At 46.0% G+C, this 110,000-nt stretch overlaps 4 protein-coding genes and 1 long non-coding RNA gene across 9 annotated transcripts in view; 3 read left to right on the top strand and 2 right to left on the bottom strand.

Annotated features, from left to right (window-relative positions):
- The window catches only part of LOC110505914 (retinitis pigmentosa 1-like 1 protein), a 17,968-nt gene extending 3,016 nt beyond the window's left edge, over positions 1-14,952 (top strand). Inside the window, exons 4-11 of the mRNA XM_036962739.1 lie at positions 1,261-1,391; positions 1,469-1,584; positions 3,087-3,412; positions 3,555-8,918; positions 9,213-9,584; positions 9,900-10,364; positions 10,494-10,688; positions 11,114-14,952. Coding sequence (XP_036818634.1) covers positions 1,261-1,391; positions 1,469-1,584; positions 3,087-3,412; positions 3,555-8,918; positions 9,213-9,584; positions 9,900-10,364; positions 10,494-10,688; positions 11,114-12,307 — 8,163 coding nt within the window. The 3' untranslated portion in view covers positions 12,308-14,952. The remainder of the gene's footprint in view (positions 1-1,260; positions 1,392-1,468; positions 1,585-3,086; positions 3,413-3,554; positions 8,919-9,212; positions 9,585-9,899; positions 10,365-10,493; positions 10,689-11,113) is intronic.
- A 16,834-nt stretch (positions 14,953-31,786) lies between these two features.
- Positions 31,787-39,158, bottom strand: LOC110505928. Its single transcript, XR_005039584.1, has 5 exons — positions 39,144-39,158; positions 37,787-37,997; positions 37,539-37,654; positions 35,533-35,650; positions 31,787-33,384 (listed from the first exon to the last, which is right to left on the bottom strand). It is a non-coding gene; the product is annotated as an uncharacterized LOC110505928 (long non-coding RNA).
- Positions 39,159-46,007: 6,849 nt separating this feature from the next.
- LOC110505913 (zinc finger protein 513) lies at positions 46,008-60,320 on the top strand. 5 transcript variants are annotated; one of them, XM_021585386.2, is made up of 5 exons: positions 46,008-46,115; positions 46,469-46,633; positions 54,553-54,666; positions 54,746-55,396; positions 58,877-60,320. In XM_021585386.2, exons 2-5 carry the CDS (start codon positions 46,594-46,596, stop codon positions 59,815-59,817), a joined length of 1,746 nt encoding a protein of 581 aa, XP_021441061.2. In that variant the 5' UTR covers positions 46,008-46,115; positions 46,469-46,593; the 3' UTR covers positions 59,818-60,320. The 5 variants fall into 5 exon arrangements, with proteins under 5 accessions (XP_021441061.2, XP_021441062.2, XP_021441063.2 ...); XM_021585387.2 differs by having other exon boundaries at positions 46,023-46,115; positions 46,475-46,633; XM_036962873.1 differs by having other exon boundaries at positions 46,109-46,189.
- A 141-nt stretch (positions 60,321-60,461) lies between these two features.
- On the top strand, positions 60,462-68,531 carry LOC110505920 (phospholipase A and acyltransferase 1-like). The gene is made up of 5 exons (XM_021585396.2): positions 60,462-60,618; positions 63,041-63,170; positions 67,756-67,844; positions 67,936-68,100; positions 68,221-68,531. Exons 1-5 carry the CDS (start codon positions 60,610-60,612, stop codon positions 68,284-68,286), a joined length of 459 nt encoding a protein of 152 aa, XP_021441071.1. The 5' UTR covers positions 60,462-60,609; the 3' UTR covers positions 68,287-68,531.
- A 1,659-nt stretch (positions 68,532-70,190) lies between these two features.
- Positions 70,191-91,595, bottom strand: LOC110504256 (bifunctional epoxide hydrolase 2). The gene is made up of 19 exons (XM_036962874.1): positions 91,201-91,595; positions 89,447-89,525; positions 87,082-87,241; positions 86,738-86,928; positions 84,247-84,369; positions 83,833-83,904; positions 83,571-83,666; positions 83,422-83,500; positions 75,071-75,105; positions 74,952-74,978; positions 74,383-74,468; positions 72,952-73,063; positions 71,831-71,905; positions 71,693-71,735; positions 71,377-71,479; positions 71,225-71,294; positions 71,022-71,102; positions 70,878-70,936; positions 70,191-70,578 (listed from the first exon to the last, which is right to left on the bottom strand). Exons 1-19 carry the CDS (start codon positions 91,302-91,304, stop codon positions 70,494-70,496), a joined length of 1,680 nt encoding a protein of 559 aa, XP_036818769.1. The 5' UTR covers positions 91,305-91,595; the 3' UTR covers positions 70,191-70,493.
- Positions 91,596-110,000: the final 18,405 nt, after the last annotated feature.

Here is a 110,000-nt window from a genome sequence, read left to right on the forward strand (position 1 = left end):
GATGGCGGTGTGTGGTGTCTTGGGGAGGGGGAGGTGGCGGTGTGTGGTGTCTTGGGGAGGGGGAGGTAGGACTGGGAGTGTGTGGTGTCTTGGGGAGGGGGAGGTAGGACTGGGAGTGTGTGGTGTCTTGGGGAGGGGGAGGTAGGACTGGAAGTGTGATGTGTTGGGGAGGGGAGGGGGGGTAGGATGGAGTGTATTGGGGATGGGGAGGTAGGATTGAGTGTGTGGTGTGTTGGGGGAGGTAGGACTGGGAGTGTGTGGTGTGTTGGGGAGGGGGGGATGTAGGACTGGGAGTGTGTGGTGTGTTGGGGAGGGGGAGGTAGGATTGAGTGTGTGGTGTGTTGGGGGAGGTAGGACTGGGAGTGTGTGGTGTGTTGGGGAGGGGGGAGGTAGGACTGGGAGTGTGTGGTGTGTTGGGGAGGGGGAGGTAGAATGGAGTGTGTGGTGTATTGGGGAGGGGGAGGTAGGACTGGGAGTGTGTGGTGTATTGGGGGGCAAGGTATGACTGGGAGTGTGTGGTGTATTGGGGAGGGGGAGGTAGGACTGGGAGTGTTTGGTGTGTTGGGGAGGGGGAGGTAGGATGGAGTGTGTTGTGTATTGGGGAGGGGGAGGTAGGATGGAGTGTGTGGTGTGTTGGGGGAGGTAGGACTGGGAGTGTGGTGTGTTGGGGAGGGGGAGGTAGGATGGAGTGTGTGGTGTGTTGGAGGAGGTAGGACTGGGAGTGTGGTGTGTTGGGGAGGGGGAGGGGGAGGTAGGATGGAGTGTGTGGTGTGTTGGGGAGGGGGAGGTAGGATGGAGTGTGTGGTGTGTTGGTGGAGGTAGGACTGGGAGTGTGGTGTGTTGGGGAGGGGGAGGGGGAGGTAGGATGGAGTGTGGTGTGTTGGGGAGGGGAGGGGGAGGTAGGACTGGGAGTGTGTGGTGTGTTGGGGAGGGGGAGGTAGGACCGGGAGTGTGTGTTGGGGAGTGGGAGGTAGGATGGAGAGTGTGGTGTGTTGGGGAGGCGGAGGTAGGACTGGGAGTGTGGTGTGTTGGGGAGGGGGGGGTAGGACTGGGAGTGTGTGGTGTGTTGGGGAGGGGGAGACAGGACTTGGAGTGTGTGGTTTCGTGGAGGGGGGAGGGAGGGGGAAGTTTAGAGTTGTGTAGATTGACAGTGTCCAGGTATGTGTATGTGCACTAACGTGCGTGTGTGTGTTTGCCTGTGTGTGTGTGTGTGTGCCTGTGTGTGTGTGTTTGCCTGTGTGTGTGTGTGTGTGCGTGTAGATTGACAGTGCACAGAGCCTGATGACGTGTCCAGGTGTGTTGGTGTGTGTGGGTCGAGAGCCCTTCAGACCTCTACTCCTGAACTATGTAGCCAAGCACTCTGAGGAGAAACTACCTGGACTGGGGACGCGGTTAGTATACGGATCTATGCTATTACACTGTATTCTATTATGTGTATTTTGATTGGTTTGTTGATTGATTGACACAGGTCACCTGGCAGTGGGGCCAGGTCTCCCGGTACTGGAGCCCGGTCACCTCGTAATGGTCAGGGAGCTCGGTCACGGTCTAGTGTCTACAGCGAAGGACACGGCAGCAAGAGGAACGGTAGGTCATGATGTGTGTGTCTGTGAGTGGTAGTGTGTGTCTGTGAGTGGTAGTGTGTGTCTGTGAGTGGTAGTGTGTGTCTGTGAGTGGTAGTGTGTGTCTGTGAGTGATAGTGTGTGTCTGTGTGCGGTAGTGTGTGTCTGTGAGTGATAGTGTGTGTCTGTGAGTGGTAGTGTGTGTCTGTGAGTGATAGTGTGTCTGTGAGTGGTAGTGTGTGTCTGTGAGTGATAGTGTGTCTGTGAGTGGTAGTGTATGTCTGTGAGTGGTAGTGTGTGTCTGTGAGTGGTAGTGTGTGTCTGTGTGTGGTAGTGTGTGTCTGTGAGTGATAGTGTGTGTCTGTGAGTGGTAGTGTGTGTCTGTGTGTGGTAGTGTGTGTCTGTGAGTGGTAGTGTGTGTTTGTGAGTGGTAGTGTGTGTCTGTGTGTGGTAGTGTGTGTCTGTGAGTGATAGTGTGTGTCTGTGTGTGGTAGTGTGTGTCTGTGAGTGGTAGGGTGTGTCTGTGAGTGGTAGTGTGTGTCTGTGTGTGGTAGTGTGTGTCTGTGAGTGGTAGTGTGTGTCTGTGAGTGGTAGTGTGTGTCTGTGTGTGGTAGTGTGTGTCTGTGAGTGGTAGTGTGTGTCTGTGAGTGATAGTGTGTCTGTGTGTGGTAGTGTGTGTCTGTGAGTGGTAGTGTGTGTCTGTGTGTGGTAGTGTGTGTCTGTGAGTGGTAGTGTGGGTCTGTGAGTGGTAGTGTGTGTCTGTGTGTGGTAGTGTGTGTCTGTGAGTGGTAGTGTGTGTCTGTGTGTGGTAGTGTGTGTCTGTGAGTGATAGTGTGTGTCTGTGAGTGGTAGTGTGTGTCTGTGAGTGGTAGTGTGTGTCTGTGTGTGGTAGTGTGTGTCTGTGGTAGTGTGTGTCTGTGAGTGGTAGTGTGTGTCTGTGAGTGGTAGTGTGTGTCTGTGTGTGGTAGAGTGTGTCTGTGAGTGGTAGTGTGTGTCTGTGAGTGGTAGTGTGTGTCTGTGAGTGGTAGTGTGTGTCTGTGAGTGGTAGTGTGTGTGTCTGTGAGTGGTAGTGTGTGTCTGTGAGTGGTAGTGTGTGTCTGTGAGTGGTAGTGTGTGTCTGTGTGTGGTAGTGTGTGTCTGTGTGTGGTAGTGTGTGTCTGTGAGTGATAGTGTATGTCTGTGAGTGGTAGTGTGTTACTATTGAATATTCAGTGAACATTGTGACTAATCTTTCCAATCTGTTTTGCTCTCTCTCTGTCTCTCTGTCTCTCTCTCTCTCTCTCTCTCTCTCTCTCTCTCTCTCTCTCTCTCTCTCTCTCTCTCTCTCTCTCTCTCTCTCTGTCTCTCTCTCTCTCTCTCTCTCTGTCTCTCTGTCTCTCTCTCTCTGTCTCTCTCTCTCTCTCTCTCTCTCTCTCTCTCTGTCTATCTCTCTCTGTCTCTCTGCTGTCTCTCTCTCTCTCTCTCTCTCTCTCTCTCTGTCTCTCTCTCTCTCTGTGTCTCTCTCTGTCTCTCTCTCTCTCTCTCTAGTGAACTTTGGTCTGGAGACTAAGAAGACCATCATCCATCCTCTCTCAGACTCTTCCAACCGCTCCACCCGCTTCTCTCTGTCCTCTGACAAGTCCTACCCTAATGGCCTCAGCAGCCAAGGTGGCAAGGAGGCGGCGCTTAACGATGACATAGAGAAGCGGGTACTGGTGAACAAAGACGGCAGCCTGTCTGTGGAGATGAGGGTGCGGTTTCGTCTCCATAACGACGAGAGGCTCCAGTGGTCCACGGAGATTAAGAAGTCTCCCTCTGACTCTCTGACCAATGACTGCTGTCCCCTCAGGGAAGCCCCGCCCTACTTCCTACAGGTAAACTTTGTTATGCCTTTTTGCTTTTGTTGTTTTCTATTACTCTAGTTCTGTAATATATATTCGTATTTGTTCAGTAAACTGCTGTGTGTATGAAATGTGCTTTACAAATCAAATCTATTGCTATCGTTGTTTCCTGCAGCAAGGCCAATCAGAAAGCTGCTCAGACCCTGACTCCGCCTCCTGTGTTGTTGAAGCTGCCGACTACACCCCCAAGCCTCCACAGCGCTCCCTGGAGGAGCCACAGTCACATTATGCCTGCTGCTTCCAGAGACAGGAGTATGACCTTTGGGAGAACCCCGCCCACATCCAGACTTCTAAGCACTCACACTCCAGGGTTAGACACACCCACTCCTCAAGCTCCTCCTCCTCCTGCCGCTCCAGCAAGTTGGTGAGGAGGCGTGCGACCCACAGGGAGTGCTCAGAGCTCGGAAGGGTTGTCCATGGAATGGTGGAGGTGTGTACAGTCAGCAGCAGCTGCAGCCACAGCGAGCTTAACCTGGGTGCCACAGACAACCAGGGGGAGGAGCGTCCTCTGTCTAGCTCCTCCCATGTGCTCCAAGCACTTCAGGACGATGTGGATGACCTCCCTCCCAGCATCTCACGCTGCTGCCATAGCAACGACCCCCCACAAGCCCTCCCCTTGACACCACAGCCTCCCAGCCCTATGTCTACTTCCTCCAGGAGCAGAAAACACACCCCTGCCCTACAGGGAGAGGAGAGGGGGAGCAAAACCTCCTCCCGGCGTTCTAGTAACTCGTGCTCCTGCTGCAGAGGAGAAGTCACCCCTAAGGCCGACGAGGAGAGAGTGGACAGCTCGTTGTCGAAGGCCAGCCACGCTTCCCACGAATCCAGAGCTCCCTCCAATAGAATCAGGATCCCTGTGGCTCCAGAGGAGGGCGATGATGAAGCTGAGCAGGGTGGGAAGAGGGCAGTCAGCGTCTCCGGTGGCTCAGGGGGGTCCATTGGGTCAGTGGGGTCTATAGGCTCCAGTGTATGTTCTCATTGTGAGGGGTGTGACCAAGGTTACGACCCTGTGTCCTGCCACTCACAGAAGTCACATAGGTCAAAGCGATCTCAAGAAGAAGAGGAGGAGGAGAGGTCAGGGAGAGGACTCTCAGGTGGCTCAGATGAGTGTGGATTTTCTCAGAGGACCAACAAGTCCAACTGTACCCACTTCTACCAAGAGGGCCGAGCAGCCAGCATGATGTCACACATGTCGCTGCCCAAGGAGGGAGAAGATACAGGGACGGAGGGAGAGGTAGAGGTTGGAGAGAAAATAGAGGAAGGGGAGAAAGACGAGAGAGCAGCCAGTGTCCTCTCAGCCAAATCCTTCTCTTCGGTCAAGGGCAGGACCTCCAGAACCTCCCAGAAGTCTAAGGCCTCAGAATCCCTTGCAGACATGGAGGAACAAATGGAAGAATCGATGGAAGGAGAAGTGAAAGAGGGAGAGGTAGAAGATGGAGGAGAACAGAGAGCAGCAAGCATTATGTCAGTTAAATCTAATCTCTCAGCAAATTCCAGCAGATCCCATAAGTCTACCAAAAGTCGTAATGCTAGGGCTGCTTCTACCAGCTCTGAAACACCTGAAGTCACTGCTATTGAGACAACAGGTGAAGGTGAAGAGGAAGAAGTGGGCGAGAAAACAGAGGAGAGGTTAGAGAGCTCCATGTCTGTTAGATCTAACCTCTCAGCAAAGTCTCGTAGGTCCTGTAAGTCTACCTGCAGCAAAGCAGAACAGGTCCTTTCCGCCTACTCACCAGAGGTACCAGCTACTGAACCTGAACCTACTGGAGAGGATGAGGGAGAGGAGAGAGCAACGATCTCCACGTCTGTTAAATCTAACCTCTCAGCCAAGTCCAGCAGGTCTCATAAGTCAACCTGCAGTAGGAGTATTAGAGTTGTTTCTCCAAAACCAGCAGCGAGTGAAACTCTAGTCAACGATCCAGCAGACGCGGATGCAGCGGGTGCATTGTCAGCTAAAACCAATGCTTCAGCAAAGTCCCGTAGGTCCTGTAAGTCTACAGGAGATGATGAGGGAGAGGAGAGAGAAGCAAGAGCCATGTCAGCTAAAACGAGGGCTTCTATCAAGTTCAGCAGGACCCACAAGTCTGCCTGTAAAGCTGCCTCTCCAAAGCCAGCCGCATGTGAAACTCCTGTCAACGATCCAGAGGAGAAAACAGAGGAAGAGAAGACAGCGAGTGCATTGTCAGCTAAAACCAGTGCTTCTGTCAGAGCTAGCAGGTCTCACAAGTCTACCTGTAGTAGGAGTGTTAGGGCTGAGACACCTGTTGCTAAAGACATCCCTGCTATTGAAACAACAGAGGGAGATGAGAATGGGTCTGCTGCTGCTGCCGGAGAAACAGAGGAGAGACCAGCGAGCGCCATTTTGGATAACAATAATGCCTCAGTGAAATCTAGCATATCTCACAAGTCTACCTGCAGCAAAGCAGAACGGGCCCCTTCCTCCAACTCACCAGAGGTGCCAGCGACTGAGCCTGAACCTACTGGAGATGATGAGGGAGAGAAGAGAGCAGCAAGTGCCACGTCAAAGTCCAGCAGGTCCCTCAAGTCTACCTGCAGTAGGAATGTCTGGGCTGAGACTCCGGGGACTAAAGACATCCCTGTTATTACGACGACAGGAGGAGAGGAGATGGTTGACGATACAACTGCTGCTGGAGACACAGAGGAGAGACCGCCGAGCGCCATCTCAGCTAAAACCAGTGCTTCAGTCAAGTCCAGCAGGTCTCATAAATCTACCTGCAGCAGGAAGGCTGAGAGTCAAATATCTCAACCAGCCGATGTCCCTGTTATTGAAACAACAGGAAGAGACGAGGTCGGAGAGGAGAAAGAGAGAGCAGACGGTGTCATGTCAGCTAAATCTAACGCTTCAGCAATGTCCCGCAAGTCTAACAGGCCCACTTGTAATGGAAGTAGTAGAGCAGTCTCTCCAGTGGCTCAAGATATTCCTGCTATCGAGACGACAGGTGGAAAAGAACCGAGAGACAAATCCACCGCCTCTGTCAAGACCAACAGGTCTCATAAGTCGTCCAGTGGTAGGAGGGCTGAAACTCCAACTGCAGAACAAGCTGATGTTAATGAGACCACCGGAAGGGACGAGAAGGGAGAGGGGACAGAGAGACCAGCGAGTGCCATGTCGACTAAATATAGTGCTTCAGCAAAGTCCAGCAGGTCTCACAAGTCCACCTGTAATAGTGGAAGTGCTAGAGCGGTCTCTCCAGCACCTAAAGCAGCAGACGTCCCTGCCATTGAAACAAAAGGGGTTGACAGGGAGGGAGAGAAAACAGAGGAGAGACCAGCTTGCGCCATGTCGTCTAAATCTTACATCTCAGCTAAGTCCAGTACATATCATACGTCTAATGGTGGTAACAGAAGTACCTTTCTGCACCTGAAAAAAGAGAGAGGTGAGAGAGGTGTTAGACCTGCCCCCAGCACTACAGGAAATGACCTTGAGACAGGCAGTGTGAAATCTGCAATGAGCACAAAACCCAAAAGAAATGCAGATTCCTCCACCAGACCCCTCTCCACAGCATCACAGGCCAATGCTAAATCCACCAATCAGACACCCCCTGCCACCACCGAGACCAAAGAGGAGTCTCAAAGTCATGCCACGAGCCGACCTGCCAGCACGGCTGCACACAGAGATGATGATGTCAGAGATCATGTCACAGAGAAGAAAGCTCCCAGCGTACATTCTAAGAGCCCTGCTAAAGCAGAAGGAGACTCAAGAGCGGCTTCCTTCGCCCGCTCCACCAGGTCAAAGGTGAAAGTCCAGAAGGCCAGCGAGGCCCAGGACGATGAGAGGCCAGAGACAAGGGCCTCCTTCCTGCAAGTGAAAGGTCACAGGGTCAAAGCTCAGAGTGACACGGGCAGCGTTCACTCCGTGAAAACCTCCAAAACGGATAAGATTGTGATAAAAGGGAATTCCAAACCAAAGTCGGGCCAAGCAGGAAACCCTACCTCCCAGTCCATCAATCCCTCTGAGGGCTCCAGACCCGCCATCCAGCTGGGTACGGCCAGCGTCAGCGATAGCCTCCTCTCCCAGTCGCTGTCTGCAGCTGACCTGCTCAGGGGGAACATGGCCGCCTCGCGCCTCTCCAGCCCTGCAGGGTCAAAGGTTAGCATCCCTGATAGTGGGAAGAGTGGGAAGAGTGGGAGTAGCCAGAGGAGGAGGAAGCTCAAACAGGAAGAGGCTGAGCTAGAGGAGCTGGGTCCCCTCTGTCTGCCCAAAACCTCACCCAATGACATTGTCAGTGATTGGCTGAGAGGCATCCCTGCTGACAGCGGCATGGATAACCCTGAAGATGAGATGAACGAGGGAATTGAAGAGACAGAAGTAAAAAGAGAGGAAGAAGACGAGAAAGGAGGGGAAACAGAGGGACAAGGAGGAGAGGAGACTGAGGAGAAACAAGAACCGATTGAAACTACAGAGATGGAGCAGGAGAACACGGCTGAAACAGGAAAACAGGAAGAGGAGCAGGAGAACACGGCTGAAAAAGGACAACAGGAAGAGGAAGAGGAGCAGGAGAACACGGCTGAAACAGGACAACAGGAAGAGGAAGAGGAGCAGGAGAACATGGCTGAAACAGGACAACAGGATGAGGAAGAGGAGCAGGAAAACATGGCTGAAACAGGACAACGGGAAGAGGAAGAGGAGCAGGAAAACATGGCTGAAACAGGACAACAGGAAGAGGAAGAGGAGCAGGAGAACATGGCTGAAACAGGACAAGAGGAAGAGGAGCAGGAGAACATGGCTGAAACAGGACAAGAGGAAGAGGAAGAGGAGCAGGAGAACATGGCTGAAACAGGACAACAGGAAGAGGAAGAGGAGCAGGAGAACACGGCTGAAACAGGACAACAGGAAGAGGAAGAGGAGCAGGAGAACATGGCTGAAACAGGACAACAGGATGAGGAAGAGGAGCAGGAAAACATGGCTGAAACAGGACAACGGGAAGAGGAAGAGGAGCAGGAAAACATGGCTGAAACAGGACAACAGGAAGAGGAAGAGGAGCAGGAGAACATGGCTGAAACAGGACAAGAGGAAGAGGAGCAGGAGAACATGGCTGAAACAGGACAAGAGGAAGAGGAGCAGGAGAACATGGCTGAAACAGGACAACAGGATGAGGAAGTAAAGAAGGCTGCCCGGCAACCAGAGGAAGAGGGAGAGGTGAAAGAGGAGGAGGAAGAGAGGGGAGAGGAGGAGGAAGCAGCAGCGGGGGAGAAAGAGAAGAAAGATAAAGAAGAAGAGGAGGTGAAAAAAGAAGAAGAGGGGGAGGTGGGAGCAGAGGAGGAGGAGGGAGAGTGCTCTGAGTGTGCTGACTGCTGCCCTGACCCAGCCCCGCCCAACAATGACATCAGTTCTCCTTGTCATCGCCACCTGTTCCTCAGTAGAGAGTCTGAGCTGCCTTGGAGCTGCCACTCATCTGTGGCAGTAATGAAGGTTTTACTGAACCCTACACTGGGCCGATGCAGCTCCCTACCCGAGGTATTTCCTGTTTCTAGACTTTTACTTACATACTTTTACTTCCCAGTGAGCATAAGATGTTAAAAACAGATATTTTCAATGTCTTTTAACTTACATGTAGTTTACTCATAGGGTAATATACGTTACAGTATAGTTTTACTTATATATTGCATACTAATAACTGTTATTATTTGCAAACTTTTATTGTCATATTCACATGGTTCGTGTGACTTTCAGGGGGAGAATAAAACACTTTTTTGATATGATTTACAGTATTCCTAATCCTTATTTCTCCCACCTGTCTCTTTACTCCAGATAAGTCCAGTGTACGGACGCAGACTGAGCTCCTCTGCTAAAGGTCTGCTGGACTGTCTGGCCCAGTTGCAGCTCATCGACCCGCCCCCTTCTCCAGCTGCAGCCCCAGGCCCTGACCGGGATCAGCGGTACCAAGAGGTCATGGATATACTAGAGTCACTGTGGCTGTCTAAGCCTGACCTCGAGAAGAGGAAGGAGGGAGAGACAGAGGAGAAGGAGAGGCTAAAAGATTCTGGTGTGGACCTGAGCAGCGGCTCAGCAGGGTCTGGGGGTTCTGGGAAGACCAGACCAGATGAAACAGCGGGTGACATCACTCTCATAGCGAAGGGAGAAGGAGGGGAAGGAGGAGGAGAGGGGGAGACAGACAGAGGAGGAGAGGGAGAGACAGATGGAGGAGGAGAGGGAGAGATAGATGGAGGAGGAGAGGGAGAGACAGATGGAGGAGGAGAGGGAGAGATAGATGGAGGAGGAGAAGGAGAGACAGATGGAGGAGGAGAGGGGGAGGTAGGAGAGGGAGAGACAGATGGAGGAGGAGAGGGAGAGATAGATGGAGGAGGAGAGGGAGAGACAGATGGAGGAGGAGAGGGAGAGATAGATGGAGGAGGAGAGGGAGAGACAGATGGAGGAGGAGAGGGAGAGACAGATGGAGGAGGAGAGGGAGAGACATATGGAGGAGGAGAGGGAGAGACATATGGAGGAGGAGAGGGAGAGACAGATGGAGGAGGAGAGGGAGAGACATATGGAGGAGGAGAAGGAGAGACAGATGGAGGAGGAGAAGAAGCACCATCAGCAGAGCTGCTTTCAGACGCGGCTACCCCAGACATCGCCAGCCAAGTGCGGAGCAGCCCAGGGGAGGATGAGTCGCCCCCAGAGTCGCCCCCAGGGACAGGTGAGATGCTGCAGACCCTTGAGAGACTCAAAACCCCAGGGAGCCCATCCTCTTCAGACAGCACAGCCTACAAATCCCCCACTGACACAGAGACAGACACCCCGGAGGACACCCCCAGCTCAGGGACACCCCCGTCAGTCCAACGACCGCTGCTCACCAAGCGTGTCTCCCAGGACCCTGACCCGGTCTGGGTTCTCAACCTGCTGAAGAAGCTGGAGAAACAGTTCATGACCCACTACGTGGACGCCATGGCCGAGTTAAAGGTACTGATACAACAATAATAAAAACCACAACAACAAACACAACAGCAATAATAATTAGCATCATCATGAAAATCATAAATATATATATTTTTTATAAATAATCTGGATAATACTGTTGTGTTTGTGAAGGTGCGTTGGGACCTAGACAACAATGTGATGTTGGACACTATGATCACTGAGCTGAGAGATGAGGTGAAGAAGAGGATCCAGATGAGCATTGATCGTGAACTGAGGAAGATTCGGGGACGGGCGGGCCGGGGGCCGCGACCCCCTAACATGTCCCGGGAGTCAACCGTAACAGACCAGAGGAGGCGGAGGTTGAAGGTGAGAGGGGCCAGTTAGTGATATTTTATTCGAACAGCTTTAAAACAAACTTTTAGTAAATGTATAGATATTTTGGCAGTGAATGCACAATGAATGCTGGCATGCTGATCCCCAAGAACTCCATTCGTTGCGCTAATGCTTGTTAACAATTTCCCAACGCTAGTTAGCAATTTCACTAACGTTAGTTAGCAATTTCCCTAACGCTAGTTAACAATTTCGCTAACGTCAGTTAGCAATTTCGCTAATGCTAGTTAGCAATTTCATTAATGCTAGTTAGCAACTTCCTACATCTTATTCTGGGTAAGTAGAAAAATCTTGCACTATCCATTTAAAACATAGTGTTTAATTCCTACTTTATTGTCAACTGTAGACTCTATTGCTTTATTTTAAATACACTCCTAATAAAGTTTGACTTTGCTTTAAAGGTCATGAAGGTCCAGTCGGTAAACGAGAGTGATGGAGAGCAGGGTTCAGGCGATGTTAGCGACCAGCGCAGCGAGGACGAGTACTGTCCCTGCGACGCCTGCATACGGAAAAAGGCGGAGGACAAGGCAATCAAAATGGAGGCTGTGGTTGCCAAGGCGCCAGTGATGATGGCGTTTGATCTGCGTAAGATCCTGCAGATGAAGAAAGACCCAGAGTCTCCGGCGCCCCCTAGCCCCACACAGGGGAAGAACAATGACAAACTGGAAGAGGAGGAGGAGGAGGAACAGGTTGGGAATCTAGAGGTGGTACACGAAGACGAGGAAGAGGAGGAGAGAAAGGAGGATATTATACCAACTGTTATAGAGGAAGATATCTCTGAGAAGGAAGAGGAAGGAGTGACTGGGGGAGAGGAGGGAGAGGAGGAGGGACAGGAGAGTCACGGAGCTGAGTCTCTGATGGGTGAAGTAGAGGAGGAAATAGCTGAGGAGATAGGGGCTGAAGAACAGGAGGAGGATGGAGTGGTAGAGGGAACTGAGGATGAGGAGGAAGAGGCAGGGGAAGGAGAGACGGGGTGTGAAAGTGCAGGAGAAGATGGTGTGGAGGGGGTGGAGACTGGAGAGGGGGAGGAGTTAGTAGAAGGGGAGGAGGAAGAAGCAGGGGAAGCTGAAGCAGGAGATCATGAAAAAGTTGGAGTAGATGAAGCAGGAGATCAGGAGGAAGCTGCAGGAGATGAAGAGACCGGAGTAGCGGGAGAGACAGGGGGAGAGGAGGAGACTCCTGAGGAAGAAACAGAGGGTAATGTGGGCGTGTCAGCAGAGGATGAGGAAGAGGGAGGAGAGGAGGAGGTGCAGTTGAATGCTGTGGCGGAGTTTAATCCTGAAGACGAGGAGGGTGAGGAGATGGAGGGAAATAGAGAAATCCCTCTGATCCACCAGATGACCAGAACCTCTGTGGAGTCCCAGCCAGGATCAATGGAGAACACAGACCCGGAGCCCAGGGCATCAGACCCAGTTTCACAAATGTGCTCCTTAACCCTGATAGAGCCCAATGAAACTGTCTCTGATGGACACCAGATGGCATCTGCGGGGGAAGGGTCAGGGGGGAAAGGCCAGAGGAGGAGCCGATCTCCAGCCAGAACCAAACGCAGGAAACCAAAAGAGAACGGCATAGAACTGGATGTCCTATATCTGTAACCCTCACAGGACATAGAACTGGGCGTCCTAGATCTGTAACCCTCACAAGACATAGAACTGGATGTCCTAGATCTGTAACCCTCACTGGACATAGAACTGGGCGTCCTAGATCTGTAACACTCACAGGACATAGAACTGGACGTCCTAGATCTGTAACCCTCACAGGACATAGAACTGGACGTCCTAGATCTGTAACCCTCACAGGACATAGACCTGGACGTCCTAGATCTGTAACCCTCACAGGACATAGAACTGGACGTCCTAGATCTGTAACCCTCACAGGACAGACTGAGTCACAGAAAGCACTTTATAATTTCGTCTCTGAGTTAGGAATATCTATATGGGAGGTAATGCACAGGTTTCTGCCAGGTCAGAGTGGTATATACTCATTATTTTAATAGAAGGGTTTAACTGAAACTTGGAACAATCATAGTATTGTACAAACCATAAGATATCATGTGAAATGTACATTTGTATATTTCAAAAAACTAATTATATGTATGATTTTAGTTTCATGGAGGGCTGTATATTCTCTACAGTATAGAGGTGTGTATATTCTCTACTGTATGGAGGGGTGTATATACTCTACTGTATAGAGGGGTGTATATTCTCTACTGTATAGAGGGGTGTATATTCTCTACTGTATGGAGGGGTGTATATACTCTACTGTATAGAGGGGTGTATATTCTCGACTGAATAGAGGGGTGTATATTCTCTACTGTATGGAGGGGTGTATATTCTCTACTGTATAGAGGGGTGTATATTCTCTACTGTATGGAGGGGTGTATATTCTCTACTGTATGGAGGGGTGTATATTCTCTACTGTATGGAGGGGTGTATATTCTCTACTGTATGGAGGGGTGTGTAATCTCTACTGTATAGAGGGGTGTGTATTCTCTACTGTATAGAGGGGTGTATATTCTCGACTGTATAGAGGGGTGTATATTCTCTACTGTATGGAGGGGTGTATATTCTCTACTGTATAGAGGGGTGTATATTCTCTACTGTATGGAGGGGTGTATATTCTCTACTGTATGGAGGGGTGTATATTCTCTACTGTATGGAGGGGTGTATATTCTCTACTCTATAGAGGGGTGTATATTCTCTACTGTATGGAGGGGTGTATATTCTCTACTCTATAGAGGGGTGTATATTCTCTACTGTATGGAGGGGTGTTTATACTCTACTGTATGGAGGGGTGTATATTCTCTACTGTATGGAGGGGTGTATATTCTCTACTGTATAGAGGGGTGTATAATCTCTACTGTATGGAGGGGTGTGTAATCTCTACAGTATAGAGGGGTGTATATTCTCTACTGTATGGAGGGGTGTATATACTCTACTGTATGGAGGGGTGTATAGTTTGGGTTGTTGTGTCAGGAGATGTGACCAGAGGTTCCCAGGTATTTAACCATGTGGGACGGTATAATAACAGAATCTACTCAGGACTTTAACCAATGCTTTACTGGCACCGTGGTGACAGGAGAGAGCGACGAGAGAGATGATATGTTTTCAAGATACAGTAAATAACTTTTGAAATACAGTAATACATCATATCGGCTGTATTTCTGTATTTTGAAGGATATACATCTTGAAAACATTTTCAGACTATATCAACAATGGACTAATGAAACAAATACCCAAAGATAGTTTTTTTCACCTTTAATATCATGATCAGTTGTGCAGAAGTTGTTGTTTGAGTACCTGACAGAGAGGTTGTTTTATAAGGCGTCTAGATATATTGTTTATCATGAATATATTGAATGTATTCATGTTTTGTATAGATATGTTGGACATGTATGGATATATAGTGGACATATGTATGGATATATAGTGGACATATGTATGGATATATAGTGGACATATGTATGGATACATTGAAACAGGATGGACTTAATGTTTAGAACGATGCATCTGTATATGCAGTTGTAGAAAAAATATATTGGCACCTTTTGCACTTTTAAAAAAATAATTCCATATTTCTTCTAGAATAAGTTGAAACAGTCCAATAACTCTTCTTGAACCATTCCTTGTCATTTTGGGGTCGTTGTCCTGCTGGAAGACACACAACCTTCAACGGAGACCCAGTTTGTAGACACTGCGTTGAAACGTTGGATAATCGGAGGACTCCACCACGCTCACGGCCCCCGGGACCAGCGGCAGCAAACCTCTGGGGTGTTTTATTTTCTGTGTCAACTTGAGTTTAGAAAAATAAAATTGGTTCAACAATGTTGAACATCCAATAACAAGGAGTGGAGAACAAAAAAAACTTTTTTTTTTCAATTTGAACTAATTTCAGAAGAAATAGGGAACTATTTAAGAAAAGTGCAAGGGTGCCAATATATTAGTCCACAACTGAATAAAAGCATATATATATATATGTATGTTTTAACATATTATTCTACAGGGTTGAAACAGAGATGTGCACCATGATTCTCTCAGGCTCTGACTACAAAGGGGTCCTATGGTTTAATAGTTTATAGCCAATCATAAAGTCCTATTGGTAGGTGCTGTGGGATATGTCTATGCTGCTATTGGTCCGTTCGGCTGTCGATCTTCTTCTGTGACGTAACCTAGGGAACACCATGTAAAGTCTCAAACAACAATGTAAATGTATTTTAATGTATAATTATTTATGAAATTAAATGTTTAAATGTTTAAATGATGTTTAGTTGAAATATATTGCTGCTTATAAGTGCCATGCATCTCATTTCCACGAACTACACCATTTCAACTCTTTTGGAAAGACTAGTTCAGATAAATACTTGAACTCTTTTGGAAAGACTAGTTCAGATAAATACTTGAACTCTTTTGGAATGCTCCATCCGCACCATTTCAAGCTAGTTGTGGAGGGACTTTGTGGTACGTTCTTAACTCTGTTACAATGGCATCACTGCTTAAAGGTCAGCTGTCAGGATCCAGGGAAAGCTTTCCCAACACTCACTATTAGGCTCACTACACCCAGCCACCAAAACAGATTATGGCCAGTAAAAGGTGAAATGGTCATTTGAATAACTGGCCCAGCCTTATCAGAACAGTCTCCTACTAAATGCAGCCACCACACACGTTGTGGCCAGTAAAAGGTTAAATGGTCATTTGAATAACCGGCCCAGCCTTATCAGAACAGTCTCCTACTAAATGCAGCCACCACACACGTTGTGGCCAGTAAAATATTAAATGGTCATTTGAATAACCGGCTCAGCCTTAACAGAACAGTCTCCTACTAAATGCAGCCACCACACACGTTGTGGCCAGTAAAAGGTTAAATGGTCATTTGAATAACCGGCCCAGCCTTAACAGAACAGTCTCCTACTACACCCAGCCACCACACAGATTATGGCCAGTAAAAGGTGAAATGGTCATTTGAATAACCGGCCCAGCCTTGTATAACAAAGACTTCAATGGACGGATTCAAGAGAAATCTGATTATTTCATGAGTTGGATGATCGCTTGTCCAAATATTCTAAATGTAGACTATTCACAGTTTGCAAAACACGTTGATCGGTATGCAAATACAGACCGGTAGATTTTAGTGTACTCATTTCCACTGAAACTTGGGGTTTAGCTAAGTAAGCAGTTAATGTGTTATATGTGTCGTCCCAGTGCTTGGGGAAGAGGAAGGAGCTGTGTTGACTGATTATACATGTAATTTTAACACACAGATCCTGATGTAACGTGGGAAGGATGCAGTTTTTGGTTTAAAAACTGTGGAAATCAACCAATACGTTTTTAAGATTTCAAAATATATTTGAACAGAAAGGAAAAGTAACCACTGAAAGGTGTGTGGCTCAGCACTGCTTTCAAAGATCTGCCATTTCCAAGGTTACATCTTGATATATAATTAACTGTTATCGGATGACATTGGTTTAATGTCATCTGGGCTATTTAAAGATACTTCATTTGTACTTTGTTACTATAAAACCCTGGTGTGAGAACATATTGAGAGAGACCCCAGTGTTTCCTCATTCCTCTATATGCATATATTATCTCTCATTCTGGACTGGACTCTCACACTGAAGGGGGTATATCAGGAAATCAATACCACAGACAGTCACCTGCACCTTAGAGACTGTGTTCCCAGAACATCAGTTCAATAGACCACAGACTGTCACCTGCACCTTAGAGACTGTGTTCCCAGAACATCAGTTCAATAGACCACAGACAGTCACCTGCACCTTAGAGACTGTGTTCACTGACTCTCTGCTTCTCAGGAGACTTTCTACACCGACTCCCACTCAACCACTCTTACAGAGCCTTCACAAGGGATTCACACCCCTGGAGTTATTCCCCATTTTGTTGTTACAGCTTGAATTAGAAACATATTCAATATTTATTTGTTCACCCATTTACACACAATACCCCATAATGACTAGGTGAAAATCTGGTATATACATTCATACTTGATTAACTTAAATGTTCACTTAAGGGATGGGGGGGGCTATGCACTTGTGACGATCTGAGAGGATTTGATTGGTGTAAACAATCTGGTAATGGCGCCACCTTGCCCTCTGATAGGCTAGGTTGAAGTTTCACCATGTTGTTTACTGTATACCAGTTTATGCATGAGGAATGATTTGGGATTGGTTTTGTGTCTCTGCAGACTCCTGTTGTGCCAGCAGAGGGCGGTGCCACGCCATATTAACACAAACCGTTACCTTGGCCAGGAGCTCTACATCAGGGCTGGGCAAAGGAGGGAGAAATTCTGGTACCACAAAATGTGCACACCTCCCCAAATCCACTAGCAAAAACATTGTGTAGTTTAATTTTATAGTAAGATAGCAAGAGAAAAGATAAATATATAATTTAATGTCTGAACCACACAGCCAACATTCAACTCAAACTTTGACATATTAGCAACTAAACCTCCATTTGGATCTTTAAATGTGGGTTGATTGTTAGGCTTTTGATAATAGGAGTCTTTTAACAGAACATTTGTAATGGATGTGGACTGTTTCCAGGAAGTGACATCATATTCATGAGTGATTAAAAAAATTGATTAGACAGATTCATTTGACTGCAGAGCCGGAGAGGGCCAGAGGCTAGAGGGGCCTCTTGCACGATTTCCTGTCTTTTGGCGCTTCCTATCTTTTAAACAGACACAGGAAGTAGTCTCTGCTGCCACATGTATCTACATACCGTAGGAAGTAAAGAACAATTCACTGAGCCCATCCCAGTTTACTCCAATGTTAGTAGATAACCACCACGTCAATTCAATATATTTATTCATTTATTTTCACCTTTATTTAACCAGGTAGGCAGGATGAGAACAAGTTTTCATTCCATGTGGAAATGTGGGTAATATTTGGTTGAGAAGTTGATAAATGAGATTAACCTTAATAAACCGACTCAAGACAGCCAGTTTAATTTAGGTAATATCCCGTTTGAAAACTATACTCGACTAATAATCAACATTTAAATATTAGAGTGAGATTGAGGACACATTGTGATCTGATTTGACCAAAACGCACCATGAATTCAGTAGGGATTATCATTAATCCATGAATTCATTAGGGATTATCACCAATCCATGAATTCAACAGGGATTATCACCAATCCATGAACTCAACAGGGATTATCAGCAATCCATGAATTCAACAGGAATTATCATCAATCCATGAATTCAACAGGGATTATCACCAATCCATGAACTCCACAGGAATTATCACCAATCCATGAATTCAACAGGGATTATCACCAATCCATGAATTCAACAGGGATTATCACCAATCCATGAATTCAACAGGGATTATCACCAATCCATGAACTCAACAGGGATTATCACCAATCCATGAACTCAACAGGGATTATCACCAATCCATGAATTCAACAGGGATTGTCACCAATCCATGAAGTGTGTTGATTATATGTTTAGAAGTAGTTTTGTAACGTAGGCTTCTTTACATAAAATAAGGATAATAACCTGAGCTAAGATTAGAAAAACAAACTACACTACAGTGACAAGAAAAATGATGTGAACCCTTTGGAAATACCTGGATTTCTGTATGAATATGTAAACATTGTTATCTGATCTTCGTCTAGGTCACAACAACAGACAAACACAGTTTTCTTAAACTAATAACACACAAACAATTATATGTTTTCATGTCTTCATTGAACACACCGTGTAAACATTCACAGTGCAGGGTGGGAGAAGTATGTGAACCCTTGCATTTAATAACTGGTTGACCCTCCTTTGGCAGCAATAACGTTAAACATTTTCTGTAGTTGTGGATCAGACCTGCACAACGGGCAGGAAGAATTTTGGACCAGTTATCTTTACAAAACTGTTTCAGTGGAAAAAGTTACACATACATACACGTGTTCAGCAGATGTTATTACGTTATTACGGGTGTAACAAAATGCTTGTGTTTCTAGCTTCAACGGGGCAGTAATATCTAACAAGTAATATCTAACAATTTTACAACATATAACCAATACACACAGATATAGTAAATGAATGGAATAAGAATATATAAATATATGGACGAGCAATGCCAGTGTGGCATAGACTAAGATAAAGGAGAATAGAATCCAGTATATACATATGAGATGAGTAATGCAAAATATGTAAACATTATTAAAGTGACTAGTGTTCCATTTATTAAAGTGGCCAGTGATTTCAAGTCTGTATGTAGGGCAGCAGCCTCTAATGTGCTAGTGATGGCTATTTAACAGTCTGATGGCCTTGAGATAGAAGCTGTTTTACTGACTTTATTGTCCGCATGGGGAAATGTTGTTGCAGTGTCATGTACACATTGAAAGTGGCGTTTAAATACAAAACAAAATTGACAATACAACTTTCATAACAGTTACATACCAATTAAAAGAGACTCGTTTTTCAGTCTCTCGGGTCCCAGCTTTGACGCACATGTACTGACCTCGCCTTCTGGATTATAGCGGGGTTTCTTGGGCCAAGAAACACGAGCAATGGACATTAGACTGGTGGAAATGTGGATGAGTCCAAATTTGAGGTTTTTGGATCCAACCGCTGTGTCTTTGTGAGACGCAGAGAAGGTGAAATGGATGATCTCCGCATGTGTGGTTCCCACCATAAAGCATTGAGGAGGAGGTGTGATGGTGTGGGGGTGCTTTGTTGGTGACACTGTGTGTGATTTATTTAGAATTCAAGGGACACTTAAGCAGCATGGTTACCACAGCAATCTGCAGTGATAAGCCATGCCATCTGGTTTGGGCTTAGTGGGAGTGTCATTTGTTTTTCAACAGGACAATGACCCAACACAACTCAAGGCTGTGTAAGGGCTTGTTGACCAAGAAGGAGAGTGATGGAGTACTGCATCAGATGAGCTGGCCTCCACAATCACCCAACCTCAACCCAATTGAGATTGTTTGGGATGAGTTGGACTGCAGAGTGAAGGAAAAGCAGCCAACAAGTGCTCAGCATATGAAGGAACTCCTTCAAGAATATTGGAAAAGCATTCCAGGTGAAGCTGGTTGAGAGAATGCCAAGAGTGTGCAAATCTGTTATCAAGGCAAAGAGTGGCTACTTTGAAGAATCTAAAATATAAATTATTATATTATATAAAAAATGATGGTCTCTCAGGGCTCTGTTAAAACAGTCTCCTCCTGCTGGTCTCTCAGAGCTCTGTTAAAACAGTCTCCTCCTGCTGGTCACTCAGGGCTCTGTTAAAACAGTCTCCTCCTGCTGGTCTCTCAGAGCTCTGTTAAAACAGTCTCCTCCTGCTGGTCTCTCAGAGCTCTGTTAAAACAGTCTCCTCCTGCTGGTCTCTCAGAGCTCTGTTAAAACAGTCTCCTCCTGCTGGTCTCTCAGAGCTCTGTTAAAACAGTCTCCTCCTGCTGGTCTCTCAGAGCTCTGTTCAACTGTTCTGCCTTATTATTATTCGACCATGCTGGTCATTTATGAACATTTGAACATCTTGGCCATGTTGTGTTATAATCTCCACCCGGCACAGCCAGAAGAGGACTGGCCACCCCACATAGCCTGGTTCCTCTCTAGGTTTCTTCCTAGCTTTTGGCCTTTCTAGGGAGTTTTTCCTAGCCACCGTGCATCTACACCTGCATTGCTTGCTGTTTGGGGTTTTAGGCTGGCTTTCTGTACAGCACTTTGAGATATCAGCTGATGTACGAAGGGCTATAGAAATTATTTTGAGTTGATTTGATTTGTTAAAACAGTCTCCTCCTGCTGGTCTCTCAGAGCTCTGTTAAAACAGTCTCTTCCTGCTGGTCTCTCAGAGCCCTTGGAGACACATCACAGCTGATATAGATGCCATATTCCGTGTAACATATAGTCAAATGGTAAAAGATTTATATTATAATAATAAAATACATTTCATTAAAGCCATGAGGAAAGCCAGGTGACCAGAGGTTCCACAACCACACACACACCATCAAACACACACACACCATCAAACACACACACACCATCAAACACACACACACCATCAAACACACACAGCATCAAACACACACACACCATCAAACACACACAGCATCAAACACACACACACCATCAAACACACACAGCATCAAACACACACACACCATCAAACACACGCACACCATCAAACACACGCACACCATCAAACACACACACCATCAAACACACACACCATCAAACACACACACCATCAAACACACACACACCATCAAACACACACACACCATCAAACACGCACACCATCAAACACGCACACACCATCAAACACGCACACCATCAAACACACGCACACCATCAAACACGCACACCATCAAACACACACACACCATCAAACACACACACACCATCAAACACACACACACCATCAAACACACACACACCATCAAACACACGCACACCATCAAACACGCACACCATCAAACACACACACACCATCAAACACACGCACACCATCAAACACACACACACCATCAAACACACACACCATCAAACACACACACACCATCAAACACACACACACCATCAAACACACGCACACCATCAAACACGTACACTATCAAACACACACACACTATCAAACACGCACACCATCAAACACGCACACTATCAAACACGCACACAGCATCAAGAAACACCTTTGGAATAGAATCCCCCCAGTATGTGATGAGGCCTCTCATCAACCACCTCTGAAGGTTATGTGTGTGTTTTGCTACTGAGAAGAGAGAGAGTTTTACCCTGAGAAATTTCTCCACCCTAAAGGCCTCTAGCATGGTCAGCACCACACTGCCACTGAGCAGCCTCTGTGTGTGTGTGTGTGTGTGTGTGTGTGTGTGTGTGTGTGTGTGTGTGTGTGTGTGTGTGTGTGTGTGTGTGTGTGTGTGTGTGTGTGTGTGTGTGTGTGTGGTGTGTGTTGTGTGTGTTGTGTGTGTTGTGTGTGTTGTGTGTGTTGTGTGTGTTGTGTGTGTGTGTTTGAGAGAGAAAGAGGGAGAGATTCACCTTTGTGTGTATGCAATTTTAAAAAACACAGGCGTTAGATGAAAGAGATATTCACATGCCAGTGGCTTTCCCAGGACAGAGAGAAGAACGTGCCGTCAGTAGGATTCCCCACATCACCTCACGCTGTGAAGGCTGAAAGGAAAACAGCCAAACCTTGGAGACAGAAGACAAGACATCTCATCCTCTCCTCCTTCTCTTCTCTGTCTCTTTCTTCCCCTCCTCTCTGTGAACAGTGCTGTTGAATGTTCATGTCAATTTTGTATGATCTCTTAAACACTATTTTTGGCCCATCTGATGGAACTGTGGCTTTCCTGTATATAGCCACTATATTGTGATCACTGCATCCAATGGGTACAGATACAGCTTTAGAACAAAGTTCTGCAGAATTTGTTCCTGTAGTGTTTGTAAACACCCTGGTAGGTTGATTAGTAACCTGATCCAGATTACAGGCACTGGTTACAGTGAGAAGCTTCCTCTTGAGCGGACAGCTTGATGAAAACCAGGCATTTTTCAAGTCCCGAAGAAAGTAGACCTCTCTGTTTACATCACATACACTATCAAGCATTTCACATATATTATCTAGATACTGACTGTTAGCACTTGGTGGCTGATAGCAACACCCCAAAACAAAATGTGCCAAGTGAACCTGCAAAACACATCAAATAATGTTTTATATACTGGCCAGTTCAGTTAAGGACAAATTCTTATTGACAACGACAAACTATCACCCTATGGTACTGTCAATCACAGCTAGATATGATGCAGCCTGGATTTGAACCAGGGACTGTAGTGACCCCTCTTGCACAGAAATGCAGTGCCTTAGACAGCTGCGCCACTCAGAAGCCCAGTTGACTTTTGAGCGACTGCCATGTTGGCCATGAAGAAAGATACCACACAAAATATTATCTTCTGAATATTAAATAAAACAGACGTCACACATTTTGACCAGATTCAGTATTTTTTGTCCAGCTCTCGTCTCCCTCATCATCAACTTGTCTTCCAGAAGGTGGACTCCTGCTACCAGTTTCTCTATAGAACAATGTGTGAGATGATTAATGAAGTCAGGTGTGGTGCTTGGTTGGAACTAAACCCTGCAATACCTATTCACTCCAGGACAAGAGTTAAAAGTCCCTGAACTGACAGAATGTGTTCTTCTATAACGATATAGAGTCTGTAGACAGTCTGTAGACTCAGAATCAACCATATAAATATAGTTAGGAGAATATGAATAGTTTTAAGGACTATATATTACACAGCTACATGTGTGTTGAGATCTCCTTCGGTTACTGTCATGTCATTGTCATGACTTCAGGCGAAGTCGGTTCCTTCTCCTTGTTCGGGGCGACGTTCGGCGGTCGACGTCACCGGTCTTCTGGCCATCGCCGATCCACCTTTCATTTTCCATTTGTTTTGTCTTGTTTTCCCACACACCCGGTGTACATTTCCCTCATTACTCGTTGTGTACTTAACCCCCCCATGTCTGTGTGTGAAATGGTTTATTGTTTCGTGTACGTTAGTCTGGCTGCTCTGAGTTGTGTCAACCCGCATTGTGTTTAGTGTTCTTAGTGCCGTGCGTTTTGTTCGCCTAAATAAAAGGCTCCGTTTGCTACCCAAATTCTGCTCTCCTGCGCCTGACTCCCTTATAGCCAGTTACAGTCATAACGTATTGGGGAAGTTAGAGTGTGTTGATATCTCTATTAGTTATTGTCATAATGTCATAACGTATTGGGGAAGTTAGAGTGTGTTGAGATCTCCTTTGGTTATTGTCATATTGTCATAACACATCACAGAAGTTAGAGTAGCAGTGATCAAGTGTATTACCCCTGCGCGTAGTGCAGAAATATGCTGATAGAATTTAGGTAGCCTTGTTCTCACATTTGCTTTGTTAAAATCCCCAACTACAATAAATGCAGCTTCAGGATATATGGTTTCCAGTTTACATAGAGTCCAGTGAAGTTCCTTAACTTGTTTGGGATAAGGGGCAGCATTTCCACTTTTGGATGAATTGCATGCCCAAACTGAACTGCCTCCTACTCTGTCCCAGAGTAGCCGTCTTGGTGTCTGCTTGAGGGGGAATGGACACCGCTGAGAGGATGACTGACCAGAACTCTCTTGGGAAAACCTAGTACATGTTCATTAGGGTGTGTGTTTGTTTATGTTAAGGACTATATACAGTGCCTTGCGAAAGTATTCGGCCCCCTTGAACTTTGCGACCTTTTGCCACATTTCAGGCTTCAAACATAAAGATATAAAACTGTATTTTTTTGTGAAGAATCAACAACAAGTGGGACACAATCATGGAGTGGAACGACATTTATTGGATATTTCAAACTTTTTAACAAATCAAAAACTGAAAAATTGGGCTTGCAAAATTATTCAGCCCCTTTACTTTCAGTGCAGCAAACTCTCTCCAGAAGTTCAGTGAGGATCTCTGAATGATCCAATGTTGACCTAAATGACTAATGATGATAAATACAATCCACCTGTGTGTAATCAAGTCTCCGTATAAATGCACCTGCACTGTGATAGTCTCAGAGTTTAAAGCCGGATTTGGATACAAAAAGATTTCCCAAGCTTTAAACATCCCAAGGAGCATTGTGCAAGCGATAATATTGAAATGGAAGGAGTATCAGACCACTGCAAATCTACCAAGACCTGGCCGTCCCTCTAAACTTTCAGCTCATACAAGGAGAAGACTGATCAGAGATGCAGCCAAGAGGCCCGTGATCACTCTGGATGAACTGCAGAGATCTACAGCTGAGGTGGGAGACTCTGTCCATAGGGCAACAATCAGTCCTATATTGCACAAATCTGGCCTTTATGGAAGAGTGGCAAGAAGAAAGCCATTTCTTAAAGATATCCATAAAAAGTGTTGTTTAAAGTTTGCCACAAGCCACCTGGGAGACACACCAAACATGTGGAAGAAGGTGCTCTGGTCAGATGAAACCAAAATTGAACTTTTTGGCAACAATGCAAAACGTTATGTTTGGCGTAAAAGCAACACAGCTCATCACCCTGAACACACACCATCCCCACTGTCAAACATGGTGGTGGCAGCATCATGGTTTGGGCCTGCTTTTCTTCAGCAGGGACAGGGAAGATGGTTAAAATTGATGGGAAGATGGATGGAGCAAAATACAGGACCATTCTGGAAGAAAACCTGATGGAGTCTGCAAAAGACTTGAGACTGGGACGGAGGTTTGTCTTCCAACAAGACAATGATCCAAAACATAAAGCAAAATCTACAATGGAATGGTTCAAAAATAAACATATCCAGGTGTTAGAATGGCCAAGTCAAAGTCCAGACCTGAATCCAATCGAGAATCTGTGGAAAGAACTGAAAACTGCTGTTCACAAATGCTCTCCATCCAACCTCACTGAGCCCGAGCTGTTTTGCAAGGAGGAATGGGAAAACATTTCAGTCTCTCGATGTGCAAAACTGATAGAGACATACCCCAAGCGACTTACAGCTGTAATCGCAGCAAAAGGTGGCGCTACAAAGTATTAACTTAAGGGGGCTGAATAATTTTGCACGCCCAATATTTTGACTTGTTAAAAAAGTTTGAAATATCCAATAAATGTCGTTCCACTTCATGATTGTGTCCCACTTGTTGATTCTTCACAAAAAAATACAGTTTTATATCTTTATGTTTGAAGCCTGAAATGTGGCGAAAGGTCGCAAAGTTCAAGGGGGCCGAATACGTTCGCAAGGCACTGTATTACACAGCTACATGTGTGTTGATATCTCCTTCGATTGTCATAATGTTATGTGTTTATTTATGTTAAGGACTATATATATAATACACATCCATGTGTGTTGATGTCTCCTTCGGTTATTCTCATAATGTCAGGTGTTTGTATCCGTGGGTCCAAATCTTAACTCTATCAGTCTCACCACATTTCAAGTGTTTTCAACAACATATACAAGACTGTTTATAGTCCTCTATGTTCAACCTTTTTGTTCTCAGAAGATGCATGGAAACAGGAAGGCCGTGGTCTTTCTGTCATGTAGCGTTTATGTCAGTGTAATAAAACCTAATAAAGACAGAAATAACAACAAAAGTGAGAGAGAGGGGTGGACAGAGAGAGAGAGGGGTGGACAGAGAGAGAGAGAGAGGGGTGGACAGAGAGAGAGAGAGAGGGGTGGACAGAGAGAGAGGGGTGGACAGAGAGAGAGGGGTGGACAGAGAGAGAGAGAGAGAGAGGGGTGGACAGAGAGAGGGGTGGACAGAGAGAGGGGTGGACAGAGAGAGAGAGAGAGAGGGGTGGACAGAGAGAGGGGTGGACAGAGAGAGAGAGAGAGAGAGGGGTGGACAGAGAGAGAGAGGGGTGGAGAGAGAGAGGGGTGGACAGAGAGAGGGGTGGACAGAGAGAGGGGTGGACAGAGAGAGGGGTGGACAGAGAGAGGGGTGGACAGAGAGAGGGGTGGACAGAGAGAGGGGTGGACAGAGAGAGGGGTGGACAGAGAGAGGGGTGGACAGAGAGAGGGGTGGACAGAGAGAGGGGTGGACAGAGAGAGGGGTGGACAGAGAGAGGGGTGGACAGAGAGAGGGGTGGACAGAGAGAGGGGTGGACAGAGAGAGGGGTGGACAGAGAGAGGGGTGGACAGAGAGAGAGAGAGAGAGGTGGACAGAGAGAGAGAGGGGTGGACAGAGAGAGAGAGAGAGGGGTGGACAGAGAGAGAGAGAGAGGGGTGGACAGAGAGAGAGAGAGAGAGGGGTGGACAGAGAGAGAGAGAGAGAGGGGTGGACAGAGAGAGAGAGAGAGAGGGGTGGACAGACAGAGAGAGAGAGAGGGGTGGACAGAGAGAGAGAGAGAGAGAGAGAGAGAGAGGGGTGGACAGAGAGAGAGAGAGAGAGAGAGGGGTGGACAGAGAGAGAGAGAGAGAGAGAGAGAGGGGTGGAGAGAGAGAGAGAGAGAGGGGTGGACAGAGAGAGAGAGAGAGAGAGGGGTGGACAGAGAGAGAGAGAGAGAGGGGTGGACAGAGAGAGAGAGGGGTGGACAGAGAGAGAGAGAGAGAGAGGGGTGGACAGAGAGAGAGAGAGAGAGGGGTGGACAGAGAGAGAGAGAGAGAGGGGTGGACAGAGAGAGAGAGAGAGGGGTGGACAGAGAGAGAGAGAGAGAGAGAGGGGTGGACAGAGAGAGAGAGAGAGAGGGGTGGACAGAGAGAGAGAGAGAGGGGTGGACAGAGAGAGAGAGAGAGAGGGGTGGACAGAGAGAGAGAGAGAGAGGGGTGGACAGAGAGAGAGAGAGAGAGGGGTGGACAGAGAGAGAGAGAGAGAGGGGTGGACAGAGAGAGAGAGAGAGAGGGGTGGACAGAGAGAGAGAGAGAGAGGGGTGGACAGACAGAGAGAGAGAGGGGTGGACAGAGAGAGAGAGAGAGGGGTGGACAGACAGAGAGAGAGAGGGGTGGACAGACAGAGAGAGAGAGAGGGGTGGACAGACAGAGAGAGAGAGGTGGACAGAGAGAGAGAGAGGGGGGTGGACAGAGAGAGAGAGAGAGGGGTGGACAGAGAGAGAGAGAGGGGTGGACAGAGAGAGAGAGAGAGGGGTGGACAGAGAGAGAGAGAGAGGGGTGGAGAGAGAGAGAGAGAGGGGTGGACAGAGAGAGAGAGAGAGGGGTGGACAGAGAGAGAGAGAGAGGGGTGGACAGAGAGAGAGAGAGAGGGGTGGACAGAGAGAGAGAGAGGGGTGGACAGAGAGAGAGAGAGAGGGGTGGACAGAGAGAGAGAGAGAGGGGTGGACAGAGAGAGAGAGAGAGGGGTGGACAGAGAGAGAGAGAGAGGGGTGGACAGAGAGAGAGAGGGGTGGACAGAGAGAGAGAGGGGTGGACAGAGAGAGAGAGGGGTGGACAGAGAGAGAGAGGGGTGGACAGAGAGACAGGGGTGGACAGAGAGACAGGGGTGGACAGAGAGAGAGAGAGAGGGGTGGACAGAGAGAGAGAGAGAGAGGGGTGGACAGAGAGAGAGAGAGAGGGGTGGACAGAGAGAGAGAGAGAGGGGTGGACAGAGAGAGAGAGAGAGGGGTGGACAGAGAGAGAGAGGGGTGGACAGAGAGAGAGAGAGAGGGGTGGACAGAGAGAGAGAGAGAGGGGTGGACAGAGAGAGAGAGGGGTGGACAGAGAGAGACAGGGGTGGACAGAGAGAGAGAGGGGTGGACAGAGAGAGAGAGGGGTGGACAGAGAGAGAGAGGGGTGGACAGAGAGAGAGAGGGGTGGACAGAGAGAGAGAGGGGTGGACAGAGAGAGAGAGGGGTGGACAGAGAGAGAGAGGGGTGGACAGAGAGAGAGAGGGGTGGACAGAGAGAGAGAGAGTGGTGGACAGAGAGAGAGAGGGGTGGACAGAGAGAGAGAGAGTGGTGGACAGAGAGAGAGAGTGGTGGACAGAGAGAGAGAGTGGTGGACAGAGAGAGAGAGGGGTGGACAGAGAGAGAGAGGGGTGGACAGAGAGAGAGAGGGGTGGACAGAGAGAGAGAGAGAGAGGGGTGGACAGAGAGAGAGAGAGAGAGGGGTGGACAGAGAGAGAGAGAGAGAGGGGTGGACAGAGAGAGAGAGAGAGAGGGGTGGACAGAGAGAGAGAGAGAGAGGGGTGGACAGAGAGAGAGAGAGAGGGGTGGACAGAGAGAGAGATGGACAGAGAGAGAGATGGACAGAGAGAGAGATGGACAGAGAGAGAGATGGACAGAGAGAGAGATGGACAGAGAGAGGGGTGGACAGAGAGAGAGATAAGGCAAGCAGGGCATTCTATGCCATCAAAAGGAACATAAATTTCAACATACCAATTTGGATTTGGCTAAAAATACTTGAATCAGTCATAGAGCCCATTGCCCTTTATGGTTGTGAGGTCTGGGGTCCGCTCACCAACCAAGACTTCACAAAATGGGACAAACACCAAATTGAGACTCTGCACGCAGAATTCTGCAAAAATTTCCTCCGTGTACAACGTAGAACACCAAATAATGCATGCAGAGCAGAATTAGGCCGATACCCACTAATTATCAAAATCCAGAAAAGAGCCGTTAAATTCTATAACCACCTAAAAGGAAGTGATTCCCAAACCTTCCATAACAAAGCCATCACCTACAGAGAGATGAACCTGGAGAAGTGTCCCCTAAGCAAGCTGGTCCTGGGGCTCTGTTCACAAACACAAACACACCCTACAGAGCCCCAGGACAGCAGCACAATTAGACCCAACCAAATCATGAGAAAACAAAAAGAATTACTTGACACATTGGAAAGAATTAACAAAAAAACAGAGCAAACTAGAATGCTATTTGGCCCTACACAGAGAGTACACAGCGGCAGAATACCTGACCACTGTGACTGACCCAAAATGAAGGAAAGCTTTGACTATGTACAGACTCAGTGAGCATAGCCTTGCTATTGAGAAAGGCCGCCGTAGGCAGACATGGCTCTCAAGAGAAGACAGGCTATGTGCTCACTGCCCACAAAATGAGGTGGAAACTGAGCTGCACTTCCTAACCTCCTGCCCAATGTATGACCATATTAGAGAGACATATTTCCCTCAGATTACACAGATCCACAAAGAATTCGAAAACAAATCCAATTTTGAAAAACTCCCATATCTACTGGGTGAAATTCCACAGTGTGCCATCACAGCAGCAAGATGTGTGACCTGTTGCCACGAGAAAAGGGCAACCAGTGAAGAACACACACCATTGTAAATACAACCCATATTTATGCTTATTTATTTTATCTTGTGTCCTTTAACCATTTGTACATTGTTAAAACACTATATATATATATATAATATGACATTTGTAATGTTTTTATTGTTTTGAAACTTCTGTATGTGTAATGTTTACTGTTAATTTTTATTGTTTATTTCACTTTATATATTATCTACCTCACTTGCTTTGGCAATGTTAACACATGTTTCCCATGCCAATAAAGCCCTCGAATTGAATTGAGATTGACAGAGAGAGGGGTGGACAGAGAGAGATGGACAGAGAGAGAGATGGACAGGGAGAGGGGGTGGACAGAGAGAGGGGTGGACAGAGAGAGAGATGGACAGAGAGAGAGATGGACAGAGAGAGAGATGGACAGAGAGAGAGATGGACAGAGAGAGAGATGGACAGAGAGAGAGATGGACAGAGAGAGGGGGTGGACATAGAGAGATTCACATAGAGAGAGATGGACAGGGAGAGGGGGTGGACAGAGAGAGGGGTGGACAGAGAGAGATGGACAGAGAGAGAGATGGACAGAGAGAGAGATGGACAGAGAGAGAGATGGACAGAGAGAGAGATGGACAGAGAGAGAGAGATGGACAGAGAGAGGGGGTGGACATAGAGAGAGATGCACATAGAGAGAGATGGACAGGGAGATGGGGTGGACAGAGAGAGGGGTGGACAGAGAGAGGGGTGGACAGAGAGAGGGGTGGACAGAGAGAGAGATGGACAGAGAGAGAGATGGACAGAGAGAGAGATGGACAGAGAGAGAGATGGACAGAGAGAGAGATGGACAGAGAGAGAGATGGACAGAGGGGTGGACAGAGAGAGATGGACAGAGAGAGGGGGTGGACAGAGAGAGGGGGTGGACAGAGAGAGGGGTGGACAGAGAGAGGGGTGGACAGAGAGAGATGGACAGAGAGAGAGATGGACAGAGAGAGATGGACAGAGAGAGAGATGGACAGCGAGAGGGGTGGACAGAGAGAGATGGACAGAGAGAGAGATGGACAGAGAGAGAGATGGACAGAGAGAGGGGGTGGACAGAGAGAGGGGGTGGACATAGAGAGGGGGTGGACATAGAGAGGGGGTGGACATAGAGAGGGGGTGGACATAGAGAGAGAGATGGACAGAGAGAGGGGTGGGCAGAGAGAGGGGTGGGCAGAGAGAGGGGTGGGCAGAGAGAGGGGTGGGCAGAGAGAGGGGTGGGCAGAGAGAGGGGTGGGCAGAGAGAGGGGTGGGCAGAGAGAGGGGTGGGCAGAGAGAGAGATGGACAGAGAGAGGGGTGGACAGAGAGAGGGGTGGACAGAGAGAGGGGGTGGACATAGAGAGGGGTGGACAGAGAGAGGGGGTGGACATAGAGAGAGATGGACAGGGAGAGGGGTGGACAGAGAGAGGGGTGGACAGAGAGAGGGGTGGACAGAGAGAGAGATGGACAGAGAGAGATGGACAGAGAGAGAGATGGACAGAGAGAGGGGGTGGACAGAGAGAGGGGGTGGACATAGAGAGGGGGTGGACATAGAGAGGGGGTGGACATAGAGAGGGGTGGACATAGAGAGGGGTGGACATAGAGAGAGAGATGGACAGAGAGAGGGGTGGGCAGAGAGAGGGGTGGGCAGAGAGAGGGGTGGGTAGAGAGAGGGGTGGGCAGAGAGAGGGGTGGGCAGAGAGAGGGGTGGGCAGAGAAAGAGATGGACAGAGAGAGAGATGGACAGAGAGAGAGATGGACAGAGAGAGAGATGGACAGAGAGAGAGAGATGGACAGAGAGAGGGGGTGGACATAGAGAGAGATGCACATAGAGAGAGATGGACAGGGAGAGGGGGTGGACAGAGAGAGGGGTGGACAGAGAGAGGGGTGGACAGAGAGAGAGATGGACAGAGAGAGAGATGGACAGAGAGAGAGATGGACAGAGAGGGGTGGACAGAGAGGGGGTGGACAGAGAGAGGGGTGGACAGAGAGAGAGATGGACAGAGAGAGAGGTGGACAGCGAGAGGGGTGGACAGAGAGAGATGGACAGAGAGAGAGATGGACAGAGAGAGGGGGTGGACATAGAGAGGGGGTGGACATAGAGAGGGGGTGGACATAGAGAGGGGGTGGACATAGAGAGAGAGATGGACAGAGAGAGGGGTGGGCAGAGAGAGGGGTGGGCAGAGAGAGGGGTGGGCAGAGAGAGGGGTGGGCAGAGAGGGGTGGACAGAGAGAGAGATGGACAGAGAGAGAGATGGACAGAGAGAGAGATGGACAGAGAGAGAGATGGACAGAGAGAGAGATGGACAGAGAGGGAGATGGACAGAGAGAGAGATGGGTACAGAGAGGGAGATGGGTACAGAGAGGGAGATGGGTACAGAGAGGGAGATGGGTACAGAGAGGGAGATGGGTACAGAGAGGGAGATGGGTACAGAGAGGGAGATGGGTACAGAGAGGGAGATGGGTACAGAGAGGGAGATGGACAGAGAGGGATGGACGGAGGGAAAGAAAGAAAATATACATTTCTATATTTCCACCATTGAGACAGTGTGCACTATTAGTATTCATACAGACAGTGTACACTATTAGTATCCATACAGACAGTGTACACTATTAGTATTCATACAGACAGTGTACACTATTAGTATTCATACAGACAGTGTACACTATTAGTATCCATACAGACAGTGTACACTATTAGTATCCATTAAGACAGTGTACACTAGTAGTATTCATACAGACAGTGTACACAAGTAGTACCCATACAGACAGTGTACACTAGTAGTATCCATACAGACAGTGTACACTAGTAGTATCCATACAGACAGTGTACACTAGTAGTATTCATACAGACAGTGTACACAAGTAGTACCCATACAGACAGTGGACACTATTAGTACCCATTCAGACAGTGTACACTATTAGTACCCATACAGACAGTGTACACAAGTAGTACCCATTCAGATAGTGTACACTATTAGTATCCATACAGACAGTGGACACTATTAGTACCCATACAGACAGTGTACACAAGTAGTATCCATACAGACAGTGTACACAAGTAGTATCCATACAGACAGTGTACACTAGTAGTATCCATACAGACAGTGTACACTAGTAGTATCCATACAGACAGTGGACACTATTAGTATCCATACAGACAGTGTACACTAGTAGTATCCATACAGACAGTGGACACTAGTAGTATTCATACAGACAGTGTACACTAGTAGTATCCATACAGACAGTGTACACTAGTAGTATTCATACAGACAGTGGACACTATTAGTACCCATACAGACAGTGTACACAAGTAGTACCCATACAGACAGTGGACACTATTAGTATCCATACAGACAGTGTACACTATTAGTATCCATACAGACAGTGTACACTATTAGTATCCATACAGACAGTGTACACTAGCAGTCATCTGGATTAGTGACACAATTGTAACATCTGTTGACCCATTTATTGTTTTCCTTGAATCTGTCACAACGATATAAAGGGAGGAAACTTTCTATTCTCTGGAAGGAGGCAACCACCCACTCCCTATCAGGGTTGGTCACTCCTGGATGGTTCCTTGAACGGTCCCAAACCGAGGAGAAGACAAAGGCCTTCCGGTTGTTGTCAAAGACTTGAAAGACGTTCATGAATTGGAGAATATTGTATCGTCCTTTAGGGTTGTTGCATTTCTCCAGGCAGGGAGAGTAGGTGGAGAAGAAGACGATGCATTGACCAGCATTACTACCAGCATTGTTTATCAGAGTCTGCATTGGGCTGAAGTTGTTATTATCACCACTCAAGAGACGGTACTCAGCATGGTCTATGTAAAGAGATGTTTTAAGAGGTGTGGCTGCGATGAGCCGGTTTCCTGTGTAGACCTTGTTATCATTAAGTGTGTTCTGGACAACCTGAGGTTGCACGCCTACATCAAAGATTGCTCCATTTTGGGAACACTGCTGTTGGGTGAGTAAGACAGCCATGGCATACTGGCGTTTCTCCAGGCCGAACCTGAACAACAACAGGAGACAGAAGAGACAGAACACAGAGGATCAGACACATTATAAACAGACAGGAGACAGAACACAGAGGATCAGAAACATTATAAACAGACAGGAGACAGAACACAGAGGGTCATAAAACAGACAGGAGACAGAAGAGACAGAACACAGAGGATCAGAAACATTATAAACAGACAGGAGACAGAACACAGAGGGTCATAAAACAGACAGGAGACAGAAGAGACAGAACACAGAGGATCAGAAACATTATAAACAGACAGGAGACAGAACACAGAGGGTCATAAAACAGACAGGAGACAGAAGAGACAGAACACAGAGGATCAAACACATTATAAACAGACAGGAGACAGAACACAGAGGATCAGAAACATTATAAACAGACAGGAGACAGAACACAGAGGATCAGAAACATTATAAACAGACAGGAGACAGAACACAGAGGATCAGAAACATTATAAACAGACAGGAGACAGAGGAGACAGAACACAGGATCAGAAACATAAACAGACAGGAGACAGAACACAGAGGATCATTAAACAGACAGGAGACAGAAGAGACAGAACACAGGATCAGAAACATTATAAACAGACAGGAGACAGAAGAGACAGAACACAGAGGATCAGACACATTATAAACAGACAGGAGACACAACACAGGATCAGAAACATTATAAACAGACAGGAGACAGAACAGAGGATCAGACACATTATAAACAGACAGGAGACAGAACACAGAGGGTCATAAAACAGACAGGAGACAGAAGAGACAGATCACAGAGGATCAGACACATTATAAACAGACAGGAGACAGAAGAGACAGAACACAGAGGATCAGAAACATTATAAACAGACAGGAGACAGAACACAGAGGATCAGAAACATTATAAACAGACAGGAGACAGAAGAGACAGAACACAGAGGATCAGAAACATTATAAACAGACAGGAGACAGAACACAGAGGGTCATAAAACAGACAGGAGACAGAAGAGACAGAACACAGGATCAGAAACATTATAAACAGACAGGAGACAGAACACAGGATCAGAAACATTATAAACAGACAGGAGACAGAACACAGAGGATCATTAAACAGACAGGAGACAGAAGAGACAGAACACAGAGGATCAGAAACATTATAAACAGACAGGAGACAGAACACAGAGGATCAGACACATTATAAACAGACAGGAGAAAGAACACAGAGGATCAGAAACATTATAAACAGACAGGAGACAGAACAGAGGATCAGACACATTATAAACAGACAGGAGACAGAACACAGAGGGTCATAAAACAGACAGGAGACAGAACACAGAGGATCAAACACATTATAAACAGACAGGAGACAGAACACAGAGGGTCATAAAACAGACAGGAGACAGAAGAGACAGAACACAGAGGATCAGAAACATTATAAACAGACAGGAGACAGAACACAGAGGGTCATAAAACAGACAGGAGACAGAAGAGACAGAACACAGAGGATCAAACACATTATAAACAGACAGGAGACAGAACACAGAGGATCAGAAACATTATAAACAGACAGGAGACAGAACACAGAGGATCAGAAACATTATAAACAGACAGGAGACAGAACACAGGATCAGAAACATTATAAATAGACAGGAGACAGAAGAGACAGAACACAGAGGATCAGAAACATTACAAACAAATTACAAAGAAATTACAACACTTTTTGTACATAGTTCCCATATTTTATGGGACCAAAATTATTGGGGCAAATTCACTTATGTGTATTAAAGTAGTCAAACATATTCTTCTTCTTGCTTGTGACTTTACAAATGTGTTGGAGGCATTTCCTGTTTGTTTTGGTTGTTTCAGATTGTTTTTTGCCCAATAGAAATTATGGTAAACAATGTATTGTGTCATTTTGAGTAACTTTTATTGTAAATAAGAACAGAATATGTCTCTAAACACTTCTACATCCATGTGGATGCTACGATGATTATGGATAAACCTGGATGAATCGTGAATAATGATGAGTGGGAAAGTTACCTATCATTATTCATACATGTGTCCCCAAAAAATGGAAATCTTTCAAATAATGCCTAATAATTCTGTCTAACAGACATTTAGGAATATTTACATTATGAATGAACAGAGAAACACCCACCTTCTCATCTTTTGTACCACATTAGCCAAGACCTCTTGATCGATAGCATCCACCTTGCCTCCAGGCCAGAGAGACAGCAGAAAGAGAAGGACAATTCCCCTCATAGCTACACACACAGCTGAAACACACAGGAACACACTGTATAAACACACACACATCTGAAACACACAGGAACACACTGTATAAACACACACACATCTGAAACACACAGGAACACACTATATACACACACAGCTGAAACACACAGGAACACACTGTATATACACACACAGCTGAAACACACAGGAACACACTATATATACACACAGCTGAAACACACAGGAACACACTATATATACACACACAGCTGAAACACACAGGAACACACTATATATACACACACAGCTGAAACACACAGGAACACACTATATACACACAGCTGAAACACACAGGAACACACTATATATACACACAGCTGAAACACACAGGAACACACTATATATACACACACAGCTGAAACACACAGGAACACACTGTATATACACACACAGCTGAAACCCACAGGAACACACTATATACACACACAGCTGAAACACACAGGAACACACTATATATACACACACAGCTGAAACACACAGGAACACACTATATATACACACACAGCTGAAACACACAGGAACACACTATATATACACACACAGCTGAAACACACAGGAACACACTATATATACACACAGCTGAAACACACAGGAACACACTATATACACACAGCTGAAACCCACAGGAACACACTATATACACACACAGCTGAAACCCACAGGAACACACTATATATACACACACAGCTGAAACCCACAGGAACACACTATATATACACACACAGCTGAAACACACAGGAACACACTGTATATACACACACAGCTGAAACACACAGGAACACACTGTATATACACACACAGCTGAAACACACAGGAACACACTGTATATACACACACAGCTGAAACACACAGGAACACACTGTATATACACACACAGCTGAAACACACAGGAACACACTGTATATACACACACAGCTGAAACACACAGGAACACACTGTATATACACACACAGCTGAAACACACAGGAACACACTGTATATACACACACAGCTGAAACACACAGGAACACACTGTATATACACACACAGCTGAAACACACAGGAACACACTATATACACACAGCTGAAACACACAGGAACACACTGTATATACACACACAGCTGAAACCCACAGGAACACACTATATATACACACACAGCTGAAACATACAGGAACACACTATATATACACACACAGCTGAAACCCACAGGAACACACTATATATACACACACAGCTGAAACATACAGGAACACACTGTACATTCACCGACAATACAAAACATTATGAACACCTACTCCTTCCATCACACAGACTGACCAGGTGAATCCAGGTGACAGCTATGATCCCTTAATTGTTGTCACCTGTTAAATCCACTTCAATCAGTGTAGATGAAGGGGAGGATACAGGTTAAGGAAGGTGTTTAAACCTTTAGACAATTGACACATGGATTGTGTGTGTGAGCCATTCAGATGAAGTGCCTTTAAATGGGGTAATAGTTGCCAGGTACACTAGTGTGTGAGTGTGTCAAGAACTGCAACGCTCCTGGGGTTTTCACGCTCAACAGTTTCCTGTGTGTATCAAGAATGGTTCACCACCCAAAGGACATTCAGCCAACTTGACACAACTGTGGGAGTCAACATGGACCAGCATCCCTGTGGAATGCTTTTGACACCTTGTAGAGTCCATGACCTGATGAATTGATGCTGTTCTGTGAGAGACGTGGGTGTAACTCTGTATTAAGGTATTCTTAATGTTTTGTAAACTCAGTGTTTACTTATTCTGTTCAAGGAGCTCATTGAGGGTTACAAAGGTCCTATTTATATAAAACCAACCATGTTGATAAGCAGTAAAGATAACATTAGATATAAGTCAAGTAGAATACACTTACAGAGATTGTGGATGGCTGGTTATTGTCCTGTAGATTGTAGATGGCTGACTGATGTCCTCTAGATTGTAGATGGCTGACTGATGTCCTCTAGATTGTAGATGGCTGACTGATGTCCTCTATCCAAGACAAAACAGATGAAGGTTAACTGAAGTTATGGAAAACAAACTTAGACATGTTGTTTATTAAAAACAGCAGAAACACAGTTGTCACATTTAGTTCAGAGAGAAGGTACTAATTCACCCATGTACCTGTTGAAGGGTTGTTGCTGTGTCCATGTGAGCAGCGCTTTATAGTGGTTTTTATGTGTTAATATTTATCCAGAGAAGGTAGGGCAGAGGGAGGGGCAGAGGCTGCTGACCTCATTACCATATTTATCCAGGGAGGGCAGAGGGAGAGACAGGTGATGCAATAGCCTTACTGGAAATAAACAGGTATTATTGATCCTGGTTCGATTCCAAGCTGTAAATCAAATCAAATCAAATGTTACTTTTCACATACACATGGTTAGCAGATGTTAATGCGAGTGTAGCGAAATGCTTGTGCTTCTAGTTCCGACAATGCAGTAATAACCAACAAGTAATCTAGCTAAAAATTCCAAAACTACTACCTTATAGACACAAGTGTAAGGGGATAAATAATATGTACATAAAGATATATGAATGAGTGATGGTACAGAGCAGCATAGGCAAGATACAGTAGATGGTATTGAGTACAGTATATACATATGAGATGAGTATGTAAACAAAGTGGCACAGTTAAAGTGGCTAGTGATACATGTATTACATAAAGATACAGTAGATGGTATTTAGTACAGTATATACATATGAGATGAGTATGTAAACAAAGTGGCATAGTTAAAGTGGCTAGTGATACATGTATTACATAAAGATACAGTAGATGATATCGAGTACAGTATATACATATGAGATGAGTATGTAAACAAAGTGGCACAGTTAAAGTGGCTAGTGATACATGTATTACATAAAGATACAGTCGATGATATAGAGTACAGTATATACATATGAGATGAGTATGTAAACAAAGTGGCATAGTTAAAGTGGCTAGTGATACATGTATTACATAAAGATACAGTAGATGATATCGAGTACAGTATATACATATGAGATGAGTATGTAAACAAAGTGGCACAGTTAAAGTGGCTAGTGATACATGTATTACATAAAGATACAGTCGATGATATAGAGTACAGTATATACATATGAGATGAGTATGTAAACAAAGTGGCATAGTTAAAGTGGCTAGTGATACATGTATTACATAAAGATACAGTAGATGATATCGAGTACAGTATATACATATGAGATGAGTATGTAAACAAAGTGGCACAGTTAAAGTGGCTAGTGATACATGTATTACATAAGGATACAGTCGATGATATAGAGTACAGTATATACATATGAGATGAGTATGTAAACAAAGTGGCATAGTTAAAGTGGCTAGTGATACATGTATTACATAAAGATACAGTAGATGATATCGAGTACAGTATATACATATGAGATGAGTATGTAAACAAAGTGACATAGTTTAAAGTGGCTAGTGATACGTGTATTACATAAAGAGCATTCTCTCAAACAGCTTCACCTGGAATGCTTTTCCAACAGCCTTGAAGGAGGTGCAGTTAACTCTAATGAACTTATCGTCTGCAGCAGAGGTAACTCTGGGTGTCTCGCCCTGATCTGTTTCACCTGTCCTTGTGATTGTCTCCACACACTCCAGGTGTCGCTTATTTTCCCCAGTGTATTTATCCCTGTGTTTCCTGTCTCTCTGTACCAGTGTATTTATCCCTGTGTTTCCTGTCTCTCTGTACCAGTGTATTTATCCCTGTGTTTCCTGTCTCTCTGTACCAGTGTATTTATCCCTGTGTTTCCTGTCTCTCTGTACCAGTGTATTTATCCCTGTGTTTCCTGTCTCTCTGTGTCTTGTATGTTTCCAAGTCAAATAGTGATTTTTCACATTCTCCTGCTGTTTGCATTCTCCCTTTCTAGTCCTCACAGATTGACCCTTGCCTGTTTCTGGACTTTGTATCCGCCTGCCTGACCATTCTGCCTGCCTTGACCATGAGCCTGTCTGCCACTCTGTACCTCCTGGACTCTGATCTGTTTGTTTTGTTTTGTAACTTTTTTGCCCGTTCACAAACATTCTCTTTACCTACCCCTTTGGATTATTAATAAACATTGTAAGACTTCAACTATCTGCCTCCTGTGTCTGCATCTGGGTCTCGCCTTGTGGCTTGGTACTGGGTCTTCCTTTCCTGGGGCGGTCCTCATGAGAGTCAGTTTCATCATAGTACTTTTTGCGACTGCACTTTGAAAGTTCTTGACATTTTCTATTTTGACTGACCTTCAAATCTTAAAGTAATGATGGATGACTCTCGTTTCTCTTTGCCTATTTGAGCTGTTCTTGCCATAATATGGACTTTTACCAAATAGGGCTTCTGTCTTCTGTATACCACCACTACCTTGTTACAACACAACTGATGGGCTCAAACGCATTAAGAAGGAAAGAAATTAGACATTAACTTTTAACATTGCACACCTGTTAATTGTATTCCAGGTGACTACTTCATGAAGCTGGTTGAGAGAATGCCAAGTGTGTGCAAAGCTGTCATCAAGGCAAAAGGTGGCTACTTTGAAGAAACTCAAATATAAAACATATTTTGATTTGTTTCACACTTTTTTGTTTACTACATGATTCCATGTGTGTTATCTCATAGTTTTGATGTCTTCACTATTATTCTACAATGTAGAAAATGGTTTAAAAAAAATTAAGAAAACCCCTGTAACGAGTAGGTGTGTCCAAACCTTTGACTGGTGCTGTATTTTATCTGATAATCGCTGGAGACAAATGTGAAACTAGAAACGTCTGCGGATGCTGTCCAAACCGCCAGGCAGTTAACAAAACTCTTCTGCGGTAGGATACACTTGTGCTTGATCGCCCAAAGGAGGCTATCGAGGAGGGGAGGGCCGTCTTCTTTTTGCCTACTAACGAATTGACAACCACAGACTTTTTCCCAAATGAGAAAATGTCTAGTCTCTGGTTTGAGTTGACAGACTGTGGGTATGGTCTTGAACTCTCAGTACAAATGTATTTGCAATGGTGAAAAGTGATTATATTAGTTTTGGAACCAGGCTGCCTCCCAGGCGTGTAAAGTTATTTTTGGACTTTACAATATATTTCTGTTTTCATTTAAAGGTGCAAAATGTAGAAATTGGTCCACTATTTTCTGGTAACTGAAATTATAATAGTGTAACGAATGTCGTCGGAAGAAGGAGAAAAGGACCAAGGTGCAGCGTGGTAGAAGGAGAAGGAGAAGGAGAAGGTGAGGACCAAGGTGCAGCGTGGTAGAAGGAGAAGGAGAAGGAGAAGATGAGGACCAAGGTGCAGCGTGGTAGAAGGAGAAGGAGGTGAGGACCAAGGTGCAGCGTGGTAGAAGGAGAAGGAGAAGGTGAGGACCAAGGTGCAGCGTGGTAGAAGGAGAAGGAGAAGGAGAAGATGAGGACCAAGGTGCAGCGTGGTAGAAGGAGAAGGAGGTGAGGACCAAGGTGCAGCGTGGTAGAAGGAGAAGGAGAAGGTGAGGACCAAGGTGCAGCGTGGTAAGTATTAATTATATGTTTAATAAATACAAACACTTGAACAAAAAACAACAAACGAACAGTTCTGCAAGGTGCAAATACACTAAAACAGAAAACAGCTACCCACAAAACCCATGTGGGCAAGAGCTACCTAAGTATGGTTCTCAATCAGAGACAACGACGGACAGCTGTCCCTGATTGAGAACCATACCTGGCCAAAAACATAGAAAAAGTAACATAGAATGCCCACCCTAGTCACACCCTGGCCTAACCAAAATAAAGAATAAAAAGCCTCTCTATGGCCAGGGCGTGACAAATAGTTTGACTAATTTCAGTTTAAGTGACAAAACAAGCAGTCATAGTGTAGAGAATCATTGTGCCATGTAAACCACTGTGTATTATATGTTCCAGAACCAACAATATTGTATTTTCTACTGTTTGAAGCTCACATAGAACAAATCTACCACATCTTAGACTAGTTTTCAATGAGAATGACAGATCTATAACGCACATTCTATGTGAATTTGGTTGGTAGCCCAAAAAGTTACATATTAATTAAAGCTTTAAAAAAACAATTATGTTTACAATTATTTTAGAATCAAATGCGATGCAATAGCAGAAGCATAGACGGAGAGTTAGGCAGAAGTTACCTGAGGGACGTCCACTGATAAGGACTGTTTTGCGAGCAAAGACTAGAATATGTTCCATGATTCATACAAAGTCACTGTGGAATAAACCATCTCAGTCACCGGCTTCATCAATAAATGCATAGATGACGTCATCTCCACAGTGACCGTACGTACATATCCCAACCAGAAGCCATGGATTACAGGCAACATTCGCACAGAGCTAAAGGTTCGAGCTGCCGCATTCTAGGAGCGGGACACTAATCTGGACGCTCTAAGAAATCCTGCTATGCCCTCAGACTAACCATCAAACAGGCAAAGTGTCAATACAGGACTAAGATTGAATTCTACGATGCTCGTCGTATGTGTCAGGGCTTGCAAACTATTACGGAATACAAAGGGAAACCCAGCCGCGAGCTGCCCAGTGACGCGAGCCTACCAGATTAGCTAAATGCCTATTATGCTCACTTTGAGAGCACCAGCTGTTCCGGACGACTGTGTGATCACGCTCTCAGTAGCCAATGTGAGCAAGACCTTTAAACAGGTCAACATTCACAAGGCCGCTGTGCCTGATGGATTACCAGGGTGTGTACTCAGAGCATGGGCAGACCAACTGGCAAGTGTCTTCACTGACATTTTCAACCTCTCCCTGACCGAGTCTGTAATACCTACATGTTTCAAGCAGACCACCATAGTCCCTGTGCCCAAGAATGCAAGGGTGACCTGTCTAAATGACTACCGCCCCATAGCACTCACGTCAGTAGCCATGAAGTGCTTTGAAAGTCTGGTTATGGCTCACATCAACACCATCATCCCGGAAACCCTAGACCCATTCCAATTCACATACAACAGACCACAGATCACGCAATCCCACTCGCACTCCACACTGCCCATTCCCACCGGGACAAAAGGAACACCTACAGTGCCTTCGGAAGGTATTCAGACCCCTTGACTTTTTCCCACATTTTGTTAGGTTAAAGCCTTATTCTAAAATGTATTAAGTACAAAAAAATCGGCAGCAATCTACACACGATACCCCAGAATGACAAAGCGAAAAAAGGTTATTAGAAACGTTTGCAAATGTATTAAAAATAAAAAAAAACAGAAATACCTAACGTAAGTATTCAGACCCTTTGCTATGAGACTCAAAATTGAGCTCAGGTGCATCTCATCCTTGATGTTTCTACAACTTGATTGGAGTCCACCTGTGTTAATTCAATTGATTGCACATGATTTGGAAAGGCACACACCTGTCTATATAAGGTCCAACAGTTGACAGTGCATGTCAGAGGAAAAACCAAGCTATGGGGTGGAAGGAATTGTCCGTAGAGCTCCAAGACAGGATTGTGTCGAGTACCAAAACATTTCTGCAGCATTGAAGGTCCCCAAGACCTCCATCATTCTTAAATGGAAGAAGTTTGGAACCACCAAGACTCTTGCTAGAGCTGGCAGCCCGGCCAAACTGAGCAATCGGGGGAGAAGGGCATTGGTCAGGGAGGTGAACAAGAAACCAATGGTCACTCTGACAGAGCTCTAGAGTTCCTCTGTGGAGATGAGAGAACCTTCCAGGATAACCATCTCTGCAGCACTCCACCAATCAGGACTTTATAGTAGAGTGGCCAGACGGAAGCCACTCCTTAGTAAAAGGCACATGACAGCCTGCTTGGAGTTTGCCAAAAGGTCTGATGAAACCAAGATTGAAATCTTTGGCCATTTTTTTTTTTTTTTTTTTTTATTATTTCACCTTTATTTAACCAGGTAGGCTAGTTGAGAACAAGTTCTCATTTGCAACTGCGACCTGGCCAAGATAAGGCATAGCAGTGTGAACAGACAACACAGAGTTACACATGGAGTAAACAATTAACAAGTCAATAACACAGTAGAAAAAAAGGGGAGTCTATATATACATTGTGTGCAAAAGGCATGAGGTAGGCAAATAATTACAATTATGCAGATTAACACTGGAGTGATAAATGATCAGATGGTTATGTACAGGTAGAGATATTGGTGTGCAAAAGAGCAGAAAAATAAAAATAAATAAATAAAAACAGTATGGGGATGAGGTAGGTGAAAATGGGTGGGCTATTTACCAATAGACTATGTACAGCTGCAGCGATCGGTTAGCTGCTCAGATAGCAGATGTTTGAAGTTGGTGAGGGAGATAAAAGTCTCCAACTTCAGCGATTTTTGCAATTCGTTCCAGTCACAGGCAGCAGAGAACTGGAACGAAAGGCGGCCAAATGAGGTGTTGGCTTTAGGGATGATCAGTGAGATATACCTGCTGGAGCGCGTGCTACGGATGGGTGTTGCCATCGTAACCAGTGAACTGAGATAAGGCGGAGCTTTACCTAGCATGGACTTGTAGATGACCTGGAGCCAGTGGGTCTGGCGACGAATATGTAGCGAGGGCCAGCCGACTAGAGCATACAAGTCGCAGTGGTGGGTGGTATAAGGTGCTTTAGTGACAAAACGGATGGCACTGTGATAAACTGCATCCAGTTTGCTGAGTAGAGTGTTGGAAGCAATTTTGTAGATGACGTCGCCGAAGTCGAGGATCGGTAGGATAGTCAGTTTTACTAGGGTAAGTTTGGCGGCGTGAGTGAAGGAGGCTTTGTTGCGGAATAGAAAATGCCAAGCGTCACTACGGTGAAGCATGGTGGTGGCAGCACCATGCAGTGGGGATGTTTTTCAGTGGCAGGGACTGGGAGACTAGTCAGGATAGAGGGAAAGATTAATGGAGCCAAGTACAGAGAGAAGAAGGGAGAAAGTACCCAAATACAGGTGTGCCAAGCTTGTAGCTTCATACCCAACAAGACTCGAGGCTGTAATCGCTGCCAAATGTGCTTCAACAAAGTACTGAGTAAACGGTCTGAGTCCTTTGTAAATGTGATATTTGAGTTATTTTTTACAAATAAATGAGCAAAAAGTTGTTTATTGTTTACTCCATGTGTAACTCTGTGTTGTTGTCTGTTCACACTGCTATGCTTTATCTTGGCCAGGTCGCAGTTGTAAATGAGAACTTACCTGTTTAAATAAAGGTGAAATATAAAAAAAAATGGACTAGTCTCTCAAAGTTGAGAGACTAGTTCATGATGACAGATAGTCATTTAGTTCAGTTATCTTTGTTTTTTGGGTTACATGAACAATAGTGGACATCTTGAAGCATGTGGGGACAGCAGAATGGGATTGGGAGAGATTGAATATGTCCGTAAACTCCAGCATATACTAGGCGGTTTCAGAGAAATGCCCCAAAAAATGTCATAGACTACTGTCACCCAAGTCATAGACTGTCCTCTCTGCTACCGCACGGCAATGGGTACCGGAGCACCAAGTCTAGGTCCAAGAGGCTTCTTAACAGCTTTTAACCTCAAGCCAAAATACGACTGACCATCCAATCAAATGGCCACCGGACCATTCCATTGTTTTTACACTGCTACAACTCACTGTTTATTATCTATGTATAGTCACTTTATCCCTACCTACATGTACAATTTACCTCGACTAACCTGTACCCCCACACATTGACTCGGTACCGGTACCTCCATGTATATAGCCTCGTTATTGTTACGTAATTTTATTGTGTTACTTTTCATTAAATTTTTTACTTTAGTTTATTTAGTAAATATTTTCTTAACTCTATTTATTGAACTGCATTGTTGGTTAAGGGCTTGTAAAGTAAGGATTTCACGGTAACACCTGTTGTATTCGGCGCATGTGACAAAAATAATTTGATTTGCTTTGTATAAACACATAATTGGATTAGGAGGAGCAGCGCATATGTTCCATAGGCAGTCAAAGGAAAACAACTTTAATCTCCTGTGATTCTTAAAAGCTGTTTCCATGCTGCTCCTCTATCAGTAACCTATAACATTACATTACGAATATCCTAACTTCCAGTCCTAGTTGCTCTCATCTATCAGGAGCAACAACAAAAAAAACTCCCGACCAGTGATGCCCCCTTGTGGTCAAACACAGTATCAGGTAAATACAGATATTTTTTTATTTTTTTTATTTTTTTACAAATGATGCCACTGAATGATCTCTGTAACCGGCAGAGGATAGGACATGGGCTGTAATAAGGACTTATTTGCGCGCACAATTAGCTTAAACTTTAAATTAGTATTATACAAAGAGGCTAAGGAAAAAAAATACATTTGATTTTTTCTTTAAAAAAAAGTCAACGTTTGTTGGCTCTGTAGTGTGTGGATGTGATAATTGCAACAGTACAAAGTTAGCTGACTACATTTTAAAAACTACAAATCCCAAGATCCGGAAGTAGTTTAGAATGACTCTGACGTCACGCTCCCGGAAATTGCTGTTTGTACACAATGGACCTTCGAGGAAGTTAGTAAGAGGTTGTAGTTGTTTTTCTAAACGACAACTTAAGTTGATATCTATGTAGCCTTTGCATTTCATCAAACGTATTGACGTAATTTACTATTTGTTTTTTCCTAAATACTGAACGCTAGATAGTTGAGCTATATGTAACGTTAGCTAGCTAGGTAACGTTAGAGGATTAGCTTTCATCTGCCCAATTTCTCTCCTATAGCTCAATGTGTTTTAATAGAGTTATCTAGCTAATGATGTTCTCGGTTTGACTAACGCTTTAGAATGGCAAACTAAGCCAGCCAGTTCCCCGCACATATTTAGCTAGCTAACTCGTGTGTTTGATCGATGGCACTGATACTTCTGCTTTTGTCCGTTGGAGGAAGAGGAAGAGGAAGATGACAGAGTAAGGGGATTGACGTGCTGACTGAGACACCAGACCAGACCACAGCGGGAACAGCGACTGGCTGACGGACAGGACAGCGAGGCAGACAAAGAAGAGGAAGAATGCCGAGGAGAAAACAGTCGAACCCACAGCCCGTGAAATGTAAGTCAAGTGTAGTAGCCTAGCTAGCTACTAGTCATACTATCGACTGGGTAGTGAAGGAGTTATCCCAAAGCTAACTAGCTGGATGTCCTTTGAGTCTTGGTTACATCTTTCAATGTCAGAGATATGTTGCTATGTGTACATACTACAGGACAGATCCCTGGCTCATGGATGGTAACTAGATCAACTGTAACCTTTATAAATCAAATCTGTCTTTCGTACTATTTGAAGTCTTGGGTTTGGATAGTAACATTATATTTATATCTAACTTTGATAAAGGATTAGGTAATTTAGTGAGCGAGTTGAGGTGTACACAGTTGCTAAACCCCCACTAGTTTACACAACTGAACAGACTTATTGTTTTTTTTTGCTCTCCTGTGTGTGTCATGCGTGTGTGTCATGATTTATATGTTGGGTCACCCGGTGTCGTCATCCTTTTCCTCTCACGGATGTCTGTTTCTCATCCTGTTTTTCTGTGTTTCATCTCATCCTGGACTTCCTCTCTTCCTTCTCAAATACTTCTTGTCTCCACTTCCTCTACAGGCTCACCCCTACCTGACCTCCTCTCCCTCTCTCTTTCACTCTCTCTCCCTCCCCCCTCCACTCCCAATCCCTCCCCCGCTCCATTTCCTCCCTCCCCCGCCTCCTTTCCTCCCTCCTCTATCTCCCTCTTCACTCTCCTGCTATCCTTCCCTACCTCTCTCCATCTCTTTCTCCTCCCCCTCTGCCCTGTCCTGTGTGTGTGTGTGTGTGTGTATTGCAGTGGACGGTGTAGTGTAACTAGTGGTGTTACGGACCGTAGTTGATCCGTGATCTATATGGATCACCCCCCACGGTTCGGCACGCATGTGAACCGCTGATCAATTGCAAAGTTTAACCATCATAGTGTAAAATACAGTTTCACTGACGCTGTTACTTTTTAAAGTAATAATTGCAGAGTTGCAGTGATATGATAAAGACAAGACAAATGTGTGCTGTGTTTTACTCTGAAGCCTGAAGGTTGATTTGATTTATTTTTTTAAAGCAGTTGTTTGTACTGTTCATGTGAATGGGGCATGTTGAATCCCAACGAATAAATCCTGGAGGCTTGCGTTGCAAAAAGCAAAGAAGGAAAAAAGAGCAGTGACAGACATGGCTAGTGGGAGGAGCTGAAGACCTTGGAAAAGCCTCCCGCTTCATTTAAGTCTCATGTATGGGAGCATTTTGGCTTCCCTGTCAAATATGATGACGGAAGAAGGGTGGTGGACAACACCATTACGGCGTGTAGGTGCCACAAGAAAGCCGTATGATCATGGAAATACACATTTAAAGCGTCATCACCCCGGTGTGTCAGTGACAGGAGCCAACTCAGCCAAGAGACAACAACTTCTCACCGCGACATTTAAGCAGCCCTTTACTGCAGAGTCAGACCGGACTAAAGCCGTCACCAAATCTATTGGGATGTTTATCTCCGCAGACGTGAGGCCATACTCTGTAGTGGAAAACAAAGGGTTAAAACATAAGGTGAAAGTGTTTGAGTCGTGCTACGAAATCCCCTGGCGCATGCATTTCAGTATGAAGATCATGCCAGGTCTTTATGAACAGGAAAAATATCAAAATTGTCGACGAATTATCCAAGACATCCTCTGTTGCCCTCACCTCAGATGGGTGGACCTCCAGGGTAACGGAAAGCTACGTGACTGTGACTGTTCACTACACCACAGAGGAGTGGACCTCCAGGGTAACAGAAAGCTACATGACTGTGACTGCTCACTACACCACAGAGGAGTGGACCTCCAGGGTAACAGAAAGCTACGTGACTGTTCACTACACCACAGAGGAGTGGACCTCTAGGGTAACAGAAAGCTACGTGACTGTTCACTACACCACAGAGGAGTGGACCTCCAGGGTAACAGAAAGCTACGTGACTGTTCACTACACCACAGAGGAGTGGACCTCCAGGGTAACAGAAAGCTACGTGACTGTTGACTACACCACAGAGGAGTGGACCTCTAGGGTAACAGAAAGCTACGTGACTGTTCACTACACCACAGAGGAGTGGACCTCCAGGGTAACAGGAAGCTACGTGACTGTGACTGTTCACTACACCACAGAGGAGTGGACCTCCAGGGTAACAGAAAGCTATGTGACTGTGACTGTTCACTACACCACAGAGGAGTGGACCTCCAGGGCAACAGAAAGCTACATGACTGTGACTGTTCACTACACCACAGAGGAGTGGTCCTCCAGGGTAACGGAAAGCTACGTGACTGACTGTTCACTACACCACAGAGGAGTGGACCTCCAGGGCAACAGAAAGCTACATGACTGTGACTGCTCACTACACCACAGAGGAGTGGACCTCCAGGGTAACGGAAAGCTACGTGACTGTTCACTACACCACAGAGGAGTGGACCTCTAGGGTAACAGAAAGCTACGTGACTGTTCACTACACCACAGAGGAGTGGACCTCCAGGGTAACAGAAAGCTACATGACTGTGCCTGTTCACTACACCACAGAGGAGTGGACCTCCAGGGTAACGGAAAGCTACGTGACTGTTCACTACACCACAGAGGAGTGGACCTCTAGGGTAACAGAAAGCTACGTGACTGTTCACTACACCACAGAGGAATGGACCTACAGGGTAACAGAAAGCTACATGACTGACTGCTCACTACACCACAGAGGAGTGGACCTCCAGGGTAACAGAAAGCTATGTGACTGTGACTGTTCACTACACCACAGAGGAGTGGACCTCCAGGGTAACGGAAAGCTACGTGACTGTTCACTACACCACAGAGGAGTGGACCTCTAGGGTAACAGAAAGCTACGTGACTGTTCACTACACCACAGAGGAGTGGACCTCCAGGGTAACAGAAAGCTACGTGACTGTTCACTACACCACAGAGGAGTGGACCTCCAGGGTAACGGAAAGCTACGTGACTGTTCACTACACCACAGAGGAGTGGACCTCCAGGGTAACGGAAAGCTACGTGACTGTGACTGTTCACTACACCACAGAGGAGTGGACCTCCAGGGTAACGGAAAGCTACAGTGCCTTGCGAAAGTATTCGGCCCCCTTGAACTTTGCGACCTTTTGCCACATTTCAGGCTTCAAACATAAAGATATAAAACTGTATTTTTTTGTGAAGAATCAACAACAAGTGGGACACAATCATGAAGTGGAACGACATTTATTGGATATTTCAAACTTTTTTAACAAATCAAAAACTGAAAAATTGGGCGTGCAAAATTATTCAGCCCCTTTACTTTCAGTGCAGCAAACTCTCTCCAGAAGTTCATTGAGGATCTCTGAATGATCCAATGTTGACCTAAATGACTAATGATGATAAATACAATCCACCTGTGTGTAATCAAGTCTCTGTATAAATGCACCTGCACTGTGATAGTCTCAGAGGTCCGTTAAAAGCGCAGAGAGCATCATGAAGAACAAGGAACACACCAGGCAGGTCCAAGATACTGTTGTGAAGAAGTTTAAAGCCGGATTTGGATACAAAAATATTTCCCAAGCTTTAAACATCCCAAGGAGCACTGTGCAAGCGATAATATTGAAATGGAAGGAGTATCAGACCACTGCAAATCTACCAAGACCTCGCCGTCCCTCTAAACTTTCAGCTCATACAAGGAGAAGACTGGTCAGAGATGCAGCCAAGAGGCCCATGATCACTCTGGATGAACTGCAGAGATCTACAGCTGAGGTGGGAGACTCTGTCCATAGGACAACAATCAGTCGTATATTGCACAAATCTGGCCTTTATGGAAGAGTGGCAAGAAGAAAGCCATTTCTTAAAGATATCCATAAAAAGTGTTGTTTAAAGTTTGCCACAAGCCACCTGGGAGACACACCAAACATGTGGAAGAAGGTGCTCTGGTCAGATGAAACCAAAATTGAACTTTTTGGCAACAATGCAAAACGTTATGTTTGGCGTAAAAGCAACACAGCTGAACACACCATCCCCACTGTCAAACATGGTGGTGGCAGCATCATGGTTTGGGCCTGCTTTTCTTCAGCAGGGACAGGGAAGATGGTTAAAATTGATGGGAAGATGGATGGAGCCAAATACAGGACCATTCTGGAAGAAAACCTGATGGAGTCTGCAAAAGACCTGAGACAATGATCCAAAACATAAAGCAAAATCTACAATGGAATGGTTCAAAAATAAACATATCCAGGTGTTAGAATGGCCAAGTCAAAATCCAGACCTGAATCCAATCGAGAATCTGTGGAAAGAACTGAAAACTGCTGTTCACAAATGCTCTCCATTCAACCTCACTGAGCTCGAGCTGTTTTGCAAAGAGGAATGGGAAAAAATGTCAGTCTCTCGATGTGCAAAACTGATAGAGACATACCCCAAGCGACTTACAGCTGTAATCGCAGCAAAAGGTGGCGCTACAAAGTATTAACTTAAGGGGGCTGAATAATTTTGCACGCCCAATTTTTCAGTTTTTGATTTGTTAAAAAAGTTTGAAATATCCAATAAATGTTGTTCCACTTCATGATTGTGTCCCACTTCTTGTTGATTCTTCACAAAAAAAAAACAGTTTTATATCTTTATGTTTGAAGCCTGAAATGTGGCAAAAGGTCGCAAAGTTCAAGGGGGCCAAATACTTTCGCAAGGCACTGTACGTGACTGTGACTGCTCACTACACCACAGAGGAGTGGACCTCCAGGGCAACAGAAAGCTATGTGACTGTGACTGCTCACTACACCACAGAGGAGTGGACCTCCAGGGCAACAGAAAGCTATGTGACTGTGACTGCTCACTACACCACAGAGGAGTGGACCTCCAGGGTAACAGAAAGCTACGTGACTGTTCACTACACCACAGAGGAGTGGACCTCCAGGGTAACAGAAAGCTACGTGACTGCTCACTACACCACAGAGGAGTGGACCTCCAGGGTAACAGAAAGCTACGTGACTGATCACTACACCACAGAGGAGTGGACCTCCAGGGTAACAGAAAGCTACATGACTGTGACAGTTCACTACACCACAGAGGAGTGGTCCTCCAGGGTAACAGAAAGCTACCAGACTGTGACTGATCACTACACCACAGAGGAGTGGACCTCCAGGTAACAGAAAGCTACATGACTGGGACTGCTCACTACACCACAGAGGAGTGGGAGATGTGAAGTCCGGTGCTACAGACACGCCCCCTCTATGAGAGTCACACGGGCACAACTCTGGCGCAGGTACTGCTGGGATCAGTAGCAGAGTGGAAGCTAGAGAAGCCCAATAGAAATATCCCAATCACCACAGATAATGCCAGAACCAAGTAAATGCAGTGGTAGAGGCTGGACTGGGGCCACAGATAGCTTGCTTTGCACATGTGATCAATTTAGGATCCTAAATGGGAATCTCAGTGAACCAGATGGACCGAGGTGGGAGGATCAGGAAGGTGGTTTCCTTTTTCCATCGAAGAACAACAGCCGCTCATGTGCTTAAGACCAAGCAGGAAATGTTCCAGCTACAGACCCACAAGCTCATACACCGTGTCACAACAACATGGACCTCCGCTTATGACATGTTGGAGAGCCATCTTGAGCAGCAGACAGCTGTATACTCTGCACTGACAGACAAGACCCTGGAAAAATATAAAGACATCGTCACCTTGTCTGATGATGACGTGGAAGTGGCAGAGGAGGTCCTCCAGGTGCTCAAACCCCTCAAAACGGTTACAAACCCACTGAGCACTGAAACTGCACCGTCTGTGTCCATGATCCTACCTCTGAAAACAAGGGTTCTACAATCCATGGCCCCAAGTGAGGAAGACAGCACCATCACTAGAGATGTCACGGCTGCCATTAGAGAGGACCTGAACCCCAGATACCCCCCCCTAATGTACAGGACTACCTTCATAGATCTATGGCACTGGATCCAAGGTTCAAGTCCCTGTCTCACCTAGAGCCTGCCTTACACCCGGAGGGCATACAGTGATCTCACCACTGAGATTGTGGCCACTGAAGAGGTAAACATTTTTAAAATAAGAGTGAATGTCTTACATAATAAATATACTGCAGTCTAATCTTAGTCTATTGCTATTAGAATAATACTTTTTGGATTTGGATTCATAATGGCTTATTAAATGTTATTGACACATTTTATAGTATAATAAATAATTATTTACTTTAATAGATCAAGTCATTTTTGTTCTGCAGGGTCAAGCCACAGAGCAACAGGAGCAGACTCAGAGGCATCTCCTCCACAAAATAATTCAGCCATGAAGGGAGTTTTTCGGGGAGACCTTTATGAACAAGGACACAGACAAGACGTTTGCCAACACCATCAAAGAGGAGGTGACACCCTACAAGGCAGCGAGCGGCGTTCCACTGGATGGTGATCCACTGACATGGTGGAAAAGCAATGAGTGTAAATACCCTCACATTACCATGACGACAAGATGCTACCTGGCTGTGCCTGGCACTTCAGTTCCTAGCGAGAGGGTGTTCTCCACGGCAGGGGACTGCCAAGAGGTCTACCCTCTCCCCAGACAATGTAGACAACCTCATCTTTTTTTTTCTCCCTCTTTTTTTACAAGAATTTGAAGTTTCAAGCTCAGGTCTGCTTTGCTTTCTTTACATGACTGGTTTTGTTTAATGACGTTGGACACAAGGCACTTTTTTTTTAAATTCACTAATTTAATATTTTTGTTTTAAGATTTTATTTCAACATTGAAAAGTTCCTTTATTTTAATTGCTCTTTATTTAAGTAATAAATGGAAAGCAAAGTTATTTGTCTCCCTTTTTTTATTTTGCTGATCCGAAAATGATCCGATCCGTGGCTCAAAACTGTGATCCGATCCGTGGCTCAAATCTGTGATCCGATCCGTGACAAACTGTGATCCGATCCGTGACTCAAAACTGTGATCCGATCCGTGACTCAAAACTGTGATCCGATCCGTGGCTCAAAACTGTGATCCGATCCGTGGCTCAAAACTGTGATCCGATCCGTGGCTCAAATCTGTGATCCGATCCGTGACAAACTGTGATCCGATCCGTGGCTCAAAACTGTGATCCGATCCGTGGCTCAAAACTGTGATCCGATCCGTGGCTCAAATCTGTGATCCGATCCGTGACAAACTGTGATCCGATCCGTGACAAACTGTGATCCGATCCGTGACAAACTGTGATCCGATCCGTGACTCAAAACTGTGATCCGATCCGTGGCTCAAAACTGTGATCCGATCCGTGGCTCAAATCTGTGATCCGATCCGTGACAAACTGTGATCCGATCCGTGGCTCAAAACTGTGATCCGATCCGTGGCTCAAATCTGTGATCCGATCCGTGACAAACTGTGATCCGATCCGTGGCTCAAAACTGTGATCCGATCCGTGACTCAAATCTGTGATCCGATCCGTGACTCAAAACTGTGATCCGATCCGTGAGTTTTGTGATCTGTTGCACCACTAAGTGTAACGATGATGATGTGTTATAGTAGACAGTGTAGTGTGATGATGTGTACTGTAATGATGATGTGTGTGGAGTGTAATGATGCTGTGTGTGATGATGATGATGATGATGTGTAGTGTAATGATGCTGTGTGTGTGATGATGATGATGATGATGATGTGTGTAGTGTGATGATGCTGTGTTTGGAGTGTTATGATGCTGTGTGTGTATTGTTATGATGCTGTGTGTGTAGTGTGATGATGTGTAGTGTAATGATGCTGTGTGTGGAGTGTTATGATGCTGTGTGTGGAGTGTTATGATGCTGTGTGTGGAGTGTAATGATGCTGTGTGTGATGATGATGATGATGTGTAGCGTAATGATGCTGTGTGTGGAGTGTAATGATGTTCTGTGTGATGATGATGTGTGTGGAGTGTTATGATGCTGTGTGTTGCAGTAGACGGTGTGTAGTGTAATGATGTGTGTGTGTGTGTGTGTGTGTGTGTGTGTGTGTGTGTGTGTGTGATATAGTAGACGGTGTGGATTGTAATCCAGGATGCCTGGTTCTGGACAGTGACTTCCTGCTTAGTGGAGAGCTCTGTGAGTTTGGAGACACGGAGATCATGGGGCTGGACAGAGACACAGGTTAGAGAGACACACACACACACACACACACATGGATTTCTGAGTCCTTGACTAAATGCTGTTGTATCTCCTCTCCCAGCCATGACGGTGTTCTCTCTGAGTGATGAAAGCTCCAGTCTTCCAGCTCCGGATGACTCCACCTTCCCAGCATTCCTCTCCTGTAAGGGGTGTGGTCAACTGATTGGGGCCGACCTTGACCTAGGGGCGGGACTACACTTGGGGGTGGGACTCTACTGCACGACCTGTGAGGAGGACGTCCAATCAGAATCGCACACAGCCTTGGAGGACACCTCACAAGGGGAGGAGTCAACCCCAGCCGTCCAATCCCATGCGGTGCAAGACAGGAAGAGGAAGAGGTGTAAGGCGGGTGATGAAGAAGTCTGTATGAAGCTGTACACGTGCTCTCTGTGTAGTTTCTCCTCTCGCTACTCCAACCATCTCAAACGCCACATGAGAACCCATGATGGAGAGAAGCCCTACCGCTGTCCCCACTGCCCCTACGCCTCTACACAGAGGGTCAACCTGCAGAGACACACGCGCACACACACCGGGGAGAAGCCCTACCTCTGCAATGCCTGCAACTATGCCTGTAGTTCCCTGGGGAACCTGCGGAGGCACCAGCGCTCGCACAGCCAGGAACCCCGGGCGCAACGCGCGCACACACTGAAGAGACGCAGCAGACGAAAACACACACACCGAGGAAACGCTGAAGTTAAGAGCACACAATCAGGCATGTACAAACACACACGGGTCCCGTATGACTCAGTTGGTAGAGCAAGGCATTTGCAGCACCAGGGTTGTGGGTTCGATTCCCAGGTCCACCCATATGTGAAATGTGTACACGCACGACTGTAAGTTGCTTTGACCAAAAGTATGTGGACACTTGCTCATCGAACATCTCATTCCAAAATCCTAGGCGTTAATATGGAGTTGGTCCCCCCCTTTGCTGCTATAATAGCCTCCACTCTTCTGGGAAGGCTTTCCACTAGATGTTGGAACATTGCTGCTATAACAGCCTCCACTCTTCTGGGAAGGCTTTCCACTAGATGTTGGAACATTGCTGCTATAACAGCCTCCACTCTTCTGGGAAGGCTTTCCACTAGATGATGGAATATTGCTGCTATAACAACCTCCACTCTTCTGGGAAGGCTTTCCACTAGATGATGGAACATTGCTGCTATAACAGCTTTCACTCTTCTGGGAAGGCTTTCCACTAGATGTTGGAACATTGCTGCTATAACAGCCTCCACTCTTCTGGGAAGGCTTTCCTCTAGATGTTGGAACGTTGCTGCAGGGACTTGCTTCCATTCAGCCACAAGAGCATTAGTGAGGTTGGGCACTGATGTTGGGCGATTAGGCCTGGCTCGCAGTCAGTGTTCCAATTCATCCCAAAGGTGTTCGATGCGGTTCAGGTCAGGGCTCTGTGCAGGCCAGTCAATTTCTTCCACACTGATATCGACAAACCATTTCTGTATGGAACTTACTTTGTGTACAGGTGCATTGTCATGCTGAAACAGGAGGCTTTCCCCAAGCTTTTGCCACAAAGTTGGAAGCACAGAATAGTCTAGAATGTCATTGTATACTGTAGCGTTAATATGTAACAGCACTTACAGTTGACCGGGGCAGCACTAGCAGGGCAGAAATTTGAGGAACTGACTTGTTGGAAAGGTGGCATCCTATGACGGTGCCACGTTTAAAGTCACTGAGCTCTTCAGTAAGGCCATTCTACTGCCAATGTTTGTCTATGGAGATTGCATGGCTGTGTGTTTGATTTTATACACGTGTCAGTATCGAGTGTGGCTGAAATAGCTGAATAGATTCATTTGAAGAGTCCTAGTCTATGTATTTCACCAGATTGGGCAGGGGAGCAGCCTTGGGTTGGCCTAGGAGGCCACAGGGGAGCCAGGCTCAGCCAATCACAGTTATTTTCTCCCAACAAAGTGGCTTAATTACAGACAGAAATAGTCCTCAGTTTCATCAGCTGTCCGGGTGGCTGGTCTCAGACGATCCCGCAGGTATAAACACATATGTTGTACTACGTTTTTGAGAAATAAGCCTTTTTGTGCGTATGGAAAATGTCTGCGATCTTTTATTTCAGCTCATGAAACATGGGACCAACACTTTACATGTGGCGTTTATATTTGTGTTCAGTTTGTAGTGTGTATATACATATATATCTATATATATATATATCTATATTATATATCTCTAGCGCTATCTATATATGTACATGTCTCCTTTACAACAAGTCAAACATTTGGACACACCAACTCATTCAAGGGTTTTTCTTTATTTTTACTATTTTCTACATTGTAGAATAATGGTGAAGACATCAAAACTATGAAATAACACATATGGAATCATGTAGTAACCAAAGAAGTGTTAAACACATACTAGTATATTTTAGATTATTCAAAGCCAGCCACCTTGATGACAGCTTTGCACACTCTTGGCATTCTCTCAACCAGCTTCACCTGGAATGCTTTTCCAACAGTCTTGAAGGAGTTCCCACATATCCTGAGCACTTGTTGCCTGCTTTCCCTTCACTCTGAGGTCCAACTCATCCCAAACCATCTCAATCGGGTTGAAGTTGGGTGATTGTGGAGGTCAGGTCATCTGATGAACCACTCCTTCTTGGTCAAATAGCCCTTACACAGCCTGGAGGTGTATATATATATATATATACATTACACATTACACACACCTGTTCAACATATTTACCCAACCAGCACCAATGATCCTCACTCAACCTGGGAGTTATATGTTAGAGGATAGTTTTACTGAGAACAGTATGTCCTGTAGCACACAGCTCAGAGTGAAAGGAGAAGTGTTGGTTAACTTCCTGAAACTGTTAGAAAAGAGGAATAAGCTCTGTTTGGTTGGCTGGTTACTGAACTTAAGATCTCTGGGTTGTGTGTCGGGCTGCAACGCCTAATTCAAATTTTAAAAAATAATAATAATTGTTTAAGCACTGGAACGAACATGCTCACGCTGGAAATAGAATGCAAATGAGAGAACAGACGTCTATGGAGTCATAAGCAAGTCTATATTTTACACGTCTGCGCGGAGCACTGCTTTTAAATCGGGTATCAAACTCATTCCACGGAGGGCCGAGTGTTTGCAGATGTTTTTTTTTGTTTTGTTCTCCCTTTCGATTAAGACCAAGACAATCAGGCGAAGGCTCCATGTATCAATCAAGGTCAAGGGAGGAGTGAAACCCCACAGACACCCGGCCCTCCGTGGGAATGAGTTTGACTCCTGCTTTAAAAATAAGTGGATAAATTGTGTGGTTCGATTTAGAAAATACATTTTTATGATCTTCCCTATACCAAGTAGACTAAATGTAGTTGACCTGTAAAGCTAAGGTTTATCAATCAAATAGGCTAGATATTTGAAAACAATTGCAGCTTAGCGGTGTTTAACTTTCATCATAGGCATATAGTCTAGACAGGCTACGGCTGGAAGAGTAGACGGGTCCGATGTCAAGAGAGAATAACGTTACTCTTTGTCGATGAAGAGGGCTAGCGAAGCAACAGCAGTTTAGCACAGGTACATTTAAAGTGAGTCAAAGGGAACTCACGACAACAACTCCCAGGGACTACATATCAAACAAATACAACTGTTTATTATGGTTTGTCATGACGACGTTGGCATACGCTTCGGAGTGCATTGACTCCGGCTACGCACGTACATTTCCCCGCTGTTGACGGGTGTCTCTCCGGTTCACCAAACCCACGGTCCGTATGTGTTGCAGTTTTGGGGTTACGGTTCGGTTTTGAAACGCCATTCCCAAAAAATGTTCTTGGCGTTGTCTGTTGTGACAGGATTGTTATGTCGTGCCTCAAGTTTACACCCCGATGCTGTGTTTGTAACCATGTGGAAGGTGGGAATTTACCAGTTGTGAGGTTATAAATACCGGTTGGATGCAATTATGTGATTTTTAACTCGTTGAGAAACACAGATTGGCTGATGGCCAGCTAGCTGCCTACAGCCATCATGCTTGTAAATAAATTGTAGTGTTCAAAAAACATATTAATATATTGCTTTTTATAAATAATGTTTTTTGTTACATTTAACTGCCTAAAATGCTGTCATAGAGGCCATTTCCTTAGTAGGTGACAAAGGTCCCCCTACTGAACGGTCTGTCACACCCCCAGTTGTGTGTTAATGTGTGTGTGTGTGTGTGTGTGTGTACTGTTCTCTTCTTCAGATGCCATGGTGTCAGACCTGACAGTGTGTATGAGGGAGGACTCTGATTTCCTCCAGAACCGAGAGGGGGTAGCCTCTCCCTCCTCCCCCCGTCTCCCCTCCTCCGCTCCCCTCCCTGACCTCCTCTTCCCCCTCTGCTGTCGCTCCTGTGGCCTCACCCTGGAGGGAGGAGGAGGAGAGACGGAGGGGGAGGGCGGAGGGCAGGTGTGTAATAAATGTTCTGAGACTCTCATCTCCAAGAAACCAGGGTCCCCAAACCCCACTGACACACTCCAGTCAGGGGCCAGCAAGCTGTACCGCTGCCCTCTCTGCCCCTTCCTCTCCCTCTACCCCAACCACCTGGCCCGACACGCCCACACCCACAGCGGGGAGAAGCCCCACCGCTGCCCTCAGTGCCCTTACGCCTCGGCCCACCTGGACAACCTGAAACGCCACCTCCGGGTCCACACGGGGGAGAAGCCCTACCGCTGTCCCCAGTGCTCGTACGCCTGCGGGAACCTGGCCAACCTGAGGCGCCATGAGAGGATTCACTCTGGAGCCAAGCCGTTCCACTGCTCTGTGTGTGGCTACAGCTGTAACCAGAGTATGAACCTGAAGAGACACATGCTGAGACACACGGGGGAGAAGCCGTATGGCTGTGCTGAGTGTGACTACACTACGGGACACTGGGACAACTACAAACGCCATCAGAGGAAACACGGACACAACACCGAGAGCTGGGACAAACACACACACCAGGACACTACAGCAGACAGCTGGGACAAACACACACACCAGGACACTACAGCAGACAGCTGGGACAAACACACACACCAGGACACTACAGCAGCAGACAGCGAGGGCTGGAACACACAGGAGAAAACGGAGAAACACACACCACCACATACCACAGACCAACACTGGGTTCAAGAGACAGGGAACCATAGCCAGGGAGAGGTGTAATCGGGGGGAGGGGGTGTGTGTTTATTACACTAGTGACCCCCTTCCTCTGCTCAGGCCTCAGAGGGGTGGGGCTTATCTCAGGTGCCTCTAGAGGCGGAGCTACATGAGCCGCTGTACTGCATGTGAATGTTGCACTGACCTTTACCTTGGGCATTAAAGGGCATGTGGGCGTGCCATTAAAGATTGATCTTGTTTTTGAATGGTAACATTCAGTTTTTAATTCAGTGGATTCAATGTTTAAAATTGTTTTGATTGGATTGCAGCCCATTTCACAATCAGGTTTTGTGTGACTAATATTTTTTTTTATAAACTGCAATGAACCCGAATTGTGAAAGTACAAATTTTCTGATTTATATATGAGTTATTTTCTTAATCATTATTTCAACAATGTTTCACAGCTGAGTGCAAGGCTACTCAGAGAATAGACAGGGCCACTGTAAAGTTCTGTCTGCACACGTTGCCTTATACATTTCTCCAATCCTGAAATAAAGACAGTCAACTGTGAACCCTTTGAGAGTTTATACTTGTAATAGGAGTGGTTTCGGTGTAATGTGTAATGCTTGTAATCCATCTGATATCTTTCTCTATATTTGAGGGTGTGTGTGGCTGTGTCAACAGGTGTTTCCTGACTGAAGAGGGGTCATATTATCACGGTCCCTTATGCAAAACACGACTGAGATATTATTAAGATAGTAGAGACTCTCAGATCATCTATGCATTTCTCAGTGTCTCTCTAAAGTGTGTGTCTGTGACTGGAGTTTCAAAGCACACAGAAGAGAAACACCAACACCCATGGGGCTGGTAGGATTCTACTTAATCATATTGTTATATTATCTTGTCATTGTTATATTATCTTGTCATTACTACCTGGTAGGATTATAGTTAATCATATATGATTAGGCATTATTAGGGGTTCACAGCAAATCTGTGAAAACTATTGTTATTATTTGATTATTTTTTTCTTCCTTGACATGGTCAAATAACTCAAGCATAGATTGGTAACTTTAATTTCTAATTTGGCACGCAGAAACTAGAAGCCATGAGCAACTTGGTCTAAAATAATGGCGCTGGTTGGCCTGTAGGTGGCGCTGAAACGTATTCAGGTGTCTTTCCTCAGGCTGAACATATTTGACTCAATGTCCGTCGGGATAGATTTTTCCTTTATATTGCACATAATTGAAAAACCTCTAAAAACAAAAAAAAATAATGTCATGAACCATAAACCCCAAAAACATGAAATTAAATATGTAGGCCAATTGTACATCTTAACTTCGTTTCAGCAAGGCTAAGGGATTGGTTAAGAGATGGGATTTACAAATAACAAGTTTGGCATTGATATCTTAAAAGGAATAACTGTTGACAATTCACTTGTTGATTATGTAAAGCTAATGCTTAAAATAATTCCCCAAATTATTCTCATGGACTAAAAGCCAGATTCACAGCAAATTTGGTCTTTCGACTCATCACAATAGTCCCTAAAGAGTTTGAGAAACAAAACGTTGATGCATTCAAAGATGGGCACACTAATACCAGTAGATGCTAGCAAATACGTTATTATGCAGACAAAAAATACTGGAAATGTTCTCATGAACCATAGGACCAAATGACTCATTGGTCTAAAGATGGCAGAGTTATCGACACATCACAAATGAGATTTTACAAGTCGATTTAAACCACTGGCCTATGAACTTGAAACGTGCCATCGCCATCATGGACGTACGTCCCTTAGAATAACCTCACTGAATGTGGTATTCACAAGGAAACTATTAGCAACTAATTATTAGCATATGCAACGTTTAATGCTCATCTGCAATAATTTTCTCATTATGAGCCATAGATGTACTTTTTCCAATATGCTAATGCTAAAAACACTTTTTAGATATCGTTTTCTCATGAACCGTGAATCAGATTGACTCGATTTGAGAATGATTGTTGTTGCATTCAAAGTGGGCCACGCTACACCTCTAGATGGCACCATATCACAACAGGGCTATAAGGATTGAACCGATGGACATGGGACCATAACGTTTGGTATGTAAACCCTATGCCCTTAGAAACTGTGTGAATATAAAGTCACTTCAACCTTAGATGGCTTCACCAGACCAGTTGGTGGCGCTATAGATGTCATTGGCACCATGAAATATTAGATCAATAACTATCGATCAAGTGGACTTTGTCTCATGAAAATTAATGTTAGATTTTTAAAAATCCACTTCTCATTTTAAAAACGGCATGTTGTGGCATTGATGTGAGTCAACAAACTTTTATTCTAGTGTAAAAATGTACTGCAAAGTCTAAATAGGATCATTTTGGTCATGAAGTCTGTCTCGTCTTAATTAAACAGAGTTTTTAAGCCAATTGCAACAATGTTGGCTGTCAACACTCCAAATGTGTAGAGCAAACAATGGATTATCTTATTTTTTACTGTTGCTATTACTCATTACTGTAGCCTATCTTATTTAAACAACTGTATCAACCAAACTGTATCAATCCACAATGGACTAGGTAGAATATATTCCTTGGCCCCCAGGTTGATGACAGTGCAAATACTGCTAATAACCTACAGAACTTGAGACAACGGCATGCAGCGTGTTGATTGGCCAATGAGTGGCCAAGCCCTCGTCACACCTATAATATATTTATCAAAACACAGCCCTTTCGTGCCACCTCCAGCTATTGCGCTGATAATGCCCACAGTGAAAATAGCAAAACAATATTTCGAACACACACCCGGACCTATAGACCTAGCTCCAGCGGTACAATTTACCATTGTGTTACGTTTGGTAAAATGGAGCCCTAAGAATGATTACCTGCTGTATCCAAAGACCAAACTTCATCCTTGTGTTACTGAGAGATAAACGTGGTAATGCTTTCACTGATTGCACATAAAGGAACATAGTTACTACAGGACAGTCCTTGCTTTGTTATCCAACTGCTCTCGTGTCCTTTCTGTCATCCTGTGAACCCCGTTCATTGCTGCTTGCAGCTACATTATTGGTTATTGAGCTAGGATTGTTATGTGATGAGACATTATTGTAGTGTTTGTTATCGTGATTAATATATTTTAGACTGGTTCTATAATGACTTTAGAGGAAAGACCAATCTGTAGCAACTAGCACTTTATATCAACACAGGAACTGTAGTGGGGTTTTGGTTCTGAGTTTGGGGAAGTGTGTGTGTGTGTGTAACCATGTCTCAGTTCCAGTTTCTCTCTGCCTTGTAGGGGAGTTCCCATCCGAAGCCGTTCCCAGGAGACATCCTGGAGTTTCCTCTGAATAAATACTTCTCCCATTTTGGAATTTATTACGGAGAGAGGGATGGAGTGCCCTACGTAGCACATCTTACCTGCAGAGGTCTGTGTCCACACACACACACACACACACACACACACACACACACACACACACACACACACACACACACACAGGGCCTTAACCAGGGTTTGAGTTTTAGTGAGCCCCCCCTCCCAGCCATTATCTCTTTGGTTGTTGTAGCTCCATTCACTGATCTACAAACACAGATTAGCCACGACACATCAACTCAGCACCGGGATGAAAAATTATTAAATACATACAGAGGGATCTGTTATATATTTAGTTAACAAAGGTAAACAAAACAGTTTGCTTTACAGAACTTGTTTTGTTGTTGTTGAAGTTTTACAGCTAATTTCTTACAATTCTACACATTTTGACATTGGTTGGGGAAAAGTTGTGCAGGTTTAAAGCTATTTCCTACAATTCTACAAATGTTGCAATGACTCGCATGTGCAAATCAAAATGTATTAGTCACATGAATAGAACAGGTACAGTGCATCTTACAGTGAACCTTACAGTGAACCTTACAGTGAACCTTAAAGTGAACCTTACAGTGAACCTTACAAACCCTTAAACAGCAATGCAGTTAAAAAAAACATCTCTATATATGGATGAGAATAAGAAATAAAAGTAACAAGTCATTAAAGAGCAGCAGTAAAATAACAATAGCCAGACTATATACAGGGGGGTACCGGTACAGAGTCAATGTGTGGGGGGCACTGGTTAGTTTAGGTAATATTTACGTGTAGGTAGAGTTATTAAAGTGACTATGCATAGATGATAACAACAGAGAGTAGCAGTGGTGTAAAAAGGGGGGAGGAACAATACAAATAGCTTATGGCTTGGTGGTAGAAGCTGTTTTAGAAGCCTCATGGACCTAGACTTGGCACTCCGGTACCGCTTGCCGTGAGGTAGCAGAGAGAACAGTCTATGACTAGGGTGGCTGGAGTCTTTGACAATTTTTAGGGCCTTCCTCTGACACCGTCTGGTATAGAGTTCCTGGATGGCAGGAAGCTTGGCTCCAGTAATGTCCGGGTCTGTTCGCACTATCCTCTGTAGTGCCTTGCGGTCGGAGGCCGAGCAGTTGCCATACCAGGCAATGATGCAACCAGTCAGGATGCTCTCGATGCTGCAGCTGTAGAACCTTTTGAGGATCTGAGGACCCATGTCAAATCATTTCAATGTCCTGAGGGGGAATAGGTTTTGTCGTTCCCTCTTCACGACTGTCTTGGTGTGCTTGGACCATGTTAGTTTGTTGGTGATGTGGACAGCAAGGAACTTGAAGCTCTCAACCTGCTCCACTGCAGCCCTGTCGATGAGAATGGGGTTGTGTTCGGTCCTCTTTTTCCTGTAGTCCACAATCATCTCCTTTGTCTTGATCACGTTGAGGGAGAGGTTGTTGCCCTGGCAGCACATGGCCAGGTCTCTGGCTTCCTCCCTATAGGCTGTCTCGTCATTGTCGGTGATTACGCCGATCACTGTTGTGTCATCGGCAAACTTAATGATGGTGTTGGAGTTGCGCCTGGCCGTGCAGTCATGAGTGAAAAGGGTGTACATCTTAGTCCTGTATTGACACTTTGCTTGTTTGATGGTTCATCGGAGGGCATAGCGGCATTTCTTATAAGCTTCCAGGTTAGTGTCCCGCTCCTTGAAACCGACAGCTCTAGCCTTTAGCTCAGTGCGGATGTTGCCTGTTATCCATGGCTTCTGGTTGGGGTATGTACGTACAGTCACTGTGGGGATGACATCATCGATGCACTTGATGAAGCCAATGACAGATGTGGTGTACTCCTTAATGCCATTGGAGGAATCCCTGAACATATTCCAGTCTGTGCTAGCAAAACAGTCCTGTAGCTTAGCCTCTGCTTCATCTGACCACTTTTTTTTTATTGATCTAGTCATTGGTGCTTCCTGCTTTTGCTTGTAAGCAGGAATCAGGAGGATAGAGTTATGGTCAGATTCCCCAAATGGAGGGTGAGGGAGAGCTTCGTACATGTCTGTGTGTGGAGTAAAGGTGTTCTAAAATAATTCCTCTGGTTGCACTTTTAACATGCTGATAGAAATTAGGTGAAACTGATTTTAGTTTACCTGCATTAAAGTCCCCGGCCACTAGGAGCGCCGCCTCTGGGTGAGTGTTTTCTTGTTTGCTTATGGCAGAATACAGCTCATTCAATGCTGTCTTAGTGCCAGACTCTGACTGTGGTGGTATGTATAAACAGCTACGACAAATACAGATGAAAACTCTCTAGGTAGATAGTGTGGTCTACAGCTTATCATGAGATACATCTGCCTGCCTCTCCAGGCGCCATTTTTGTTAATATGACATCTGAGTGAGAGTGACGAACAAAATCATTAGGGGGCCCCCTGAAGAACAGGGGCCTCATTTATATCCGCTGCGTACATTTGACACTAAATATCTGCATGCGCCATTTCTGAAAACAATTTGTACAAAAGATTTAGAAACTTGTCGCACGCAATACATGCACATTTTTTTCCCAATATAAATCTGACCCGTCTTGAAACTGCACGTGTGAACGAGTATTAAAACTCTGCCTGAAAAAATGCCCTTTGTGGTGACAATATTACACCCTTATCTGCTGTATACTGTGGAAGTATTGGAATTAGACCAGGGAAGTTACTAAAAGTATTGGAATTAGACCAGGGAAGTTACTAAAAGTATTGGAATTAGACCAGGGAAGTTACTAAAAGTATTGGAATTAGACCAGGGAAGTAAGTTACTAAAAGTGTTGGAATTAGACAAGTTACTAAAATAAGAAGCAATGGCAATCTTGATTAAATGTCTGTTGTCAGAATGTTAAAATTTTTACAAATACATTTGCATTGCAATCATGTTTTGCATTTACTTTTTCCCAAACCTAAATGTGCTACACTGCCCGCATATTCTGAAACATTGTCTAGAAGCCTACTGTCTGTCTACTCAGTAGCCTTAATTTTTAGCAATAGCCTACACACTTCAAAGCAAAATATCAACTGTCCATGTTTTAAATTCGACTCAGTATTACCTTATAAACCGCGTTCCCTTTCAGATGTATAGAGCAAAATACGGATAGGCTCAATTAAATGAGAGATGTAACATGGTCATTTGTTCTTCAAACTCTTGTCAGAATTAGACGTTCATTCATGTTTCTCAAATGCCAAATTTGTTCCAAATGTCACATTTTTTTTTATGTTTAAGTTTAGACATTTACTCCGAATTCTTAAGGTTAGGCATAAACTCTGAATGGTTAAGGTAAGGGTCGAAACAACTTTCTATCACTGGGTTCAAACACGCAACCTTTAGATTCAGAGGCAGATGTTTATCGCCGTCCGCAACATTGAAACCTACGTGAAGTAACAGCGTCCCCTAGTGGCCGGTTTCCACGTCATCTCCCGACATCCACAGTCATGGATGGAATACTGACTTGTGTCATGGGTGACCAGTCTGAATTTGTTTTGGGCTAAAGCTTATTCTGGATTATGAACCGTCATGGACAGAAAAGGTGTTAAAGAACTATGTATTATGTATCATAAATGAAATAATGTTCACCTTGAGACATTTCAACTTACAGTAAGCTATTCAGACATAGCATAAAACAACGTAAGCTTTACATCATATCCCCCATTTGCACGAAATACTTACTTACCAGCAACGCAATACAATATTTCAACTGCTACCAGATGTGCGTACGCATATATCGCAGGTTTGTGGGGTGGCAAGCACATTCTCACGTCAAGTAACGGTTTATAAATGAGGACCCTAAATATGCTACAATGCCCACGAATTCATAAACATCGTCTACTCTGGAAGACAACTACAGTGGTAACGTACACACCTGTTTCAGAATCTGCGGGCAGTGTTTAGGTTAGGGGAAAGTAGACGCAAAACAGTGTTGAATTCAGACAACCTGTTTCAGAATCTGCGGGCAGTGTTTAGGTTAGGGGAAAGTAGACGCAAAACTTTATTGAATTCAGACAACCTGTTTCAGAATCTGCGGGCAGTGTTTAGGTTAGGGGAAAGTAGACGCAAAACAGTGTTGAATTCAGACAACCTGTTTCAGAATCTGCGGGCAGTGTTTAGGTTAGGGGAAAGTAGACGCAAAACTTTATTGAATTCAGACAACCTGTTTCCATGTCCACAACAATTTGCATTTGTTTTCGTTTTTGTGTTATTATACTTGTGAGGTCTTTTTGGGGACCAACATTTGATACCATAACCCCGAAGCCTAAATTGGCCTTTTTTTTACAAGTGAGAACCGTCAAAATGTCTTCACTTCTCTGAATTTCATTTGGTTAACTATCTTCAAGTCCAACCATTAGGCTACCAGGGCGGTAGGTAGCCTAGTGGTTAGAGTGTAGAGGTGGCAGGTAGCCTAGTGGTTAGAGCGTTGGGCCAGTAACAGAAAGGTTGCTAGATCGAATCCCCAAGCTGACAAGGTAAAAACCTGCCATTCTGCCCCTGAACAAGGCAGAACTGTTCCTAGCCTGTCATTGTAAATAATAATTTGTTCTTAACTGACTTGCCTAGCTACATAAAGGTTCAATATATATTTTTTAAGTAATCACAAGTATCGTAAAACGTGTACACACACACTTGCTATGCTGTACTGACCGACTATGTGTGTAGACTCAGAGACGAAGCTGCTGTTATTTGGTCGAGCCCTGAAGTCAGAGGTCAAACTGGACCCAGTGGAGCTAGTGGGACGGAAATACAAGGTAACACACTCACTCAGATGCAAACTATAGTACTAAAATATTTACTGTGTGTGTAGGTGAGGTTATAGCTCCTCTGTGTGAATGTGTGCAGGTGAGGAACTTGCTGGATGAGGTCCATCCTCCCAGGGACTTCTACTCTCTGGTGAAACCTGCTATAGACGACATGATAGGTAGAGACGTCACTTTCGACATCCTGTTTCATAACTCTGAACACCAGGCCACGCTCTTCCGATACGGACTCAAGAAGTCCACCCAGGTAAGGGTAGGGATGGTGAGTGCGTGTGTGTGTCTTTTGAGGGGGAAGAGGGGTATGATGTGCAACAATGTCGGATGTGATTGGTTGTAGATTGAGAAGATCTGTTGTCATTGGTTACAGATTGAAAAGGTCTACGCCCAGATCCTGCCCACCTGGAAGAAGCCGTTTGAGAAGAAGAAGTTGTAACCATGACGACGACCGTGGCTGTGTTCTAGATTGGAACACGGTCTACAGTTTAATTCCCTCTAGATATCTACTAACGAGGTACAAGGAGAATCATAACAGTACATTTTTTAAATGTAACTCATCAGTGTAGGATGCTGATATAGGGTCAATTATATTTCTGAGTTTTTACATTCAGGGTTACATTGAACACTGTTTTTTTGTTATATATATATATACACACATCAATAAAATACAGTAAAACACTTTCCCATTATTCTGTGTGTCTCAGAGAGAGCGAGAGAGAAGGAGGGGTGAGGGTTTTACTTCAGTGTAAGGGACGTGGGCACCATTCAATCTGTACTGCCAAAGCGTTACAGAAATGGAAAGGTAATTTGTGAATGTGCTGACATATGCAGCGTTTACCGTGAATGCAGTCTCCACTAACGCGGGAACATTGCCTTCACGTTTCAATCACGCTGTACTTCCACGATGCGGATTGAGTAGAGCCCTGAATTCGATCTCATATTGTTGTTAAGGTGATGTGGGACATGAATCGATGGCGAAAATATGAATCTGCTCTTTGTGCTTGTGTTCTGGGGAATGAAAAGGCGCGGTACATTGAAGGAAAGCATTTACTTAGAAAAGTAAATTTAATCTTCGAAGCGCTTTCTCCTATAGTGTGAATGTGTGTACAGCATTACAGAGGGAAGCTGTTTGATGATAACACACACTCTCCTCTTCCTCCACTCTCTCCTCTTCCTCCACGCTCTCCTCTTCCTCCACTCTCTCCTCTTCCTCCACCCTCTCCTCTTCCTCCACCCTCTCCTCTTCCTCCACCCTCTCCTCTTCCTCCACTCTCTCCTCTTCCTCCACTCTCCTCTTCCTCCACTCTCTCCTCTTCCTCCACTCTTGACACAAACTGTTGCGCCTGGCACCTACTACCATACCCCGTTTAAAAGGCACTTGAATCTTATATGTCTTGTCCATTCACCTTCTGAATGACACACATACACAATCCATGTCTCAATTGTCTCAAGGCTTAAAAATCCTTCTTTACCCCCTATTCGTACGGGACTAGTGTTACTATAGAAAGTCAGGTGTGTCATTATTACCACAGCTTGTCTGTTTTTTCCAGTGGATGATTCAGACGGGATTAGTTTTACCAAACTGCCCCTGTAATTATTTTTGTCCCCCCCCCCCCCCCCCCCCCCGATTGGCCGTTACGACGGAAGCCTGGAGGCTCTTCTAGGTCGTGAAGATATTTTAAATGTCTAGGGATTGCCTAATATTGGGCCTTCAGTTCGGAGAAAGACTAAATAATAATAATAATAATAATGAGAATGCATATTAATAAGAACCATGAACTGTAAACTACGCAGACATTTAATTACCTGACGGATTTGGCAAATGATCAATTCATTGGCACAATATCATCCACTTCATCTATTGAAAGAGAAGTGTGGCACTAGAAAAGTTGCTATTTAACAAAACAAATCATTAATCTGTAGGCTACCTGTATAGCACTTTGTTTTAAGCATACATTTGTTCTGGGGTTCTTACCCAAACTGGGTGCAGCACCTGTTAAACTTTGTACTATTGTGAGACAGAGCTGGTTGACATTTTAAAATATCTTCACGACCTAGACGAGCCTCCAGGCTTCTGTCGTAACGGCCAATCAGGAGGGGGGGGGGGAACAAAAATAATTACAGGGGCAGTTTGGTAAAACTAATCCCGTCTGAATCGTCCACTGAAAAAAAACAGACAAGCTGTGGTAATAATGACATAATCGACATTCTATAGTAACACTTGTCAAATCAAATTCAAATCAAATGTATTTATATAGCCCTGTCGTACATCAGCTGATGTCACAAAGTGCTGTACATAAACCCAGCCTAAAACCCCCAAAACAGCAAGCAATGCAGGTGTAGAATAGGGCCTAAGTCATGGAAAGAGCAGGTGTTCTTTATATTTTGTACACTCAACGTATAGGTCAGTCGCACTTTCTCACGAAATGTCTCAAAAAGGGCCGTTTTCAGACATCATGCTGGAGGTGTCGTGGCTGTTGATACAGTCTACTTGTGCAGCGTGTGTGTCTTTAGAAGATAAAAATGTTTCACGTTTTTAAAAGGGCATCGTACAGTTGTAGAAATGATTCTGAATTAACAGATGATGCCAACAGTTCACTACAAAGTGCACTCTACAAAGGAATATGTTGTCCTGGTAACTGATCACAGCTTGGGTGTCATGGCAACCCCGGTGTTGTTGTGAGTGTCTTTCAGCCAGGAGATCAGAATGGTGTTCAGCTCAGACGGCCTAAAAAGAACACACACACACACACTATGTCAGCCAATATACACAACTCTTTCAACCAGTACACTTTACACAGTTTATACCACACAAAACAACACACCAACTTCTTTAGACTGCAGAGCAGAAGTGAAGCTATGACCTTTAACCTCTACCTGACCCGTCTCCCTCAGCAGGGCTTTAGGTCAAAAGTTATTCTGGGGACTAACAGGAACTGACTGCAGAGTTCACACAGTCAGCCTCCCCTCCATTGGTCTGTGCAAGGACACACACACACACACACACACACACACACTGGGACCGACCTTTCCATCTGGGTCCAGTGTCCACATTCTTCGATGTGTCCTCTTGTTAGGTTCGGGATCTGACACACAGAGATGTCACAGTCACACGTGGCATCTACATGTATACATGTGTGTATAAATATGTGTGTGTGTGTGTGGTCTCACCACGTTTTCCATTCCCTTGGAGAAGACAGGCAGCAGGACAGGATCTTTACCAGCTGTCACCATGAGAGCTGGCATCAAGAGCTACACAAACACAGGAAACCACCATCATTCCTCAACTTATACTGTAACTGTGTTAAGATATCACACACACACACACACACACACACACACACATACACACACACATACACACACACCCCTACCTTAGCCCTGGGTCGGGAGCATAGCCATTTCCAGTTGCTCACAACATTTCGGTACCAGTTCAACGGCCCTCTGGAAAAACAGAACACTCTGTCACTCTCCTTCTGCTGCTGCCATTGTGTGTGTGTGTGTGTGTGTGTGTGTGTGTGTGTACCTGAATCCCTTGTCTTTGAACTGAGTGATGTAGAACTGCAGAGCAGTCTCACTGAGGATAGAACTCCTGGGTATCTCGTTAGGCAGTCCTACGAACAGACCACCTACACACATACACACACACACACACACACACACACACACACACACAGTGTAGTCTGCAGTGTGAAGATTTATTGACAGCAATGTACTATGTTGCACAAGTTTTACAGCACAATATTGTCCATCCAGTCAGTTGGTTAGTTAGTTGAATACCATAGGTCAAGCCTTCAGCCCCAAGCCTCCAATCAGAACGTTGGTTTGTCTTCTAGACTCACCTCTGGCACAAACTCCAGCAGTGTTGATCTCAGGAACATTATCCTGGAGAACAACACAACAGAGATCATTCACGAGAGAGAGAGATCATTCACGAGAGAGAGAGAGAGAGAGAGAGAGAGAGTGTGTGTGTGTGTCACCTTATCTCCACTGCCATGGAAGAAGATCTTGAAGGTCCTTGCCAGGTCTTTCTCCATCTCAGTCTCAGCTACACCCTGTAGAGGAGTTACGTAAGGAAAGGTCTCTGTTACACCCTGTAGAGGTCTCTGTTACACCCTGTAGAGGAGTTTCATAAGGACAGGTCTCTGTTACACCCTGTAGAGGAGTTTCATAAGGACAGGTCTCTGTTACACCCTGTAGAGGAGTTTCATAAGGACAGGTCTCTGTTACACCCTGTAGAGGAGTTACGACCCTGCTATACTATAGCCATCAGGCGGCCGGCATTGAGAAAATCCTCCCGTTAAAAGCAATGAAAGCTCCTATGCACTCGTGTTGAGTCATGTCCAATGGCAGCGTCCAAGCTCAAGAATCACAGAGGTTCAATTCTCGGTGGCTGTGTGTCACGTGCTCATTCTATCTTGTGAATTGAAATAATGAGAAATAAAAGTTGATTTTGGTTGAGTGGAGGCATATGACCACTGGTTATTGTACTAAGATGTATAAAGTCAAGAAGCTACTAGCTAGCACAAACTCTCGCTAGCTAGCTACATTGACTATGTTCACAATGTAAACAAAAGCAACTTGAGTAATTAGAGGATCATTTAGCACTAGCAACAATTAATTGAGTACTTACGAAAAACTGGAAACAAGACCCAACTAGCTTTCACAGTCTCAGGTCAAAATTAGACGTTCTTCCATGTTTCTCAAACGTCAAATTTCGATGTTGTTCAATCATCACATTTTTAAGTGTTTAAAGATAGATATTAACTCCAAATTGTTGAGGTTAATCATTATCTCTAAATGGTTAAGGTAAGAGTTAATGTTTGGGACCTTTTGAGTCAGTCAGATGCTTACACCCATCCACCACCCCTTCTACAACTGAAACCTATTTAAAGGTAACAGCAGACCTCTAGTGGTGGGTTTCCACGTCATCTCCCGACATCCTCAGACATGGATGGAAGTCGAACACTGACTTGTATCACGAGTGACCTGGCTGCCAAAGCTGTTGTACTGAGGCATTATGGATGAATATGGTACCGTACAGGAGGGAGACAATAGAGTAAAGTTCCTCTCCCCTCCTCAGTTCTACACACACACTTACGGGGTCCTGGAAGTAGAGCTGGTAGTCAAAGATTGGCACAGTCTTCAGGAAGTCCATAGGATCCTTGGAGGGGTCCACAGGGAACAGAGGGGTGTTCAGAGAAGCTACCGCTCTACAAACACACACAGACACACACACACACACACACACACAAGGTATTGGTTTAATTTTTTTACCGTCTCAGGGAGTGTGTTAAGGTTTCCACATACTTAACGTGCGTAGATCTACCTACACGCATGTGTGTGCTCTTGGGTGGAGTCAGATGTTGGGGGGGTAACATAGCCTTGTCCATGTGTTCCTAAACCCCCCAATAGCAACATACACAAGGTAGCAGAGATTTTCTTGATGTAATTTTTTTACTTATTTTTATTAGGATCCCCATTAGCTAACGCTAGCTAATCTTCCTGATTATTTGACCTTTATTTAACCAGGCAAGTCAGTTAAGAACAAATTCTTATTTTCAATGACGGCCTAAGGAACAGTGGGTTAACTGCCTTGTTCAGGGGCAGAACGACAGATTTGTACCTTGTCAGCTCAGGGATTTGATCTAGCAACCTTTCGGTTACTAGTCCAACACTGTAACCACTAGGCTACCCTGCCGGCCCCACTTGTGGTAAAAACAAATACGAATCAAAAACATCACCACTGTTAGCTAATTTCAATGAAAACCAACTGCATGTTGAATAATAGCTACAAGTTTAAGTTTGCTTTACATTACCTCGTTTGGTGCCTGTCTGTTGTCTGTAGGCTGTTCCGCTAGCAGCCTGCTAGCTAGCAGGCTAAAAACAGCAAGCAAACTAGCCTTTTAGTTTCCCACCTCGCCCCCATGTGAAATAATCCCATTTATAAATGTAAGACTATGCCCTGGTAAATATTGTTATACTTGCTAGTGTAACCTACAACATTATCACAGTTTTAAAAAAAATATATATAAAAAAACCCACCCCCTTTTTCTCCCCAATTTCGTGGTATCCAATTGTTGTAGTAGCTACTATCTTGTCTCATCGCTACAACTCCCGTACGGGCTCGGGAGAGACGAAGGTTGAAAGTCATGCGTCCTCCGATACACAACCCAACCAAGCCGAACATTATCGCAGTTTAACATGCTACTTAAATGTATTCGTCTCCCAATATCAGCAAAAAATTGAATGAAATCTTTTTTTGCTCACAGAGAAAAATCACATGGCTTGAGGCTGTTTTTCGGTAGTTAATAATACACAAAAAAATACCTTCGTTTAGAAGTTCCATTTTCAACCAAAGTGAGTTTGGTGATAAAATACAAAGCTTCATACTACTCAACGCGCCCCCCCACCGCCGCAGAAGGAATTGTGTAGTCCGTAAAAATATTTGAGCAGGACTACGCCCATTTTATGCCGTAAAACGACATTCACATAACCGTTTGCGTAAGGTGTGTAGACCCCTTTAGTCTACCTGACTCTCTCTGGATGACACCGGGCCATGTTCCAGACCACAGCTCCACCCCAATCATGACCAACCAGAGTCACCTGGGGAATACCCTGTGAGCGAGAGAGACAGAGCGAGAGAGACAAAGCGAGAGAGACAAAGCGAGAGAGACAAAGCGAGAGAGAGAGACAAAGCGAGAGAGAGACAGAACGAGAAAGCGAGAGAGAGAAAGCGCGAGAGAGAGACAGAGCGAGAGAGACAAAGCGAGAGAGAGACAGAACGAGAGAGAGACAGAGCGAGAGAGAGACAGAGCGAGAGAGAGAGAGCGAGAGAGACAGAACGAGAGAGCGAGAGAGACAGAACGAGAGAGCAAGAGAGACAGAGAGAGAGAGAAACAGAGCGAGAGACAGAACGAGAGAGCGAGAGAGACAGAGCGAGAGAGAGACAGAACGAGAGAGCGAGAGAGAGACAGAGCGAGAGAGAGGGCATTAAAGGAAGTGTTGAGCTCTTCCTGTAGCACCACACCGCCCATGTGGCGACTAATACATCACCCTGATAGCTTAACATACAGGGCTGATTATTGAGAGTGGACTCACCATTTTATCCATGAAAGTCACAAGATCCTACAACAGAGATAAGAACATACAGAAAACCATTACAATCATGTCAAGGATAGACAGAGGATGTTTTGTTCGTATGTAAGCGTGTCCTTTACCTGGCAGATCTGTTCTTGTGAGTACTCCTCTATGTCTAGAGAGAGAACGTGTGGGAGAGGAAAGAGGAAGCGAAAGTGTTATTGAACTTGGATAAATCAATCTTGATCTGTAATAATTATGGTGTTCCTATTGTGTTTGACACTACAGTCCCCCAACAGCAGGGAGACGGAGAAACCAAGGCTTTTAAAATGTTCAACTAACAGCAGGGAGACGGAGAAACCAGGGCTTTAAACTGTTCAACTAACAGCAGGGAGACGGAGAAACCAAGGCTTTAAACTGTTCAACTAACAGCAGGGAGACGGGGAAACCAAGGCTTTAAACTGTTCAACTAACAGCAGGGAGACGAAGAAACCAAGGCTTTAAACTGTTCAACTAACAGCAGGGAGACGGGGAAACCAAGGCTTTAAACTGTTCAACTAACAGCAGGGAGACGGAGAAACCAAGGCTTTAAACAGTTCAACTAACAGCAGGGAGACGGAGAAACCAAGGCTTTAAACTGTTCAACTAACAGCAGGGAGACGGGGAAACCAAGGCTTTAAACTGTTCAACTAACAGCAGGGAGACGGAGAAACCAAGGCTTTAAACTGTTCAACTAACAGCAGGGAGACGGGGAAACCAAGGCTTTAAACTGTTCAACTAACAGCAGGGAGACGGAGAAACCAAGGCTTTAAACTGTTCAACTAACAGCAGGGAGACGGAGAAACCAAGGCTTTAAACTGTTCAACTAACAGCAGGGAGACGGGGAAACCAAGGCTTTAAACTGTTCAACTAACAGCAGGGAGACGGAGAAACCAAGGCTTTAAACTGTTCAACTAACAGCAGGGAGACGAAGAAACCAAGGCTTTAAACTGTTCAACTAACAGCAGGGAGACGGAGAAACCAAGGCTTTAAACTGTTCAACTAACAGCAGGGAGACGGAGAAACCAAGGCTTTAAACTGTTCAACTAACAGCAGGGAGACGGAGAAACCAAGGCTTTAAACTGTTCAACTAACAGCAGGGAGACGGGGAAACCAAGGCTTTAAACTGTTCAACTAACAGCAGGGAGACGGAGAAACCAAGGCTTTAAACTGTTCAACTAACAGCAGGGAGACGGAGAAACCAAGGCTTTAAACTGTTCAACTAACAGCAGGGAGACGGAGAAACCAAGGCTTTAAACTGTTCAACTAACAGCAGGGAGACGGAGAAACCAAGGCTTTAAACTGTTCAACTAACAGCAGGGAGACAGAGAAACCAAGGCTTTAAACTGTTCAACTAACAGCAGGGAGACGGAGAAACCAAGGCTTTAAACTGTTCAACTAACAGCAGACTAAACTTAAATCTGTAAAACCATGTAACGAGACATTGTCAGTAAACCCTGTACGTGTCTACAATCACATAACTGTACTTCTCTAGCGTGAGAAAGGAAAGATAGAGGGTATAAATAAGGAAGGAAGGTGCCACACACAGCACTTCTCATAGGGTATAAATAAGGAAGGAAGGTGCCACACACAGCACTTCTCATAGGGTATAAATAAGGAAGGAAGGTGCCACACACAGCACTTCTCATAGGGTATAAATAAGGAAGGAAGGTGCCACTCACAGCACTTCTCATAGGGCATAAATAAGGAAGGAAGGTGCCACACAACACTTCTCATAGGGTATAAATAAGGAAGGAAGGTGCCACACAGCACTTCTCATAGGGTATAAATAAGGAAGGAAGGTGTCACACAGCACTTCTCATAGGGTATAAATAAGGAAGGAAGGTGCCACACACAGCACTTCTCATAGGGTATAAATATGGAAGGAAGGTGCCACACAGCACTTCTCATAGGGTATAAATAAGGAAGAAAGGTGCCACACACAGCACTTCTCATAGGCCATAAATAAGGAAGGAAGGTGCCACACAACACTTCTCATAGGGTATAAAAAAGGAAGGAAGGTGCCACACAGCACTTCTCATAGGGTATAAATAAGGAAGGAAGGTGCCACACAGCACTTCTCATAGGGTATAAATAAGGAAGGAAGGTGCCACACACAGCACTTCTCATAGGGTATAAATAAGGAAGGAAGGTGCCACACACAGCACTTCTCATAGGGTATAAATAAGGAAGGAAGGTGCCACACAGCACTTCTCATAGGGTATAAATAAGGAAAGAAGGTGCCACACAGCACTTCTCATAGGGTATAAATAAGGAAGGAAGGTGCCACACAGCACTTCTCATAGGGTATAAATAAGGAAGGAAGGTGCCACACACAGCACTTCTCATAGGGTATAAATAAGGAAGGAAGGTGCTACACAGCACTTCTCATAGGGTATAAATAAGGAAGGAAGGTGCCACACAGCACTTCTCATAAAGATGGTTATGTGAATGTTGTGGTCATTCCAGACCCTACTCCAGCCAGGTCACTCTAGCCAGGTCACTCTAGCCAGGTCACTCCAGCCAGGTCACTCCAGCCAGGTCACTCCAGACCCTACTCCAGCCAGGTCACTCCAGACCCTACTCCAGCCAGGTCACTCCAGCCAGGTCACTCCAGCCAGGTCACTCCAGACCCTACTCTAGCCAGGTCACTCCAGACCCTACTCCAGCCAGGTCACTCCAGCCAGGTCACTCCAGCCAGGTCACTCCAGACCCTACTCTAGCCAGGTCACTCCAGCCAGGTCACTCCAGCCAGGTCACTCCAGCCAGGTCACTCCAGACCCTACTCTAGCCAGGTCACTCCAGCCAGGTCACTCCAGCCAGGTCACTCCAGACCCTACTCCAGCCAGGTCACTCCAGCCAGGTCACTCCAGACCCTACTCCAGCCAGGTCACTCCAGCCAGGTCACTCCAGCCAGGTCACTCCAGCCAGGTCATTCCAGACCCTACTCCAGCCAGGTCACTCCAGACCCTACTCCAGCCAGGTCATTCCAGACCCTACTCCAGCCAGGTCACTCCAGACCCTATTCCAGCCAGGTCATTCCAGACCCTACTCCAGCCAGGTCACTCCAGACCCTACTCCAGCCAGGTCACTCCAGACCCTACTCCAGCAAGGTCATTCCAGACCCTACTCCAGCCAGGTCACTCCAGCCAGGTCACTCCAGCCAGGTCACTCCAGACCCTACTCCAGCCAGGTCACTCCAGACCCTACTCCAGCCAGGTCACTCCAGACCCTACTCCAGCAGGGAGACGGGGAAACCAAGGCTTTAAACTGTTCAACTAACAGCAGGGAGACGGAGAAACCAAGGCTTTAAACAGTTCAACTAACAGCAGGGAGACGGAGAAACCAAGGCTTTAAACTGTTCAACTAACAGCAGGGAGACGGGGAAACCAAGGCTTTAAACTGTTCAACTAACAGCAGGGAGACGGAGAAACCAAGGCTTTAAACTGTTCAACTAACAGCAGGGAGACGGAGAAACCAAGGCTTTAAACTGTTCAACTAACAGCAGGGAGACGGAGAAACCAGGGCTTTAAACTGTTCAACTAACAGCAGGGAGACGGAGAAACCAAGGCTTTAAACTGTTCAACTAACAGCAGACTAAACTTAAATCTGTAAAACCATGTAACGAGACATTGTCAGTAAACCCTGTACGTGTCTACAATCACATAACTGTACTTCTCTAGCGTGAGAAAGGAAAGATAGAGGGTATAAATAAGGAAGGAAGGTGCCACACACAGCACTTCTCATAGGGTATAAATAAGGAAGGAAGGTGCCACACACAGCACTTCTCATAGGGTATAAATAAGGAAGGAAGGTGCCACACACAGCACTTCTCATAGGGTATAAATAAGGAAGGAAGGTGCCACTCACAGCACTTCTCATAGGGCATAAATAAGGAAGGAAGGTGCCACACAACACTTCTCATAGGGTATAAATAAGGAAGGAAGGTGCCACACAGCACTTCTCATAGGGTATAAATAAGGAAGGAAGGTGTCACACAGCACTTCTCATAGGGTATAAATAAGGAAGGAAGGTGCCACACACAGCACTTCTCATAGGGTATAAATATGGAAGGAAGGTGCCACACAGCACTTCTCATAGGGTATAAATAAGGAAGAAAGGTGCCACACACAGCACTTCTCATAGGCCATAAATAAGGAAGGAAGGTGCCACACAACACTTCTCATAGGGTATAAAAAAGGAAGGAAGGTGCCACACAGCACTTCTCATAGGGTATAAATAAGGAAGGAAGGTGCCACACAGCACTTCTCATAGGGTATAAATAAGGAAGGAAGGTGCCACACACAGCACTTCTCATAGGGTATAAATAAGGAAGGAAGGTGCCACACACAGCACTTCTCATAGGGTATAAATAAGGAAGGAAGGTGCCACACAGCACTTCTCATAGGGTATAAATAAGGAAAGAAGGTGCCACACAGCACTTCTCATAGGGTATAAATAAGGAAGGAAGGTGCCACACAGCACTTCTCATAGGGTATAAATAAGGAAGGAAGGTGCCACACACAGCACTTCTCATAGGGTATAAATAAGGAAGGAAGGTGCTACACAGCACTTCTCATAGGGTATAAATAAGGAAGGAAGGTGCCACACAGCACTTCTCATAAAGATGGTTATGTGAATGTTGTGGTCATTCCAGACCCTACTCCAGCCAGGTCACTCTAGCCAGGTCACTCTAGCCAGGTCACTCCAGCCAGGTCACTCCAGCCAGGTCACTCCAGACCCTACTCCAGCCAGGTCACTCCAGACCCTACTCCAGCCAGGTCACTCCAGCCAGGTCACTCCAGCCAGGTCACTCCAGACCCTACTCTAGCCAGGTCACTCCAGACCCTACTCCAGCCAGGTCACTCCAGCCAGGTCACTCCAGCCAGGTCACTCCAGACCCTACTCTAGCCAGGTCACTCCAGCCAGGTCACTCCAGCCAGGTCACTCCAGCCAGGTCACTCCAGACCCTACTCTAGCCAGGTCACTCCAGCCAGGTCACTCCAGCCAGGTCACTCCAGACCCTACTCCAGCCAGGTCACTCCAGCCAGGTCACTCCAGACCCTACTCCAGCCAGGTCACTCCAGCCAGGTCACTCCAGCCAGGTCACTCCAGCCAGGTCATTCCAGACCCTACTCCAGCCAGGTCACTCCAGACCCTACTCCAGCCAGGTCATTCCAGACCCTACTCCAGCCAGGTCACTCCAGACCCTATTCCAGCCAGGTCATTCCAGACCCTACTCCAGCCAGGTCACTCCAGACCCTACTCCAGCCAGGTCACTCCAGACCCTACTCCAGCAAGGTCATTCCAGACCCTACTCCAGCCAGGTCACTCCAGCCAGGTCACTCCAGCCAGGTCACTCCAGACCCTACTCCAGCCAGGTCACTCCAGACCCTACTCCAGCCAGGTCACTCCAGACCCTACTCCAGCAGGGAGACGGGGAAACCAAGGCTTTAAACTGTTCAACTAACAGCAGGGAGACGGGGAAACCAAGGCTTTAAACTGTTCAACTAACAGCAGGGAGACGGGGAAACCAAGGCTTTAAACTGTTCAACTAACAGCAGGGAGACGGGGAAACCAAGGCTTTAAACTGTTCAACTAACAGCAGGGAGACGGGGAAACCAAGGCTTTAAACTGTTCAACTAACAGCAGGGAGACGGGGAAACCAAGGCTTTAAACTGTTCAACTAACAGCAGGGAGACGGAGAAACCAAGGCTTTAAACTGTTCAACTAACAGCAGGGAGACGGAGAAACCAAGGCTTTAAACTGTTCAACTAACAGCAGGGAGACGGAGAAACCAAGGCTTTAAACTGTTCAACTAACAGCAGGGAGACGGAGAAACCAAGGCTTTAAACTGTTCAACTAACAGCAGGGAGACGGGGAAACCAAGGCTTTAAACTGTTCAACTAACAGCAGGGAGACGGAGAAACCAAGGCTTTAAACTGTTCAACTAACAGCAGGGAGACGGAGAAACCAAGGCTTTAAACTGTTCAACTAACAGCAGGGAGACGGAGAAACCAAGGCTTTAAACTGTTCAACTAACAGCAGGGAGACGGAGAAACCAAGGCTTTAAACTGTTCAACTAACAGCAGGGAGACGGAGAAACCAAGGCTTTAAACTGTTCAACTAACAGCAGGGAGACGGGGAAACCAAGGCTTTAAACTGTTCAACTAACAGCAGGGAGACGGAGAAACCAAGGCTTTAAACTGTTCAACTAACAGCAGACTAAACTTAAATCTGTAAAACCATGTAACGAGACATTGTCAGTAAACCCTGTACGTGTCTACAATCACATAACTGTACTTCTCTAGCGTGAGAAAGGAAAGATAGAGGGTATAAATAAGGAAGGAAGGTGCCACACACAGCACTTCTCATAGGGTATAAATAAGGAAGGAAGGTGCCACACACAGCACTTCTCATAGGGTATAAATAAGGAAGGAAGGTGCCACACAGCACTTCTCATAGGGTATAAATAAGGAAGGAAGGTGCCACACACAGCACTTCTCATAGGGTATAAATAAGGAAGGAAGGTGCCACACAGCACTTCTCATAGGGTATAAATAAGGAAGGAAGGTGCCACACAGCACTTCTCATAGGGTATAAATAAGGAAGGAAGGTGCCACACAGCACTTCTCATAGGGTATAAATAAGGAAGGAAGGTGCCACACAGCACTTCTCATAGGGTATAAATAAGGAAGGAAGGTGCCACACACAGCACTTCTCATAGGGTATAAATAAGGAAGGAAGGTGCTACACAGCACTTCTCATAGGGTATAAATAAGGAAGGAAGGTGCCACACAGCACTTCTCATAAAGATGGTTATGTGAATGTTGTGGTCATTCCAGACCCTACTCCAGCCAGGTCACTCTAGCCAGGTCACTCTAGCCAGGTCACTCCAGCCAGGTCACTCCAGCCAGGTCACTCCAGACCCTACTCCAGCCAGGTCACTCCAGACCCTACTCCAGCCAGGTCACTCCAGCCAGGTCACTCCAGCCAGGTCACTCCAGACCCTACTCTAGCCAGGTCACTCCAGACCCTACTCCAGCCAGGTCACTCCAGCCAGGTCACTCCAGACCCTACTCTAGCCAGGTCACTCCAGCCAGGTCACTCCAGCCAGGTCACTCCAGACCCTACTCTAGCCAGGTCACTCCAGCCAGGTCACTCCAGCCAGGTCACTCCAGACCCTACTCCAGCCAGGTCACTCCAGCCAGGTCACTCCAGCCCCTACTCCAGCCAGGTCACTCCAGCCAGGTCACTCCAGCCAGGTCACTCCAGCCAGGTCATTCCAGACCCTACTCCAGCCAGGTCACTCCAGACCCTACTCCAGCCAGGTCATTCCAGACCCTACTCCAGCCAGGTCACTCCAGACCCTATTCCAGCCAGGTCATTCCAGACCCTACTCCAGCCAGGTCACTCCAGACCCTACTCCAGCCAGGTCACTCCAGACCCTACTCCAGCAAGGTCATTCCAGACCCTACTCCAGCCAGGTCACTCCAGCCAGGTCACTCCAGCCAGGTCACTCCAGCCAGGTCACTCCAGACCCTACTCCAGCCAGGTCACTCCAGACCCTACTCCAGCCAGGTCACTCCAGACCCTACTCCAGCCAGGTCACTCCAGCCAGGTCACTCCAGACCCTACTCCAGCCAGGTCACTCCAGACCATACTCCAGCCAGGTCACTCCAGACCCTACTCCAGCCAGGTCACTCCAGACCCTACTCTAGCCAGGTCACTCCAGACCCTACTCCGGCCAGGTCACTCCAGCCAGGTCACTCCAGCCAGGTCACTCCAGACCCTACTCCAGCCAGGTCACTCCAGACCCTACTCTAGCCAGGTCACTCCAGACCCTACTCTAGCCAGGTCACTCCAGACCCTACTCCAGCCAGGTCACTCCAGACCCTACTCTAGCCAGGTCACTCCAGCCAGGTCACTCCAGACCTTACTCCAGCCAGGTCACTCCAAACTCTACTCTAGCCAGGTCACTCCAGAACCTACTCCAGCCAGGTCACTCCAGACCCTACTCCAGCCAGGTCACTCCAGACCCTACTCCAGCCAGGTCACTCCAGACCCTAACCAGCCAGGTCACTCCAAACTCTACTCTAGCCAGGTCACTCCAGCCAGGTCACTCCAGACCCTACTCCAGCCAGGTCACTCCAGATCCAAGGTTATATATTGTTCATCCAGGTCCCCAGTACGTCAGGAGATGCCTCTAAAACCGGCCACTAGGGGCAACGGTGAGTGCTATTACCATCAAGTAAGGTGTTGTGGACGGCGGGTGGGCGTAAAGCCGCGAGCTCCGGCTCCGAGGGTCCCGTGTTCAGTGCCAGGCACTCATTATATATTGTTTAGATTCAACCCTATCCCTTACCTTAACCCTTAGGAATTAGTGCCCAAATGTAACCGTCATAATTCAATTCACTATAGACATATAGACAATGTTCCAACACACACTAACCTGGTGGAGCTGTAGACTCTCCATAGCCCTTCATGTCCAGAGATAAGACTCTGAACCCTGCATCAGCTAGAGCTGGAATCTGAGAGAGAGAGAGAGAGGTGTGTGAGTGAGTAGTGTGTGTGTGTGTGTGTGTGTGTGTGTGTGTGTACCTGGTATCTCCATGAGTACCAACTCTCAGGGAAGCCATGACACAGCATGACTGGAGGCCCCGTTCCCATCTCCACATAGTGCAGCTTTACCCTGGGCTAGAGAGAGAGAGACAGAGAGAGAGACAGAGAGAGAGAGAGAGAGAGAGAGAGAGAGAGAGAGAGAAAGACAAAGAGAAACAGAGAGAGGTGAGTGAGATCTTAAAGTAATACCATTGTGTAATCACGTATACGCTTTCTGCTTCATAAAGCATTGTGTTGTTACCTTGATGGTGATATATCCATGAGACACCTCCTCTGGGTTGCAAGAGGCTGGGTAGCTTTCCCCTGTTACGACCTGGAACACACACACACACACACACCTCCTCCATAACAAAACCAACATTGAATAATAGGCTACTCGATTGATTCCCAGAGGAAATGTAAATTATAGGCATAAACAGAGATATCATCTATCTGCTAATCAGCCCTCAGAACGGAGATTCCTGAAATCACCATAACATTTGAAATACACGACTTACACGACTTCTAAAAAAAAGGGTTTGGAATCCTGCAGCTGGCTAATGTATCAGGGAAGTCAGCGATGACACGTTTACTTTAAGTCTGAAAAAATAACCATCACATTCTCACAGACATTGCGACGGACAAGAAAAGTTGCATATCATTTTGTGTGTGTTACCTGTACGCCAGTGAAGGTCTCTACTTGTTTCAGAGCTTCCGGCAGGTCCTTCACCAGAACAGCTGTCATCCCTACTGCCTCTGCTGCTCCCACCCCCTCCTCGTCATCACCCAACCACAGAGCCTGAAAAACAGACTGACAGGTCAGCTGTCCACTCACAACACCTGGAACACAGATGAGAGACCAGGGCCGGCTCCAGGCATAAGCAACATTTCATAGGGCGCCAGGCCACTAGGGGGCCCCTGAATCCCCCCTCCAAAAAATTAGTTGTTTTTTTTGTTTTAGAATTGTGAGTTAGAAGTTCGACATTTGGTTTTGCATCAGCTATTTTTTTATCCTGTTGTGTCAGTCACTGACAGTAACTCAATTAGCCATGTCAGCTAACAGGTTTTAGATTAGCAAGTTAACCAATCTAAAAACTTTTGTTAATCATGGCCAAATACCGACAGAGCATGTGCCCTGACCTCCAGGGGGCGCCCATTGATTTTGTTCATCACCCTCACTCAGTTATAATTAAAATGGCATATGGGTGGCTTTATGTGCTTGTGGGAAACTGGGAATTCATAAGTCCGACATGATTGTGTTCACATGCTTTTGAAGTCAGAACAATTCTTCAACCAATACGATTTCAGCTAGCTTCAACCAATACGATTTCAGCTAGCTTCAACCAATACGATTTTAGCTAGCTTCAACCAATACGATTTTAGCTAGCTTCAACCAATACGATTTTAGCTAGCTTCAACCAATACGATATTAGCTAGCTTCAACCAATACAATTTTAGCTAGCTTCAACCAATACGATTTTAGCTAGCTTCAACCAATACGATTTTAGCTAGCTTCAACCAATACGATTTTAGCTAGCTTCAACCAATACGATTTTAGCTAGCTTGATTTTTATTCAACAAGGCAAGTCATTTTAGAACAAATTGTTATTTACAATGATGGCCTACTCCGGCCAAACCTGGATGACACTGGGCCAATTCTGCACCACCCTATGGGACTACCAATCACATTCGAACCAGGGACTGTAGTAACGCATTTTGCACTGAGATGCAGTGCATTAGACCGCTGCGCCACTCGCAACTCACTGCAACTCAGTGCAAGATGCGTTACTACAGTCCCTGGTTCGAATCCAGGCTGTATCACATCCGGCTGTGATTGGTAGTCCCACAGGGCGGCGCACAATTGGCCCAGTGTCGTCCAGGTTGCTACTATTGCTAGCTTGCTTAACATTAACATAAAGGTCAAACTAGCTACATTCTCCATATTGATAAAGTTGTAATCGTCAATCTTTTGGTTGAAAAGGTTCAAGGTCAGGGGTGAAACGTCACCCAGAATTCAGAGTTGTAACAACAATGGAGACTAGGAGCTGCCAATAACTCTGACAGCACGAGAACGTGGCATCGGTCTCTGCAAAATGTGTAGAATCGCAGGTAATGTGTTAGTTATAATGAGAGAAGGAAGTATGAGAACTGTCGCCAATGTCTGACCACTCTGTAAATGACCCTGCCTCCATCAACCCGCCTCTGACTGGGCTTGAGCCAAGGTCCTCTACCTCGCCAACACAGGTGACCACCCGCTTGACAACGTACAAACACACGTGACCACCCGCTTGACAACGTACAAACACAGGTGACCACCCGCTTGACAACGTACAAACACAGGTGACCACCCGCTTGACAACGTACAAACACACAGGTGACCACCCGCTTGACAACGTACAAACACAGGTGACCACCCGCTTGACAACGTACAAACACACAGGTGACCACCCGCTTGACAACGTACAAACCAGTTGAGCTATAGAAAAGGACTTGAATTCGATAGCAGCATTGGCAACATTTCAAGTTAGCTGTGGAGTGAGCTTACAACACATTCTGAACTCTGTTACACAGATAACTTCCTGTTGTTAATGACACAATAGCTGAGAGCAACTCTACACAGGGAGGTCAGATAAGGATTTCTCGTGGCATGTGTAAACGTTGTAAACTGATATGTATAAGCAGAGGTTTTGGGAATGTAACAACTTCTTCAAGGGAGGTAGAAGCTGTGACTTTCAAGACATTGATTTTTTAAAATTTAACCAGGTAGGCTAGTTGAGAACACCTTTATTTAACCAGGTAGGCTAGTTGAGAACACCTTTATTTAACCAGGTAGGCCAGTTGAGAACACCTTTATTTAACCAGGTAGGCTAGTTGAGAACACCTTTATTTAACCAGGTAGGCTAGTTGAGAACAAGTTCTCATTTACAACTGCGACCTGGCCAAGACAAAACGGATTGCACTGTGACAGACTGCATCCAATTTATTGAGTAGGGTATTGGAGGCTATTTTGTAAATGACATCGCCGAAGTCGAGGATCGGTAGGATGGTCAGTTTTACAGGGGTATGTTTGGCAGCATGAGTGAAGCATGCCAGTGTGTGTGTGCGCTGTAGTGTGTGTGTATGCGTGCAGTGTGTGTGTGTGCAAGCGTGCCAGTGTGTGTGTATACCTGTTTCGGAGGCACTCCCAGCTGTGTGAGAGCGGAGGTGAACAGGTCGGTCTCTGGGACCCTGAGGCCTGTACGACAGGACTGTAGCACCACATCAAAATGGCCGCCCAGCAGAGAGAGGAGCCGGCCAGAGCTATCTCCACTCCCACTGTCATCCACCCACTGGTTGGCCAACACGCCTGTCAATAACCCTGACAGACAACACAAGGAAGCGGGACATGGCATGTGACCTTAGACTGTACAATGTGAACTCTGTGTCAGGTGTGTGTGTGTGTGTGTGTGTGTGTGTGTGTGTGTGTGTGTGTGTGTGTGTGTGTGTGTGTGTGTGTGTGTGTGTGTGTTACCTTTTCTGCGGAGCGTAGCTACGGTCTGCAGAATGTGTTTGTTGACGGTGGTTGAGTCTCTGAGTTCCTCCAACAGGCTCTTGACAGAGAACCCAGCAGGAAGACTGACCTTCTGATCTGATGCTGCACTCACACACTCTGCATCAAGCTCTGGGATCATCTACACAGTGGTAGACACACACACACACACACACACACACACACACAATGACTTGTTGTCACATGTCATGTAAGGTGATGCAAGAATTTCCATGGAAGGCCTATTTCAATTGAAGGAAGAGATTTCAATAGAGGGAACACATTTCAATAGAGGGAACACATTTCAATAGAGGGAACACATTTCAATAGAGGGAACACATTTCAATAGAGGGAACACATTTCAATAGAGGGAACACATTTCAATAGAGGGAACACATTTCAATAGAGGGAACACATTTCAATAGAGGGAACACATTTCAATAGAGGGAACACATTTCAATAGAGGGAACACATTTTAATAGAGGGAACACATTTCAATAGAGGGAACACATTTCAGTAGAGGGCCCATTTCCATGGATTATAATATACATTGACTAAACTATTTCTGCTGTGTCATGTTTGTACCAGTTCCAGGGGTCATTGAGGAACCAATGTTTGAGGTGGCATGTAGCCTAGTGGTTAGAGCGTTGGGTCTGTAACTGAAAGATTGCTAGGTCAAATCCCAGAGCTGACAAGATAACAATCTGTCGTTCTTCCCCTGAACAAAGCAGTTAACCCACTGTTCCTAGGCTGTCATTGTAAATAAGAATTTGTTCTTAACTGACTTGCCTAGTTAAATAAAATCAAGATCTTGAACTTTTAGAGTTAACAGCTTGGCAACGGAGTTCTGACCATGTTGGTCGTTTGAATGTGACGTTATTTGTCTGAGTAGGCTGCCTGTGTAAAAGGAAATGTATGCTTGTAAATGTGGTTGGATACGTCATATGGATGGTGTGATGCAATTACGGGTCATGCAGAGGCCAAACCGAACTCCATACTGCCTCACCGATCACCTCAACTTTTGTAACAATGTGGAGGGCTCCTTATACCTCAGCAATGACATGATTGGTTGATGGTAGTTGAGGGCGGGAGGTTCTGTATCAACACAAACTTACTTCCTGAACAAGGTCTTTGACAACAGCTCTGCGCTGCTCTGGGAAGCGCAGGAAGTACGGATGCCCTGACTTCTACAGAGGCCGAATCACCGTAAATTCTGCACGGCCCCAATGCAGATGGTCGGATTTTAACTGTCTTTAACCTCTTTGGGTAGGGGGCAGTATTTTCACGTCCGGATGAAAAACGTGCCCAAAGTAAACTGCCTATTACTCAGGCCCAGAAGCTAAGATATGCATATAATTAGTAGATCTGGATAGAAAACACTCTAAAGTTTCTAAACCTGTTACAATTATGTCTGTGGGTATAACAGAACTGATATGACAGGCGAAACCCAGAGGACAAACCATCCCCCCAAAAAATATTTTCAGCCTACCACTGTTTTCAATGGCTGTCACATTTATTGTAAGGCCTCCCAGATTGCAGTTCCGAGGGCTTCCACTAGATGGCAACAGTCTTTAGAAATAGTTCCATCCTGGTTTTTGATAAAATGAGCCAGAAAGTGTAGCTTTTCTAGGTGGCTCTCTGTTTGGCTGTAGTGTTTCCAAGCGTGTGGATGAGAGCGCGTTCTTTGGTATTTTTCTCCGGTAAAGACAATAACGATTCTCCGTCTTCAATTTTATTGTTTATTTACGTATTAGCGTATCTAAGGTTTGATTATAAACGTTGTTTGACTTGTTTGGAAAAGTTTATTAGTAACATTTTGGATTCATTTTGTATGCATTTTGATGGAGGGAAACTGGGTGAATTATTTACTGAAGCACGCCAGCTAAACTGAGTTTTTATGGATATAAAAAAGGACATTATCGAACAAAAGGACCATTTGTGATGTATCTGGGACCTTTTGGAGTGCCAACAGAAGAAGATCAAAGGTAAGGCATTTAATATATATATATTTCTGACTTTCGTGGCGCACCTGCCTTGTTGAAATATGTTTTTCATGCTTTTGTATGCGGGGCGCTGTCCTCAGATAATTGCATGGTGTGCTTTCACTGTAAAGCCTTTTTGAAATCTGACACGGCAGCTGGATTAACAAGAAGTTAAGCTTTATTTTGACGTATTACACTTGTGATGTTATAATTCTGTAGTTTGAATTTCGCGTTCTGCAATTTCACCGGATGTTGGCCAGGTGGGACGCTTACCGTCCCACCTGCCCATAAGAAGTTAACTCACCTGAGAGAGTGTGAGTTTGCCCCGCTCTGCCGTCCCACCTGCCCATAAGAAGTTAACTCACCTGAGAGAGTGTGAGTTTGCCCCGCTCTGCGCGTTCCATGGCGCTGTGCTTGTCAGTCACCACCTTCTTCAGAAAACCACTAAAACAGAACAGAACCATTTAACCATTAAATTACACACCACACTACTGTATTGCGGCTTTGACTTATCAGTTGTTAAGTTGAATATTTTACAATCGAAGGTATCAACGTATACAACGTCTCATACCACACACACAATCTATCTGTCTGGGAGTTTAGAGCCATTTCAGATTAATTTCACACCACACACACACAATCTGTCTGAGTGTTTAGAGCCATTTCAGATGGATTTCACACAGAATCTGTCTGGGAGTTTAGAGCCATTTCAGATGGATTTTGTTTGTTTGTTTTGTTTTAATACTCCACATTCTCTTCCATTCAGTCCATGTAAAAGGAGGGTACTGGTGACGTAGGGTAGTAGGGGGTAACTAGCCCCGTGGAGTAACTGCCCCTCCCCCTGCAGTTCACCTAAAGACCACAAGATGTCACCAAATTATTTCCCCAACACTTTCCCTGGCTGTCACTGTTCTTGCTGAACAAAAGAGTTCCTCTGTGTCATCGCAACTTTTGGAGATATTTCAACCAAACGATTTTGTGGTAAGTTGATCTCCTTGTTGCAATTTTTTTTTTAAAGTTGTAGACATAGTCTAACAATGAAGATATATACAGCTCTGGAAAAAATTAAGAGACAACTGCAAAATTATCAGTTTCTCTGGTTTGACTATTTATAGGTATGTGTTTGGGTAAAATGAACATTTTTGCTTTATTCTATAAACTACTGACAACATTTCTCACAAAATCCTAATAAATATGTTGTAATTTAGAGCATTTATTTGCAGAAAATGACAACTGGTCAAAATAACAAAAAAATATGCAGTGTTGTCAGACCTCGAATAATGCAGAGAAAATAAGTTCATATTTATTTTTAAACAACACAATACTAATGTTTTAACTTAGGAAGAGATCAGACATCAATATTTGGTGGAATAACCCCGATTTTTAATCACAGCTTTCCTGCGTCTTGGCATGCTCTCCGCCGGTCTTTCACATTGATGTTAGGGGGGGCAAGTTAGCCCCTTGTCTCTACCCATTGGGGGGTGTTGAATCAACAGGTCATAAGAAAAAGGTAAATAATGTTATGCCGTTGAATCAACGCGGAAAACTGATTGGATTTCCAAAACGGCATCAATATTAAGAGTTGTCTTTTCTTCACCCAATTTAGCCTAAATCCAATGACGTGATGTTTGGGGGCGGCTTTGTATCCTAGTGGTTAGGGCGTTGGGCCAGTAACCGAAAGGTAGCAAAATCGAATCCCTATGCTGACAAGGTTCAATTATTTCATTCTGCCCCTGAACAAGGCAGTTAACCCACTGTTCATAGGACGCCATTGAAAATAAGAATGTGTTATTAACGGACTTGCCTGGTGAAATGTCTCATTTATTGGTCACATACACATGGTTAGCAAATAGTATTGCGAGTGTAGCAATATATTAATGCGTGTTCTTCTAGTTGCGACAGTGCAGCAATATCTAACAAGTAATATCTAACAAATCTGTGGTCAAACTGTAACTTCAGTAACAAAATCACCGTTATGTTGTTGTGTAGCCAAATGTTTATTATTCCCGAACATGCGCATAACTAACTGATGTTTCAGTATCCGTCAGTACGCGCTGAACAATGCATGAGATTCAGTTTGCACTATATCTCACCGCTGAAAAAAATATTTGATTCCTACCTGGGGAGTTTGAGGGTTTCTTCGAATTTGAGGAAGACTTCTGCAGGTCTGGGAGAAACAACGACCCCCCACAGGTTGAACAAAACCGCCTTCTTGGTCGCCATTTCACCGATCTCTCTGTCCGGGGGAGTCTCTACTGAGGACAGGGGAGGTGGGTGACTAAATGAAACTCTGACCTACTGAGAACAATTTATGTAATAGTGGTCTATCGCTACACAACTCCTCCCCTAAATGAGTCGATGCGTTCTAGGTCGTCATTAATGTACTCGTGTTAATGTACTCGTGCACATGATAAACTGCTACTGTAAAAGTGTAGTAAATAAATTGAGTTAAATTTCTGCTTAAAATGGGTAATACGCCGCTTCCTGTCAGATTGGTGTGTTTACGTTGTATAATGCACTCAGTGGTAAAATTATGGAATTCTGGGTAATCCACAGCAAATCTATGTAGAATTGTTGTGGGAGTGCTGCTAATATTGAGGACTGAACATACTGTGTCCCATGATTGCAGCATTGGTAATAAACACACTATCCTCCCACTAATAATTTGTGTGCTGACTCACTGACTTGTGGGACAGGAAGAAACGGTCACACTACTGTGTTTGTGGGTCCTGAGATAGACGTTGTGATCTCATATGTATATACTGTACTCTACACCATCTACTGCATCTTGCCATCTTTATGTAATACATGTATCACTAGCCACTATAAACTATGCCACTTATGTTTATATACCCTACATTACTCATCTCATATGTATATACTGTACTCTATACCATCTACTGCATCTTGCCTATTCTGCTCTGTACCATCACTCATTCAGATATCAAATCAAATCAAATCAAATGTATTTGTCACATACACATATATCTTTATGTACATGTTCTTTATCCCTTTACACTTGTGTGTATAAGGTAGTGTGGTGGGAAATCGTCTTACTGTACCATCACGTAAGACGATTTCCCACCACACTACCTTATACACACAAGTGTAAAGGGATAAAGAATATGTACATAAAGATATATGTGTATGTGACAAATACATTTGATTTGATTTTGATTTGATTTGATATCTGAATGAGTGATGGTACAGACGGTAACACTTACAAGAACTTGTGAATTCAATAAAGGCTTTTAATACAAAATATCAGAAGCCGAGCTGGTCCGCGGAACCACCACGGACCCTGAGCTCTGGCTCTGTTCTTATACACATACAACACATGAGTCCATCCCACATGCAAATGAAGTTCCTTCCCTCAGTTCATCTGCCACCATTATCTTTCAGTCTAAGCGTCCTGCTTGTTTACGTCTGCTTTCAGTTAAGTTATAATGGTGGCAGGACCCATTCATGTCTTAAAAATAAAATATGTCCATCTATCCTATGGGCCCATGTCTTTGGTCTCCGTACTTATGTTTAGCTTGGTGTGCTTCTTTGGTATGTCTGTCCTTATTAGGACTAGTAGACTATGTGTCCCTCTAACATGAGTATGTTCAGCTGTCCTATGTACTTAAGTGTCGCCTTCTCCTCCTGTGGTCTGATGTACACCTGTCCTTGCTCTATAGCCGTATATCTGTCCCTATATGTGCCATTTACTCCCACAGTAGTAGTTGTGGTATTGTTAGGTTAGATTACTCGGTTGGTTATTACTGCATTGTCGGAACGAGAAGCACAAGCATTTCTCTACACTCACATTAACATCTGCTAACCATGTGTATGTGACAAAAAAAAATTGATTTGATTTGAGATCTGACGATCAGCGCAGCGCGACTGTTGCTGTAAAACGCTCTTGAAGGCAACCGGTTAAAAGATCAAATGCTTTTTTAATGGAAAATGATTAACTCAAAGCCCGAGGCTAATCTTACACGCAGATCACCAGCTCGCCGAATGTGCGGTTATGGATGTGTGTTGAAATATGAATTATCTGCCGGGATCTATGGTGATACATAGAGAAGTGTGCTATTCTAAAGTATTGATCAACTAGTTTGACGCGTTTGTCTCTAGTAGGTCAAAGGCTGTTGTTGTAGGTGAGAAGTGAGGAGGAGAGGCAGGCTGTTCACACTCACCTGGTTCAATTCTTTCAGGTTATAAGGTTATTATATTATATATATATATATATATATATATATATATATATATATATATATATTATAGGTTATTTAGTAAACTAAAACTGAGACTAAAATGAATAATGAAAACACGATTTAGTAAACGGAAACAAAATAATTAACAAACTCGTTTGGAAAAACGTAAAACAATACATTGAAACCATTATCTTTAACTCCAAAACAAATTTAAAATATAAAACTAATGAATAACTTCTGAAAGGGTTTTCAAAATGGAGTTTTGACGGGTTTTTCTTCTTCTTCTTCTAATGAGGTTATCAAGCTTCAGAATCTGGCCGGTCACATTAAGATTGTCATAAACGTAGACTTAGTGAGATGGTGTTGCCATGAGCAACACCACGGGTATTGGATCCGTTTGAGTGGTAAGGCTAAATGCAACCAACTGTAGACGAAAGAGACGTGAAGTCTGAAGAGGTGCATCTGCGACAGCCGAAAAGTTGGACACTAATGTGGTTTTCCAACAGCAAGGCTCAGATCAACATGGCGGTGTTGACATTGTTTATATAATGTTTTTCTTTATAATGTACACAGAGTATACCAAGCATTATGAATACCTTCCTAATATTTAGTTCCCCCCCCTCCCTTTGACCTCAGAACAGCCTCAGTTCGTCAGGTCATGGACTCTACATGGTGTCTAAAGTGTTCCACAGGGATGCTGGCCCATGTTGACTCTACATGGTGTTGAAAGTGTTCCACAGGGATGCTGGCCCATGTTGACTCTACAAGGTGTCGAAAGCGTTCCACAGGGATGCTGGCCCATGTTGACTCTACAAGGTGTCGAAAGCGTTCCACAGGTATGCTGGTCCATGTTGACTCTACACGGTGTTGAAAGTGTTCCACAGGGATGCTGGCCCATGTTGACTCTACAAGGTGTCGAAAGCGTTCCACAGGGATGCTGGTCCATGTTGACTCTACAAGGTGTCGAAAGCGTTCCACAGGGATGCTGGCCCATGTTGACTCTACAAGGTGTCGAAAGCGTTCCACAGGGATGCTGGTCCATGTTGACTCTACAAGGTGTCGAAAGCGTTCCACAGGGATGCTGGCCCATGTTGACTCTACAAGGTGTCGAAAGCGTTCCACAGGGATGCTGGTCCATGTTGACTCTACAAGGTGTTGAAAGCGTTCCACAGGGATGCTGGCCCATGTTGACTCTACAAGGTGTTGAAAGCGTTCCACAGGGATGCTGGCCCATGTTGACTCTACAAGGTGTCGAAAGCGTTCCACAGGGATGCTGGCCCATGTTGACTCTACAAGGTGTTGAAAGTGTTCCACAGGGATGCTGGCCCATGTTGACTCCGATGCTTCCCACAATTATGTCAAGTTGGCTGGGTGTCCTTTGGGTGGTGGACCATTCTTGATACACACAGGAAACGGTTTAGCTTGAAAAATTCAGCTGCGTTGCAGTTCTTGACACAAACCTGTGCGCCTGTTACCTACTACCATACCCAATTCAAAGACACACATCTTTTGTCTTGCCAATTCACCCTCTGAATGACGCACATACACAATCCATTTTTTAATAGTCACAATAGTCTATCTTGTCTCCTCTCCTTCATCTACTCTGATCGAAGTGGATTTAACAAGTGACATCAATAAGGGATCACAGCTTTCACCTGGTCAGTCTTCGTCATGGAAAGTGTAGGTGTTCCTTATGTTTTGCATGGTCACTAAAAAAAATCAGTCCTGCTCCTCCCCTCTCTACCTAACTTTCTCTCACAGTCCCGTTAGTTTGGCTGCTCAGCCTACCTAAGTTAACCCTCACCCATCATTTCCCTGCCATTCCCAACCAATCAGGGCGCTTGGAAATGCGCATCTGGACACTGCACCGGCCCACTCAGGTCACAGTGTTATCGTCCTCCGAATGACTTTTTATGGTTGAGTAACACGAATGTCTGAACAACGGTGTGTGCATTGAAATGTAAGTTCCAGGTTTTTTGTTATTGGGGCTTATACATGCTGTGTAATAATTAGGCAATTACCACTAATTACTTCCTGTTACTTTGATAGCTTTCAGCCATATGTCCTACTGTATGGCTGTTACTATTTTTTTATGTCAAGAGTTGCCAATACTGCTTTGCCTATCGTTTATCGTATGCAGTATTATTTTGAATTGCCATAAGTGTTATTACATTGGTTGCACAACTACTTTTGCAGAAGTGGTTTAATTGTTGTATTGGTAAACATATTATTTTGCATGCACACGCTACCACAGGGTGTGCACCATTTCTCCGGGATTTAGCAACCAGCAGGTTTTTTTTCACATGGTCCGCTATTTCTCTGGATTCAGCGTCCAGAGATCACATTTATTGTGGTATTTGTATATGTTTATACCCACATTAATCGCAGCAAAGTGGTTCCTGTTTCAGTCTTTGGTCACGTAGGTCAAATTAAAACAACAGAGCCCCCCACACTGATGTCTGCAGGATGAAGTTGGTGAAGAGTGAAAACTTCATGACCTTTGATGACATGATTTTTTGTCAAGTTAATGCAGTTGACATGAGGCGCAAAACGGACAACTTTTATCCGCAGACTGCAACACGCAGTGAAAGACTGGTGACGATCGACTTGACAAAAGTGATCTGCGCATGTGCACGGACGCGCTTCAGCTGCTACAACGCGGTAGCTCCAGGACCAATCTAGAGGCGAAATAAACGCACACTTATTTAGGCGAGGTGATGGCTCGCGGAGTAGAACACTTTTTAAAAAATAAAGGAGAGCCGCACACTCTAGAAGCTCAGATGCAAAAACATATTTATGTCCAACGTTTCGACAGATAAGTTGTCTTCATCAGGGTAGGAACAAAACAGCGGAGGAGTTTAGCCTCGTGCTTCAACCGCTCCTGGTTGTTGTGGAAACTGACCCACTACTACTGTTTACTTGGTGCATCTGTCATCTCGCCGAGTCTACCTTTAAAGCTAACCTGACCCATCACCTTATGCATTACTGCCACCCAGTGGCAAGAAGTGACATCTCCAAAAACACAACAACTATACAAGACAGTGGAGGCTGCTGAGGGGAGGACGGCTCATAATAATGGCCGAAACTGAGAAAATAGAATGGCATCAAACACATGGAAACCATGCGTTTGAGATATTTGATTAAATTCCACTTATTCCAGCCATTCCACGTATTCCAGCCCGTCCTCCCCAATTAAGGTGCCACCAACCTCCTATGAAACAACCCATACTGTACATGGGGTTGTGACTAGATGTGAAAAATGAGTAAAGATCTGATCTGGGAGGACCATGTAGAACGGGCACTAGTAGAGGAGCCAGTGGATAAGGTTCAGCCACCACGGGTCTGTCCAGCAAGAACAAGTCTAAGATATCTTCAAAACAGGTTTATTCAGATAATGGCTTCAACACACCACACTGCTCCGTGATGAAAGTAAGAGTTTATAAAAGTGTTTCTATGGAGGAACATAAATAAGTTGTATGTAATGAAATAGTAATCTAGGTTAGATATAATATACACTGACATGAATGTTAGGACTAGCATTTACAGGATACAGTAATAACATAATATTATATGCATTGCCATACACTATAATGACCAGAACCTCTTTAGAAGTCAGGGCATTCATACTTATTGAGCTTTGCGGAGCAGTTAGTTTGTGTTTATACAGGACCTCCTGCCCTCACCTACCAACAGGGTTGGGAAGTAACAGATTACAAAAAAAAACATTAACTGTAATCCTTTAACGTTACCAGCAAAAATATTGTAATCAGATTACCTTTGAAAAACTAGATGATTTCTTAGAGGATTACTTTTAAATTCAGAAAGGTAGTTTGCTGGGGAAAAAAAATCTTTGACGCGTCTCTGTTTTCTCAATGACATTCAAATCAGCTTTGAAAAAAGGCGCAAGTTTAAATTTGTTCCACCTGAGCGAGTCTGACCACAAGTCAGAGACCACTATGATGACACACCAAATGATGACCACAAGTCAGAGACCACTATGATGACACACCAAATGATGACCACAAGTCAGAGACCACTATGATGACACACCAAATGATGACCACAAGTCAGAGACCACTATGATGACACACCAAATGATGACCACAAGTCAGAGACCACTATGATGACACACCAAATGATGACCACCAATCAGAGACCACTATGATGACACAACAAATGTGTTTGATGGATCGCGGGGAAAATAGCAGGAATAGGCTTTTGTAGGCTACAGTCCAAGCTATGTCTTCCAATGGTGCCGACTGCTGTTGGCATCCAACGATTATCCAACTTGAATAAACGCTTGGAGGTAAGGATGACAGCAGTGGTGTAGTCTACGGCGATACAGATATCACTTATTATTGATATCTATGTAGCGCATTGATGTGAATCACACGGGGGTCGTGTTAACGCATAATTCTGTGTTTTTCACGCGGAAAATATATATTATAAAACACATAAGAAATATCTTGCTGCGTTTTGTAAACACAGATCTAAAACGGTTCTTATTGTAATTTCTGCTCGGCATCAAACACATTTTTTTGTATTAATTCAGACTAATTTTATGCTTCAGTTGCACTTCTAAACACAAATGAGAATTCACGAATGGGCATTCTATCAGCAGACAGCACTCTGTGTAGATTATTTTGTCCTGTACGTTTATCAGTGTAGACAGCCTATTTTTGTCAGATAAAATGAGAGATGAACTGTAAGCATAACAACAGGAAATGTATCTGGAATTGTTTCAGCAGTATGGAAAAAAACATCCCGTGCCCCCCCCCCCCCCCCCCCCAGATACCCCGGTATACTGTCCAAGCCTAGCTGCCGTTTTAGTTTCTGCCATGGCATTACAAACCTGATTCCACTAATCTAAGGATTAATGATGAGTTCATTAGTGGATTCCTCGGTACCAGGAGATATAAGTAAACAAAGACTGCTATGGAGAGGATAGGGTTCATTGTTTTCAGCAACACTCATCCACACCTTGTCTGTTGTTTACACTTTACTCCCTCCTGTTTAAGATTGATTTAATGGAAAGTAGTGTTCTGCTCCAGCCACAGATAACATTTACATTCTATATAAAACATATTTAAAAAAATGGCTGAAGATAGAAAGACAAAAAACTCATTTCCATTGTGGTCGTCTAAGAAACAGACCACATAATATAACCTTTCTGTCTTTTTAACCCACAGTCACAGTCATACATAGAGCAGTTACTGGAACAGACCGTCTGCTGTGTGAAAACAACATTTAACTAACACACACTCACAGTTAACCACATGTTAACACACACACCATTCCACTCACACACATAGCTAACCACCTACAGACATACCTGTATATCCTATTGAACCCACACAGAGACAGAGACAGAGACAGAGACAGAGAGACAGAGATACAGAGACATAAACAGGTAGACAGAGACAGAGACAGATACAGGGACAGAGACAGGGACAGAGACAGAGACAGAGAGACAGAGACAGAAACAGGTAGACAGAGTCAGAGACAGGGACAGAGACAGAGATACAGAGACAGAGACAGGTAGACAGAGACAGAGTCAGAGACAGGGACAGAGACAGGGACAGAGACAGAAACAGAGACAGAGATACAGAGACAGAGATACAGAGACACAGAGACAGAGATACAGAGATACAGAGACAGAGATACAGAGATAGAGATACAGAGACAGAGATACAGAAACAGGTAGATAGAGACAGAGATACAGAGACAGAGACAGAGAGACAGAGACAGAGATACAGAGACAGATACAGAGACAGAGATACAGAGACAGGTAGACAGAGATACAGAGACAGAGACAGATACAGATACAGAGACAGAGACAGGGACAGAGACAGAGATACCGAGACAGAGACAGAGATACAGAGACAGAGATACAGAGACAGAGACAGAAACAGGTAGACAGAGACAGAGATACAGAGACAGGGACAGATACAGAGACAGAGATACAGAGACACAGACAGAGATACAGAGACAGAGATACAGAGACAGATACAGAGACAGAGATACAGAGATACAGAGACAGAAACAGAGACAGAGATACAGAGATACAGAGACAGAAACAGAGACAGAGACAGAGACAGAGACAGGGACAGAGGCAGAGACAGATACAGAGACAGAGACAGGGACAGAGACAGAGACAGAGACAGAAACAGGTAGACAGAGACAGAGACAGAGACAGGGACAGAGACAGAGACAGGGACAGAGACAGAGACAGAGACAAAGAAAAAGAGAGAGAGAGATACAGAGAGAGCGAGAGAGAGAGAGAGAGAGACAGCAGAGAGACAGAGAGAGAGAGAGGGAGAGAGAGAGAGAGAGACAGAGACAAAAACAGAGACAGAGATACAGAGACAAAGACAGAGAGAGAGAGGTCATGAGCAGATGAGCTCCGGAATATTTGTACATTTCCTCAGTGAAAACAATGTACTGAGCAAACGTCAAATTGTCTTTTTACCTAATTACTGTACGACCTACCACATACTCACACCCTAAGTGACAAACAAATAAACCAAGACAAAGGAAATGTCTCATGCTTTGTTGATTTCAAAAAAGCTTTTGGCTCAATTTGGGTCTGCTTTACAAATTGACGGGAAGTAGTGATGGGGGAAGAACATATGACATTATTAAATCCATGAAAACAAACAACAAGTGTGTGGTTAAAATTGGCAAAAAAACACACATTTCTTTCCACAGGGCCGTGGGGTGAGACAGGGATGCAGCTTAAGCCTTACTCTCTTCAACATTCGTTTATATATATAAATGTTGACACACTTTGCCGGGTGCTGCAGAGATATATATACAGTGCCTTGCAAAAGTATTCGGCCCCCTTGAACTTTGCGACCTTTTGCCACATTTCAGGCTTCAAACATAAAGATATAAAACTGTATTTTTTTGTGAAGAATCAACAACAAGTGGGACACAATCATGAAGTGGAACGACATTTATTGGATATTTCAAACTTTTTTAACAAATCAAAAACTGAAAAATTGGGCAAAATTATTCAGCCCCTTTACTTTCAGTGCAGCAAACTCTCTCCAGAAGTTCAGTGAGGATCTCTGAATGATCCAATGTTGACCTAAATGACTAATGATGATAAATACAATCCACCTGTGTGTAATCAAGTCTCTGTATAAATGCACCTGCACTGTGATGTCTCAGAGGTCCGTTAAAAGCGCTGAGAGCATCATGAAGAACAAGGAACACACCAGGCAGGTCCGAGATACTGTTGTGAAGAAGTTTAAAGCCGGATTTGGATACAAAAAGATTTCCCAAGCTTTAAACATCCCAAGGACCACTGTGCAAGCGATAATATTGAAATGGAAGGAGTATCAGACCACTGCAAATCTACCAAGACCTGGCCGTCCCTCTAAACTTTCAGCTCATACAAGGAGAAGACTGATCAGAGATGCAGCCAAGAGGCCCATGATCACTCTGGATGAACTGCAGAGATCTACAGCTGAGGTGGGAGACTCTGTCCATAGGACAACAATCAGTCGTATATTGCACAAATCTGGCCTTTATGGAAGAGTGGCAAGAAGAAAGCCATTTCTTAAAGATATCCATAAAAAGTGTTGTTTAAAGTTTGCCACAAGCCACCTGGGAGACACACCAAACATGTGGAAGAAGGTGCTCTGGTCAGATGAAACCAAAATCGAACTTTTTGGCAACAATGCAAAACGTTATGTTTGGCGTAAAAGCAACACAGCTGAACACACCATCCCCACTGTCAAACATGGTGGTGGCAGCATCATGGTTTGGGCCTGCTTTTCTTCAGCAGGGACAGGGAAGATGGTTAACATTGATGGGAAGATGGATGGAGCCAAATACAGGACCATTCTGGAAGAAAACCTGATGGAGTCTGCAAAAGACCTGAGACTGGGACGGAGATTTGTCTTCCAACAAGACAATGATCCAAAACATAAAGCAAAATCTACAATGGAATGGTTCAAAAATAAACATATCCAGGTGTTAGAATGGCCAAGTCAAAGTCCAGACCTGAATCCAATCGAGAATCTGTGGAAAGAACTGAAAACTGCTGTTCACAAATGCTCTCCATCCAACCTCACTGAGCTCGAGCTGTTTTGCAAGGAGGAATGGGAAAAAAATTCAGTCTCTCGATGTGCAAAACTGATAGAGACATACCCCAAGCGACTTACAGCTGTAATCGCAGCCAAAGGTGGCGCTACAAAGTATTAACTTAAGGGGGCTGAATAATTTTGCACGCCCAATTTTTCAGTTTTTGAATTGTTAAAAAAGTTTGAAATATCCAATAAATGTCGTTCCACTTCATGATTGTGTCCCACTTGTTGTTGATTCTTCACAAAAAAATACAGTTTTATATCTTTATGTTTGAAGCCTGAAATGTGTCAAAAGGTCGCAATGTTCAAGGGGGCCGAATACTTTCGCAAGGCACTGTATATATCTGCAGCACCCGGCCTCACGCTACTAGAATGTGAAGTCTACTGTTTGCTGATGATCTGGTGCTTCTGTCACCAACCAAGGAGGGTCTGCAGCAGCACCTAGATCTACTGAACAGATTCTATCAGACCTGGGCCCTGACAGTAAATCTCAGTAAGACAAAAATAATGGTGTTCCACAAAAGGTCCAGTTGCCAGGACCACAAATACAAATTCCATCTAGACACCGTTGCCCTAGAGCACACAAAACGATTCATACCTCGGCCTAAACATCAGCGCCACAGGTAACTTCAACAGAGCTGTGAATGAGCTGAGAGACAAGGCAAGAAGGGCCTTCTATGCCATCAAAAGGAATATCAAATTTGACATACCAATTAGGATCTGGCTAAAAATACTTGAATCAGTTATAGAACCCAGGTGGAAACTGAGCTGCACTTCCTAACCTCCTGCCAAATGTATGACCATATTAGACACAGATTTTTCCCTCAGATTACACAGACAAAGAATTTGAAAACAAACCCAATTTTGATAAACTCCCATATCTACTGGGTGAAATACCACAGAGAGCCATCATCATGGCTCTCTCCTGATATACTGTTCCGGTCCATACAGACAGCTGTGTTCTCAGTACATTGCGCAGACAGGAATAAAGAACTCTCCGGGAGAAGAAAGGCTGGGATGTATGTTTCATGATTAACTACTCATGCATGATTGTGATAAAGTACAGAAACTCAAGTCCTTTTGCTCACCCAACCTAAAATACCTCACAATCTAATGCCGACCATATTACCTCCGAAGACAATTCTCTTCAGTTATAGTCACAGCCGTGTATATTACCCCTCAAACCGATATCACGACAGCACTTAAGGAACTACACTGGACTTTGTGCAAACTGGAAACCACATATCCTGAGGCCGCATTTATTGTAGCTGGGGATTTCAACAAAGCAAATTTGAGGAAAACGCTACCGAAGTTCTATCAACACACTGACTCACGCTGCTAAAACACTCAACTACTGTTACTCCAACTTCCCGGGATGCCGACAAGGCCCTCCCCAGCCCTCCATTTGGCAAATCGGATCATGACTCCATTTTGCTCATCCTTTCCTATAGGCAGAAACTCAAACAGGAAGTACCCATGTTAAGGTCTATTAAACGATGGTCTGACCAATCGGAATCCACGCTTCAAGATTGTTTTGATCACGCGGACTGGATATGTTCCGGGTAGCCTCTGAGAATAACATCGACGTGACTGAGTTCGTCAGGAAGTGTAAAGCGGATGTTGTTCCCACTGTGACTATTAAAACCAAATCAGAAACCGTGGATAGATGGCAGAATTAGCGTAAAACTGAAAGCGCGAACCACCGCATTTAACCATGGCAAGGTAACTGGGAATTTGGTTGAATACAAACAGTGTAGTTATTCCCTCTGTAAGGCAATCAAACAGGCTAAACGTCAGTATAGCAATTCAACACGAGACGTATGTGGCAGGATCTACAGACAGTCACGGATTACCAAGGGAAAACCAGCCACGCTGACGTCTTGCTCCGGGACAAGCTAAACACCTACTTTGCCAGCTTTGAGGATAACACAGACGCGACCTGCTCCTAAGGACTGTTGGGTTCTCGTTCTCTGTGGCCGGTGTGAGTAAGACATTGAAACGTGTTAACCATCGCAAGGTAGCCGGGCCTGACGGCATCCCTAGGCGCGTCCTCAGAGCATGTGCAGACGAGCTGGCTGGAGTGTTTACGGACGTATTCAATCTCTACCAATCCCAGTCTGCCGTCCCCACTTGCTTAAAGATGTCCACCATTGTTCCTGTACCCAAGAAAGCAAAGGAAACTGAACTAAAATTGAAATTGTTCCAAAGGGATGCTGTCCCTTGTTTTAAAAAAAAAAAACTTTATTTAAAGTCAGTTAAGAACACATTTTTATTTACAATGACTGCCAACTGGGGAAAAGTGGGTTAACTGCCTTGTTCAGGGGCAGAACTACATATTTTTACCTTGTCAACTTCAATGCTTCCCACAGTTGTGTCAAGTTGGCTGGATGTCCTTTTTGTTGGTGGACCATTCTTGATACACACAGGAAACTGTTGAGCCTGAAAAACCCAGCAGTGTTGCAGTTCTTGACACACCTAAACCAGTGCGACTGGCACCTACTACAATACCCCGTTCAAAGGCACTTAAATCTTATGTCTTGCCCTTTCACCCTCTGAAAGGCACACATACACAATCCTTGTCTCAATTGTGTCAAGATTTAAAAATTCCTTCTTTAAGTGGTCTCCTTCACTTCATCTACACTTACTGAAGTTGATTTAACAAGTGACACCAATAAGGGATCATAGCTTTCACCTGGATTCACCTGATCAGTCTATGTCATGGAAAGAGCAGGTGTAATTAATATTCGGTCGGGTGAGCAACATCTCATTGTTAATCTAGCTCTATGCTGTTAGGCTGTAGTGTAGCGAACCTTTCAGACAATCTCAGCAGGTTTCACAGCTGTTGCTGTTGGCGCTATCACTTTGTTTGATGCAGATGCACCAGATGCAGATGTTTACTGATGTTGTGTTCCTGGCACCTTGAGGTGCTGGGGCTGCATGCTACTGGGCTAGAGGAGGGGCTGGGGCTGCATGCTACTGGGCTAGAGGAGGGGCTGGGGCTGCATGCTACTGGGCTAGAGGAGGGGCTGGGGCAGCATGCTACTGGGCTAGAGGAGGGGCTGGGGCTGCATGCTACTGGGCTAGAGGAGGGGCTGGGGCTGCATGCTACTTAACCAGAGGAGGGGCTGGGGCTGCATGCTACTGGGCTGGAGGAGGGGCTGGGGCTGCATGCTACTGGGCTAGAGGAGGTGCTGAGGCTGCATGCTACTGGGCTAGAGGAGGGGCTGGGGCTGCATGCTACTGGGTTGGCCAGAGGAGGGGCTGGGTTTGCATGCTACTGGGCAAGAGAAGGGGCTGGGGCTGCATGCTAGTGGGGTAGAGGAGGGGCTGAGGCTGCATGCTACTGGGCTAGAGGAGGGACTGGGGCTGCATGCTACTGGGCTAGAGGATGGGCTGGGGCTGCATGCTACTGGGCTAGAGGAGGAGCTGAGGCTGCATGCTACTGGGCTAGAGGAGGAGCTGCATGCTACTGGGTTGGCCAGAGGAGGGGCTGGGTTTGCATGCTACTGGGCTAGAGAAGGGGCTGGGGCTGCATGCTACTGGGCTAGAGGACGGGCTGGGGCTGCATGCTACTGGGCCAGAGGAGGGGCTGCATGCTACTGGGCTGGAGGAGGAGCTGCATGCTACTGGGCTAAAGGAGGGGCTGGGGCTGCATGCTACTGGGCTAGAGGAGGGGCTGAGGCTGCATGCTACTGGGCCAGAGGAGGGGCTGGGGCTGCATGCTACTGGGCCAGAGGAGGGGCTGGGGCTGCATGCTACTGGGCTGGAGGAGGGGCTGCATGCTACTGGGCTAGAGGAGGAGCTGCATGCTACTGGGCCAGAGGAGGGGCTGGGGCTGCATGCTACTGGGCTAGAGGAGGGGCTGCATGCTACTGGGCTAGAGGAGGGGCTGAGGCTGCATGCTACTGGGCTAGAGGAGGGGCTGGGGCTGCATGCTACTGGGCTAGAGGATGGGCTGGGGCTGCATGCTACTGGGCTAGAGGAGGAGCTGAGGCTGCATGCTACTGGGCTAGAGGAGGAGCTGAGGCTGCATGCTACTGGGCTAGAGGAGGAGCTGCATGCTACTGGGCTAGAGGAGGGGCTGGGGCTGCATGCTACTGGGCTAGAGGAGGGGCTGGGGCTGCATGCTACAGGGCCAGAGGAGGGGCTGCATGCTACTGGGCTAGAGGATGTGCTGCGGCTGCATGCTACTGGGTCGGCCAGAGGAGGGGCTGGGCCTACATGCTTCTGGGCTTGAGGAGGGGCTGCATGCTACTGGGCTAGAGGAGGAGCTGAGGCTGCATGCTACTGGGCTAAAGGAGGGGCTGGGGCTGTATGCTACTGGGCTAAAGGAGGGGCTGGGGCTGCATGCTACTGGGCAAGAGGAGGGGCTGATGCTGCATGCTACTGGGCCAGAGGAGGGGCTGCATGCTACTGGGCTAGAGGAGGGGCTGGGGATGCATGCTACTGGGCTAGAGGAGGGGCTGAGGCTGCATGCTACTGGGCTAGAGGAGGGGCTGGGGCTGCATGCTACTGGGCTAGAGGATGGGCTGGGGCTGCATGCTACTGGGCTAGAGGAGGGGCTGCATGCTACTGGGCCCGAGGAGGGGCTTGGGCTTTATTCTACTGGGCCAGAGGAGGGGCTTGTGCTGCATGCTACTGGGCCAGAGGATGCACTGAAGCTGCATGCTACTGGGCCAGAGGAGTGGCTGGGGATGCATGCTACTGGGCCAGAGGAGGGACTTGAGCTGCATGCTACTGGGCCAGAGGAGGGGCTTGGGCTGCATGCAACTGGGATAGAGGAGGGGCTGCATGCTACTGGGCCAGAGGAGGGGCCGGGGCTGCATGCTACTGGGCTAGAGGAGGGGCTGCATGCTACTGGGCTAGAGGAGGGGCTGAGGCTGCATGCTACTGGGTCAGAGGAGGGGCTTGGGCTGCATGTTACTGGGCCGGCTAGAGGAGGGGCTGGGGATGCATGCTACTGGGCCAGAGGAGGGACTTGGGCTGCATGCTATTGGGCCAGCGGAGGGGCTTGGGCTGCATGCTACTGGGCCGGCTAGAGGAGTGGCTGAGGCTGCATGCTACTGGGCTAGAGGAGGGGCTTGGGCTGCATGCTACTGGGCTAGAGGAGGGGCTGGGGCTGCATGCTACTGGGTCGGCAAGAAGAGGGGCTGCATGCTACTGGGCCCGAGGAGGGGCTTGGGCTGCATGCTACTGGGCCAGAAGATGCACTGAAGCTGCATGCTACTGGGCTAAAGGAGGGGCTGGGGCTGCATGCTACTGGGCCAGAGGAGGGGCTTGGGCTGCATGTTACTGGGCCGGCTTGAGGAGGGGCTGGGGATGCATGCTACTGGGCCAGAGGAGGGACTTGGGCTGCATGCTATTGGGCCAGCGGAGGGGCTTGGGCTGCATGCTACTGGGCCGGCTAGAGGAGTGGCTGAGGCTGCATGCTACTGGGCTAGAGGAGGGGCTTGGGCTGCATGCTACTGGGCTAGAGGAGGGGCTGGGGCTGCATGCTACTGGGTCGGCCAGAGGAGGGGCTGCATGCTACTGGGCCCGAGGAGGGGCTTGGGCTGCATGCTACTGGGCCAGAAGATGCACTGAAGCTGCATGCTACTGGGCTAAAGGAGGGGCTGGGGCTGCATGCTACTGGGCCAGAGGAGTGGCTGGGGATGCATGCTACTGGGCCAGAGGAGTGGCTGGGGATGCATGCTACTGGGCCAGAGGAGGGACTTGGGCTGCATGCTACTGGGCCAGAGGATGCACTGAAGCTGCATGCTACTGGGCTAAAGGAGGGGCTGGGGCTGCATGCTACTGGGCCAGAGGAGTGGCTGGGGATGCATGCTACTGGGCTAGAGGAGGGGCTGGGGCTGTATTCTACTGGGCCAGAGGAGGGGCTGGGGCTGCATGCTACTGGGCCAGAGGAGTGGCTGGGGATGCATGCTACTGGGCCAGAGGAGGGACTTGGGCTGCATGCTACTGGGCCAGAGGAGGGGCTTTGGCTGCATGCTACTGGTCTAGAGGAGGGGCTGGGGCTGCATGCTACTGGGTCGGCCAGAGGAGGGGCTGCATGCTACTGGGCCCGAGGAGGGGCTTGGGCTGTATTCTACTGGGCCAGAGGAGGGGCTTGTGCTGCATGCTACTGGGCCAGAGGGTGCACTGAAGCTGCATGCTACTGGGCCAGAGGAGTGGCTGGGGATGCATGCTACTGGGCCAGAGGAGGGACTTGGGCTGCATGCTACTGGGCCAGAGGATGCACTGAAGCTGCATGCTACTGGGCCAGAGGAGGGGCTTGGGCTGCATGCTGCTGGGCCGACTAGAGGAGGGGCTGGGGCTGCATGCTACTGGGCCGGCTAGAGGAGGGGCTGGGGCTGCATACTACTGGGCCGGCTAGAGGAGGGGCTGATTCTGCATGCTACTGGGCCGGCTGTAGGAGGGTCTTGGGCTGCATGCTACTGGGCCGGCTAGAGGAGGGAATGGGAATGCATGCCACTGGGCCAGAGGAGTGGCTGCATCCTTCTGGGCTAGAGGAGGGACTGCATGCTACTGGGCCAGAGGAGGGGCTTGGGCTGCATGCTACTGGGCCGGCTAGAGGAGTGGCTGAGGCTGCATGCTACTGGGCTAGAGGAGGGGCTTGGGCTGCATGCTACTGGGCTAGAGGAGGGGCTGGGGCTGCATGCTACTGGGTCGGCCAGAGGAGGGGCTGCATGCTACTGGGCCCGAGGAGGGGCTTGGGCTGCATGCTACTGGGCCAGAAGATGCACTGAAGCTGCATGCTACTGGGCTAAAGGAGGGGCTGGGGCTGCATGCTACTGGGCCAGAGGAGTGGCTGGGGATGCATGCTACTGGGCCAGAGGAGTGGCTGGGGATGCATGCTACTGGGCCAGAGGAGGGACTTGGGCTGCATGCTACTGGGCCAGAGGATGCACTGAAGCTGCATGCTACTGGGCTAAAGGAGGGGCTGGGGCTGTATTCTACTGGGCCAGAGGAGGGGCTGGGGCTGCATGCTACTGGGCCAGAGGAGTGGCTGGGGATGCATGCTACTGGGCCAGAGGAGGGACTTGGGCTGCATGCTACTGGGCCAGAGGAGGGGCTTTGGCTGCATGCTACTGGTCTAGAGGAGGGGCTGGGGCTGCATGCTACTGGGTCGGCCAGAGGAGGGGCTGCATGCTACTGGGCCCGAGGAGGGGCTTGGGCTGTATTCTACTGGGCCAGAGGAGGGGCTTGTGCTGCATGCTACTGGGCCAGAGGGTGCACTGAAGCTGCATGCTACTGGGCCAGAGGAGTGGCTGGGGATGCATGCTACTGGGCCAGAGGAGGGACTTGGGCTGCATGCTACTGGGCCAGAGGATGCACTGAAGCTGCATGCTACTGGGCCAGAGGAGGGGCTTGGGCTGCATGCTGCTGGGCCGACTAGAGGAGGGGCTGGGGCTGCATGCTACTGGGCCGGCTAGAGGAGGGGCTGGGGCTGCATACTACTGGGCCGGCTAGAGGAGGGGCTGATTCTGCATGCTACTGGGCCGGCTGTAGGAGGGTCTTGGGCTGCATGCTACTGGGCCGGCTAGAGGAGGGAATGGGAATGCATGCCACTGGGCCAGAGGAGTGGCTGCATCCTTCTGGGCTAGAGGAGGGACTGCATGCTACTGGGCCAGAGGAGGGGCTTGGGCTGCATGCTACTGGGCCAGAGGAGGGGCTTGGGCTGCATGCTACTGGGCTAGAGGATGGGCTGCATGCTACTGGGCTAGAAGAGGGACTGTGGCTGCATGCTACTGGGTCGGCCAGAGGAGGGGCTGCATGCTACTGGGCCCGAGGAGGGGCTTGGGCTGTATTCTACTGGGCCAGAGGAGGGGCTTGGGCTGCATGCTACTGGGCCAGAGGATGCGCTGAGGCTGCATGCTACTGGGCTAGAGGAGGGGCTGGGGCTGCATGCTACTGGGCCAGAGGAGGGGCTGAGGCTACATGCTACTGGGCTAGAGGAGGGGCTGAGGTTGCATGCTACTGGGTCGGCTAGAGGAGGGGCCGGGTCTGCATGCTACTGGGCCGGCTATAGGAGGGGCATGGCCTGCATGCTGCTGGGCCGGCTAGAGGAGGGGCTGGGAATGCATGCTAGTGGGCCAGAGGAGTGGCTGCATGCTACTGGGTTAGAGGACTGGCTGGGGCTGCATGCTACTGGGTCGACCAGAGGAGGGGCTGAGGCTGCATGCTACTGGGTCGATCAGAGGAGGGGCTGGGGCTGCATGCTACTGGGTTAGAGGATGGGCTGGGGCTGCATGCTGCTGGGTCGGCCAGAGGATGGGCTGGGGCTGCATGCTACTGGGCCACAGGAGTGACTGCATGCTACTGGGCTAGAGGAGGGGCTGGGGCTGCATGCTACTGGGCTAGAGGAGGGGCTGGGACTGCATGCTACTGGGCCAGAGAAGGGGCTTGGGCTTCTTGCTACTGGGCCAGAGGAGGGGCTGGGTCTGCATGCTACTGGGCTAGAGGAGGGGCTGGGACTGCATGCTACTGGGCTAGAGGGGCTGGGGCTGCATGCTACTGGGCCAGAGGAGGGGCTAGGGCTGCATGCTTCTGGGCTAGAGGAGGGGCTTGGGCTTCATCCTTCTGTGCTAGAGGAGGGGCTGCATGCTACTGGGCCAGATGAGGGGCTG

Source organism: Oncorhynchus mykiss, chromosome 25, assembly GCF_013265735.2.
Source record: "Oncorhynchus mykiss isolate Arlee chromosome 25, USDA_OmykA_1.1, whole genome shotgun sequence".
Classification (NCBI taxonomy): Eukaryota; Metazoa; Chordata; class Actinopteri; order Salmoniformes; family Salmonidae; genus Oncorhynchus; species Oncorhynchus mykiss.

Bases quoted from the DNA above. Each gene is read 5' to 3' on its own strand.
- LOC110505913 (XM_021585386.2), top strand. From the start codon at position 46,594: ATGCCGAGGAGAAAACAGTCGAACCCACAGCCCGTGAAAT. The intron at 46,634-54,552 runs GTAAGTCAAGTG...TGTGTGATATAG, and splicing joins GAACCCACAGCCCGTGAAAT to TAGACGGTGTGGATTGTAAT. The intron at 55,397-58,876 runs GCATGTACAAAC...TCTCTTCTTCAG, and splicing joins AGTTAAGAGCACACAATCAG to ATGCCATGGTGTCAGACCTG.
- LOC110505920 (XM_021585396.2), top strand. The intron at 63,171-67,755 runs GTCTGTGTCCAC...CTATGTGTGTAG, and splicing joins AGCACATCTTACCTGCAGAG to ACTCAGAGACGAAGCTGCTG. The intron at 68,101-68,220 runs GTAAGGGTAGGG...CATTGGTTACAG, and splicing joins GACTCAAGAAGTCCACCCAG to ATTGAAAAGGTCTACGCCCA.
- LOC110504256 (XM_036962874.1), bottom strand. From the start codon at position 91,304: ATGGCGACCAAGAAGGCGGTTTTGTTCAACCTGTGGGGGGTCGTTGTT. The intron at 86,929-87,081 runs GTAACACACACA...GTTGTCTGTCAG, and splicing joins AGCTACGCTCCGCAGAAAAG to GGTTATTGACAGGCGTGTTG. The intron at 74,469-74,951 runs GTGAGTCCACTC...TCTCGCTCACAG, and splicing joins TGACTTTCATGGATAAAATG to GGTATTCCCCAGGTGACTCT.